Genomic DNA, 144,179 nt, shown 5'->3' on the forward strand with positions numbered 1-144,179 from the left:
AGCTCTTCATTTATGAGCCAAACCCATTTCCCGAGGGGCATATATATTGACTAACATTAAGATTTAAAAATGAAACCAATCTGGCTTCTTTTTATTTTGCGCTAGTGGAAAATGAATGGGAGGGGGAGGAAAAATTGGAAGTTATCGAAAGATTGGTAGCTGCAGTGGGGAGTGTGTTGCGCTTGACATTTGTTATTTCCAAGAAATCTGTGATTACGCAGTGAAAGGCTCATGCCCGCCCCCAGCCTCACAGTCCTGTGTGTTCCTGTGAGATGAAGCCACAATCTGGCAAGACGAAATCTTCTCTCCTCGACTTACTGCTGTTTTATGCGGCTATTGGGAAGCACGTTCCTGTGGCTGCAGTGATCTCAGGGTGAGTCGGGCATGTTGATTTTCCAGTGTGCGTTCTCTCAAACTGCCCGTTTCTTTGGCGGTCTATTTCCGGGAATGCAGGCAGAACGAATTGTGTTATCCAAACAGAGAGAAATAAAATCACAGCTGGGCGTTATCTCGGCAGCACACGTCTCATCGTGAGCATTCCCATATTGTCTGGCTGATTGTTCCCTAAATTGCCTGAAGGCCGAGAAACTTCTGTCACCAGATATCACCGTGCATTGGAATGAGAGGCCTTCTGTGATCTGAGATTCATGGAGATGAGTCTCGCACGGCCCTCGGGGCTCCTGTCTTGGACTTAGCCTTGCTCAGAGTTTGGCTTGGCAGAATGGTTACCTTGATTCCCTTCCTTTAGGAAGTAGTGACTTTCTCTGTCCTCTCTGCTGGGAAAATACAGGAGCATGGGTTGCTGATGGACTCCCATCAGTCAGTCAGACACACGCAGCACTGTAGCATGTAGGGGGGCTATGCTGTTTGTTCTGAGAACAGTTCCATAAGAGAACATCTTGGGCCTGCTTTCAGAGATCGGCTTGGCAAGTACAGTGGAAACACGAGGGAGAGTCTGGGAGGAGGCATGACAGAAAGAAGGGCAGTCACATCTTGCTGGGGTGGCCAGCCCACTTGGATAACTGTTACTTGCTATTTTCATAACATCACCCACGCTCACTATGGCATATCTCGCTCTACAACTTGTGCTCCTGTTGAACATGTGGGACGCTCTTGGTCTTCTCTGGCAAGAGAATGTGTTTGCCATTTAGTCAGGCTCACATTACTCATAAGATGGGATTTATGGAAGGAAAAAATGTCATGATTTTAGCACTGCCACTTTACTCTCTGCAACTATCTTACCACATTCATTCACCAGATTAAAATAATAAAGAGATATTATTTGGGCAAAAGAGAATCTCCCTGTGCCCTTCTCAAAATAATAAAGGTTTTCATTTTTGTTATAAGATCATTCTCTGCGGAAGTCTCTGTCTACAGAGAGTTGTGGATTGTGGACATTTAGAATAAGACGGGGTTTCCAAAGAAGTAGAGACGACAGGCTGGTTCCAACTGTCTTTATTTACCCACATAGTTTCTAGACTGCGAACCTGGTCCTCAGCCTGGTTTGTGCCCCGGATCCATAATGAGAGGGAAGACATGAAGAGACCTTACTTCTTTCCTATCCATTTGGACTCATTTGAAAGAGACCATGCAGCCTCTATTATTTAAAGTTCTGGGGCCTGCGGGCTGAGTGGTTAAATTCCCACACTCTACTTCTGTATCCCAGGGTCTCACCGGTTTGGATCCTGGGCGCGGACATGGCACTGCTCATCAAGCCATGCTGAGGCAGTGTCCCACATAGCACAACCAGAAGGACCTACAGCTAGAATATACAGCTATGTAACTGGGGGGGCTTTGGGGAGAAGAAGAAGGGAAAAAAAGTTCATTATGTTCTCTCTGGCCTCCCAGCCCTACAACCCTCCTGTCAAGAAGCAAGACAACCACACCCTAACCCTCCCCTGTTCACCCACACTTAGTGGTTGCCAGTCACTCACAGGATCAAGCCCAGATTTCCCAGGCTCTTTGAACTCTCTAAACCCTAACAACCTTCACTTGCTCAACTCTCTCTGTTCTCTTCAATCCAACAGCCTCTCAAGTATTCAACCTTTTATTCATTGTTATTTATCTCCACACTTTTTTCATGACATGTAACTCACCTGGAACCGTCATCTTCAGCCAATTGCATACCATTCCCTGCCTGAACCTCTTCTCTCAGCCAGACCCCCTGCAAACTTCAAGGTGCAGCTCAAGGTTGACTTTTTATTTCCTTGCATAGTTTAATGACTATATGACTATTCCGGTTCCCATGAAGTTCTCTCTGTGAACTCTATACCACACTGTTTAGTACTTTGTCATTGAATTGCTTAATCTTTTTTTTTAAATTTTTATTGAATTAATGATAGGTTACAATCTTGTGAAATTTCAGTTGTACATTATTGTTCATCAGTCGTGTTGTAGGTGCACCCCTTCACCCTTGTGCCCACCCCCCACCCCACCTTTCCCCTGGTAGCCACTAATCTGTTCTCTTTGTCTACATTTTTAAATTCCTCATATGAGTGGAGTCATACAGAGATTGTCCTCTTATTTCACTTAACATAAGTCCCTCAAGGTCCATCCATGTTGTTGCAAATGGGACGATTTTGTTCTTTTTTACAGCTGAGTAATATTCCATTGTATATGTAGAGCACATCTTCTTTATCCAGTCGTCTGTTGATGGGCACTTAGGTTGCTTCCACGTCTTGGCTATTATAAATAATGCTGCAATGAACGTTGGGGTGCATGGGACTTTTGGAATTGCTGACTTCAAGCTCTTTGGATAGATACCCAGTAGTGGGATAGCTGGATTGTATGGCAGTTCTACTTTTAATTTTTTGAGAAATCTCCATACTGTTTTCCATAGTGGCTGCACCAGTTTGCATTCCCACCAGCAGTGTATGAGCGTTCCTTTTTCTCCACAACCTCTCCAACATTTGTTACTATTAGTTTTAATTATTTTTGTCATTCTAATGGGTGTAAGGTGATATCTTAGTGTAGTTTTGATTTGCATTTCCCTGATGATCAGCGATGATGAGCATCTTTTCATGTGCCTATTGGTGAATTGCTTAATGTTTTATTATCACCTAAACATTTCATAGACACACACACAATCTTATCCCATAAATATGACATTCTGCACTTATTTATTATTTCAATAATTATCTATTACTCTACTGCCATGGGTCAAATACTGTGCTAAGAACTGTTGATGATATAAAATGTAAAATATCGGGTCCCTGCTTTCAAGGAGATCACAAACTTTTAGGAAAGATTAGGCACATGGAAAAATAACTAACAGGAGGGACAGGGTGCTGTTTCATGATGATTAAATGGAGAAGCATATAGACATGGGTCTTAGAAACTCAAAGCCAAGTGACAGTGACTATGTCCCTAAAACTAATGAAATGAGAATGCAAAGAAGCCCAGAACTCAGCCAACTGGACAAATATTCTCAGCAAAAGTAGTTTTGACAAATTCTTCTGCAATGAAAAAATGTTGACACTTAATTAGATTTGATATGAATGAAATGTTTTTTACTATTTTTCAGTTCCAAGCTTTGAACTTTTGGAAATACATCCATATATGTTGGCCCCTCTAATCATCACAATTCTACTCTTTAAACTGAAATTTTATCAAGGCAGACAATGACTAGAAGTTCTCTAGTGCTGGTAATACCATGAGATGAAAATGCCCCTGGCTTGAAATTGGACAAAATTGAATTTAGACATATTAACCATGTTATCCCTATAAAAATAATAGCAAGAAGAATTTATTAAGCACTGATTATGGACTAAGCACTGTACCATGTAGGGAGCTATATCAGTCAGTTTTGTGGCATGAAGTAAATGCCACACTCAGAAAGGAGTAATTGAGATTTAGTGGAAGGCAGAGTTAAGGGGAACTGATAAGGGATGGTGAAGGATTCCAGTGCTAGTAACAGTGGAGCAAAATAGCAGCTCAGTGTGAAGAGACAAGGGGAGTCAGCCATTGGAACCCCAAAAGAACTAATGGCTACAGGTGAGAGCCACCCAACAGGAACTGAAGTCCTTGGGTAAAGGAAGCAGCCACTGCAAAATCCTGGCCCAAGAGACAGGAAGCCAAGAGAATATATTCTCTGATCTCCTGTTGGTGTCTGACTTTGCCTAAACCCAACCAGAAGCCAGAACTCAAAGGGGCCCAATAGATAAAATCCATTAAGGTCAACCTCCCAGGGCATAGATCATGGCAGCATGATTAATAGTTGTTGTTCTAAAGGAATTTGCAATCTCAATGCCTATTAGGAAAATTTAATGCTAATGACGGGGGAGGTGAGAGATTCTTTGGGAAATGGGTTAGAAAGATAGAGGACCATTCTTTGGAGATTTATTTGGATTTGGCTAATCCTGAGGGAGCCAGCCCTGGTGGTCTAGTGGTTAAGATTCAGTACTCACCACCGAGGTCTGGGTTTGTTTCCAGTCAGGGAATTATATCACTTGTCTGTCAGTCGACATATTGTGGCGGCTGCATGTGGCTGTGATGCTGAAAGCTATGCCACCAGTATTTCAAATAGCAGCAGGGTCACCCGTGGCGAACAGGTTTCAGCAGAGCTTCCAGACTAAGACAGACTAGGGAAGGAAGACCTGGCCACCCACTTGCAAAAATTTGGCCATGAAAACCCTATGATTAGCAGCGGAGCATTGTTTGATATAGCGTCGGAAAGTGAGAGGATGGTGTGAAAAGACTGGGCAGGTTTCTGCTTTGCTGTCCACAGAGTCGCTAGGAGTCAGAATCTACTCGATAGTACTAACAACAACAGAAATCCTGAGGGAGTGAAAAGCCACCTTTCAGTTTGAGCAGCCATAACTTTGGAGATGCATAGTACTCAAGCATAGCCCATTCTGTCTTGGCTGCTACAGCAGTTTTGGAAAACAACTTAGAAATGTTAGTAAACACATCCCAAAACAGTAAAGCTCCAGCAAAGCCCAGAGAGCAAGAAAGAAGACAATAGATGTTGCTTTAAAATGCTTTATCTTTTTTTGGTATGAAAATAAGGTAATGAAGAGAAGATTATCATGTAATAGTGATTGACCAGAACTGTGTGAAAAGGGCACCTCTTGTGACAGAGGATCCTGGAGAAGCAAATATTTTAGCTGAACACATTGCCTGTACAACATCCTGGTTCTGTTAGTAAAGAAGAATGGAGAATAGATCCTAGGTCGGCAACTAACCCTTCTTTCCATTGTACATATGAAGAATAAGGCTCAGAAAATTTAAGCTACCTTCCCAGGTCATAGATACTAAGTGGAATAGATGAGATTTTAACACAGGGCTGGCTGGTTGAAAACATTTGCTTTCTTGTTTTGCTTTCCTTTCCAGATTAGGAGAGCAAAAAAATCCACCCCTTTGTTTGCCTAATGAATCACTTCTTGAAAGCTGACAAATAGGTTACTTACTTAAAATCACATAATTAGTGGAAAAGTCATATTAGCACATGGTCTTCCAGATTTCTACCTGTGATTTTTTTTTTTTACTTAAAAATCACTGCTTCAAATTTCTATTTTTAAGAAACCACATTGGTGAATGCCTGCAATTAATTCCTTTAATATATTAGTATCTACCAGATGTTCTACTATAGAACTCTATGATTCTACCTTATTTGTTTTATCAGCATGATTTTGTATCCTTTGATGTACAGCTCATATACATGAGATCATATGTAAGCTTATTCTACTTCCCATCTTCTCTCCTCCTTTCTCTCTCATTTTTTTTTGTTATTTGTATTACATATAATTCCAGAAAATATAACATTTAAATCTTATTCTGGCATGCTTCTTCAAACCGTTGTTTTAATCTTAGACATATAGTTAAGCGTGTTTATCAACAGTCTTTTTGCCACAGTTTTCCTAATCATCACTAGTTGGCTAAAGCTCATCCTCTAGGTTATTCCTCAGGAAAGCCTCATGGAAATGATATCAACTTGGTTACTGAATGTTTAAAACTCTTTGTCTGTAATCTTTATATCTGAAGACCGCTTGCCTGGATACAAAATCATTGGCTCAAACATTCCTTTAGAAATATCTTGCAGTCTTACTTCAATGTCTACTGCCATTTAATGGTGCTGTTGAAAAAGATAATACCAACCCAGTTTTCTTTACCTTTGCATTTTACCTGGATGGCCAAAGAATTATTTCTTCATCTTAAAAGTTCAGTGATTTTACCAGGCTATGTCTTGAGATTTATTATCCTGGATCGTTTTTATCGGGTACATGGTGTTACTATTCAAATGTACATTCAAATCTTCTATTTCAGGAGTATTTTCTTAAACAATGGTTTTGAATATTTTTGTTGCATTGTTTTGATCTTCTTTGAGGACTCAAATTATGTACGTATTGGACCTTTTTTTCTGCCTAACTACTATAGTTTCTTTGGGGGGGGGTTGCATTGGATTTGAAGAGAGTTTTTCTTAGGAATAAAAGATAGCTCAACTTGGGAAAATATATAAAAGACATCTAAACCTATAAAATCCACATCAATGGCTTAAAAGAGGAAAATATTAACATCTCTACAGAAGCAGAAAAATCTTTTTACAAAGCTCAACACGATTTTGTGATAAAAACATAGCAAACTAAGAATAGGAAGGAATTTCCTTAACCTAAAGAAAATTTTTATAAAATTCATAAAGTAAATGGCATTCAGGAGCATTCCTTTTATTAGTTAGTTTAGAAATATTTTAATGTTTTATAATGGGAAATTTTAAAAATAAAATAGAGAAAACAGTATTATGGGCCTCAATATTGTTTCATCTATACACTTACCCACTTCCTCAACAAAGACCCAACCCACCCCCGACCTCACCCTTTGTATTATTTGAAGCAGGTCCCAGTCATCATGTTATTTCATCTGTAGCTATTTCTGAATGTATCTCTAAACGAAAAAGACTATTTAAATACAAGCATATCGTTATCACCCCTACACGGTAAGTGTAATATCTCGATATCATCCAATATCCAGTTGGTATTTAAATTTCCCTAGTTATTAATACATGTTTTATTATAGTTGTTTTGAATTACATTTTAAATAAAGCCTATATGTTGCTATAAGTTATGTCCCTTGACTCTTTTTATTGATAAAATTCCTCTTGCCTTTATTTTTTTACAGTTTATTTTTGGGGAAAAAATAACTGAATGGTTTCTTTTGGACTATTTCACACAATCTGGATTTTGTTAATTGAATCCCTATAGTTTAGTTTAACATGCTGCCTTGTCTCTTATATTTTATATAAACTGTTGATTAGATCTAGAGTTTTCATTCGATTCTGATTTGCATTTTTAGCAAAACTGCTTCCTAAGTGGTATGGTGCACTTTCGTTAGAAGGCACAGACTATCTGACACTCGCTCTCTGTCATAGTGACAGCCATTGATAGGCATTGCCTTGCTCCGTTATTTCATTAAGAATTGCAAAATGATAGTATTCTAATTCTATTATTCATTTTTTATTTATTAGCTGGAATGTTTTATAAAGAAGTACCTAAAGTTAGTTAGTTCTGGGAAGAAAAGATAAATGCTTAATTCTTTCCTTGTGTTTATTTTCTAAGTAATAAATTCATTCCTTTGCATCCCCCAAAGTTGACCAATGAATGTGATGGCGTGTGTGTGTGTGAGACAAGGTACTTGTGGATTTAAAGATATTTTAAAACTTATTTATGTTTTCCGTTCTTTGCAGTTACTGTTATTATTCATGCTCTAAATGTCCCATTTTGGGCGAGGTATGATTCTTCTCTAGTTGGTTTGACATGATTAAAATATTATTTAATAATCTACTTATTTTCTAGTATGAACAGATATTCTAGGTTCACATTCTACGTTTTCATCTCCAGGTATGTAATCAGCCATTTCTACAAGGAGACTTGATTTTATTGGATTTTTTGTTTTGCTTTTTTTGTGAGGAAGATTGGCTCTGAGTTAACATCTGTGCCAATCTTCTTCTATTTTATGTGGGATGCTGCCACAGCGTGGCTTTACAAGCAGTGCTAGGTCTGCTCCCAGGATCTGAACCTGTGAACCCCAGGCCGCTGAAGTGGAGCGTGGGAACTTAACCACTACACCACCCGGCCAGCCCCTGATTTTATTGTTTTAAATCTCTTTTTGTACTTATGTTTCCGTAGACTTTGCTCCTCATTTATTTCCTCTCTATCCTTTACTGTGCTTTCTATAGTGGTTAATTCTTCTGTGTTCTTTGTAATTTCATCTTCATTTAAAATATTTTTTCTAGTTGTTTTCTGAATTCTGTTGATTCACATTTCCTATCATCCTATTTTCAGGCCATCACCTCCTGTTTTCTGGCCACCTTTTCTTTGAGTTCTTACATTTGTCCTCTGTGATGTTCCTGTATAACTATGATTGCTTTTTCAAGATTTGTTTTTATTTGTTTTTCTATTTTCTTTTCTTGTTTTTTAGTTCTTGTTGTAATGTTAAGTTACAATTTTACAATATGGAAACCATTGCAAATGAGTATTTCCATCATCTATGGGAATTGATGTTGCTCTCATTCATGTTTTATTCTATAGTATCTTTGTGTGCAGGCAGAACTTCCTCATTTCCTGTCACTTGCATTTAAATGGGATGGATTTTCCTAGACTTCTAGTAGAAATGGGGTAGGGGATACAGGGATGTGCTGGGATGTCATTCTAAGCTTCACAACTCACACCTCCCTCCTCTGTCACTTCAGAATGTCTTACAATGTGGTTATCCTTGTATCCAGCTCTGATCTGACTCTCAGAGCCCAGGCTGGTTCAGGTGAACTTCTCCTGCCAGCCCTAGATTTTCTAGTTCCCTCCACAACCCTTTCTCCTACCATGTTGCACTCTTAGACACTATTTCTTGCTGGCACATTCTACTCTCTGCCACCTCTGGGCTCCTGAACACTTTCTCAGCCTTGTCCCTCTTCCTTCCCCAGTGCTCTCAATGTTCGCAATCTCAGTTATACTCACAGAAGTCCCCCCTCAAGTAAGATGTTCTCCTTTGGGAAGCTACTGTTTGCTGGAGATATCCGAGATCCGCCAGTACTTTGAACCCCTCTGTTCACCCTGGCCCTCCCCTCAGTCTTCTCGGAAGCACCTACTTCCTGTGTGGCTTCTCCTTTGATGTAATCTATATTCAACCGGGAGTCTGTGAGTTTTCTCTGTATCCTAGTTTTGTTGAAAATATAGTTTAAACTTTTTTGTTTTTAATTTCTTTTTTTTCTCCACATGATTTCCAGGAGAAAGGAGATATTCCAGAATTAGTTGATTGGTTATAAAACTCTTGGTTATAAAGTTTGATTTCCAAACTTTTCTGAACAGTTATGAGTAGGTGTCATTTGCTAAGGGCTGCCAAGGGCCAGGCTGAGGGCCATGTACTACGGATATAATGACTCAGTAGAACAAACCCGAGGGCTAATTGCTGCCGTTATCTCACTCTGGAGTAATTGTGGTCCAGGAAGGTTAAGAAATTTACTTAACCTGCTACAAAGAGGATAAGCAGAAGAACTGGGATTCAAAACCAATTGATTCTAAAACCAGAGCCCAACTCTGATCCCATGGAATGACTTGCCACTTTTGCTGCAAATTTTAATCTTCCAAGATTAAAATTATTTATGTACATTTCCTATTGTGCATACAGTAGTGCATCCTGTCACAGTTTAATGTGAACCATAAAGACCTTGATTTATAAACTGCACTGACTATGGTTCCCTGTGAGCTTCGCATATTTTTCATTTAGACTTGAAAGTGGAAATCTGACCTCTAATTTTAATATGAAAAGATAAATATGGCCTACTTTGCAGCAATATATATTAAAATAAAAGGAAACCTCTTCAATATTTTCTCCAAAAATTGGCAAAAATGCTGAGTTAAAGATAAACATAGAAACAAAGAAGATATTTTGAAAATATTGGGCATGTTGCAGTCTTAAGATACTATATTAATATACCTATGTTGTCCATGGTGATCATTTTTTACCTATTCATCTGTCAAAATCTTCATAAATTTGTAAGTAGTGCACAAATATGTATTTTTATTCTTGCCTATATGTTTGGTGTCATATTCAAAAAATCATTGCCCAGATATAAATGTCAAGAAGCTTTTTCCCTGTATTTTCTTCTAGTACTATTATGGTTTCAGGTCTTAACATTTAAGTCTTTAATTCATGTCAAGTTGATTTTTGTATTTGGTGTGAGATAAGAGCTCAATTTTATTCTACTGCATATGGATATAGTTTGCCAACATAATTTATTGAAGAGACAATCCTTTTCTCATTGTGTGTTCTTGGCACCCTTGTCAAAGATCAGTTGACCATAGATGTGTGGATTTATTTTTAGGCTCTCTATTCTCTTCCAGTAGTCTATATGCCAATATCATGCTGTAGCTTTGTAATATATCTTGGAATCAGGAAATATGATGTCTCCAGCTTTGTTCTTCTTGCTCAAGATTCCTTTGACTATTTGTGGTCTTTTGTGGTTCCATATGAATATTAGGATTATTTTTTCTATTTCTGTAAAAAAATGCCATTAAGATTTTGATGAGGATAGCATTGAATCTGTAGATCATTTGGGTAGTATGGACATTTTAACAATATTAATTCTTCTAATCCATGAACACAGGATGTCTTTCCATTTGTCTGTGTCTTCTTCAATTTCCTTCATCAAAGTTTTACAATTTTCAATGTACAAGTCTTTCGCATTTTTGGTTAAGCTTATTCCTATGTATTCTATTCTTTCTGTCACTGTTGTGAATGGGATTGTTTTCTTAATTTCCTTTTTAGATAGTTTGTTGTTAGTATATAAAAACAGGACTGATTTTTGTTTCCTGCAACTTTACTGAATTTGTTTATTAGTTCTAACATTTTTTGTTGATTCTTTAGATTTTTCTAAATATATGATCATGTCATCAGTAAACAGAGACCATTTTACTTCTTCCTTTCCAATTTGGATGCCTTTTATTTCTTCTTCTTGCCTAATTGCTCTGGCTAGCACTTCCATTACTATGTTGAATAGAAGTGGTAAGAGTAGGTGTCTTTGCCTTGTACTGGATCTTAGAGGGAAAGCTTTGAGACTTTCCCCATTGATTGTGATATTAACTGTGTGCTTTTCATATCAGCCCTTTATTGTCATGAGGTAAGTTCCTTCTATATCTATTTTGTTGAGAGTTTTAATCATGAATGGATGTCAAACTTTGTCAAATGCTTTTCCTGCATCTATGGCAATGATTGTGTGTTTTTTTCTTTCATTTTAATGTGGTGTATCACACTGATTGATTTGCATATGCTGAACCAGCCTTACATCTCAGGGATAAATCCCACTTGGTCATGGTGTGTGATCCTTTTAATGTGCGAATTCAATTTGTTAGTGTTTTATTGAAGGTTTTGCATCTACATCATCAGCGATATTGGCCTGTAGTTTTCTTTCTTTCAGATGTCTTTATCTGGCTTTAGTATCAGGATGATGCTGGCTGCATAAAATTAGTTTGGAAGTGTTCCCAATTCTTCTATTTTTTGGAAGGGTTTAAGAAGGATTGGTATTAATACTATTTTGAGTGTTTGGTAGGATTTCCCCGTGAAGCCATCTGGTCCTGGGCTTTTATGTTTTGGGTGATTTTTTATTACTGATTCAATCTCCTTATTTGTTATTGGTGTGTTGAGGCTTTCTATTTCTTCTTGATCCAGTTTTGGTAGGTTGTGTGTTTCTAGGAATTCATCTATCTCTTCTAGATTTTCCAAATTGTTGGTGTATAATTGTTCATAATACTCCTTAATGATCATTTCTACTACTGAAGCATCTGTTATAATGTCTTCTCTTTCATTTCTGATTTTAGTAATTTGAGTCTTTGCTCTTTTTTTCTTATTTAGTCTGGCTAAGGGTTTGTCAATTCTCTTTATTTAAAAATGTCTTAATTTTGTTTATTTTTGTATGGTTTTTTCTATTCTCTATTTGACTTATTTCTACTCTATTCTTTATTATTTCCTTCCTTATGTAACATGTGGCAAAAGCTCTTTCTCTGGTGAGGGCACAGCAGTGGCTCATCCTCAGAGGATGGCACTCAGCAGTGGCTCTGGCCCTGGGACAGGGGACAAATGAGGGGGCAACACTGCACAGCTGTGGCTCCAGTCCCTGGGGGCAGTGCACTGACAACCCTGGCCCCTGGCAGGTTTTCAGTGCACAGAGGCAGCTCCTTCTCTAGGGGACACAGTGGTGGTGACTCCCTCACCAGGGAGAGGACAGTGGTGGCTCTTTGGGGTAAGGTGATGCTTGACAGTGTGGACTCCAATCTGCTCCCTCAGCTGGGCTCAGTGTTGGTGAAGACTGCAGAGATCCTCAGTAGCAAAAACTGCAGGTGTCTGCAGTGGTGACAAGGATCATTGTAGTTTTCTTACTCTCTTTTTCCCATGGAGGGCATGGTTGCATCTGAGGCAATTCCTCTTGATGCTGAGTTCTGCCAGAATGGAGGATGAGTTGATGCAGGAAAAATGTTTCCTATGCCTTTTTATTTAGTGATCCTGGTTTTTTGTGTGTGTATTCTACAGGGTTTCTATAACTTCCTCCTTTCACTCTGAAGCTCTCCGAGAGCTAGTTTCATCAGTATGTAGTTGTCTATTCATTGTTTTTGTTGTTTCATGGGGGAGATGAGCATTGGACCCTCCTAGTCTGCCACCTTGCTGACTTCACTGACTTCTGTTACTTCTAATAAGATGTCATCTATTAATCTTATAGGCTTCCCTCAAATGTGATGTCATTTTTTTTCTCTTGCTATGTTCAAAATTCTGTCTTTGGCTTTCAACATTTTGACTATGATATGTCTGGGTGTGGATCTCATTGCATTATAGCACTTGGAGTTTGTTGAGCTTCTGGGATTTGTAGATTAGTGTTTTTTTCCAGCTATTATTTTTCAAATATTTTTCTGTCACTTTTTCTCCTTTCCCTCTTGGGCTCCCATTATATGTATATTGGTGTGATTAATGGTTTCCTATGTTTCTGTGGGGCTCTATTTATTTTTCTTCATTCTTTTTTTCTCTGTTCTTAAGGTTGTATAATCTCTGTTGTTCTGTATTTTAGTTCACTGTTCTTTCTTCTGCCAGCTCAAACTACTGTTAGCCTCTCTATTGAATTTTTAGTGTCAGTTATTATACTTTTCAGCTCCAGATTTTCCATTTGTTATTTTTAATAACTTCTATATATCTTTAATTATATTCTTTATTAAATGAAATACCATCATCATGCCTTCCTTTAATTCTTTAAGTATGGCTTCCTTTAGTTTTTGAACATATTTACATAACTGCTTTGAAGTTTTTATCTAATAAATCCACCATCATGGACCTTTTATAGGCAGTTTCTATTGCCAGCTTTTTTCCTTAAGTATGGGTCACACTTTCCAGTTTCTTTGCAAGTCTCATAATTTTTTTTTAAACTGGACATTTTAGATAATTTATTGTAGCAACGCTGGATACTGGCCTCTCTCTGGAAGTGATTATTGTTGTTTTTTGCTTGTTTGTTTAGTGGCTTGGCTCAACTATTGCTGCAAAGTCTATTTCCACCTCGTGTGTAGGCTCTGAGTTATTTTTCCCTTTGTTTTTATCTTTCAGTCTGCTACCTAGGCTTCCCTTGAGTTGTTATAAGGCACTTACTGGTTAAGGGTTGTGTCTAAGACCTCTTAGCCAGTGAGAGTTTTACTCTTTGCTATGATTGTTTGTATGGCTTGGAGGCTGCTATCTGAGTTCAGGGAATTTTCAGTTTTTGTCTCTCTCTGATAACTCTCTGATAACTCTAGATAGAGTATAGCCTTGGGCATGTATACATAGCTGAGCTGCAGTTGTAATAATTCACAGTTCTTACGTGCCCCTAGAGCTCTCTATTTTCACCCCAAATCACTGCCAATCATGGCAAGTGACTACCTGGTCTGTTTTCTGGGTCTGAGAAAATATCTTTGCTTTCTCTCATATTAAACAGTGATTATTTCTGACCTTAAAACTTCTAAAATTTTCTCTATTTCTCCTTGTACACAGGATCTGAGTTGAATTGTATTTTTATATGAACCAATGTGTTTCCTTTTGTATCTGTTATCTTTTTAGTCCTCTAAAGGATGTCTGAAAGGCCTCTTAGGACATATGCCTTTGGAAAAAATAGACTTAATCATTCTTTAAAACAACAACTCCTTAGCTCTATCTATAGTGAAAACACATGTAGCAAACTTACTGATTTTACAAGGTCATAAATAACATAAATGTAGATACTGGGAAATGGAGTGGGGTGGGGGCATTTTTTCCTGGAAATGTATATTCAATCTACAGCTAACTAGTAACGTCATGGGCTTCACAATATTGTTGCCAGGGAGTCTACATTTCAACTCACTAGAGGAAATGATGAGAGCAGGGAAGAAGAGGGATGGCAGTAGCAAACTGCCACACAGTGTTTATTTATTTGTCTCTCAGAGGATACACAACTCCATCACTTAGTTATTTCTCACTTTGTTGACCTGGAAAATACTATTTTTGATACCAAAGTCAAAGAGCCATGTCAAAGAGAACAGCTTTTTACGTGCTTATGGTATTATGCTTCAGAAACATGTATGGCCTTTATTTCATTCTTGGGATGGAAATAATATTTATTTGAACAATAGGACTACTAAATTATTAAGCATATGAAAATGATTCAGAAGACATGTTTTTAATTCTGGTCTGCTACCAACGTTCTGTGGAAGAGTCCCAGTGTCTGAATACCTCATGCCTTCATGCCTTCAAATACAGGATGGGAACATCAAAGTATGTTTTTTCTAACTCCCAAGTTTTCAGATTACAAATTAAATGTGAGCTAAATACAGAAATATCAATATATAAAAATTATACCACTTCATGAGGCTGAATAATATAATGCAAGCAATTAAAAAATGAAAAAATAAATAATTATATCTTCAAGCAGAATAAAATACAAATATATATCCATGTTTTTCATTTAAGCTAAATTATAGATAAAATGGTGCTTTTTATTATTAGCAAAATGGGTCTGCAATATGTTACCATCTTTTTGCATCATCTACACACATTGTTATTTAAGGAATTTTGTATCATCTACAACCACATTGTTATTTAAGGATGTATATATATAAATATACATATATTTATATATCATATAGATATAATATCATCTAAATGTGATAAATATATAGATAATTAAAAGTGTGTATTTTTAAATATTTGGTTGGAAAAACTCTCAAAATCTGAAATTTGATACTTTAATGTATAAAAATTCAGAATTTATTTTTGTCAGAATAATCATAATACATGGACAATCTGTGGGTGTGTGTATGTGTATGTAATTAAATAATTATTTTACTCTTCACAAATAATGGTATACTTTGGAATTTGTTCGGTCTGGGATGATTTGAAAGATAAATATTTAAAGACATAACACTTTCTACAATACTATTATTTTTATAGAGACCTAAGTATAATCTTTTCTAACAAAAAAACTACAATAAATTGTGTATTTTCAATAAGCCAACTTAAATTATACATTTTATCTCTCTTAACTATAGATCTGACAATTCGAAATGATGTGTGAAAGTCAAATACTAAAAATACTGATGGAAGGTATGCTTTATTTTATCTCCTAACTACTTTCCATTCCTTTTTCTCTAAAATAGGATGGTGGTTGTCTTAGCCCTGCCAAAAAAATTGAGACTGTAGACATAATATGATTCCAATAATATCATAAAATAGCCTAGGTAACTTGTTTGGATAATATATTTAAATCTTTGTGTAAGTGTACTCAGTACTAAATATGAGACTCATTTTCCTTCAGGGTCAATTAAATATGCAATTAAAAATTACTCACACATGTCTTCCTCCCATGGCTGTGAGTTCAAATTCTCTGAGGTCATCATTTCTCCATAGATCTTTACAAAATCATATGAAATAATTTATGCAAACTGTATTCTAAATTGCTTTAAAATATTAAAAGTTCTGTTTTACAATTTCTTCTGTTCAGTGATGAAGTAGTGCATCTTGTTCATCTTGCTACAGGCCAAAAAATGTTTTCGTTCTTTAAAGTGCTTGATTTTGTGGGTTGTGGCAGAAGGAAGGAATCAAAGAGAAAGCAGGTTAGGAAAAAGAAATGGTAGTGCAATCAGTACCAGGAATGAGGAAAGATGATATTTAGGGAGAACTAAACAAATTTACCCTCTTCTGGATATTTCCTTCTGCCCTTTGATTATCAGTTATTCAGTCAAATAGCCATTAGCATGACTCAGCAGAAATGGAGAGATGATAAAAATAATCAAATTTTGGCTTTTGAATTTGAAACATCTAGGATCAGAAGAAAAGGAATAATTTGTATTCAGAGATAATATATTCATAAAAAGTTATATAAGTAGAAAAAAGGTCCCCTGATTTGGGGAAATGAGTGACAGCAGAGTGTGAAAAGTAGGAAAAGTCTATGAGGGCTTAGAATTTAGGATGAACTGGAGTGATGTCAGCAAGATGATTGACTAAGAAATCACTCGTTCATATCCCTCCCTCAACAACAATAATTTGACATGCATCCACAGACAAAAGTGCATTTGTGGAAAATGTGGGATCCAGGTAGGAGGTTGTGAAAACCTGGTGCAGTCAAAGAATGAGGAGAGCCATTTTGAGAAGACAGGCTCCCACCAAGGCAGCTAACCTGCTGACCATGATCCCAGCTATAGATCTGGAAATAACTCCATGAAATAGGAGGAAAGCTGGAAACTTCACAAATGTGTGGAAATTAACAACACACCCCTGAGCAAAGAGTGAGTCAAAACAGAAATCAAAAGGAAAATCAGAAAAATATCTTGAAACAAATGAAAATGAAAGCACAACTACCAAATTATATAGAATGTAGCAAAAGCAGTTTTAAGAGGAAAGTTGATAGCAATAAATGCCTACATGGAAAACAAAAAGAAAACTCTCCAATAAACAACCTAACTTTATACCTCAAGGAACTAGAAAGAGAATGAAAAGCTGAAGCCTTAAGTTAGCAGAAGGAAGGAAATAACAAAGATCAGAGCAGAAATAAATGAAATAGGGATCAGCAAAAGAATAGAAAAGATCAACAAAACTAAGAGCAGGTTTTGGAAAGAGAAACAAAATTGACAAACTTTAGCTAGACTAAGAAGAAGAGAGAAGAATCAAACAAATAAAATAAAAAAGGAAAGGGGAGATATTACAACTGATATCACAGGTATGCAAAGGATAAGAGACTACTGTCAACAGTAATACACGAACAAGTTGGATAACCTAGAAGAAATGGATAAATTCCTAAAAAAAATGCAACCTACCAAGACAGAATCATGAACAAATAGAAAATGCAAACAGACCAATAACACGTAAGGAGACTGAATCAGTAATCAAAATCCTTCCAACAAAGAACAGCCAGGACCAGATAGTTTCACTGATGAATTCTACCCAACATTGAAGGAAGAATTAAAGACAACTCTTCTCAAACTCTTCCAAAAAATTGAAGAGGAGGGAACACTCTTAAATTCATTTTATGAGGACAGCATTACCTTGATACCAACGGCAAAAAAACACACTATGGGAAAAGAAAACTACAGGTCAATATCCCTGGTGAAGATAGATTCAAAAATTCTCAACAAAATACAAGCAAACTGAATTCAACAACACTTTAATGTGATCATACACCATTATCAAATGGGATTTATCCCTGGAATTCAAAGATTATTCCACATACCAAATCAATAATGTGATACACCACATTAATAGAATGAAAGATAAAAATCATATAATCATCTCAATAGATGCAGAAAGACCATTTAACAAAATTCAACATCCATTCATGTTAAAAACTCTGAACAAACTGGGTATAGATGGAATGTACCTCAACATAGTAAAGGCCATATATTACAAACCACAGTAAACATCATACTCAAAGGTGAAAGGCTGAAAACTTTTCCTCTAAGATCAGAAACAAGACAAGGATGCCCAATCTAACCACTCTTATTCAACATAGTACTAGAAGTGCTAGCCAGAGCAACTAGGCCAGAAAAGGAAATAAATGGCATCCAATTCAGAAAGGAAGAAGTAAAATTCTCTCTATTTGCAGATGGCATGATCTTATATACAGAAAATTCAAATGACTCCACTAAAATCTGTCAGAACTAATCCACGAATTCAGTAAAGTTGCAGGAATCAAAATCAATATACAGAAATCAGTTACATTTCTATACACTAAGAACAAAATACTGAAAAAGAAATAAATATACACGATGGACCACTACTCAGCCATAAGAAATGACGAAATCCAGCCATTTGTGACAACATGGATGGACCTTGAGGGTATTATGCTGAGTGAAATAAGTCAGAGGGAGAAAGTCAAATACCATATGATCTCACTCATAAGTAGAAGATAAAAATGACAAAAAAAAAAAAACACATAGCATTGGAGATTGGACTGGTGGTTACCATTGGGGAGGGGGGAGGGCAAAAGGGGTGATTAGGGTCACATGTGAGGGGATGCACTATAATTAGCGTTCGGGTGGTGAACATGATGTGATGTATCCAGAATTTGAAATATGATGTATATCCGAAAAAAAATAAAAATTAAAAAAAAAATTGGAAGAAAAAAAAAGAAACTTACCTCAATAACAGTTGTCTGGTACTGATATCCATATTAAATATTAAAACTTAAATGGCAAACATGGTTAGACAAAAAAAAAAAGAAATAAATAAAGAAAACCATCCCATTTACAATAGCATCAAAAACAATGAAATACTTAGGAATAAATTTAACCAAGATGGCGAAAGATCTGTACACTGAAAATTATAAGACTTTGATAAATGAAATTGAAGAAGGCACAAATAATGGAACAATATCCTGTGTCATGGGTCCAAAGAATAAGTATTGTTAAAATGTCCATACTACCCACAACCATCTATAGATTCAATGCCATCACTATCAAAATTCCAATGGCATTTTTTTAATGTAGTAACGTTGGTTTATGACATTATATAAATTTCAGGTGTACATAATTATATTTCGATTCCTGTGTAGATTACATCCTGTTCACGACCCGTAGACTAATTACAATCCGTCACCACACACATGTGCCTAATCACCCCTTTCACCCTCCTCCCTTCCCCATTCCTCTCTGGTAACCACTAATCCAATCTCTGTCTCTATATGATTGTTTGTTGTTGTTTTTATCTTCTGCTTATGAGTGAGATCATGCCATATTTGACCTTTCCCTCTGACTTATTTCACTTAGCAAAATACCTTCAAGGTCCATCCGTGTTGTCACAAATGGCTGGATTTCGTCATTTCTTATGGCTGCGTAGTATTCCAATGTACATATATACCACATCTTCTTTATCCATTGATGGGCACCTAGGTTGCTTTTAAGTCTTCACTATTGTGAATAATGCTGCAATGAACACAGGGGTGCATATATATTTATGCATTCATGTTTTCATGTTCCTTGGGTAAATACCCAACAGTGGAATAGCTGGATCATATGGTAGTTCTATTCTTAATTTTGTGAGGATTCTCCATACTGTTTTCCATAGTAGCTGCACCAGTTTGCACTCCCACCAGCAGTGTGTGACAGTTTCCTTCTCTCCACATCCTCTCCAACACTTGTGCCTGACTTGTTAATTATAGCCTTTCTGACGGGAGTGAGGTGATACCTCATTGTAGTTTTGATTTGCATTTCCCTGATAGTTAATGATGTTGAACATCCTTTCATGTGCCTTTTGGCCATCTGTATATCTTCTTTGGAGAAATATCTGTTGAGATCTTTTGCCCATTTTTTAATTGGGTTGTTAGTTTTTTTGTTGTTGAGATGTATGCATTCTTTGTATATTTTGGATATTAACCCCCCTTATCAGATATATGGTTTGCAAATATCTTCTCCCAATTGTTAGGTTGTCTTTTTGTTTTGTTGATGGTTTCCTTTGCTGTGCAGAAGCTTTTTAGTTTGATGTAGTCCCATTTGTTTATTTTTTCTATTGTTTCCTTTGCCCAGTCAGACATGGTACTTGAAAATATGCTGCTAAAACCAATGTCGAGGAGTGTACTGCCTATGTTTTCTTCCAGAAGTTTCATGGTTTCAGGTCTTACATTCAAGTCTTTAATCCATTTTGAGTTAATTTTTGTGCATGGTATAAGATAATGGTCTACTTTCATTCTTTTGCGTGTGGCTGTCCAGTTTTCCCAACACCATTTATTGAAGAAACTTTCCTTTCTTCATTATATGTTCTTGGCTCCCTTGTCGAATGTTAGCTGTCCACAGATGTGTGGGTTTATTTCTGGGCTCTCGATTCTGTTCTATTGATCTCTGTATCTGTTTTTGTGCCAGTACCATGCTGTTTTGGTTACTATAGCTTTGTAGTATATTTTGAAATCAGGAAGTGTGATACCTCCAGCTTTGTTCTTTTTTCTCAGGATTCCTTTGGCTATTCAGGGTCTTTTGTTGTTCCATATAAATGTTAGGATCCTTTGTTCTATTTCTGTAAAAAATGTCATTGGAACTTTGATAGGAATTTCATTGAATCTATAGATTGCTTTAGGAAGTATGGACATTTTAACTGTTAATTCTTCCGATACAAGAGTACGGAATATCTTTCCATTTATTTTTTATGTCTTCTTCAATTTCTTTCAGCAATTTTTTATAGTTTTCAGTGTACAGGTCTTTCACCTCTTTGGTTAAGTTTGTTCCTAGGTATTTCATTCTTTTGGGTGCAATTGTAAATGGGATTGTATTCTTGACTTCTTTTTCTGCTACTTCATTGTTAGTGTATAGAAATGCAACTTTTTTTTGTATGTTGATTTTGTATGTTGATGTTTTATATGTTTTTTGTATGTTGATTTTGTATCCTGCAACTTGACTGTATTCATTTATTATTTCTAAAAGTTTTTTGGTGTCTTCTTTAGGGTTTCCTATATACAAAATCATGTCATCTGCAAATAGTGACAGTTTCACTTCTTCCTTTCCAATTTGGATCCCTTTTATTTCTTTTTTCCAATGGCATTTTTGATAGAAATAGAAAAACGATTCCAAAATTCAGATGGAACCACAAAAAATCCTGAATAGCCAAAGCAAACCTGAGAAAGAACAAAGCCAGTGGCATCACACTTCCTGACTTCAAACTATGATACAAAGCTATAGTAATTAAAACAGTATCATACTGGCATAAAAAGAGACACATCGACCAGTGGAACAGAATCTAGAGCCTGGAAATAAACCCTCACATATACAGTCAACTAATATTTGACAGGGCAGCCAAGAATACTTATGGGGAAAAGGTAGTCTCTTCGATAAATAGTGTCAGGAACTCTGGATAATGACATGCAAAAGAGTGAAATTGGACGTTTATACAACTGACAAATATTAACTCTAAATGGATTAAAGATTTAAACATAAGGCCTGAAACTGTAAAACTCCAAACAAGAAAACATAAGAGCAAAGCTCCTTGATGTTGGTCTTGGCAGTGATTTTTTGGATATGACACCAAAAAGCACAAGCAACCAAAGTAAAAATAAATAAGTGGAACTACATCAAGCTAAAATCTTCTGCCCAGAAAAAGAAGCAATCAATAAAATGAAAAGGCAACCAATGGAATGGCAGAAAATATTTGCAAACCATCTATCTGATAAGGGGTTAATATCCAAAATATATAAAGAATTCATACAACTCAGTAGCAAAAAAAAAGAATAATCCAATTGAAAAATGGTAGAGGACCTGAATAGATAATTTTACAAAGATATACAAATGGCCAACAGGCACATGAAAAGGTTCTCAGCATCACTATTCATCAGGGAAATGCAAATGAATATCTCAATGAGATATCATCTCATACCTGTTAGAATGGCTATTATCAAAATGATAAGAGGTAACAAGTATTTATGAGGATGTGGAGAAAAGAGAACTCTTGTACACTGTTGATGGAAACATAAACTGGTACAGCCATTATGGAAAACAGTATGGAAGTTCCTGAAAATATTAAAAATAGAACTACCATCTGATCCATCAATCCCGCTTCTGGGCATATATCCATCAAAAAGAAATGAAATCACTATTTCAAAGAGATACCTGCATTCTGATGTGCATTGCAGCATTATTCACAATAGGCAAGACATGGAAACAACCTGTGTCCATCAATGGATGAATGGATAATGGAAATGTGATATATATATGTGATATATTTGTGTGTGTGTGTATATATATATATATATATATATACATACACATATACATATACATACAATGGAATATTATTCAATCATGAGAAAGAAGTCCTGCCATTTGCAATACAATGGATGGACCTTGAAGGCATTATGCTAAGTGAAATAAGTCAGACAGTGAAAGACAAATATTGCATAATCTCATTTATATGTGGAATCTGAAAAAGCAGAACCATAGAAACAGAGAATAGAACTGTAGTTGGCAGGCACTGAGGGGTGAGGGGAAATGGGGAAATATTGGTCAGAGGGTACAAACTTCCAGTTATAAGATGAATAAGTTCTGGGGATCTAATATACAGCATGATGACTATAGATAACAATACTGTATTATATACTTGAAAATTGCTAAGAGAGTAGATCTTAAGTGTTCTTACCACAAAACAAAAATGGTAATTATATAAGGGGATGGAACTGTTAACTAACCCTACTGTGGTAGTCATTTTGCAGTATATACGTGTATCAAATCATCACATTGTATACCTTCAACTTACACAATGTTATATGTCAATTGTCAATTATATCTTAATAAATATGGGGAAAAAAGAATTTAGAATGAAAGAACCCATCCAGGAATGAACAATAGACGGGAACAGAGTCTAGTAGAGACCACCAACTTAAGGGGCAATTTAGTTGTCATTCAATTGGTAAATGGTGAAGATTAAAGAAAAAACTTCCTTTGATAACAGTTTATTTCCTATTGAGTGTTCAGCAAGTGTGATGTCAGGCCAAGCTCTAGATTTGCTCAATTCTCATACAACTTAGCCTGTCAGGATAGGCCTCATTTTCAGTGTCTAAAGACATTCAAAGACTCTGAAATATAGCGTGGGACCTCAGCCATCTTGAAAAGTGGAAAGGAAAAAGCTCTTAGATGTGGACACGGGTGGAGCTGAACAGAATCAACTCAATAATTTTTCCTGGGCAGAACAGACACAATCCACTGAGATGAAAAGTCTCTTTGAGGTCTCTCCCATCCTGTGAACCTGAGTTTACATGGGAGAACTCTCCTGTACGAGAGTTGAGCATGTCTCTCTCACCCTTTTAGCATAACTCAAGGCAGTGAGTGCGTTGTGCACGGAACTATGCAAGATCAATGCAAGCCGTTTGTGATCTAGACTGTCCTTGTGGACATGTGTAGTTCAGGGCTGGATGTATCAGCAGGATGTTAGCTCCAATATCATTTTTGTGTAAAATATGCCATGACCCTAAAAGCTACAGAGAGAGGAAAATATAGGTCCATAATGCACTTCTTGACCCCTTTCTTAGTGTGGGTTCTGAAGAAAGCAACATCTGTCACAAAAGCTTAGGCGTTACTACTTTATTAGGGAGTGCAACCCTAGAAGCAGGAGTGAGGGAAGAGGGGAGGGTGAGGTAAAGAAGGAAAGAAAATCAATACAAATTAATAAAACACAGCACTTCTGACAGGCCAAATGCTTGGTATTAAGTGCTGCTGGTTGAGCCATCTCATGGGGCCAACTTTCAAGATACCATGTGAACAATTGCATCTCAAGACAGTCTATCCAGAGGAAGGTAGGAGACTTAACTTGCTGTTTATAATTTCCCATTGTCTACTGTTCTCACTGCTGCAAGATTTGCTCCACTGCTTCTCTGAACGGCGTTTGCATTGGAACTAAGCACATACTGTAGCATCTCAGGTCTTAGAGTCAAACAGGGATGCCCTAGAGAAGTGTGACATGAGGAGAGTTGCTGCCGTACACCTTTGTGAAGTTGGTCAGAATCTATGCCAAGATAGTCGTCACAACAGCAGCTGGGCCAGAACAAGTGCCCAAAGGGCTGAAACATATAAGGTCAAGAGAAGTTGAAGTAACATGTGAGACGCATTTGATATAAGCTTTGCCATCCTTACCCCATCCAGAGGTAGCCCCCCTCAGAGTAGGAAACCCCTTCTAATTAGCCTAAAGATTAGGCACCCATACACATCCATGGGGAAAATATTCAATATTTGAATAGTGAATGTGATTTATAATTGAAAGATGAGATATTTTTCAGAATTTGGACATGAGCAAGCCGGAGGATTAAGATATGGTGAGTGCTCACAATCTGAATCTGAGAAATGCCTTACATTGATGAAATCTTTGAGAGGCTAAGCAGTTGAGGTTTTTGGCCCTCTCAGGGCAAAATAAACATTGATGACTATGGCAGAATATCTAAGTTAAGTTGAGCAAGTTCATGGGCATGTAGAGAGATGGAGGGAGTAACATTTAATTTCTTTAACACTCTCTAGAAGGCTAGACAAAATAGTAGCTATATTTGTGCTAAGGTCGTACAGAATCTGGTGCACTCTGTGTTGGCGGAGGCAGCTCTAAGTGAAACCTTTCATTCCAAGTTTAATCAGGTTAAATTTAGTAGAACTACGAGAAGAAACTGAAAGCAGGGAAAGGTAACACATGTCTCTCAGAAACCCGAAGGTCAAAGAATTGAGTTAAGGATGCAAATAATACGATAGCAGCCTTAAGTTAATACATCTATTATATATGAACCCAGAGCAAGGAAAATAAAATTTATTTTTAAGCACTTATACAATTTAACAAAAATAAAATAAAAACATAATATAAAGTACAAATAAAATTTCGAATTTCCTAAAACTACCATACAAGGAGTCACAAAACAAAATACGGCAAAATAAAATTGGAAAAATCAATGAAAAAAAGGTAATATCCTCAAAACACTCATCCAAATGCCTTAAAAATTAGGTATGCATACTGAATAATTTATTTGTGAAAGTGGAAATCACAAAATTTTTCTATAAGTAAAATAATGAATCACTATATTTCAAACCTGAGTGCCGGGGTCCAGCCTCGGCAGAGTCCAGGTTCCTGCGGAAGAGACGGCGTCGGCGAAATGAGGGGAAAATAAAGAGGACGTGAGACTTGGGTTGGTGTTTAGCAAGTCCAACTTTACTGTGCACAAGTGTCGTTTTTATATTTTTCAGGATTAGTACAGAAATAGCTCTACAAATATTCTGAGAGAGATAAGGAAGTAAAAAACGAGCACAAGAATATTTATTAGCATTCTATTCTATAGAGCATAAGGTTAATGGTAGTCTTCTCTGCAATTAACTAGTGTTTGTTGTCTCTAAGCTAAAAGAGATAGGTACCTAGACATCTGTTGTAATTCATGGTAAAGTTAAATCAAAGAGAGAAGGTCCAGGCCTCCGGACAGGACAGCAGTCCGTCTGTTTACATCCTGGGGGAGCCACCCCTGCCTCCCTCAATCATTTACACCATTAGTGTAGATGGTTAATGGGAACAAAAGGCGACTCCAGGGTATCTTATCCCCAGGGCTATTTGCATTCTCAGCGGGCAGTTAAATATCTTTACCTTCCCGCGCCCTTTAGGGGGTGAAAGCATTCCTTTGTCTTTTAGATTGTAGAGCTAACAGTCCCTTAAGCACACTGCCGGAGAAAATATCATTTTGTTAGTAAAGTAAAGGGCTGAAAAGCTAAGCTAAACTATATATCTTCAAGAATAAAAAACAGAAATAAGTATAGACATAACCTTGATAGAAAGCATGCATATAATTCAGAAAATATCAGGGGTGTCGGCCGGCCATTCTTCACCTAGGGGCATCCCTGCACCCCTTGGCCCTTCTACTCATCAATTATTTATTATTTATTGCTTTTAGGAGAAAACCTCTATAACCTTTTAACAGAAAGCAGAAGGTCAAGAATAAGATATAGATACTTCTTGATCATCCAAATTAACCAGCAAACTTGGAAGGACAATGGATTCTGCCTAAAGAATTATGTTCCCTGGAGAAGTGCTTGCACGATTCTCCTTCCATTGCCAGACCTTGTCACAATACAATGGTAACTGGAGTGGGGGAATGCTTCCTACACCTGAGTTTTGCATCTAAAGCAGTAATGAAAGGGAGATGAGATGCATAGTAACTACATTTTACTAGAAAACTAGAAAGCCTGGGAAAAAATTAAAAAATTAATATTTCAACTCAAGAAGGCAAAAAAAGAACAAGAAAAAGAAGCATCCAAAATAGAAGGAAGACTTAATAATTAACATAATTAGAAATACAAAAACAAACAATGGGCCAGCCCGGTGGCTGAGTTGTTAATTTCGCAAGCTCCTCTTCGGCAACCTAGGGTTTCACTGGTTTGGATTCTGGGTGTGGACATGGCACCACTCATCAGGCCAGGCCACGCTAAGGTGGCGTCCCACATGCCACAACTAGAAGGACCCTCATCAACTATACAACTATGTACTGGGGGGATTTGGGCATAAAAAGCAGAAAAAACAAACAAAACACAGAATTGATGAATGAATTAAAAATTTCTCTTCTTTGGCAAGAAAAATGAAACAGAGGACATTCTGTCAAATGTTCTTTTGTCTTTTAAAGAGAGAGGGTGGGAATAAACAACATCAGTAGTGAAAGATGGAAATATAACAGATTTTAAAAATAAGTCTACAACAATATAATACTATGAACAAGTTTATAGGGATAAAATATGAAAATCTAGGTGGCATAAAAAATGTTCTTAGGAAATTATGAATTAACAAGAAGGTCAATAAGATAAAGAAAACTATTCAGTAAATGAAAGAGTAGTTAAATTTCAACAAAAAAGACATCAGACCCGTATGGACTTATAGGTGGGTTCTACTAGATCTTAGAAAACAGCTAATGCCAGTTGAATACAAACTGTTCCAAACATGGAAAAGAAGATGAGAAACTTCTTAACTGATTGTGTGAGATTAGTAATGATTGTGACACTCAAGACAGAAAATCATAAGAAAATAAAATTTTAGGTTAATCATACCAATAAACATAGAAGTAAAAGTCCTAAGTAGATTATCAGCAAACTACAATTACCAGTTTATTATAAAAATTACATCGCAACCAAGGACTAATCTCAAGATTGCAAGAATAGCGCTGTACTAGAAAATTTTTCAAAGTAATTGATCCACTAAAACAACAAATGAGGGAAATATTTAATCAACAATGTGTCAACATACCATTGAATAAAATGCAGCAACCATTCATGATAAACATTTTTGGCAAAGTTAACTTTCATAATTGTATCTACCAGATACCTGTAACAAATACATGTACAGTAGAATATGAAAGTTCTAGAATAATTTGCATTAAAGGCAGGAATAAAAATGTCACCTCTTAGAATAACAACATTGTGCTAAAAGTCCTACTCATTGCAATAAAACAAGAAAAAATATGGAGTATGGATGTAAAAGTCAGAGAAGATGAAAAAATATTATTTGCAGATAATATGATCATTTATGAAACAATTCAAGGTAATCAACCGAGAAACTGAGAACTAAAGAGAAAATTCAGCAGTGGAACGTAAATTTATACTGACAACTATCCACAGGGTTATACCATTTTACTACAGCTGCATCAGAGGTAAGAATGGAGAGAGACAAATGTTGAATTGGTTTATAGTGTTGGTTTGTCAGTTGCATGTGGTTAAAAAAACAACAGTTTAAGGATATTAAGTGAACTTGTTTGAAAATAGTTTAGATAATCATTGAGCTGTGAATTTTATTTTTAGACTTACTATTTAAATCTAAATCTACTAGATAATTGTCAACTACATTTCCAACTTTATGCTGTGTAGTGCAGTTTAAATGTAAATTTCAACTATAAGAATATAAATAAACTAAGAAAGTGAAATTTAAAGCACATTCTTCCTGGTTTTTGTTTTTAATATACTCCTCCCAAAAAGTCAGTTGAAAATCTCTGAGAAAGAGCAGAGTTAGTTTCCTCCTTGGAACAAAATGTCCTGACTAATCTAAATAGTATGTTGGGATCTCTTATTCAAAGGAACATAGTTTAGTTAAAGAATGATAAGGATTGATGAAATTATGTTCAATGGAAAACAAAGGTAGCATCATTAGAGATGCTACTTCAAGAATAATATATAACCTTTGTTACTCTGTTGATATATAGTTATGAGAATAAATAGACATTGTTTTGAGTTGATAACAGCATTCTATTAGTTCCAGACTGTATAAATTGTATCATGTAGTTTCTTGACTTAATGTACACATGAATAAAAAGAGATCAAAGCAAAACTCATTTTTCATATGGAAATGAAAAGGAATGAAGAAACAGAGATAACTACATATGCTTTGCTCAACCTTGCTGCAATAAATTGTACCACATTGAAAGCATTTTTATTAGATTTTAAACCTGTTGATTGATGAGCTACTTTTAATATTCTTTCTCTTGGAGATGCACTGGGTGTGCACACACATAATGCAATTCATTTCTCATATACAGAACCTCTTAAAGTTGAATAAAAACAAACAGCCTTCTAATCTCATGACATTTGGAAAACTGCATGTGGAAGAGAAATTAGAGTATGGATTTGGCAGTAAAATAAAATGACAGAATTGGATTCCCTCATTTATTCTTCTCCAGCTTGAGGGAGATCTAAATTAACAAGGTGGTAAAGAAGGTAAAATGAGCCAATCATAAATAAAGCCAAGTATTTCAAAAACATTTTATTTTTAAATGTGCCAGTAATTTATTTACTTACATAGTACTCCAGCACTTTTCTTTTACTTGTAAATTTGGAAAGTTTACCTTAATGGCAAGTTACTGACAATGAGCTCAATCTTTTTCGCTTTAGGAAAATCAAGTCTATTCTAAATGGACTGTACTTATAACTTTGCATTTTGAAAGCTAGCAAGCCATGGTAAGAAATGCAATCCTACCTCTACTGTAATAGCTGTAGAAGCCTCCAGTGCAACAGTGCTAATAATAAGATTCTGAAAGCAATTTTAACCCACAAAGTCAAGCAATGACCAGTACGATTGATTCTGCTTCACTGAGGGTGTATTAAATGTCATTTCTTTGGATTTCAGAAATGATAGATTTATTTCACTATAAATACAAAAGCAGTAAAGTCAACTTTAGTTTTGAATCGCGAAATTATTTCATGTCTATGTATTTTACAAAATATTATTTAGAATTAGATACTTCGGAACTACTTCAATGTGTCTGGTTAATTTTCTGTAGCTTCTAACAGTATAGCTCCTGTTGGCCAAATGCAGTATTTTAATGTATTATTATACAATAATGCTCCTTTTAATAGAGTATATCGGTAAATTCCACTTTCTAAGCTGACAGTAAAGCAATTATTTAGCATTCTGGTAATAAGAACAGAGATTGAATATGTATTTCCTGCAATGCAGGGAAAATAAGAAATAATTTCTACATTTAGGAACATTAACTTCAAAAGATAAAAAACAAGCACATTGTCAGCTGTTGGTGCCATCTAGTGCTGAACACATGGCAGAGGATGGGTGAAATGCTGTTACAAATACAGAGGAAGCAAAGAGTACAGAGCCACCTAGTGATTATTTTAGAACTTCAAAATAGTCATATCCAGTAGGATGGATGAATTGTGTTTAGGAGATGTTCCACAAATCTAAAATACTTTCAATTTTTAGATAGCATCAAATTTTATTTTATCCTGTGGATCTTGACTCTGTAAAACAAAGGTCAGCAAACTATGGCCTGCAGGCCAAATTCAACCTGCCGCCTGTTTTTGTACAGTGCACGAGCTAACAATGGTTTTTACCTGTTTACATAATTGAAAAAATTAAAAGGAAGAATAATATTTTGTGAAATATGAAAATTGAATGAAATTCTCATTTCAGTGTCCATAAATAAAGTTTAATTGGAACATAACCATGCCCATTTGTTTACGCGTTGTTTGTAGTTGCTTTAGAGCTACAATGAAAGAGCGGAGTAATTGTAACTATTTATGGCCCACTAAGCCTAAAATATTTACTCTCTGCTCCTCTACAGAAAAAGTTTGCTGACCCCTGCTCTAAAATATGTTAGATTTTGAAAAACATTCCAAGAAAGAAAGAAAAAATGCATATATTTAGTATGTGTAATATATGTATTTATATATGTGTGTATATCTATAGACTTATTTCTAGTTTGTTTCATACATCTATTTGTTGTATTATTTGTTCAGTTCCAATTAAACATCACTTTCCATAAGTACAGTATATGATTTTTTTTGAAGTAACATTGGCTTATAACATAAATTTCAGGGGTACATCATTATATTTCACCTCTGTATAGACTAGACGAAGTTCACCACCAAAAGTCTAGTTTCCATCCATCACCATACAAATGCCTCTCTACTCATTTTACCCTCTCCCCACTCCCCTTCCCCTCTGGTAACCACCAATCTGTTCTCTCTATCTATGTGTTTGTCTGTTGGTGTTGTTTTAATCTTCCACATATGAGTAAAATCCTATGGTATTTCTCTTTCTCTATCTGACTTATTTCACTTAGCATAATACCCTCACGGCCCATCCATGTTGTCACAAATGGGACGATTTTGTCTTTTTTATGGCTGAGTAGTATTCCATTGTATATGTATACCACATCTTCTTTATCCATTCATCTGTTGACAGGCACTTAGGTTGCTTCCAAGCCTTGGCTATTGTAAATAATGCTGCAATAAACATAGGGGTGCACATATCTTTTCAAATTAGTGTTTTCATGTTCTTTGGATAAATGCCCATTATAGAATAGCTGGATCATATGGTAGTTCTATTTTTCATTTTTTGAAAAATCTCCATACTGTTTGCTATACTGGCTGCACCAACTTACATTCCCACCAGGAGTATACAAAGGTTCCCTTTCTCTACATCCTCTCTAACACTTATTATTTCTTGTCTTTCTGATGGCTGTGATGTGATATCTCATTGTGGGGTTTTTTGGGGTTTTGTTTGGTGAGGAAGATTGGCCCTGAGCTCACATCTGTGCCAATCTTCCTCTATTTTGTATGTGGGACGCCGCCTCAGTATGGCTTGATGAGCAGTGTGTAGCTCTGCGCCTGGGATCTGAACCCACAAACCCTGGGCCGCTGAAGCAGAGCACATGAACCCAACCACTATGCCACCGGGCCAGCCCCTCATTGTGGTTTTGATTTTCATTTCCCTAATAATTAGTGATGTGGAACATATTTTCATGTGCCTGTTGGCTGTCTGCATATCTTCTTTGGAAAAATGTCTGTTCAGATACTCTGCCCATTTTTTAATCAGGTTGTTTGTTTTTTTGTTGTTGAGTTGTATGACTTCTTTATATATTTTAGATATTAACCCTTTGTCAGATATGTGATTGGCAAATATCTTCTCCCAATCAGTAGGTTATCTTTTCATTTTGTTCATGGTTTCCTTTGCTGTGCAGAAGCTTTTTAGTTTGACGTAGTTCCATTTGTTTATTTTTTCTTTTGTTTCCTTGCCTGAGAAGACATATCCAAAAAGATATTGCTAAGATTGATGTCAAAGAGTGTACTGCCTATGTTTTCTTCTAGGAGTTTTATGGTTTCAGGTCTTATATTCAAGTCTTTAACCTGTTTTGAGTTAATTTTTGTGTATGATGTAAGATAATGGTCTACTTTCATGCTTTTGCATATGGCTGTCCAGTTTTCCCAATACCATTTATTGAAGAGACTTTTCTTTCTCCATTGTATGTTCTTGGTTCCCTTGTTGAAAATTAGCTGTCCACAAATGTGTGGGTTTATTTCTGGGCTCTCACTTCTGTTCCATTGATCTGCGTGTCTGTTTTTGTGCCAGTACCATGCTGTTTTGATTACTATAGGTTTGTAGTATATTTTGAAATCAGGGAATGTGATACCTCCAGCTGTGTTCTTTTTACTTAGTATTGCTTTGGCTATCTGAGCTCTTTTGTTGTTCCATGTAAATTTTAGGATTCCTTGTTCTATTTCCCTAAAAATGTCATGGCATTTTGATAGGGATTGCAATGAATTTGTAGATTCCTTTAGATAATATGGACATTTTAACTATGTTAATTCTTCCAATCCATGAGCATGGAATATCTTTCCATTTCTTTATGTCTTCTTAAATATCTTTCAGTAATGCTTATTGAAGTACAACTGATTTTTGTATGTTGATTTTGTACCCTGCAACTTTACTGTATTTGTTAATTATTTCTAATAGTTTTTTGGTAGATTCTTTAAGGTTTTCTATATATGAAATCATGTCATCCTCAAATAGTGACAGTTTTACTTCTTCCTTTCTAATTTGGATACCCTTTATTTCTTTTTCTTCTCTAATTTTCCTGGCTAGGACTTCCAATACTATGTGTAATAAGAGTGGTGAGAGTGGGCATCCTTGTTTTATTCTTGTTCTTAGAGGAATAGCTTTCAGTTTTTCACCATCGAGTTTGATGTTAGTTGTGAGTTTGTCATATATGGCCTTTATTATGTTGAGTTACTTTCCTTCTATACCCATTTTATTCAGAGTTTTTATCATAAATGAATGCTGAATTGTCAAATGCTTTCTCTGCATCTATTAAGATGATGTGATTTTTATTCATTTTGTTAATGCAGTATATCATATTGATTTATTTGCTCATGTTGAACCATCCTTACATCCCTGGAATAAATCCCACTTGACAGTATATGATTCTTTTCTACAGTTTCACTCAAGGAATCTAGGGTACAGGTTTCAAGTTTGAACTCTATTATTTTTTTATTTATCCCTTTCTTTATGGATGGTTCACACCTCATCCTGAGTGTACAAAGCCTCCAAGCCACTCCTACCACCCACAGCCCTGCATCCTGCATTACACTGTTCAGGAATGTTTCACACCATCTGGGTGATTTCTTTACAAAGGCTCTGCAGGGGCAAGGAGTTGTAAATCATTACTTGGCATTTCCAAAGGGTTAACAAAATGTATTGAGATTCTGTTAGCATTGCTTGAGAAGGACAGGCCAGCTCTCATCTTCCCTGTCTGGAAATTTTGATACCATGATGTCTCTATAAAATGGAAATGGGCCCCAAAGGAAGATAAAGATGGCAACAGTAAAGGTTAGAAAACTCCAATAAAATTACTCTAAAAAACATGCAGACATTATGGCTGCTTTTGACACGTGAAAAGGGAAGAATGGAAAATTGTAGAGGAGGATGAATTAATGTACTATTTACTGCTGTGGACATTAGGCTGTTATGCTTGTGACAAAATTATTTTGAAACACACTTGAGATCTGTCTGATATTTATCTTCTCAGTTTTCCCAGATATATAGAATTCATTTGTAATTTGGTTTGTAAAATATTGAGACATAACAAAATAAATTTTAAGATGCATTGTATTTGCAGATAACTATTTAAATTTTTATTCCTCCCTCCATTTTACAACCTTAATTTTACTAATGAATGGGGAGCAGAATTTGTCACCCCAAAATATGCCTCTGGCGTGTTATTGCCCAAGAGGGTCATCTGCTTTCCGCAAGACATGCCAATAGTTGAGAGACAAGGTGGTAGGAGAGAAAGGGTTTTTTATTAGAGCTTGCTAGCAAGTGGGAAGATGGCCAACTAATGTCCGAAAGAACCATCTTACAGAACAAAGACTACAGGCCAATTATATGGGGGGCTGGTCTCCAGGTGGGAGAGGCATCTGGTCTTCAGTTGGGGACATCCATCTGATCTCCAGGTGGGGGCAGACATTTGGTCTTAGTTCCTGATAGTCTTTTGTTTTACTGTATATGCATCAGAGACTGGAGCAACACCCTATACCCTGATCTTTCAGTTGTCATTGATGATGGCTGTCAGTATAGACTCTCTACCTGCAGGTCATCAAATTCCTAAGGGACTCAAAAGAACAACGTTATCAACTTATCACAGCTTGGAGGGGCCATAAAATCTACAGAGCATGTATATCTCCCTGAGAGTGCATATCCAGCTGGTGTCGACAAAAATAATCCATAACCAATCTATAAATGAAAATTTGGGTGAGTTTATTCTGAGCTTAAATCTGAGGATTATAGCCCGGGAGAGTCTTTCCACAAAGGAACAGAGCACTCCAAAGAAGTGGGGGTATACAGGGTGGTTATATACCCTCAAAGAGTATGTTTCACATATGATTGAAATGTCCCTTTTACCATAGTCACGAGGCTGCTCTGTCAGCACAGCGATTGATGGAAACAGCAGATAGGTCTGCTGTCTCAGTGAATGCCGTGGGGTGGCAGGTGTGTTGTGTTGCCTCGAGCTGGGCAGTCACAGATGAGCGCTGCAATCAGTTCCCAGCCTAAAGAAAGATGCTTAATCTTTAAGGAGATGCCAACGTTGGGAGGGGGAGAGAAGTTGCACCTTTATCTCAAGGGCCTTTGCTCTTGCCATAGGGAATCTCTAAAGCAGATATACAATGCATGCTCAATGGCCTAGGTCAGGCCCTTTTGGAAAAACAAGGTCAGGCCGAATTAGGTTTACACAAAATGGCTTCCTCATATACTCCAATATATCCTATTACTTGCCATTTTTATTTGTCACTGGGATAGTTAATCTGGTCATTCAAAGTTATAATATGGTTTCTTTTCTACATTATGGCTTCCCTTATGTCAACCTTGTGTTGAGCCAGTATCATAAGGATTATTTTAGATTTTTTTTTTTTAAATTTAAAAAAATTTTTTATGATTTTTTTTTAAAACAGCAGACATGAGAGAAACTCTGAAAACCCTGTAGAAGTTACCCTTTTGTAAGAGATATGTACATTTATAAGGAAACTCTCCATTTGTAAGGGTGTCTCCCTCTCTGTACCAGGAAGAGGATGACTCTAAATCTCTAGCAACTCTTATCAATGGATAAGGCAAGGGCTTACATATTATTAAACTTCTGTTTGTTTTCCTCCTGTTTATGTCTTACATCAATTTAATTATTAGACCAGCCAAAGAAACTAGAAGGGAAGAAGGGAAAATTTTTCTGCCCCTATGCTGATATCTGTGGTATGTGAAGATGATACAAAAAACATTTCTTATATAAATGGAATGTTTTATAGAAACTTCATAGAAGACCTCTACTCTAACCTAACCTCTCTGTCCCAATAGAAGATATTCCTGTCAATATGTTACCAAGCAAAGACTCACCATCTGATGCTGTTTTTAATGGACATCTTCCCCTGTTAGTATACTTTATTCTTTTCAGCAACTACATAGTATCTGTTATGGAATGTTTGTGTCGCTCCCCCAAATTTCTATGTTGAAGCTGCAATCCCCAATGTGATATTTGGAGGTGGGGGCTTTGGGAAGTGCAATATTGTGATTTATAGGAAAAATACGTATTTGGTCATTCAGATGACCAAAATATATTTCTCATATATGTTTGGGTTTTCTCCATGGTTCCTGGTTCACAGTTCCCAAAACCCTTGGAATTTCCTAACTGTTGAGAGTGATGAATGTGTCTTTTGTTATCTTAATGAAGTGACTTTGCAAAGGGCCTCAGGATGAGAGCTGGTTGCCAGTGGAGCCAACCTTGTGAATAGAGGGTTGGAACTTTCAGTCCTGCCCCCAACCTCAGGGAGGGGAGAGGGGCTGGAGTTTGAGTTCGATTACCAGTGGTTGTTGATTTAATCAATCATGCCTATGTAATAAAGCCTCCATTAAAAAACCAAAAAGACTGGGTTCCGAGAGCTTCCAGGTTGGTGAGCACATTGAGATTTGGAGACAGTGGTGCACCTAGAGAGGGCGTGGAAGCTCTTTGCCCTTTCCCCACACCTTGCCCTGTGCATCTCTTCCATCTGGGTGTTCCTGAGTTGTATCCTTTTATAATAAACCAGTAATCTAGTAAGTAAAATGTTTCCCTGAGTTCTGTGAACCGCTCTAGCAAATTAAATGAACCCAATTTGGGAGTCGTGGGGACCTCTTATCTATAGCCAGTTGGTCATAAGTACAGGTAACAACCTGGGCTTGCGGCTGGCATCTGAAGTGGGGGAAGGGGGGGCAGTCTTGTAGGACTGAACCCTTAAACTATGGAATCTAATGCTATTTCCAGATAAATAATGTCAGAATTGAGTTGAATTCTCGGAAAGCCTGCTGATGTCCGAGAATTCCTTGGTTCTGTGGGGGAAACCCCCCGATATACACATTGGAATTAGGTCCAGGAACCCCAAAAAAGAGGAGGTAATCAGATTTAGATGAAGTCATGGGGGTGGTGTCCCCATGATAAGATCTTTATAAAGCATCTTTATAAGAAGAGAAAGAGACACCAGAGCTTCCTCTCTTTGCCATGTGAGAATACAACAACAGCCAGTCCTCTGCTAGACAGGGAGAGGGCCATACCAAGAACAGGAGCTGCTGGCATCTTGATCTAGGCCTTCTCAGCCTCCAGAACTGTGAGACATGAATATCTGTTGTTTAAGCCCCGCAGTGTATGGTATTTTGTGATAGCACCCGAGGCAACTAAGACAGTATCCCACAATATTGGCATACCATAATTTATTAGTAATTCTGAACTATTTCCCCATACCTTGTTTTATTGTGCTTCTCTTCATTGCAGTTCGCAGGTAATTGTGTTTTTTACAAGACTTTCCACCAGCAAAAAGATGAAAGCTCAAACCTCAGATGATGGTTAGCACTTTTTAGCAATAAAGTATTTTTAATTGAGATATGTACATGGTTTTTTTATACATAATGCTATTGCACACTTAATAGACTACAGTATTGTGTAAACATAACTTATATGCACTGGGAAACCAAAAATTTGTATGACTCACTTTATTGCAATATTCACTTTATTGCAGTGGTCTGGATTGAATCTGCAATATCTCTAAGGTAGGCTTGTAATGCTTTTAGGTTTTTTCCCCCCAATATCTTACTGTTAAAATGCTAGAGTAAACATCCTTTCCACACATGTGTTTGTAAATATTTTGAATATTTCTGTAAGAAGGATTAGTAGAAGTGGAATTACTTGATCAAAACATGGACATTGAAAACTTCAAAGGATATATACAAGTTGCCTGTCAACTTATATTCCCCCAACAGTTTGAAACTTCCCAAATCCTGTTTCCCTAAGAGTGCTAACATACTCATGCCCCAACTAAGGAAGAACCTATGGAAAGATAGGATTTAAAATTAACATTGGATAACACTTTTGAATTGAATGTAGTTTTGCCGTCTATATCAAATTTATCCCTACACAAATGCTGGAAGCTGGCTCTTACTAGTTCTAATTTTAGATAAACGAAGTGAGGCATTTCAATAAATGAGGAAGCTATGGAAAAGAAAAATGTATTCAGAACTTCTGGTGCTAATTTCTTATATTTTTATTATCAGTGCTGCTGGTTTCCGCTGACAGAAATAAAGTATGTTTAATCCATGAGATCATTTATCAAAAGGAATGCAAGAACTTCCTACTAGAGCATTTCTAGAATGCATTGTATCCCCCAATGGCAACTTTGCTGTATAGCTTCATCATATTTTCCAAAATTGAGTTTCATGGCAGTGGACTTGCAACCAGGGACTCATATTGAGCTTGAAGTTAAGTAAAACTCCAGTTTTTTGTTTGTGCATTTGTTTGCTGCTGCTACTGTTGTTGTAGTTTTAACATAAATGACCACTTAGCTAGGTTTTCACAACTTGGATATGCAATGGATTTTTTTTTAATCTTGAGTAAAGACATTCAGATGTGTCCTTACGGGATATGAATGCATCCCCTTGCTAATTTTAGTTCATATATCCACTTGTCAAGTTCTTGACACTTGATTCTGTCATCTATCATGTTAGCTGACTCTGTCATTTCTGTATCCTCCATGCATTTGGAAAACCTACATCCTTTCTGTGAATTAATTCAACTCACTTATTAAAATGTTGAACAGGATATATCCAAACTCAAGCACATGTCTTTACCACAAGCATCTTTTCTGAAGGTGGACATCATTCTGTGTATGTCTGTCTCGTCTTTCATCTGAAGACCCATGACCCTGAACTGAAATGAGTCTGATGTTACTAGCCAAGGTGTCGGGTATATGAGATGATTGTGACAGAAAGAAATGTTACTGGAAGGGACAAAGCTGCTACTTTTCACTCAGATCTATGTTTAAACTGGCCTTATAAAAAAGGTATTAGAGAAAGACCACATATAAATTGAATTAAATTCTTATAAAATGAGATGGATTTAATTTATTTTGTCCTCAGCATCAGTATGATGAATAATTTAAAATGCCCGTTCTCTTCTTATATTTGCAGAAAGCAGTGAATTTTTCATATTCAGATGGCAGGTTTATTGGCTAATATTGTTCCTTTTTTCAAAGAGGTCATCTGCTTGCTGAATTGTATTTTTATCATTTTGGCAATTATGGTTTTTTAATTGAGATAAAATTCTCATAACATAAAATTCACCATTGTAACCATTTAAAAATGTACAATTCAGTGGTTTTTATTATATTCACAATGATGTGTAACCATCACCAATAAATAATTCAAGAACATTTTCCTCACCCCAAAAGGAAACCCTGTACCCATTAAGCAGTCACTCCATTACCCGCTCCCTGGCAACCACTAATTTACTTTCTGTCCCTATGGATTTGTCTATAATGGACATTTCACATAAATGGAATTATGCAATATGTGGCCTTTTGATTTTGACTTTTTACTTAGCATAATGTTTTCAGAGTTCATCCATGTTGTAGAATGTATGAGTACATCATTCTTTCTGTGGTTTAATAATATTCCATTATATATATATATATCTCTCACATTTTGTTTACTGCTTCTTCATTTGGTGGACGTTAAGGTTGTTTCCAGTTTTTGACTATTTCAAATAATGTTGCTATAAACATTTATGTCCACGTTTTTGCATGAACATATATTTTTAATTCTCTTGGGTATTTACCTAGAAGTGGAATTACTGGGTCATATGGTAACTCTATGACTAAATTTTTCAAGGAGCTGACAGAATGTTTTCTACAGGGCTGCACCATTTTACATTCACACTGGCACCATATGAGGGCTTCAATTTCTCCACATCCTCACCAGTACTTCTTATCTGTCTTTTTTTTAATCGTAGTCATTCCAATAGGTGTGAGGTGGTACCTTATTGTGGTTTTGATTTACATTTCCTTAATGATTGATGATGTCAGGCATCTTTGGCTGTGCTTATCAACCATTTCTATATATTCTTTGCCCGTTTTTCCACTTGGGCTATTTATCTTTTTGTTGTTGATTGTTAAGAGATCTTTATATATCCTAGATTCTAGGCCCTTATCTGATATATATTTTGCAAATACTTTCTTTTTTTTTATGTTGTCAGTAGTATGAATTACACTAAACAGAAGAGTTTTAACAAAGTAAATGACAGATAACTAAGAAAATGAAGTTATTCATTAAGAAGTAGTGTAATTTTTTAAATTTTATTTATTTATTTTTAAATACAGTAACATTGGATTATAACATTATATAGCTTTCGGATGTACATCATAATATATTTCGAATTCTGTGTAGATTACATCATGTTCACCACCCAAAAACTAATTATAGTCTATCCCCTCGCATGTGAGCCTCATCACCCCTTTTGCCCTCACCCCCCTTCCCCCATGGTAACCACCAATCCATTGTCCATTGCTATGTGTTTGTTTGTCATTGTTTTTATCTTCTACTTATGAGTGAGTCACGGTATTTGACTTTCTCCCTCTGACTTATTTCACTCAGCATGATACCCTCAAGGTCCATCCATGTTGTCACAAATGACTGGATTTCATCATTTCTTATGGCTGAGTAGTATTCCATTGTGTATAAATACCACATCTTCTTTATCCATTTGTCCCTTGATGGGCACCTAGGTTGCTGCCAAGTCTTGGCTATTGTGTATGATGCTGCAGTGAACATAGGGGTGCAGGTATCTTTATGCCTTTGTGTTTTCAAGTTCTTTGGATAAATACCCAGCAGTGGGATAGCTGGATCATATCGTAGATCTATTCTTAATTTTCTGAGGATACTCCATACTGCTTTCTATAGTGGCTGCACCAGTTTGCACTGCCACCAGCGCTGTATGAGGGTTCCCTTCTCTCCACATCCTCTCCAACATTTGTTGGTTCCTGTCTTGTTAATTATAGCCATTCTGACCAGAGTGAGGTGATGCCTCATTGTAGTTTTGATTTGCATTTCCCTGATAGTTAATGATGTTGAGCATCTTTTCATATGCCTGTTGGCCATCCATATATCTTCTTTGGAGAAATCTCTGTTCAGATCTTTTGCCCATTTTTTAATTGGGTGGTTGGTTTTTTTGTTGTTGAGCTGTATGAGTTCACCCATTCTGTGGATTGTCTTTTCACTTTTTTTTTTTTTTGTGAGGAAGATTAGCCCTGAGCTAACATCCGTGCCCCTTTTCCTCTACTTTATATGTGGGACACCTGCCACAGCATGGCTTGATAAGCGGTGTGTAGGTCTGCACCTAGGATCCAAATTGACGAATACTGAACCCCCAAAGTGCAGCGTGCAAACTTAAGCACTATGCCACTGGGCCGGCCCCATCAGTTTATTGATAATATCTTTTGATGCATAAAGTATTTAATTTTGATGAACTTTAATTTTTTTCTCATTAACTGTTTTTATTGTGGTCATAATAGCTTATAAAATAGTAAGATTTCAGTTGTACATTGTTGTTTATCAGACACCATATAAGTATGCCCCTTCACCCCCGATGCCCACCCTCCACCCCCCTTCCCCTGGTAATCACTAATTTATTCTAAGTTTGTTTATATTCCACATACAAGTGAAATCATATGGTGTTTGTCTTTCTCTGTCTGGTTTATTTTGCTTAATGTGATGCCCTCAAGCTTCATCCATGTGGTTGTGAATGGGATGATTTTGTCTTTTTTTTATGGCTGAGTAGTATTCCATTGTATATATATATACCACATCTTCTTTAGCCAGTCATCAGTTGATGGGCACTTGGGTTGCTTCCACGTCTTGGCTATTGTGAGTAATGCTGCAATGAACATAGGGGTGCATAAGTCTCTTTGAATTGTTGATTTCCAGTTCTTTGGGTAAATACCCAGTAGTGAGATAGCTGGGTCAAATGGTATTTCTATTTTTAATTTTTTGAGAAATCTCCATACTGTTTTCCACAGTGACTGCACCAGTTTGCAATCCCACCAGCAGTGGATGAGAGTTCCCTTTTCTCCACAACCTCTCCAACATTTGTTATTTTTGTCTTGGTGAGTATAGCCATTCTAATGGGTGTAAGATGGTATCTAAGTGTAGTTTTCATTTGCATTTCCCTGATGATTAGTGCCTATTGGCCATCTGTACGTCTTCTTTGGAAAATGTCTGTTCATATCTTCTGCCCACTTTTTGATTGAGTTGTGTATTTTTTTGTAGTTCATTTGTGTGAGCTCTTTATATATTATGAAGATTAACCTCTTATCAGGTATATGATTTGCAAATACTTTCTCCCAGTTGGTGGGTTGTTTTTTCATTTTGATCTTGGTTTCCTTTGCCTTCCAGAAGCTCTTTACTCTGATGAAGTCCCACTTGTTTATTTTCTCTTTTGTTTCCCTTATCTGAGTAGACATGGTATTCGAAAAGATGTGGGGTTTTTTCCTCATTTTGTTAATGTGGTGAATCACATTGATGGATTTGCAGATGTTGAACCATCCTTGTGTCCCTGGTATGAATCCCACTTGATCATGTTGTATGATCTTTTTAATGTATTGCTGTATTCGGTATGCCAATATTTTGTTCAGGAGTTGAGCATCTACATTCATCAGCGATATTGGCTTGTAATTTTCCTTCTTTGTGTTTTCCTTATCTGGCTTTTCTATCAGTGTGATGTTGGCCTCATAGAATGTGTTAGGAATATTCCCATCTTCCTCAATTTTTTGGAATATTTTGAGAAGAATGGGTAATAAATCTTCTTTTAATGTTTGGTAGAATTCTCCTTGTAAGCTATTTGATCCTGGACTTTTATTTTGGGGGAGGTTTTTGATAACTGTTTCAATCTCTTTACTTGTGATGAATCTATTCAGATTCTCTATTTCTTCTTCATTCAGTCTTGGGAGGTTGTAAGAGTCTAAGAATTTGTCCATTCTTCTATATTGTTCAGTTAGTTGGCATATAGTTTTTCATAATATTCTCTTATAATCTGTTGTATTTCAGTGGTATCCATTGTAATTTCTCCTCCTTCAATTCTAATTTTATTTATCTGAGCCTTCTCTATTTTATTCTTAGTGAGTCTGGTTAAGGGTTTGTCACTTTTATTTATCTTCTCAAAGAACCAGCTCCTTGTTTCATTGATCCTTTTTACAGTCTTTTTTGTTTCAATTTCACTTACTTCTGCTCTAATTTTTATTATTTCCCTCCTTCTACTGAGTATGGGCTTTGTTCTTTTTCTAATTCTGTTAGGTGTAGTTTAAGATTGTTTATTTGAACTTTTTCTTGTTTGTTAACACGGGCCTGTATTGCTATAAAATGCCCTCTTAGGACCTCTTTTGCTGCATCTCATATAATATGGTGTGTTTTTGTTCTCATTTGTCTCCAAATATTTTTTGATTTCTCCTTTTATTTCTTTGACAACCCATTGGTTGTTCAGTAGCATGTTGTTTAGTCTCCACATTTTTGTTCCTTTCCCTGCTTTTTTCTTGTAGTTGATGTCTAATTTCATAGCATTATGGTCAGAGAACATAGTAGATATGATTTCAGTCTTCTTAAATTTATTGAGGTTTGCCTTGTTTCCCAATATATGGTCTATCCTTGAGAATATTCCATGCGCACTTGAGAAGAATGTATACTCTGCTGTTTTGGGATGGAGTACTCTTTATATATCTATTAATTTCATCTGGTCTAGTTTTTCATTTAATTCCACTATCTCCTTGCTGACTTTTTGTCTGGATGATCTATCCATTGAAGTAAGTGGGGTGGTGATGTCCCCCACTATTATTGTGTTGTTGGTAATATCTCCCTTTAGGTTTGTTAATAGTTGCTTTATGTACTTTGGTGTTCCTGTGTTGGGTGTATATATATTTATAAGTGTTATGTCTTCTTGCTGGAGAGTCCCTGTTATCATTAAATACTGCCCCTCTATGTCTCTCTTTACCTGTTTTATCTTGAAGTGTATTTTGTCTGATATAAATATTGTGACACCTGCTTTCTTTTGTTTGCCATTAGCTTGGAGTATTGTCTTCCATCCTTTCACTCTGAGCCTATGTTTGTCTTTACAGCTGTGATGTGTTTCTTGGAGGCAGCATATTGTTGCATCTTGTTCTTTAATACATCTCGCCACTCTGAGTCTTTTGATTGCAGAATTCAGTCCTTTTACATTTAGAGTGATTATTGATATATGTGGGCTTAATACTGCCATCTTATTGCACATTTTCTGGTTCTTCTGCATATCCTTTGTTTCTTGTCCCATGTATATCAGGCTACCGATTTGATTAGGTAGTTTTCTATGTTAGTTTTCTTCATTTTCTCTTTGTTTATCGTATATGTCTCTGTTGTAATTATTTGTTTAGTGGTTGCCATTAGGTTTGTATAAAAAGTCTTGAAGATAAGATAGTCCCTTTTCTGATTGCCTCTTATTTCCTTAGACTATACTGATTCCGTCCCTTTCCTCTCCCCCTTCTAATTTATTTTTGTCATATCTTATTCCATCTTGTGTTGTGAGTTGGTGGTTAGGGTGATGATATAAGTTTTATTTTGGTGTTTTCCTTTTCTTTATCCTTGATGTAAGAATTAAGTGTTTACCAACCTGATCTGATAGAGAGTTGCTGATTTCTGATTGTTGCATACCTATTCATCTCCTTTCTCAGGGCTTTGTAGCCCTTTTCCTGTTTTCTTTTTTTACCTTTCAGGTATGAGAGCCTTCTTGAGGATTTCTTATAGTGGGGGTCTTATGGCAATGGACTCCCTTAGCTTTTGTTTATCTGGGAAAGTTTTTATTTCTCCATCATATTTGAAGGAGCTTTTCACTGGATAGAGAATTCTTGGCTGGATGTTTTTGTCTTTCAGGATTTTGAATATATCATTCCACTCTCTCCTAGCCTGTAAGGTTTCTGCTGAGAAATATGCTGAAAGCCTGATAGGGGTTCCTTTGTAAGTTATTTTCTTCTGCCTTGCTGCCCTTAATATTTTTTCTTTGTCATTGACTTTTGCCAGCTTTACTACTATATGCCTTGCAGTAGGTATTTTTACATTAACATACTTGGGAGTTCTGGTAGACTCTTTTACATGGATTTCCATCTCCTTTCCCAGGTTTGGGAAATTCTCCGCTATTACTTCTTTGAACAAGCTTTCTGCTCCATTCTCCTTTTCTTCCCCCTCTGGAATGCCTCTAATCCTTATGGTGCATTTCCTAATTGAGTCAGATATTTCTCTGAGAGCCTCTTCATTTCTTTTTAGTCTTAGTTCTCTCTTCTCCTCCCTCTGAAACATTTCTATAATATTGTCTTCTAAATTGCTAATTCGGTATTCCATATTTTCAGTTTTGTTGTTTAGGGAGTCCAGATTGTTTTTAATCTCATCCCTTGTGTTTTTCATCTCCAACAATTCTGATTGATTCTTCTTTAAAGTTTCACTCTTTTGTTAAGAAACTCCTGAATTCGTTAATTTGTCTTTCTGTATTTTCTTGTAACTCGAGGTTTTTTTATGATAGCTATTTTGAATTCTTTGTCATTTAGGTTATGGACTTCTGTGTCTTCAGGGTTGGCTTCTGGGTACTTGTCATCTTCCTTCTGGTCTGGAGATTTAATATACTTTCTCATATTGCTTGATTGTGTTGATTTTTGCCTCCACATGGTGTTGTTATCTGGCCACTGCTGCCACATGCCTCCACTGGGTGAGGATCAGGTACTGTGTATTCTGGGTCCAGCACCATCTGGGGATCCCCAGCTCTGGCCACTGGCTGCTTTTCTCACTGTGTGATGCTCTGTCTGATGGCAGATCTGGAGCACTGGGCAGGGGGAGGGATGCTCTCCTTCCCCTGTGCTTCCCTCAGCCTCTGCTTCTCACTCTGTGCAGAGCTCTAGGTGATAGCAGGACTGGAGTGCCAGGCGTGGTAAGGAGCACTTTCTTATACCTGCATGCCTTCTCCAGCCGATGCCTCTCTCTCTGTGTGGTGCTCTGGGTGCTCACAGGGCTCCACCTGCCGCTGCTTCTCTCTCCATGTGGTGCTCCCCTTGATTGTGTGGCTGGAGCACAGGTCTGGAGAGCCAGGCGGGACCAGAATGCCTCTCCCCAGCTGAGCCACTCCTCTAACCAGCCCTTCTCTCACTGTGTCACTCTTCCAGCAAACGTGGGGCTGGAGCGCAGGGCTGGAGCACCAGGTGGGAACAGAGTGCTCCTCCCCAACTGTGCCCCTCCACTAGCCGTGGGTCTTCTCTCTCCGCAGAGCTCCTGTCAAGCATCTTCACCTTCTTCCAGAGGACCCAGCCTCACCACCACCTTCAGGCGTATGGCTGTGTGGGTCTCCCAGACATCTCCTGTGTTGTGTGTGTGTCCTCTTTTGATGTTTGAATGTCCCTCTAGTTTTATTTTAGAAGGGAGAGTCCAAGGGAAGAGCTCACTCCACCATGATGCTGACATCACTCTTGATGAACTTTAATTTGACTATTTTTTCTTTGGTCATTGTGCTTTTGGTGTCATATTTAAGAGACTGTTGTCTAATCCAAGGTTATAAAGATTTAGATCTATATTTCTTCCAAAGAGTTTTATACTTGTAGTTAAATGTACCTAAATGTGTACGTTTAGGTCTTTGATCCATTTTGCAATAATTTTTGTATACCGTGTGAGATAGGAGTTCAAATTCGTTATTTTGCCTGTGGATATCCAGTAGTCCCAGAACCATTTGTTAAAAAGACTATTCTTTCCTCAGTGAATGATCTTGACACTTTTGTCAAAAATCAATTAACCATAGATGTAGGGCTTTTTCTAGATTTTCATTTCTGTTCCATTGATCTATGTGTCTATCTTTATGCCAGTACCACACTGTTTTGATTATGGTAGCTTTGTAGTAAACTTTGGAATTGGAACATGAGTCCTCCAACTTTGTTTTTCTTCCTCAAAATTGTTTCAACTATTCTATGCCCTTAGCAATTCCATATGAATCTTCAGATCAGTTTGTCCATTTCTGGAAAAACTAATTTGGAATTATGATAGTGATTGCATTGAATCTGTAGATCAATTTAGGGAATATTGCCATCATAACAAAATTAAATTTTCCAATACATAAACACAGGATGCCTTTCCATTTATTTAGGTCTTCTTTAAGTTCCTTCAACAATGCTTTGTAGATTTCAGTGTACAAGTCCTGCATTTCCTTGGTTAAATTTATTACTAAGTATTTTATTCTGTTTGATGCTATTATAAATGGAATTCCTTCGAAATTGCCTTGGCTGGAACTTCTAGAACAGTATTAAATAGAAGTGGTGACAGAAAACATCCTTTTCTTGTTCCTGATTTTAGGGGGTAAGTATTCAGTCTTTTGCCATTAAGTGTGATGTTAGTTGTGAATTTTTCATAGATGTCCTTTGTCAATTTCTAATCCTAATTTGTAGTGTTTTTATCATGCAGTAGTGGTAGATTTTGTCAAATGCTTTTTCTGCATACATTGAGATAATCATATGGGTTTTTTTTCCCTTTTTCTATTAATATGATGTGTGATATTGATTGATTTTCATATGTAGAACCACTCTTGCACTCCTGGGATAAATCCCAATCTTTTTACTATGTTGCTGGATTCAGTTTTCTAGTATTTTGTTGACTGTTTTTACATCTATAGTCATAAGGGATATTTTTCTGTAGTTTTCTTTTCTTGTGATGTCTTTGTCTGGCTTTGATATCTGGTAATACTGACCTTATAGAAGGAGTTAGGAAGTGTTCCCTTCTCTTCTGTTTTTTGGAAGAGTTTGAGAACAAATGGTGTTAATTCTTACATGTCTGGTAGAATTCACCAGTAAAGCCATCTTGTCCTGGGTTTTTCTTTGTTAAAGTGTTTATGATGATAAACCTCATAACCTTCAAGTTAAATCTCTTTGCGTGTTATGGGTCTGTTCAGATCCTCTGTTTCTTCATAAGTCAGGTTTGGAAGGTTGTGTTAATAGGAACTTGTCCTTTCCATTTAGGTTATATAGTTTGTTGGATACAGTAGCTCATAATATTCTCTTATAATCTTTTTTATTTCTGTAGAGTCAGGAGTAATATCCCACTTTAATTCTTGTTTTTTTAAAAATTTTTTTAATTTTTCCTTTTTCTCCCAAAAGCCCCCCAGTACATAGTTGTGTATTTTTAGTTGTGGGTCCTTCCAGTTGTGGCATGTGGGACACTGGCCCAGCATAGCTTGATGAGTGGTACCATGTCCGTGCCCAGGATCCCAACTGGCGAAACCCTGGGCTGCCGAAGCGGAGCGAGCGAACTTTAACCACTCAGCCACGGGACCAGCCCCCCACTTTAATTCTTGATATTAGAAATACAAGTCTTCACTCTTTTTTCCTTAGTCTGTCTAGCTAATGGTTTATCCATTTTTTTTGATATGTTCAAAGAACCAGCTTTCAGTTTGGTTGATTTTCTCTATTGTTTTTTATTCCCTATTTAATTTATCTCCACCCTAATTTTTATCTTCCCTCCTTCTTCTTGCTTTGGGTTTAGTTTGGTCTTCTTTTTCTAGTTTCTGAAGGTGGCAATTTGCATTATTCTTTCAAGATCTTTATTCTTTTTTTTTTTGGTGTGGAAGATTGGCCCTGAGCTAACATCTGTTGCCAATCTTCCTCTTTTTGCTTGAGGAAAATTGTCACTGAACTAACGTCTGTGCCAACCTTCCTCCATTTTGTATGTGGGACACTGCCACAGCAAGGCTTGACAAGTAGTGTGTAAGTCCATATCTGGGATCTGAACCTGTGAACTCCAGGCCACTGAAGTGGAGCGTGAAAACTTAACCACTATGCCACTAGCCAGGCCTCGAGATCTTTATTCTTTTGTTTGTTCATTTGTTTGTTGGTGAGGAAGAGTGGCCCTGAGCTAACATCTGTGCCAGTCTTCCTCTATTTTGTATGTGGGACGCTGCCACAGTATGGCTTGATGAGCAGTGCATATGTCTGCACCTGGGATCCGAACTTGCAAACCCTGAGCTGCCGAAGCAGAGCATGCAAACTTAACCACTATGCCACTGGGTTGGCCCCTATTCTTTTTTTCTTTTTTTTAATGTAGGCATTTACAGCTATGAGCCCTACTTTTGATGCCTCCCATAAGTTTTGGTATTTTTTTTTTATCTTAAAGTATTTTCTAATCTATTATCCCTTGTCTCAGGTGCCCAGGGCTAGTATATTTGCCGTTAAATGCTTTTGACAAATGCCTACTGGGAGGCCAATCCAGCCATGAGAAAGTTACATGGTGAGCAAAACAAAAGCAAGGCCCTGAACTGATCCCTCAGAGAGCCATCAGACAGGACAAAACTCCAGTTCTTGGAGAACAAAGTTTGTGTTGCTCCCTCTGCCATCTGCAGACAACTCAGAACCACTAGTACTGCAAAGCTGAAAGGGACCTTGAAGAATTTTCCTCCTCTTCTACAGTATCTGTTCAAACTTTTCTAACATATGTAGGACCTTGTGAGTTATAAAAATTCTGCCTTCTCTTCTGGACTTTAATTCCGTGAAGTTGGACTGTGGCTTGAATGATTCCTCATTTACCAATAGTTTTGACAGTGCCTGTCAAATAATAGGTGCTCAACAGATGTTTATTAATCGAGTCCTCTCTTTAAGGTGAAGAAACTAAGACCCTGAAAGACTGATGTGACTTGCAGTGGCTCACACCAGCTACTCAGGGAAACCCAGCAGAAGCCCCAGAGCTCCCAGTAAAAATATTGTGCTGTTTATTTACTACTGTGGATTTTACTCTTTCCTGGTTATGTTTACTTGCCCTTGAGGACACAGGTCGTGTATTGAACTTCTGGAATACTGTGTTAGTTTCTCCATGCGCCTAATTCCAACCCCAATGCTCAGAGATAGTTTCAAAAGAGGTCTTTAAGAAATATATGTACTACTTTACTCTAAAAATTCTGTTATTAAAAAAATATTTCAGGAAAAAATAGAAAATATTTCAGGGAAAAAAATGCCTTATGGTCAATCCGAACTGCTATGCAGCAAATTGACCACCCAGCATTTTTTCTTGCCAAAAATTTCCCAGATTCTTACAAATCTCAGAGCCACATAGAGACTACAGGATAACAATTTCTGTCTGTCAGTTCATCCAAAAGAATATCTGTGCCTTTAATTGCCCATTTAAATAGCTTTCAGCTCTTGGAAAGTCAGTAAGAGAAAACCTTTGTAGTAAATGTCACCACGTGTCAATATATACCACCCTGAGAGGGAGAAAAGTACAAATGTGAATCACGTGAACCACAGAGATCTGCTAGATTTGAGATAATCAAGAGGAAAATCATCCACTTCCTTTACTGTGCGTAAAACCTCTGGGAATATTATCATTTTAAAATGCTAATCCTCACTCAGTGTCCTCAGGTCTCGCCCCAATCCTCTATAGAAGCAGTTCTCTCTGACAGTGGGCAGAAGTTGAGTCACCAGTAGGCAAGGGCACAAAACTGATAAACACCAATCCCTCAGCCCTTAGCCGGGGAAACAATAAATATCTTCAACAGGTATGTAATGAACAGGCTGCCCAGCAAGTGCTCTGACTCCCCAAGCAGGGATTAAGTCCACATATGCACCAGTGTGTCCCCAGCAGATGCAAGCACAGACAGATGACAGAACCAAGAAAAAAGCATGCAGGCCCCCAAATTTCAACAAGGGGCTTAGCACACAGTAATCGTATGAATCTGCTCCGGTCAAACACTGATGCTCCTCTGCCCTTGGAGGTCTGCTAGGGTCTAGCCAACAACTATACCGCACTTGTTGTTAAAGGGAAGTCTTAATGCAGGGGATGGGGAGACGGTATAGAAAGAAAGACATTCTCACGGCCAGCACTCCATGTTTTGTTTTGTGGGATGTTGAATGTAAAATTTCCTTTATGCTTCTGAGAATTGTTTTTCAGCCATAAAGCTTTCAAAAATCTGGTGGACCTAATTCAAAGCCTTTAAAATTTATGTTATAAAATTTATTACAGTGCCCTTATAAATCAGCACTAGGTAGTAACAAATTATCAGAACGTGCCATATTTTAAAAAGATAAATCAGAATTAAATAGTAAAGAGAGAAGGTGTTTTCCAATCAGACAGCCAAAGCACTCACTAATGGGAACATTTGCAAATGCGACAATGATTTACAGCAGGGCTCTTGGTTAGAGCGCATAAATCCCGCAGAAGATTTTGCACCTATCAACTGGGACTTTTGGTCCATTGTTTATAAATCAAGAAGTTAATGAAGAGTCAGGGATCTGTAAATCCAGACACTAAATTAGAAATTTGCAGCCTTTGATTTATAAATAAGTTACCTCGAGAATTACATATATAAATTAGCATAAAAAGAAATTGCATTTAAAATCAGGTGAAGGTTCACACTTATAAATCAAGGTTGTACATAAAAAGGTTGTACATAAAAATCAAGGCTGTACATTACCGATACCAACTTAACCACTTCTACGCCTCTGCGTTTCCTGAGACCGTAACAGGGATGTATAGCACAGAATGCCAACACTTAGCAACTTCAGTGAAATAATTGGCTTGTTCTTATTCTGTTAATTAAGAGAACTTTTAAAAAATACAGTATTTACATTATATTTTTTTGCTGTACCAAAAAAGGCCCAAAAAATTGGTTATATGGTACATGATAACCTGAAGAGACTCCATCTAGTTATATACATAAAGTTCAAAGGTCTTCCTTTTCCCTTCAGATACGCACGCGCACACACACACACACACACACGATCCCAGGTAAGGACAATTCTCTTGCATTTTACTTTGCTTCTTAACCTCGCCCCACAGTGGAATCCTTGACAAGCACATGTCATTTCTGGGGCAGGTTGCTCAAGGCCCATGTGATCATTTTACACAAGCTACAGACTATGACACTGAAGCGGATGAACTTGAAGGACCCGCACATGGTCTCCTGTTTGTTTATCCCCAAATATCTCCTCAAAGGAGAGGGCAGACTCTTAACCACAAGAGAACACGAGGGAAGCAGAATCAAGGGACAGGTCTGAGGGCCCCGGCAGGTGACCGACTGCGATGAGGCTGAAGGTGGCTCATTAGCCTTTTCCTGGCTCTGTGTCAGAGCCCCCATTGCTGGACTGTCTCCCTGGGAGTTACATCCCCGTGGAGGAGCTGGGCCCAATGCAGTTTCGTGGAGACTCATCCTGTCACAGCTCCTCTCTGTCCCTTATCGCCACATCCCACCCTCCCCTGAGAGTCAGGAGCCTTTTCCTCCTGGCTACCCTGAGGCCGAGGTGAAAGAGCCTGCCCCGCCATTCCCACGGCAGCGCCCCTGCCTCTGTCTCCTCTCTCCACACCGCCTGGTTAGTGTCTCACTAATCAAGGAAATCATTTAGGCTCCAGATGTGACAGGTTGCTATTCTGTGACCCCATGCAGGCTAAGGTCTGTCCATGTTAATAGGACTTTCAGGCGTTCTTCCTTAAGGGAGGTAATTGTGTGGGACTTTATAGAGATCGAGGGGAGGGGTAATAAGGGAGTGGGGGGGTGTTATGTTGAAGGCGTTTGGGAACAGGGACATCTGTCCTAGACTCAGCCAGATGACACTTCATAAGCCACCGCTCCCTACCGTGGCTGGGGCGGGATAAATGAGGTCTTAGCGCCCAGCTCATCTGAGCGCTAGGCCGTGAGTAGAGAGTCCCCGGCCCTTTCCCTGCTCTGCTTTCGCGAACTGGTTATTCTTGGGTATGGACGCCCTGGACTCCCCCACGTGTCTCCTGCACAAGCTCTGAAATCATAGCCCCTCGCGGCAGACAGTCTCCCACAGGGAGTGAGGGCTAGAGCCGGGGACTCAGTGCTTATCCTTCCAACCCCGGTCTCCACCGCGACTTCATGACTCCGCCTGTTTTCCTGTCTTCCCACGTCCTTGCTGTACAGCTTCCCCAAATTCACGCTCGTGGACTGTTGATTCCCTGCCTTTCAGGTTGGCAGCTGGGCTGCTCTTCACAGCATGACATTCTTGGGGGGAAACCACGTGAAAATCTAAATGTCAATTGTGTCCTCATCTCGCTTGCAGACAGAACCACTTGTCCTGTTAGACCATGCAGATCCCTTAGCAGCCACTTCATATTATTTGTTAAATTGTAAAAACACAGGCTTAAAGAGACACACTACATTTCTATGCTTGTTAAGATGTATTGTGCTATGGTGTTATAAAGCAAATTTGTATTTCCTAAATTAATCGAATGAAATAAAAGGGCACAGTTCCTAAAACCTGGAGTTTGAAGGTAACATTCTGTCTTCACTCAATATTTACTCTCAGGTTTATTTAACATCAGACCTAAAGTTAGATCTGGTGTGTCTATTTCAGACTCATTGTCCCCTTCTGCATTCTGCTCAGAACTCTAGAGAGCTGGGTGTGTCAATAGATTATTGGGGGAGCGACAAAGAAGAAAATCAGAGCCTGTGGTTTCACGAGTTAGGCACAGAAATCTCCCATCGCACTGATGGAGCGGCTCCGTTAGGGCCATACAGTCAAAGGAAACCTAGGAGATTGGATAACACGGTGTTTTGCTTCATAAGCATTTGATTAGGTTTTGTCTATTTTCTGGGAAAAAAAGAGCCATTATTCAGGAGACAGACAGACAGACACACACACACCCTGATATACACAAATATATTGATTGTTATGAAGATTACAGTCAGTGGTTTCTACTCCTCATGCTTTCATTTGCGGTGTTAAATAGAATAATGCTAGTTGTAAAGTTCCAGACACTTCGATGTTTCCCCGTTATAAGTTCATCAACACTGAACACGTGTTAGCCAAGTTATAATTGTTCTAATATCATCTATTTTAAGAGGACTACCAAAGCGATATTACTGATATAATTTTATTTTTCCCAAGAAAATATGGCTCTAATTTCTAAACCTGTGTTTATAAAGTTCAACCAGTCACCAAATAAAAAGCAATGTTTTCAGTATTGTAGAGAAACTGGATGACTTGTGAAATGGATACTCTATCAGCGGATTACCACAGAGCATTTGCGAATAGAGATGGAAATAAAGGCTGTTTAAATGAATAAACAATCAAACAAATAAATGGCAGGTAGAACCTGTCACTTTGCGGAAAGAACAACTGCATCGTGATTTGGGGTCTCCGGGGGATATGTTCCATCTGCCCTAGACCCACTGAAAGCCATTCTCTGCTCTTCTGTGTCCTGAGAGGCTGAGCCCTGCAGTGTCTAGCCCCTGGGCCCCTCTGCACTCCGGCTTCCACGGGGTTTGGCTGGGGGAGGCGTCAGCAGGAGCTTGGAGGGCAGGAAGAGAGCAAGGCTGTGGCATGTATTCCTCTCACCTCTTCCCAGCTTGGGCAGTTATGGCAGTGGCTGTCCCCCTCCACAGCTACAGCTCCTGCCAGCGACCCCTCCTGCAAGGCGCCCTCTCTCAACCCGCTGCCAAAACACCTTTCCCCTGCAGGTGTGGTAAAGGCTTCTGTTGTTGCAGGCCCCTCGACACCTCCTGGGCTTCCCTACCCCTGTCCACACGTCTATAAATTGCCTCGCACTAAAAGGAGTCACCTAAGGGATCATTTTGTCAACCACCCTCCTTGTTTGTTAATAGATGAAATTAGTCAAACATCGTATACCTATTGCAAAATTAGGGTTAGAATGGAAATCTCTGGACTCCCAGTCTAGGCAGTGCCCCATACAACCCTCTGCCATGTTCCCACATGGGAAGAGGCCTGGGGGTATTGTAGTAAGAGGGAAGGCCATGGCACATCCATAAGAAGAAAGGATGGAAGGACGTGAAGAGAGGCATGGTCTGTGCACCTGCTTTGGCATCAATAGTGTTGTAAGGGGGGCTACACCCCTTAGATGGAGAGAGATGCAATCTTCTCACAGAAGAGTATTCATGCAGACTTCATGCCTCCTCCCACAAGGGCCAGCTCAAATTCCACCTTCTTTTTGAAGCCTTCCTGAAACTGAGACCACCAAACAAAATTAAATTCCCATAGAATTTATTGCTTCTAGTGTTGTTGTGAAGATCAAGTGAGATAATGCATATTGGAATGCTTGTAGAAACTGATAGATTTACAGTATTATTAATGAGAACCATCAATTTTACATGAGAATCCTTGCCTCCTAGATATGGTATCTGTTTTGACCTGAAAGAAACATGAAAAAGATGCTATTGTCTTAACCCGTAATTAATATTTCTCAACTTTCTTTGTAGGGCTCACATGAAGGGGCTCAATGAAGAATGAGTAAATAAACAAATTGGCTAGAGTGTCTTCGGAATTTTGGCTTCAGTATCTGTTTTCCTCTTGGTTTACGCATCTTGACCGTAGCCGGTGGGAGACAGTTTTCCTTTATGTAACTAACTAGGGTGAGGCGGTCTCAGTGGACTCCGAGAGGGTCTGTATCGTGGGCAGGGACACAGTCCTTCTGACTGTTGAATTCCTGGAACATAACTAGAACCTTTGCTCAATTGTCCGATGTTGGATGGATTACATCATTTCTAGTAGATTTTCGACAACCCTCCAATGAAACAGCTCCCTCAAAAAACGAGGATTTACTAAGTCATACTTTTCAGAGGAATCACTCCACTCAGAACTGGTAGAGTCAGCTCTAAGAGAGAAAAAACCCAGATCGTTCCCTGAGCTATACTTAATGCTAAAGCAGCCAGAAAATACTTCAAACTCAGCTCCACAAAGAACGTGCGGCTTCCAGAGCCTGACAGAGATGCCAGGGTCTCTCAAACCAGTGAAACCCTAACGGTCGCCAGCAGTCAGGCATCCGCTTTTGCATCTGAGCTGAGGCTACTGAAACAACGGAGAGGGACAAGCTGAATGGTGAGGAATAAAGCCCAGGTTCCATGAAGTTCAACTTCCCCCTCAGAGCCTCGAGAGGAAACACAGGCTGCAGAGGCGGCCAGCTCATTCGTTATCCCCCATTTGCCCTGAGGAAATCCTGCCAGCCGATACTCCCTGAGCAGTGCGTGGATGCAGACTCATCTGCAAAGTGCTCTCGGGAAACGGATCTGGTACATGGAAGACAAGGTTCTTTTCCTCGAGTACCTGCCACCCCCCAGAAACACCCCGGTGCCGTTCGGCAGAGAGCTGGTAGGCGGTTCATAGGGAGAGTGCAGGAGCCACAGTTACGGGCAGGCCGAGGTGGGCACCCCGTATGCTCAGCTGCTACGAGCAACTGGACAAACAGACCCATGTGGACAAGCCTGTTTGTTTTCAGAGGCTTAAATCTGCAGCAATGCCAGCGTGTTTGGAAGAAAGCTGATAAGTATGTCAAGATACTTCTGACTTAGAAAAGACTAAAAGAGTAATTTACTCTTATTTAAAAGACCAGCCCCGTGGCTGAGTGATTAAGTTCGCACGCTCTGCTTCGGGGACCCAGACTTCACAGGTTCTGATCCCTGGCATGGACCTAGCACTGCTCATCAAGCCATGCTGAGGCGGCATCCCACAGAAAATAGAGGAAGATTGGCACAGATGTTAGCTCAGGGCCAATCTTCCTCACAAAAACAACAACAAAACGACCACCAAAATGCAATGCCAATTCTGACTTGAATAAGGGAGTTGAACAGGTTGGTTCAGAGGTGGATTTTTAGGGGAGTCAGTCTTCATTTAACCTGTGTTGCTGGTATGTTCGAATGTTGCATAAGAGCTCTCTGAAGTGGGGCAACAGGCACTAGCCATTGGAATACAGGCCTTAGGTTATGAGTTAAGGAAACATTTGCCTTCGGAGCAACAAAGATCAAGGGAAGTTTACAGGCTGTTAGAGGGAGCCTATCAGAGATCATTTGGCAGTTTGCCTGCCGACCATGTGGTAGCCCTTTGTCACTTTTAGAAGGGCTAGGTCAGGGACCTTAGGGGCCCAGCACTCTGACTGATTCTTCCCAGGAGCTTGACACTGTCAGAATATATCTGACCTCAGGGCCTAAGCTGACATCACCAGCTCTGAAGAAGCTCTTCAAGAAGCTCTCAAGAAGCACTTCATGAAGAACATACCCTGCAGGCTTTCCAGACAGGAAACGCTGCTGCCTACACTCCAAGTGTGGTACTCTAGTCTTTTCATTGACCATGAAGCTCTGAAGGGGTTATTTGGACTCTGGCTGCATCTCTCCTCAGCTTGCCTTGCAGATGAGTGCCCTCCTGTACAGACGCCTGTTATTGCACTGGAAAGTGACACCATGACTCTGTTTATGAAGAATGGCCCTAATGCTAGAAAGGATTCTAGAAGGCATTCCAGGCATTTCCTCTTAGTTACTGAATGGATCATATGGTAGTGAGAAGGGATGTCTGGGGCAATAACAAAGAGGAGATCTGAAGACTCAGGGAAGTGGCTGATAACTGGTACTCACACACCTCAATGTGTTGATATAGTTTGCCCATCTCTGACGTTCTCTAAATCCAGGCTCCTAAAGGAACAGCTTTGATGACAAAAAGTAGCTTTTCCCATTAATAACATTTTGATCCAGGTGAGGAGTGCAGCATTGTCGTTAGAATACAGAGGACCAGCCAAGCCACTTGCAGCCTGTGTCTATGGCACGTTCCTTATTCTCTCCAAACCGTGACTCTCCAGCGGTGAAATGGGGGTAATGACACCTACCTCACAAGGGTATTGTGAAGATCAAGTGAAATGGGAAAATGCTCAACGTAGTGACTAGAACATAGAAATTGCACAGTAATCACTGGAACATGCTGTTACGCTGGAAGGGACCTACATAAGATCTTGTCCAATTCTCTTATTGTACATATGAGAAAGTTTAGGTCCAGGGACGTTGTCATTTCCTCATGGTTACCCAATAGTTTAATGACAAGCTCAGAAGAGGAACGCAGGTTTCCCGTCTCCCAGTTAAACGTGCTTCATTCTACATTACAGTACACAGTCATCCCTCGGTATCCAGGGGGATTAGTTCCAGGACCCCCTATAGATGCCGAAATCCAAAGATGCTCAAGTCCCTTGTACAAAATGGTGTAGTATTTGCATGTAACTTATGCACATCCTCCCATATACTTTAAATCATCACTAGAGTACTTATAATACCTAATACAATGTAAATAATTGTTATATTGTACTGTTTAGGGAATACTGATGAGAAAAAAATGTCTGTACCTGTTCAGTACAGATATAACCATCAAAGGCCTTGTGATTTGCTGGTTGAATGCATGGATGCGGAACCCGCAGATATAGAGAGCTGATTGTATCTCTTTTATCCTTTTGTGCATAATTTACTGTAACTTTGCCCCTGTGGAGCATTAATAAGATATGAGTTCATGTTAATAACTTTTTGCTGTAGAACACATAGTAGGGAAGAGGGAAATGTAAACATAAAACGAGGTTTTGTGCATAAGGATAAACCTCCGGAGATATGCTTAGTGAAGGGACTCGGAGCGTGGGGCGCAGGATTCTGGGGAAAATAGCACACATTTATGTGTATATGTATATAGGCTATGAACTCATTCTTTCAAGAATGACTAGTCAGCATGATGCTATTTTCTATTTATTGTCCTCATGGACATTTCCCAGTTATTCTCTAACTTGACTCTCCAGAAACCCAGGGAGCGGAATATACTCTGACAGAAAACGACACTCCTGCCTTGGGAACTGTCGTCGCTGAGTCTTCTCTGAATCTGCTTTTCTCTGACTGGCAGCTTCAAGGTGATGTGTATGAGCGGGAGTGTCGAGTCAATAGCCACAGCACGAAGAGTACTTGTGGCAGATTAGCGCTACTGCTGACTGCCGGGGACAGCAAACTCACGTTAGAGAAAACTGCCAAATACGTCACCCCACTCCCTGCTTTTCATTATTTGTCCCACGTCAATAACGGGTTTGTGTGTGGAGAAAGCAAAGGAAACAAGCATCCGGCCTGGGTCCTAGCCACCCTCCCTTACCTTGCCCCCTCCCCAGTCTGTAGATCTGTAAATGAGCAGCTCCACTGATGGAGGCTGAGGTATGGTTCTCTGGTTCACTGTGTCTGTGTGTGTGTGATTTTGCCATTTACACAAACCCTTAATAGTTACTAAGGCGGCAGACCATGTTCTACCTTCCAAGAAGCAGAAGAATCAGTCACAATCTGTCAGAAAACAACTGTTTGCCGAGGAACTCTTCCAGAAGCACTACCCTTTGTTTAATATGTTATTGATTTTCTAAACTGTTAAGTATGTTTATACTGGCAATAACCTACATGATACTACTCATTACATCAGTTAATACCTAGTTTATTAAAACATTAACATTTACCATAGGCAGTTAACTGAAAAACCAATTGTGTGCCTATGTGTGAGACTCATAATAAGAGATTTCCAAGTGAACATTAGTTAAGTATTTTTAAATGGCTTATGGGAACTCTTCGTTACATCCTAGACTCTTATTGTCCTTCTCTTTTCTTCCTAGAAGAAACAAGCCAGTACTATGCAAGTATGAAGCCCCTCTGAGCTTAGTGAGATAATCCACAGTTAGCTGTTGGAAAGCATGTGCATAATTAATTAAATATCACTACCGATGGAAAGATGTGTCTATCTGTGTGTGTCTATATCTGTGTCTGTGTCTGTATGCATCCAGTTGGAGAGCTTTGGAATAGGCTAGAGAAAAGAGTTCTAAACTGTGTAAAAACACTAAGTGTTGCTCCATTGTTAGTGCAAGGTACAATTCATGTCTATTCTTCTACAGGAAGTGTATTAGTCTGTAGGGCTGCCATAACAAACAGACTAAGTGGCTTAAACAACAGAAATTTATTTGCTCACAGTTTTGGAGGCTAGAAGTCCAAGATCAAGGTGCCGTCAGGGTTGGTTTCTGGTAAGGAATCTCTTCCTGACTTGTAGACAGCTGCCTTCTTGCTGTGTCCTCACATGGTCTTTCCTCTGTACCTACGGAGAGAAAGAGAGAGAGAGAGAAAGAGAGAGCACTCTGGTATCTCTTCCTCTTTCTTAAATGAATGCTAGTCCTCTTGGATTAGGGCCCCACCCTTATGACCTTATTTAACCTTAATTATCTCCTTAAGGGCCCTGTTTCCAAATGCACTCACATTGCAGATTAGAGCTTCAATATATGAATTGGGGGGGGGGGCACAATTCAGTCCATAGGAGGGAGGCAGCATGATATGTGGAAAGTCCTGGACATTGAAATCCATTTGACCTGGTTTTGAGTCCCATTGATTCCAGTTGTATGGCTTTGGGCAAGTTACTTCATCTTTCTCTTTCTCAGTTTCCTCATCTCCTACCTTGCAGGTTGTTAGTCTTTAATAGATATAAACTATAATTATTTTTATTTCTTATTTCAGGTAATTCCTTTTTAAGGATTTTGCATTACTCTTCATATAACTTGTTAAAAAACTATTATAAGAGAGTTCTCTTTTAGTCTTTATGTGAGTGTGTTTTATTGAGTTCTTATGGGGGATGTGGTTTACTTTCAATTTAGTTATAAGCTCTTAGAGGGCAGGGAACATTATATCTTATATTTCTTTTTATCTGGCACCTAGCATAGTATATTTTACATAGACACTCAAGAAAGTTGTGATAATTTGGTTGATTAGAAAGCTTTGGCACCTACCCACTTGATTTTTGGGCTGTTTTCTCTACCCCTACCCCTCCTTCAAGTATGGCCCTATTAATAAATTTTAGCACATTGTGTGGGATTACTGAAGTGCTAAAGTTAGTAATTAGTGGTTAATGTTTATGCATTATTTTCCACCTTATTCTAGAAAGTAATTGTCAATATATGTTAAGTTCTGAAACAGAAGGATCCACTTGTGTTGATGTCAGCTATTGAACTGAAGTCAATCCATTTCCATTAAGGTTCTCCCTAAAAGGGAAGAGACAGACTATTAACTACTAAATTTAACTTGTTTATGTTAATTACTACACAGTAATATTTTTCCCGTTCTTATAAAGGATCTCTGTAAAATCTTTCAAACCCCTATTATTTATAAATCATATCTGAAGTGTATGATTTTCAGAAAAGGAATATGTTGACTCATTGTGTGTGATTACTAGTTTAAGCAAATAGTCAACAATATTTATTACTGCTAAAAGGAAGTAGAAGACATACTACTTCAAAGAGCTTATGGTCCAGTCTGGGAGACAGAATTTATGGTGATATAACAAATGAAAAGATAATAGTCTAGTCAGTATTCAGAGGAGAACGCTACTGGAGCTCATCAAGATTATGAGTCACTAGAGAGTAGGGATAAACTTATATTTCCTCGTATCTCCCACCATAACTATTTCGGTGCCAGACATAATGTTCAGTAGACATTTATTCCATGAATAAGCTAACCAGTTTCTTGACCTGCACTGGAAATTTTTCTGAAAAACATTTAGTTTCTGTGTCATTGTTTCTTCATGGTTGCAGATGATAAAGACTGTGAATATAAATAAAACAAGAACATTTAAATGACTTGCATTGTTAAAGCGAATATGCATTTATATATGTATTTCACTGCATGAGTCAAGATTCATCTTTATTAATAATGCAATAATAGTGCATTGTTTTCATATATAATCAAATTAATTAAATGTTCAGCAGCATTACTCAGTTCCAAACTTCTCTGTAGCCTCCAGCTTAGTTTATCTTCTTAAGATGTGAGTGTAGACTGCTGAATTGTGAAGTCTCAGGGTTCTGCCAGGAGCTAATATCAGGTATATTTCACACCAGCACATACTCCTCCACAGGCTGACTTTTTCTCTTGACTTTCTCTTCCTGTGAATGTACTGCCAGTCTCCCATCCCTATCCCAGCCACACAGGTCGCCAATATCATTCATCTTCTACACCTATCTTTTCCTTCTCCTCACCCCTCAACTGCAAGCAATGGTTAGAATATGAGGCTTCTAGGAGTTCAGAGTCTGGCCCAATCATTCTTTCTTTGAGTTTTCATTGCTTCTAGTTCAAGTTGTCATTACCTCTCACCTACCCCTAAGTGATCTTCCAGTCACCAGTTTCTCTTTGCTCCAGATATTAGCTTGGATCTCTCTGTCACGCAATGTCTATATAAATATGACCTTGATTCCACCTTGGCGATGGGCTCCTGCCTCCATTCACACCCCGCCAGTCTATTGCTTACATTATCCACTTACTTGGCATGCCCTGCTTCTCAGCATATCCATATATCTAAAGTTTGTCTGTTCTTTAATTCTGTCAAAAGCCTCTGTTTTCATTAAGCACTTCTCTCTCCTTGGAACTCCTACAATACCTCAGATGCACCCTTCTGATAACATTTATCACACGGTCCCTAGTATGATGGTTATTAGTATACTTAAACCTCTTTCAGGTCAGAAGCTGTATTTAATTTATATATAGTATCTAATCTCATGCTTTATGCCTAAATTTCATGATCACTGGCTTATACCCAGAGAGAGTGGAAAGAGGGAAAGTTTAAACATCCTAGGTTTATGGAAGAAATACAATAAATAAACAAATGTAACAGTTTGGGAACATAGGAAATTTGGAACAAAAACAAGCAAAATCATGTATTAGAGTATCAGCAAAATCATGTATTATTTCTTAAACTGAAAGATTCTTAAACTTTCCTAAAAATCACAATTATTAAAGAAACTCTTGATAGAAAGAAAGAAAAATAGACAGAGATATATGTGTTCTTCAAACCATTTTGTCTTCTCAGATTATTTTCATGTAAGATACTATTGACCTGCTAATAGGAGAATTCAGTAGATATGGCTTCAAACTATAGCTAAATGGTGAGTTGGACTACATAATCTTCACTTCAAACACCAACTTAATTGGATTTATAAATATCAATCCCTAAAAATTACCTGGGAAAAACATTCTGTCATCGTAAAAGCATTATATTAAGAAAGTATGCTATTTTTCTTCCTATTTATCAGAAATACTATAATACCAATTATGAAAGAAAAATGTAAGTAATTGTCTATCGCATATGTGGTGCCAAACAGAAAAACTGGAAGGAATTACTCTAAACAGCAGTGTCAGTGACTTACATTACAAAGCCAGGTAGATCCTACAAAATGATGACTATTGTTTATTTATGCCTAATGTACATTGAGAGTCAAAAAGTCATGATGCTTAGTAAAGGCTTAAAAGTAGTTAGGATTTAAGGCTCCAGCTACATTGATAGCCCATTCGTGGTGAATGTCAACATATTTTTAGCGTCATTTCACAGACTAGGTCAAGATTTCACAAAGGTGCAGTTGTAAAACGTTAGATTCACAAGATGCTCAAAGATAAAAGGAGCCCATACTAATATAAATAATTGAGTTAAAGAATATTGGGGAGAAAGTACAGCTCTTCTTTATAGAATAATTCCAATTAATAAATGAAGAAGGAATGAAGGAAATAGAAAATCACCTTTAGGCCAACACCACAGTAAAAATTGGTGCAGGCAAGAACCGTTGATTGATGCTAGAATTAGTGGATGAAACTACAGTGAGAAACAAGATATTTGCATAGTCTCAAAGCTGTCCCCACAAGAAACTTATTTATTTAGTTAGTTAGTTAGTTAGTTATTGGAGGAAAAGAGCACATATTTATATTTATTAATCACAAAAGGAAGAACAGTAACTTTATGGGGGAAAATCCAGCAGACATCACCTAAACAAATGATCAAGTTTAACATTACCTGTGAAAAGACACTTCACTGAGGCCGGCTCCATGGCCAAGTGGTTAAGTTCGCGCACTCCACTGCGGCGGCCCAGGGTTCAGATCCTGGGCGCAGACATGGCACCGTTCGTCAGGCCACATTGAGGCAGCATCCCACATCCCACAACTAGAAGCACCTGCAACTAAGATATACAACTCTGTACGGGGGGGAGGTTGGAGAGATAAAGCAGAAAAAAAAAAAAAAAGATTGGCAACAGTTGTTAGCCCAGGTGCCAATCTTAAAAAGAAAAAAGACACTTCAACATCATGAATCCCATGATGTGATGCACTGAGGACAAATTATTTCTTTCTTATTCTTGCCCAAAAATGCATAACCTCACTCTAATCATGAGAAAACATCAGACAAATTCAAACTGAGGAACATTCTTCAAAATAAATGACCAGAACTTTTGAAAAGTGTCAATATAATGAAAGCCAAGGAAAGACTGAGTAACCATCATTAATTAAGGAGACATGACAACTAAATGCAATGTGGGAGCCCGTGTTGGATGGCAGACTAAAGAAAGGACATTAGTGAGAAGACTAGCAAAATTCAAATTAGGTGTGTGGTTTAGTTAATTATATTGTATCAGTGTTAATATTCTGGTTTCGATAATTTGCGTTATGGTTATACAAGATTTTGTTGACCCAAAATAACCAATAATCATCCTATAGATAAGAGAAATAAGGTGAGTTTTACTTGAGCCAGAATGAGGATTATAACCCGGGAGGGCCTTTTCCAGAAAGGAAGAAAGTGTTCCAGAAAAGCATGGCTTTCAGTACAGTCTTATATCTTTTTAGAACAAAAAACATACATTAAACACACCTAGGATACATTTTCATCAGTTTCAAAGAGATATTTAGTTGCAAATTAGCAAGTCAATGTGACCCTGATGTTGGGAAAGGGGACTTATTTTAGGAGTACTAATGCTGGTATTATCAATAGAGTGTTACCAATAGGGCCTAGGAGGGTAAGTATGTATTCTTATCTTAAGAGAGTGCATTCTTTACTGTAATGGTTAAAGCAGATGTACAATGTATGCATGATAGGCCATAAGTCAGGCTTTTTAGTTCAAGGCGAATCAGTTTTGAACCCAAATAGTTACCCCAACTACCTCAATATCTGAAAATCTCTTGTCAATGTTAACATTAAGAGGAGCTGCATGAAGGATATACAGGAACTCTCTGTACTGTTTTCTGCAACTTTTCTGCAATTCTAAAATTATTTCAAAATTTAAATATAAACTAAAAGCACAAGAACCAGTTTGAAGATGCTCCAAGTGTCCAAACTTGGGGCAATTGGGGCATGAAATATTATAAAGATGGTAATAAATTCTAACACTCTGATACAAAAATGTCCAAAAATTATGTTTAAGCTTATGCAGGAAAGAGCTTACTATTTAATGGTGAAGAGGGGCAGAATTTTGCCACCCCAAAATATGTCTCTTTGGCATAGGGGTTATCTTGAGCTGGTTATTTTTAGGAAACTGCAGACAGAGGGGAAGTTCTGAAAACCCAGTAGAAGTTACTCTTTTGTAAGAAACATTTACATTTATAAGGGAACTCTCCATTTATAAGGGTGTATCATTCTCTGTACTATGAAGAGAAGGATGACTCTAAATCTCCAGAAGCTCTTAGCAATGGAGAAGGCAATGACTTAAATCTGCGTAACAAATCATAACCTCATTTACTGTGCTTTTCCTGATAACTTCCAGTAAGTGGCTCTCCACCACCACCACCACCACCACATCTTTTGTCTTTAGCTGGAGATGGCTTTTAAGGTGGTGACTTGGGCCATTTCAGGGAGTTACCCAGTTTTCCTGGGTCTCTCCCATGTATACAGGAGGTATATATGTTGTTAAACTTCTGTTTTTCTCCTGTTAATGTGTCTTTTTTTATATAAGAAATATTTATTTTTAATTTTTAGTTTATTTATATTTATTTTATTTTATTTATTTTTATTATTTTCTTGAGGTCACATTGGTTTATAACATTATGTAAATTTCATGTGTACCTAATTATATTTCCGCATCTGTATAGACTACATCACAACCAAAAGCTTATCCGTCCATCACCATACACATGTGCCCCTTCAGACATTTTGTACTCCCCCCACCCCCTTCACCTCTGTAACAACCGATCTGTTCGTATCTATTTGTTTGTTTATTTGTTTATCTCCACATATGAGTGAAATCATATGGTATTTGTCTTTCTTCATCTGACTTATTTCCCTTACCATAATGCCCTCAAGGTCTATCCATGTTGTGCCCAGTAGCAAGACTTCATCTTTTTTTTATGGCTGAGTAGTATTCCATTGTGTATATATATATCCCACATCTTTATCCATTCATCCGTTGATGGGCACTTAGGTTGCTTCCAAGTCTTGGCTTTTATGAATAATGCTGCAAGGAACATAGGGGTGCATATATCATTTCGAATTAGTGTTTTCACATTGTTGGGATTAATACCCAGAAGTGGAATAGCTGGATCATATGGTATTTCTACTTTTAATTTTTTGAGCAATCTCCATACTGTTTTCCATAGTGGCTGCACCCGTTTGCATTCCCACTAGTACTGTATGAGAGTTCCCTTTTCTACACATCCTATCCAACACTTGTTATTTCTTATCTTTTTAATAACAGCCATTCTGACAGGTGTGAGGTGTTATCTCATTGTAGTTTTGATTTGCATTTCCCTAACAATTAGTAATGTTGAACATCTTTTCATGTGCCCATTGGCCATCTGTATGTCTTCTTTGGAAAAATTTCTGTTCATATCCTCTGCCCATTTTTGATAAGGTTGTGCATTTTGTTGTTGTTGAGTTGCATGAGTTCTTTATATATTTTGGAAATGTATGTCACATGTATGATTTGTAAATATTTTCTCCCAGTTGGCAGGTTGTCTTTTTGTTTTGTTGATGGTTTCCCTTGCTGTTCAGAAGCTTTTTAGTTTGTCATAGTCCCATTTGTTTATTTTTTCTTTTGTTTCCCTTGCCTGAGGAGATACGGTATTCCAAAAAATACTGCTAAAACCAATGTCAAGGAGAGTACTGCCTATGTTTTCTTATAGGATTTTTATGGTTTCGGGTTGTACATTCAAGTCTTTAATCCATGTTGAATTAATTTTTGTGTGTGGTGTAAGATAATGGTCTATGTTCATTCTTTTGCATGTGGCTGTCCAGTTTTCCCAGCACCATTTATTCAAGAGACTTTCCTTTCCCCATTGTACGTTCTTGGCTCCTTTGTTGAAAATTAGCTGCCCATAGATGTGTGGTTTTATTTCTGGGCTGTCACTTCTGTTCCATTGATCTGTGTGTCTGTTTTTCTGCCATTACCATGCTGTTTTGATTACTATAGCTTTGTAGTATATTTTGAATTCAGGAAGTATGATACCTCCAACTTTGTTCTTTTCTCTCAGGATTGCTTTGACTATTTGGGGTCTTTTGTCGTTCTATATAAATTTTAAGATTTGTTCTATTTCCATGAAAAATATCATTGGGATTCTGATTGGGATTGCATTGAATCTGTAGATTGCTTTAGGTAATATGGTCATTTTAACTATGTCTATTCTTCCAATCCATGAGCACAGAATATCTTTCTGTTTTTCTATGTCTTCTTCAATTTCTTTCAAAAATGTCTTATAGTTTTCAGTGGATAGGTCTTTGACCTCCTTGGTTAAATTTATTCCTAGGTATTTTATTCTTTTTGTTGTGATTGTAAATGGGATTGTATTCTTTATTTCTCTTTCTGCTGGTTCGTTAGTAGAGTATAGAAATGCAACTGATTTTTGTATGTTGACTTTCTATGCTGTATTCAGTGATTATCATTTACTGTATTCAATGATTATTTCTAATAGTTTTTTGGTGGATTCTTTAGGATTATCTAAATATAGAATCATGTGTTGGGGTGAGCCCATTGGCGCAGTGGTTAAGCGCGCACATTCCGCTTTGGTTGCCTGGGGTTTGCTGGTTTGCATCCTGGGTGCGGACATGGCACCGCTTGGCAAGCCATGATGTGGCAGGCATCCAACATATAAAAAAGTAGAGGAAGATGGGCATGGATGTTAGATCAGGGCCAGTCTTCCTCAGCAAAAAGAGGAGGATTGGCAGCAGTTGGTAGCTCAGGGCTAATCTTCCTCAAAAAAAAAAAAAAAAAGAATCATGTCATCTGCAATTGTTGACAGGCTTAGTTCTTCCTTTCAAATTTAGATCCCTTTTATTTCTTTTTCTTGCCCAATTGCTCTGGCTAAAACTTTGAGGACTATGTTGAATAAGAGGGATGAGTGCAGGCATCCTTGTCTTGTTCCTATTCTCAGAGGAATGGGTTTCAGTTTGTCACCATTGAATATGATTTTGGCTTTGGGTTTGTCATAGATGGCCTTTATTATGTTGAGGTAATTTCCTTCTATGCCCATTTTATTGAGAGTTTTTATCATAAATGGATGTTGCATCTTGTCCAACGCTGTCTCTGTGTCTATTGAGATGATCATGTGATTTTTATTCCACATTTTGTTAATGTGGTGTATCACATTGATCTGCAGATGTTGAACCATCCCTGAATCCATGGAATAAATCCCACATGATTGTGGTATATGATCATTTTAATGTATTGTTGTATTTGATTTGCTAATATTTTGTGGAGCATTTTGCATCTATGTTCATCAACCATATTGGCCTGCCATTTTCCTTCTTTGTGTTGTCCTTTTCTAGTTTTGGATCAGGGTAATGTTGGCCTCATAAAATTAGTTAAAAAGCATCCTGTCCTCTTCAATTTTTCAGAAGAGTTTTAGAAGGATAGGTATTAAATCTTAATTGTTTGGGAGAATTCTCCAGAAAAGCCTAGCCTGTTGTTTTTTGGGAGGTTTTTGATTTGTTACTTGTGATTCGTCTATTTAGATTCTATATTTCTTCTTCATTCAGTTTTGGAAGGTTGTATGAGTCTAAGAATTTGTCCATTTCTTCTAGGTTATCCAGTTTGTTGGTGTATAGCTTTTCATAGTATTCTCTTATAATCCTTTGTATTTCTGTGGTGTCCATTGTAATTTCTCCTCTTCTATTTCTGATTTTATTTATTTGAGTCTTCTCTCTTTTATCTTAGTGAGTCTGGCTAGGGGTTTCTCAATTTTGTTCACCTTCTCAAAGAACCAGCTCAATTTCATTGATGTTTTCTATTATGTTTTTAGCCTCTATTTTGTTTATTTCTGCTCTGATTTTTATTATTTCCTTCCTTCTACTGACTTTGGGCTTTCTTCTTTTTCTAGTCATTTTAGGTATAGTGTAAGACTGTTTATTTGAGATTTTCCTTGTTTGTTGAGGTAGACCTGTATTGCTATAAGCTTCCCTCTTAGTACCACTTTTGCTGTATCCAATAAGTTTTGGTATGTTGTATTTTCATTTTGATTTGTCTCCAGATATTTTTTGATTTCTTCATTGAACCAATGGTTGTTCACTAGCATGTTGTTTAATCTCCACATATTTGTGACTTTCCCCATCTTTTTTCTTATAGCGGATTTCTAGTTTCATTAGCACTGTTGTCAGAAGAGATGCTTGATATGATTTCAATCTTATTAAATTTATTGAGGCTTGCTTTGTTTCCCAATATATGGTCTATCTTTGAGAATGTTCCATGTACACTTGAGAAGAATGTGTATTCTGCTGGTTTTGGATGGAATGTTCTATATATATCTATTAAGTGCATCTGGTCTAGTGTTTCAAGATCACTCTTTCCTTGTTAACTTTCTGTCTGAGTGATCTATCTATCCATTGATGTAAGTGGGATGTTAAAGTCCCCTAAGGTTATGGTGCTGCTGTCAATTTCTCCCTTTAGGTCTGTAAATAGTTGCTGTATATACTTTGGTACTCCTGTGTTAGGTGCATATTTATTAATAAGTGTTATGCCTTGTTGGTGGAATGACACTTTTATCATTATACAATGTACATTTTGTTTCTTGTCATCTTTTTTGTCTTGAAATCCATTTTGTCTGATAGAAGTATGGTTATACACACTTTCTATTAGTTGTCATTTGCTTGGAATATCATCTTCTATCCCTTCACTCTGAGCTTATGTTTGTCTTTAGAGCTGAGATGGGTCTCCTTGACACAGCATATTATTGGGTCTTGTTTTGTAATCCATCCAGCCACTCTGTGTATTTTGATTGGTGAATTCAATCCATTTACATTTACAGTGATTATGGATATATGAGGGGCTAATACTGCTATTTTATCTTTTGTTTTATGGTCGCTCTATATGTCCATTGTTTCTTTTTCCATGTATTTCTATCTGCCATCTCAGTTTGGTAGTTTTCTGTGATGGTTTTCTCAGTGTTCTCTTTATTTATGTCTTGTGATTCTGCTCTGATTTTTTGTTTTGTGGTTACCATGAGGTTTGTATAAAAGATCTCATAGATGAGATAGTCCTGTTTCTCCTGATAGCATCTTATCTACATTAGCCTATGCAAGTTCCATCCTCCTCCTCTTCCCCTTCCATGTTTTTGTTGTCACCAATTATTCTTTTTTGTATTGTGAGTTTGTGACCAAATTGAAGTGGTTATAGTTATTTTTGATGCTTTCTTTCCCTTTAGCCTTTATGTTATATTTGATGCTTTCTTTCCCTTTAGCCTTTATGTTATAATTAAGTGTTTACTAACTTATCCTTAAACAGACTTGCAATTTTCTGATTCTGTCCATCTATGTATCACCTTGCTCAAAGCTTTGTAAATCTTTGCCTTTTTGTTTCACTTAGGAGGGCTCCTTTCAGCATTTCTTGTAAGGCAGGTCTAAGAGGTGATGAACTCCCTCAGCTCTTGTTTGTCTGGGAAAACCTTTATTTCTCCTTCATATATGAAGGATAACTTTGCTGGATAGAGTATTCTTGTCTGATAGTTTTTGTCTTTCAATATTTTGAATATATCATTCCACTCTCTCCTAGCCTTTACAGTTTCTGCTGAGAAATCCACTGATAGCCTGATGGGGGTTCCTTTATAAATTATTTTCTTCTCTCTGCCTGCCCTTAATGTTCTTTCTTTCTCATTCACTTTTGACAGTTTTTTTTTCTTTTTGAGGAAGATTAACCCTGAGCTAACTGCTGCCAACCCTCTTCTTTTTGCTGAGAAAGACTGTCCTTGAGCTAACATCCATGCCCATCTTCCTCTACTTTATATGTGGGACACCTACCACAGCATGGCTTGCCAAGCGGTGCCATGTCCACACCCAGGATCCAAACCAGCGAACCCCGGGCTGCCAAAGCGGAGCATGTGCACTTAAGCACTGCACCACTGGGCCAGCCCCTACTTTTGACAGTTTTAATATTATGTGCCTTGGAGAAGGTCTTTTTGCATTCAGATAATTAAGAGTTCTATTATCTTCATGTACTGTATGTCTGATTCCTTTGCCAGGTTTGGGAAGTTCTCAGCTATTATTTCTTTGAATGGGCTCTCTGCTCCTTTATCTCTCTCTTCTCCTTCTTGGATACCAATTATCCTTATGTTGCTTTTCCTAGTTGAGTCGGATATTTCTTATAGAATTTCTTCATTTTTTTAAAGTCCTAGTTCTCTTTCCCCTTCCACCTGAATCATTTCTAGATTTCTGTCTTCAAGCTCTCTAATTCTGTCTTCTATATGGTCTGCTGTATTTCCAATGCTTTCTCCTTTATTTTTCGTTTCATTAATTGTGTTCATCTCCAGAATTTCTGTTGTATTTTTTTTTTAAGTTTCAACCTCTTTGGTGAAGTACTCCTTCTGTTCATTAATTTTATTCCTGAGCTCATTGAACTATCTTTCTGGGTGTTCTTGTAACTCATTGAGTTTCTTCATGACAGCTATTTTGAATTCTTTGTCAGTTAGATTATAATCTTCTGTGACTTCAAGTTTGGTTTCTGGATAGTTGTCATTTTCTTTCTACTCTACCATGTTACTGTAGTTCTTCATGGTGCTTGATGAATTAATCCTCTGGTGGTGCATTTGTTGTTGTAAATGCCTTTCTTATTTGGGGAAGGCTTTGGTTGCTTTGCTTCTGAGCTGATTCTGGTTGTATTGAGAGCCTGCACTTTTCACCCTGCACTGCCTCTGCCAGAGGTGTTCTTTGTGCCCTCCTTTTGCTGCTTGTGCCTGCAATGTTGCTGGTGCCTTCCTGCTTACAAATTTGCTGCAGTCTCAGGTGTTGCCACTGGGGTCACCAGGCTGCAAGCACTTCTGCTGCTTCCAGGGTCACCTGGGCGTTGTTACCCCACTGGCTCTCCAGGTGCTCTCTACAGGCTTGGGTGCTGCTGCCCTGTGCACCACCTGCACCACTGCTCCTGGATTATCTTGGGGTGCTGGCAGCACTACTGCCAGGATGGCTGGGTTCACGAGTGTCACTCTCACTGCTGGGAACCCAGGGTCTTATATGCAGCCACTGCTGCTGATATAGCCAGTGTTGGGGGTGCCAACACTGGGTGCTGGGTCATTGGTTCTGTTGTGGTTCCTGAAGCCACAGGTCACAAGTGCCACCTGCCACTGGGAGAGGAGCAGGGGCTAAGCTGTGAGTGTTGTTCCTGCTCCTGCAACCTCTGATCACTGGCACATTCTGGTATGCCTTTTTAAATCAGGTCAGAGCACCCTGAACCTGCCAGGTAAATCCACATTTTGGATGTTGTCCCCACTGATGAAAAGACTGGCACCAGTGCCATGGGAAGAGGAGGGGGCTGGGTCACTGGTGCTGTTCTGTGTCCTGTAGCTTCAGGATGTGTGCACCATCTGCCACCACTGTTGGGAGAGAGGGGCTAAGCTGCAAGTGTGTGTTGTTGCTGCTCCTGAGACCCTAGTCATTGGTGCACGTGCTGGTGTGAGGATTTATGTTTTGGATAGCTGCTGATGGGAGAGGAGGAAGAGGCTGCTTCCCTAGTTCCACAGTCTACCAGAGGTCCAGTCCACCCACTTTCAGATGTATGGATGCATGAATTTCTGAAGCATTCTGGTGTGCTGTGCAGGGCGTCCTTTGTTGGTCAATGGATGTCTGACTGATTGTAACTTAGAGGGGAGAGACAAAGGGAACTCACTCCGCCATGATGCTAACGTCACTCTCCAATCTGTCTTTTTAGTTCAGGGGTGTCTCAGCCAAGAACCTAGAAGGGAAGAGGGAAAATTATTTTTCCTCCTCCACAGCAGTGTCTTATTTTTAAAAATAACAAAATACAAAACTCTTTGAACTATGCCAAGTGTGACTTTGTCTTAGCATTGCACGGTATTTCTAATTTTCTCTAGTCTAGTTATATATCTTTTATAAATTTAAGAATGTAAAAAATACAGTTTGGAGGACTTCATTTAGAAACAAATTAGAGTGCTAAAACATTAAATTTTACTTTAAATGACTAATTAAACCTAATGTTTTTTATTGCTTTTACATTTAAAATTTTATGTTGGAAATGAAATGGTAATGTTCTCATTGAAAATATTGCCTTTCTCGTTGTATCTGGTATTTTGTCATATATAAAAAAATGAAAACTATAACGTCTATTGGACCAAGCTTTCTTGGAACATACAAAATTATAAAGCAATAAGGAGTTAAAATGACTTCTTGAAAACTAATGATAGATTTTTTTCATGTACTTTCAGGGGAATGTGGAATATCTTGGGGCAGAAATGCCACAGTGTTAGCTGAATCAATAACACTTGACAACATCCCTAATATCAATGCTTGAAGCTCATTTCTAAGGAATTATACTTGAAATCCAGGATCAACTTTGTGATTCCCTTAAGCTTAGCATTCCAAAGCCCATCGTTATAGGCACTGAATGTGATTTTCTTCTAAAATCAACATAAGATTGGCTTCAACCCTCTGTAGATAGATCAATGTCCCACCAAAAATTTTTGCAAATTCCTAGTAGGGAAGACTGATTTCTTATGGCCAATTACACTTCTGATTTCCTTCCTTCATTGTATTCTTATCCTCCACTTTGTGTCTCAGGATTGTTCCTTTATCTCCACCTTACTTGCGTGTTTAGTGTGGTACATATTACCCTTCTCCTTTGCCTGAAGTGAGTGTGAATACAAACTATTTGTTTAGGCAGAATTTTGCTGAAAACTACATCTAGGTATGACATAGCTTGTAGTTCCAAATTGGTTTTAGTTTTGCTTATCTTTAATCACCCTATGACAAGGGATTTTTCCCTATACCCATCACCCTACATGGCACCTTGGCTTCTTGACATTTTCCTGAGTCTGTTCTCTCCCTAGCATAGTTCTCTCACTAATATAGAGAACACATTGTGGCTTCCTGATACCTATTCCCTGAACAACTACTTATGGGGATATTCATCTGAACAATAACAGCAACACCAACTAAACACTACTTATGCCTTTCTCAGCACAAAGAACTATGAAGACAAGAGATCCTAGAAAGGAGAGAAAATTATTTTTTGCAGATACAGGGACTGAACTTTTCCAGTCAATTCAAAGGAGAAATAGACAACATCAATGCATTTGATGAGGATCAAGGCTACCCCAGGGAGAGAAGCCCAAGGCATCCTGGCCTACATACCAATCTACATCATCCTCCTGGAAGCATAGGATGTCCTGACCTGATCCAATCTGATTCTTATCTAAAGTTATAGGACCACCCAATAACCAAACCCAACCTACACTGATACCATTTTAATGACTTTTTTACATAATCTTTCCTTTGTCTTGTAAAGAGATAACTCACATACCTATGCCTTATAAATTTAGCCCTACGCTCAACCCATGTTTGCAGCTCTTCACTGCCCGTGGGTCCTGTCCCCATGCTGTAGCTCTTACTGCCCATGGGTCCTGTCCCCATGCTACAGCTCTTCACTGCCCATGGGTCCTGTCCCCATGTTATTCCATGCTATTTTCTCAATAAAAGAGCACTACTAGCAGACCTTGAGAGTCCAAGAAATCTTTCTTTCAACTCCTCGACTCACCAAGCCCACATCACATTCATTTCGAGAAATGCTGGCACAGTGCTAGGCTCTAAGAATACTGTACTGAGTGAAATAGATAAAGCCCACACACTTACATATTTACTTGTCTGGAGGAGACAAACAAATGATCACATAAGTAGGCACAATTAAGAGCTGTCATGAGTGCTGTATAAAGTGGAAGTTTGTCTTTTTAAAGTATACAGGGAAGCTAACTTTAATTGAAAATTCAAGGAAGGCCTCTCTGAGAAGTAATTGTATACAACGTGTCCTCAAGGATGAGAAGAAGGCAGGCATCAAAAGGGCAAGGAGGGAGATGTACCAAAGCCCTGACGTAAGGACTTTGGGTGTTTGAGCAAATGAAAGGAGGTCAGGAGTGAGTAGCACAGGGAGGCGTTAGCAGGGCAGTGGTGTGCAAAGAGGTTGTTGAAGGGACCGGCCTGGTGGCACAGCGATTAAGTGCGCATGTTCCGCTTCACTGGCCCAGGGTTCACCAGTTCAGATCCTGGGTGCGGACATGGCACCGCTTGGCAAGCCATGCTGTGGTAGGCATCCCACATATAAAGTAGAGGAAGATGGGCACAGATGTTAGCTCAGGGCCAGTCTTCCTCAGCAAAAAGAGGAGGATTGGCAGATGTTAGCTCAGGGCTAATCTTCCTCAAAAAAATAAAAATACAGAAGAGTTTGTTGAAGAAGGCAGAAGTCAGCTCCCAAAAGAGTCAAGATATTATTTTAGGTATAATGAGAAATCTTTGAAAAGCTTTGGGGAGGAGATGGCATGATCCAGTTGACATTTTAAGGCAATCACCCTGTAGTTCATGAAGAATGGATCCAAGAACAATAATGGATGGCATTTATTTGCATAAATCTAAAAGAGGTTATGAAAGTGGGGACTCTTGACGTAAAATAACCAATAGCCGTTCTATAGATAAGAGCAATAAGTTGAGTTTTACTTGACCCAAACTGAAGATTGTAACCCGGGAAGGCATTTTCTAGAAATGAAGAAAGCATTCTGAAGAAGCATGGTTTTCAGTATAGTTTTATACCTTTTGAGACAAAGAACATACATTAAACATGCTCAGAATACATATTCATCAAAGTTTCAAAGAGGTACTCAGTTGCAAATTAACAGGTCAACATGACCCTGGTGTTGGGAAAGGGACTAACACAGGCATCACTGATGCTGAGGTAGGAGGGGGAGTATGCACTCTTATCTTAAGAGAGTGCATTCTTTGTTTTAATGGTTAAAGCGGATGTACAATATATGTTTGATAGGCCATAATTCAGGCTTCTTTAGTTCAAGCCCTATCAGTTTTGAACTGGAATAGTTACCCCATATACCTCAATATGTGAAAATCTCTTGTCAGAACATGTTATACATGGTAGATATAAGATAACAGAGCTTTTTTGGAAAGAGTTAAGTGGCAGGAAATAAATCCAATTTGTCTAGTCTGAGAAGAAGTGCCTATTAGGAGCATTAGAATTTTAGAGTAAAATTCCTAGTAGACACTACATACATGAACTTTCTCATGTAGGTAAAGTTCTCAGTTACTTGAAATGCCTTTCCCCATTTGATCATCACATGGAACACCTGATTCTAATATTCCCATGTATCAAGACCATATAAGGTCATTCAAATGTGATTTCATGGGGCGATGCCAAAAATTGCAGGTATAATTTCTATTGCCTTTGTGTTCACACATCTCCATACAGCTGAATGTGTGACTACTACAGTGAAGAACAGGGCTCCCTAAATCTGAAAGTATGTAACTCGAAATGCTTATCGTTAATATGTGTCCTAGTAATTCTGTTAATTTTATAAATCTATGTCAAGGTGTCACTGAGATGGCTGAGAGACAATATACACAGCACTATCAGCATGTGATACACTGTTGGTGCCAACCACTTGGTGAATATGATTGTCTATGTTATAGATTCTATAGGTGCTTTTTCAATCAAATTTATGCATTTTAAGAAATAACTGAATTGGCTGCACAGATTATAATAAGGAGGAAATGATAGAGAACCAACATTTAGTAAAATTAGTTTTACACATAATAGCAAAAATACACTACAAAAATGCTATTAACCTCATGTTAATATTCAGAAAAATTTCTGCAACCTTTGCTTCCATTTTTGTAGTTTTGCATTTTCCTATGTAGGGGAGAAAAAAATAATTTTACCTCTACCCTACTAGATTCTTAGCTAGGACTCCTCTGTAATAAAAAGACAAATTAACAGGAGAAAAACGAACAGAAGTTTACTTACATGTATACCTCCTGTATACATGGGAGAGACCCAGGAAAACTGAGTAACTCCCCGACATGGCCCAAGTCACCACCTTAAATACCATCTCCAGCCAAGGACAAAAGATGAGGTTGAGGGGGAGCCAGTTATCAGAGGTTATCAGCGAAAACACAGTATACAAGGGCATGGTTGTTATGCAGACTTAAGTCACTGCCTTATCCATTGCTAAGAGTTACTAGAGATTTAGTCGTCCTCCCTTTCCTAGTACAGAGAGGGAGACACCCTTACAAATGGAGATTTACCTTATACATGTAAATGTCTCTTACAAAAAGGTAACTTCTACTGGGTTTTCAGAGCTCCTCCTGTGTCTGTTCTTTCTTAAAAATAACCAGCTCAAGAGAAACCTTATGTCCAAAGGGCATATTTTTGGGTGGCATTTTCTGGGCCCTGTCACCCAACAGCTGAGAATGTATGTTGAAATTTGGTGTAGGTTAGTCTGTTCTGCATTATATTGGGGTCTGTCAGTATATATAGTCTGTTCTGTTGCAAAACTGTTATGGAGCCTTTTAAATTTGAATTATCATGGTAATTCAGAGGAAGTTATGCTGCCTTCCAAACAGCCTGAGCTATTAATAGCTTTATAAACAAAAGAGGTTAAGAAACACCAAGGAATCTTCTTCTCTAACTTCCTGAATAAGAGAAAACAAAGGAATTTTCCTCTGAATTGGATTTGTATTCAACATGTGGCAGGAAGGAGGGAGTAGAGGACTGAGGGTGGAGCAGTGAGGAGTATGGAGTTATTTAAAGCATATTCACAGCTGTTCCCCTGTCCACTTCTGCCTGCCAGCATTACCACCCAAGTGGGCTTGTCTGCTTGCTGCAAGACATGCCAATAGTCAGGAGGCAAGGTAGTAGGAGAGAAAGGACTTTATTACAGCTTGCTAGCAAGAGGGAAGATGGTGGACTCTTATCCAAAGGAACCATCTCCCAGAACGAAGACTACAGGCCAGTTATATACGGGGCTGGTCTCCAGGTGGGGGAGGTGGCTGGTCTCTGGGTGGGGCAGACATCTGGCCCCAGTTCCTCAGTTCTTTGTTTTACTGGATATGCATAAGAAAATGGAGCAACGCCCTATACCCTGATCTTTCTGTTGTCATTGATGGTGGCTATCAGCATAGGCTCCATAGGATCTCTGCCCGGGGGTCATCACATTCCTAAGGAATTCAAAAGAACAAAGTTATCATCTTAAGGCAGCTGGGAGGGGCCACAAAATCTACAGAGCATGTCTGAGCTTGTTAGTCAGAGATCATTTAAAGTTACAATATGGTTTCCTTGCTACAATATGGCTTCCCTTATGTCAACCTTGTGTTGAGCTGGTATCACCAGTTCTGGGACCTTTTGGTTGGGCAGAACTGCAGAAATAGGCAAGAGAAAGGATGACACAGGATTGATAGATTTGATCTATACTGGAAACAGCAGAGAGTAAATGGTGAAGACAGAGAATGGATTGGATCACATCTGGGAGAAAGAGAGAATATGGGCTGGAGGAAACTGGGTTTGGGAGTGTGGGAGCATTTCACTAGAAGGAGGGGAAGTCTTCGATTCTGCTGCTGTGCGGGTGATATTGTGACGGAGAGAAAATGAGAAAGAGGCTTTTAATTTGTGTTGATTGTTTTCTTAAAAAACAAAATTTAACTGAGTAAATTTGAAGATCTAATTGGCTTTATTCAACAATTTATGAATTGGGCAGCATCCCGTCTAGCAGATAGAAAGGAGCTCTGAGGAGCTGTACAAAATGGAAGGCTTTTATAGGCAGAAGGGGGTGGAACAAGGAAGAAGAGTGGATTGGTTCAGGCAAGGTGACCTTCCCTTAAGGGAAGGCAGGGGTCTATTGGGCAGATTACCTCACTAGTGCTGACAGAGTAATCCCAGATTAACTGGTTAAAGATCACATTCCTGGGAGAGGCTGAAATTGCAATTAGATTAGGTATTAAGTCTTGGTTTGCTGGTGTGGGGCTTAGCACAAGTGACTCCATTTGGGGCCTGTTGTTTCTTTTTTAACAGTTTAAAAGTGTAAACATCCATAGCCATTTCTTTAGAAATTAAAGTTTAAAAAATTAAACGGCTCTCCACTTGGTTTTGGAAGCTCAATCATTTTTTGATCTAATGCAGGACTGAGATTGGTCAGCTTGGTGTTTCCGCTTTACATGGGCTACAACCATGTTGAAGTTAAGTTTTAAAATGAGGATTCTCTACTTCTTTTACCTCCAGGTGAGGGCAGGGTTCCAACTTAGGCTTCTATGTTATTATATCTATCTATCTACCTATCTAGATATATAAATGATAGATAGATAGATAGGAAGGTAGGTAGATAGATATAGATGTAGGTAATAAGATAGCTGTCATTTACTGAGAATCTACTATGAGTTGGGCTTTTTGTATACAATATCTCTAATCTTGACAAAGTAGTTACTATTGTGTGCATTTTACATACCAGAGCACTGAGGTTCAGAAATGTTAATTGGCTTGTTCAAAGCCACATAGCTACCAAGTGGGTATGCTGGAGATTTTAACCTGATGTGTATAAACCCAAAATCTGTTAACTTTTCCACTCTATCATGCTGCCTCCCCACACTTCTTCCTTCTGAGCAGAAACAGTACAGCAAGCTTTAGGGGGAATGAACTATTGAACTTCCCCTTTTATCATTCTGCTGCCAAATATAGATATTTGCTCCCTAAACTTATTTTAAATCAAAATGGGAAGATGGGGGAAATGAGATGATACTGGTCAAAGGGTACAAGCTTCCAGTTATAAAATGAACAAGTTCTGGTGATATAATGCACAGCGTGATGATTATAGCTAATAATGTTGTATTATATACTTGAAGGTTGCTCAGAGAATAGATCTTAAATATTCTCACCACAAAAAAGAAATGGTAATTACGTGACAGGATAGAGGTGTTAGCTAATGCTATGGTAGTAATTATTTTGTGGTACATAAATGTATCAAATCAACACATTGTACACCTTAAACTTAACAATATTATGTCAATTATGTCTCAGGAAAGACAGTTACGTCTCAAAAAGCAAAACTGGAGAACTAATATGTATTACATAATAGTACATAATTTAAAGGAACAGATAGATAATTATCTGGTTCAATTGAATTTCGTTTGACTTCTTTCTTCAGATAGATGCTGCTTTTAGTGTGGGTGACAGAGCATACATATAGAAATTAGGAATCGTTGGTTTGTGATACTGACGTGTGATAGGCATTGTCCCTTTCTTCACAGAGAACACAGGCAAATGTGTGTTCTAAAGGCCCAAGGATTCATACAGAAATGAGAAAAGACAAAAGCCACTACTGAAGGCCCAATTCTCCAAATAAAAGAGGAGTGTCACAGTAACATGAGGCAGCAAGGCTTCACTGATCTTGTGTCTACCTGGGGTATCAGAAGTTTGTCTAGCACAACATATATAATATGTTATCTATGTTATAATATAATGACATAGAAGTGACAATGTTTGTGTTCTTACAAATTATCTATTTCTGCTGAAAAACTTGCAGTAGGGCTGCTAATCAAGAGAAAAATGAAGCTGTTTTTTGGTGATGAAAATTGCTTTCCAGCGACTGTGCTAATCAATCTTCTGCAAGGGAAATCAGGAGTAAAAGATAGCCAGTAATTCCACAACGCTGCTGCACACACAAAGAAAAGTAACTCATATGCAAAACACAGAGAAGCAACTCTTAAGAAAATGTTGTAAGACAAGTACATTTGGGAAACACTTCTAATTTGGAAATTCCTATTGAGTTTCCACTATACCAAAGGTTATGAGAAGTAGAGAAACTGACTTTATTCTGTTCAGCTCTGTATTTCTCAAGTATATTTGGTCACAGATTCCTTTTTTCATCAATCACCATGTAACATGTCCAAAGACGTATATGTTCTAAGGATCTTGGGTCAGACATTCTAATGTAAGGAATAACAAGTACCTGAACCAGTGTCATGTTTAGGAAAAGGAATCCTTCAGAAGTGTGTAAGATAAAGTGGAGAGAAGAGGAGGTAGAAACAGGGACAGCAAATCTGAGCAGGGAGGGGGGTGATGAAGAGAGAAAGATTAATGTTAAAGAGATAACCAAGGGAGAACCCACAAGGAGTGAAGAGAGAGGCTAGACAACTCTCTCCTATTTACAAACCAACAACTACAGTATTAAATAGATCGTTTTACATGTGAAATTTCTTTTGTCAAATTTTGGACTAGGGTTTACTATAGCACTGTAGAAGTTTCCTTATTTTTTTGTTTGTTTTCCCTGAATATATATAAAATGTATTTTCTTATCTGAGTGTGGTATTTCTGATTGTACATGTTCAAGAATTTAGTTAATGGTCCCTAAAAAAAAGCAGATGAAGAGCATGAAGGAGAAAGAAGATCTATAATAAAAAACGTAGTCTTAAATTCCTTAAATCTAATTTCTGACCAGCGGCTAAGGAGGTGTCAACCTCTGAGGAATCACTCCCCTCTCCTCCATTCCGCCCCACCTGCCCAAACTGAGCTAGGACTGCTGGACTCCTTACCTCCAGGAGAGGCCAGTGAGAATTTTTCCTCATCTCAGTTTCTGGAAGAGATTATTATGTACCATGGATCTGCAATGCGAGAATTTAGGTGAAATTTCCATCAAGAGGTGGGGGGGGGCGCAAAAATGCCACATAAGGTTGGAGATTGCTAGTTTTCCAATGATAGGTGGCATTCATTTCTAAGCAAGGTTTAGTATCAATAAATCAGTTCGAAAGCTTATCTAAAAACATCTGTCATAAACTCCTTCCTACTATATCCCTTACTTAGACTGTGTCTAAAATCAGTAACAATATTCTAGGCTTTGATGACAGGCAATTCTCTGGAACCTTTGCTGCCACTCCCCCGAACAATTCTACGCCACGGTGCTCACTCCAGGTTGAGTGCCGTAGATTTGTTCTGTTCCTACTTGAGGGCGAAACTGAATAAGAAATGGCAGCTGCATTTCAAATTGAGGTAACATTTAGAATGATTTAAGAAACTTGATTAATGAGAACACAGACTTTTAAGATTCAGTCATTAGGAGGCTTGTTTTTACCTGTTTCATGTTTGAAACAGGTTCTAAATAATGTTCCATCAACCTGTTATAAAGCATTTATAAATGGCATTGTATAGAATTATGTACACATCTCTTGAACATGATAAAACACTTCTTACAATAAATTATTATGTAAAAGGCAGTGCTATTAATGATTCATTAAATGTTAGCACATTTATCAATGTTTCTTTACATTAAAATGGCAATAGAATAGTTATTTCGTTTTGAAAAGAATCAAATGAAATGAGTTTGATTTTTTCCAGATTCTCAACTCTAGACTGAAACAGATTTTTACCTTTTAAAAATTTGATTTATAGGTATTAATGTAGATGAAAAGAACATGTTTGAATCTCGTAAGACATCCAGCCTCTAGAGTACAAAAGAGCTCTGTGAGAATATGTGAGGTAGAAAAACATTAAAATTGGATCGTGTCCTATAATTTTAAAGTACTCTCTATAATCTTCAATCTAGAAAGTGTCTCTAGGGGGCCAGCCCTGTGGCCAAGTGGTTAAGTTTGTGCACTCCGCTTCGGTGGGCCAGGGTTTGACCAGTTCAGATCCGGGGCGCGGACATGGCACCGCTCATCAGGTCGTGCTGAGGCGGCGTTGCACATAGCACAACCAGAAGGACCTACAACTAGAATATACAACATGTACTGGGGGGCTTTGGGGAGAAGAAGAAAAAAGAAATTGTCTCTAAATATTCATTCACATTCCTGTCTATGATAGGAGCTTTATACTTTTAAGCTTTTAACTTTGATAGTTTATGATCCACAATTCCACTCTTTGGTACATAACACACCATATGCACTAAGCAATACTTACACAATGTTCTTAGCAGCATTGTTCTTAAAGGCAAAAAATGGAATCAGCCCAAATGGCCTCCCATAGGAGAATGGACTAATATTCATTCATTGTACAAATATGAATGAGTAAATAGTAGCTGCATGTATCAGTATGGATGAAGTTCAAAAAAAGTCATAGAAAAAGGCATGCCCTAGGATTACATTCACAGAACATTAAATGAGGTAAAACTAAATAACAAATTGTTTACATGTGAAAAATATAAAATAAAAGCAAGAGAATAGGTAAAATGAATTGTTAGGCCATGAGTATATCTAGATTGAAGAGAGGAAGGGGAGAGCAGTGAGGGGCATACAGGAGCTCTGAGGTACTGATAATATTCTCTTCTAAATTTGATGTTGGGTACATGAGCACTCATTTAATTACTATTGCTCTAATTGGTATACCCCATTGTGTAAGTATGCTTTTTTTCATAATAAAAAAGGTGATTGTGAAAAGAATGGTTTTAGGGTTGGCGGTTTGCTCAGAGGCAAACAGTCAGCTGTGGACTTGCTTCTCTAGAGTGGAGGAAATCATTTATAATATTTACAGTGATTTGGACGTAATGCCCTCTAAGGACCTTCCTGCACCACCTTGGTCTTGGTGTATAATTTTTTATACACTTTGAATTCAATTTTCTAGTATGTTGAGGATTTTTGCATCTGTGTTCCTGAGAGATGTTGGTCTGTTGTTCCTTGTAATGTCCTTGTCTAACTTTGGTGTTAGGATAATGCTCGCCTCACAGAATGGATAGGAAGTATTCCCTCAGCTCTGTCTTCTGGAAGAAATTGTAGAAAATTGATATAATTTATTCTTTAAATGTTTGCTAGAATTCACCGGTGAACCCGTTTGGACCTGGTGCTTTCTGTCTTGGAAGCTTATTAACTATTGATTCACCTTCTTTAATAGATATAGGCCTATTCAGATGGCCCATTCCATTATTTTTAAGTAGAAAAAGAACTCACATACTGAGGAGCCAACCTGGATTTATGCTCCATCTAGATTTTTTTCAGATTATTTAAAGTTTTACCATTACTTTTCTCACATTTAATTTGACTTGTTTTTCATTGTCTCACCTTTGTGGAATCCCACCTAAGTATTCAACTTAGTTTTCATATAAGCTGCTGTCTCATACTGGTTTTATTGCTTTCAAATATTAATTAAATTATGCAATTATCAAAACATGTACAAGTGCTGTAAACAGGTATCATAACAAACACAGATCATTCTTGGTAAACATTCTTCTCCATGGTGAGCGGGCCTGCAGTAGAGTGGCCTACTAGCCCTGACTCTGGAGTGTGCCCTAGGCATCAATTGGCTTGCTTTACAGAGACAGAGGAAAGCACTGGTTAATTTGTATATTGATTGAGTAGACATAAGTTTGTTAAATGAGCTCATGATGTATTAAATAACATATGAAGTATTGAGGTACAAAAGAAATCTGAACTAGGAAGCACAGGTGGCCGACATTTGTTATCTCTTGCTTGATCTTCCAGGTTTTCAGTTCTCTCTCAGTACAATGGTGACAATTGCACCCACTGAAGGAGTGTTCTCGACTAGGAAGTCTCTTGGGACTCCTTGGTGGAGTGGTAGAGAAAAACACATTTATAGTGCATTTAAAGAGCTTTGCATATATTATGTAATACAATGCTATCTTTGGACTACTCAAGTCTAAGGTCCTCATTTTAATCAATGCAAATTAAAAGGCTACTTCTGTAAAACAAGATTATTTTTACAACATAGCAGATGACCAAGAATAGTAACATTTTTTTTGACTGGTTATAACAGTTGAAATGTTTACAAAATCCTATATGGCAGATGTCTTCACTCATCTCTGATTAATATAGTAGTCTTCTCCATTTTTTATTTTATTACTGAGATCATACTTTACAAAATATCAGCTTGGTGTGTGTTTTTTGTAAATATTGCTAAGCCTGAAAGATTAAGTCTCAAGGTGGAGAGAAAGGCAATTACTAATGCCAGGGGAAGAAAAAGGTTGAATGAGGTGTGTGTGTTTTTGGAAAATTTGAGTCACTGCTTTCTTATTCCAGAAAAAGTTTGTATGTGGATCATGTGAGAGACTAAATATGATGGAAAAAGAAATTTTTTTTAAATTAGAAAAAGTAAATCACATATACTTTATTTAGAAATACCTTTATTTCTATATCATAAATGAATGCAGAATTAAGAAGTGTGGACTAACGGCAAGTATTTTATAGCAAATCAATCAACAATTAAAATCATGCCCTTTTTAATAATTGTATTTTAGCTTCATATTAATAGATTAAACAGATTGCTTTAATAAATTAAAGTGTGACTTTAATCTATTTATTTTCTCATATTATTTTATGCTGAACTCAGAAACTTGAGCAACAAATGAAAAGCAGACTTTGGTTTTTCTGTTTGAGCATCTTGCTTCTCTTAAAATGAAGCCTAATATAAACAGTAAAAAAGGTATTCCAAGATAATCAGGAGCATCAGCAGTGTATATCAGTTCACTTTATTGAAGACGATGTGCCCCCTCTGAGGCACACACAACATATTAAAGCATGTGACCAAAAGGGTGTTTGAAGATTAAAATGAAAGTGACAGTGAATCGGTAAAAACATTCAAACCATTAAGAAAAAATTTCAGTAGGCACCGAAGAGAGTATATTGAGAGTAATATACATATCTGAATGTGGTTATGGTTTTGCTTTATCTTTCTTGCTTTATTAAAATTTGTGATATCTTGTCAAATAATAATAGTTATCAGAAATCGCAGCTTCACTGATTTTACTCCAAGGCAATAGTCAAAATATAAAACTCTGGTGTTAATCACCCTGATTCTATGCTAGCCATGAAAAATTGGTCCCTGCAAGGGTTACCACCTTGTCTTTCAGTCTTAACTGTCAACTCTAATAAACTTTTATTTTTTACATGACCTGCCAACTATACATATAAATTGAGCTTTTGTAATTTTTATTTAAAGTAAACTTCACTTGTCTTTCACTTTAGTTTTCTCTCCATTATCCAGTTATCTGGATTCCATTCAGAATAGCTCTTCCACCCGATAAGTTGGGGGGATGGGAGCTGCCCTTAGATGCTAAGCCCACTGGAATAGCTCTCATACAAGGCAGAACTGTGAAGTCCTGGGTACTGTTTCTAGCTTGAATGCCATGGCCTCCCACCTTTCTTACTTAGTTTCCATAGATTTAGTTAAATAAATGCTTCTCAATTTGCTGTAAGTCCTTTGATGAACCTTAGAGACTCTGAATTATTGTCTTTGCCAATTTCGCCAGCTTAACAGATGTCTCTTCATGGGTAGGATTTCCCAAGACTCTTCACATCAGCATTCTGGGAGTCCCACCTCCCTCAGAGTCTTAAGATGTGTATTTAAGGTGTGTATATTAAGAAATGCTCAACGTAACTAATCATTAGGGAAATGAAAATCGAAACTACAATGAAATAACACTTCTCATCCATTAGGATGGTTATTATAAAAAACCAGCAAAATCCTTGTTGGCAAGGATATGGAGAAATTGGAACCCTTGTGCATTGCTGCTGTGGAAAACAGTATAGTAGTTCCTAAAAAAATTAAAAATAGAATTACCATATTACCCAGCAATTCCACTTCTGGGTATATATTCCAAATAATTAAAAATAGGGACTTGAACAGATGTTTGTACACCGGTGTTCAAAGCAGCAAGATTCACAATAGCCAAAAGGTAGACGCAACCCAAATGTCCACTGATAGTTGAATGGTTAAACAAAATGTGGTACTATATATATCCAGTGGAATATTTTTCAGCCTTAAAAAGGAATAAAATTCTGATGCATGCTACAACATGGATGAACCTTGAAAACATTATGCTAAGTGAAAGAAGCCAGACATAAAAGGACAAATACTGTATGATTTCACTTATATGCAGGGGGAGGGGGGATCAGCTCCGCCGGGGAGCCAGGCAGGGTCCAGCGAAGCAGGTGAAGCCAGAGCCTGACATCGCCCTTCCCCGCTCCGCGCCGCCTCCCGCAGCCCCGGGAGGGGCGGGCCGGGGCGGAGCGAGCCGGGCGCGCCAGGGCGGATAGCGCGGGGGCAGAAGGCGGCGCGGTGGCAGAAGGCGGCGCGGGGCCGGCGGCGAAGGTCCGCGGCGGGATCGGCGTCGCTGCGGCTGCTGACGACCCCTGCTCGGCCGGCCGCCCGGCAGACCCGCCTTCGCGGCGTGGCGGGAGGCGCGGAGCCCCGGGGAGCGAGTCCTCGCGCGGTGGCGGCGGCGGCTGTGCTGCTGCCCTCCAGGGCTCGGGCTCCCCGCTCTCCGGACCCGCCCGGCGTCATCGTCCCCGGCGGGCCGGCGGCCGCGGCGCCCGGGGCATGGCTTCGGCGGGCAGCGGCATGGAGGAGGTGCGCGTGTCGGTGCTGACCCCGCTGAAGCTCGTGGGGCTGGTGTGCATCTTCCTGGCGCTGTGTTTGGACCTGGGGGCCGTGCTGAGCCCGGCCTGGGTCACGGCCGACCACCAGTACTACCTGTCCCTGTGGGAGTCCTGCCGGAAACCCGCCAGCTTCGACCGCTGGCACTGCGAGTCCACGCTCAGCAGCGGTGAGGGCCCGGCGCGCCGCGACCCCTGCCTCCCGCCCCGACCGGCCCGCGCCCCTCGGCCGGGACGGCCACCGCCTCAACCTGCCCCCGCGTCCCCTACCCCCGCGTCTCCTGCCCCGTCCGCCCCGCTCCATCCTGGCGCTTCGCGGATCGGCGGGCTCCTACCGCTCCCTGATACGCCCCCCTTCCTCTCCCCAGTTCTGGTCGCCAAACCCATGCGACGCCCCACGCCCTCTCCCCCTCCCGTGGCCGTTCCTCGGGCTCTGGAGTAACACGTATGCTATTTTGGGTAATTGTTCTCATTTAAGGCGGCGAGAACCATGTGGCTGTATTAAAAATGCAGCGCCTTCCACACCCCTGTTAAAAAAGAGACAAGCAAAAACGCCCCAACTCCACGAAGATGCTGTGGGTCCTCTGCTCCGTCTTCCCCGCTCTCTCCTCTCTCAAGAGGAGGTTTGCCTGAGTTTCCCTCTTAGCGCCCACGTTTCTGCCTCACCTACTCCACTTTATCTGGGTTTCCCCAGTGAGTTTCGGTTTGGATTTGATTTCCCCAAATTTCTGAGAGATGTGGATAGTTGGGCGAGGGACAAGCTTAATTTCCTTTCCTTTTTTGGTGACACCCCCGTTGGTTGTGAGTTACGCTTCCTTCTCTCGCACTGCAAATGCCTGCTCTCTCCTCCAGACCTTTCTTTCTCTTCTCCCTGAGCTACTCACAGACGCCTGGAAAGTTGTGGCTTATTCAGCCAGCGCTGGAAACTGCCAATCGGATTTCCACTGTGAGAGCTCTCAAACAGAGTTGATGCCTAAAACTGGATCTTGGAGTGGAAGCGATGCTATAAAGGACCTTATTAGAATCACTGTCTAGCTCACATAAGGATATTAGATAATATTGTATGATGTTAAATTTCCTGATTTTGATCATTGATAGTGGCTAAGTAAAATATATATTTTTTAAAAGAAAATACACAATGAGGTATTCAGGAGTAGAGAGGCCCAATATATGCAATTTACTCTCAAATGATAGAAAAAAATAAGTGTGTGTGTGTATGGGAGAGAGAGAAAATAAAAAAGCTAATGTGACGAAATGCAATTGGCAAATATGGGTTAAGGGCATATTTTTGTATGATTCTTACAACTTTTCTGTAAGTTTTAAACTATTTACATTTTTTTAAATTAAAAATAGTATTGTTCAGTGGTATAAAGTACTTTTGGCACAATGCATTTCAAACAAATACCTGCCTTTCCTTTAAAGGAGAATGATAAAGTAGGATGAAAAGTCATTAGCTTTGTGAAAACTGTACAATATCTAAAATTTATCTTCCTTGTAAAAACGCAATATGAAGAGCCAGATTTTGTTTATGTTTTAAAAACATGAGCCATTTTGTACTCTAAGCATTCTGTGATGTTTGGTATAGGTAGTGAAGATTCTAAATAACATTTAGGTCACACTTGCAAATGGTACTTTTTTCTATTTATAGTATATAACAGCTCATGACTGGTCTAGGAATATGGCTACTTTAAGACAAAGCCAGTCATGTTAAAACACACACATACACACATTCATTTACACACACAAAATCATGTGAAGCAGTATAAGAGTGAGACACAAGACATATTTGATGTCCCCCTAGCACACCTGACATCACTTGTTTAATATCTACTGTTATTGTCATGGTTGGTGCACAGGACCAACCTAATGATGGCTACCTCTGGTAATGCCATTTCCAACTGTACAGCAGTTCTGTAGAATTTACACCACCGCCCTGTGCTTTCCCATCCCTGCTCTTCTTGAGTAGCATGCAGTCCAGAGTAAAGAGAAGAGGACGAGTATTCTCAGAGTGGGGAGGGGAATTTGGATATGTCTTTTCTTTTATACGAGAAGTAAAATGTTTTAAAACAGTGTCAGCATCTATATGCTTCCTCCACACCTTCTCTCTGGTCAGGCAGAGTAAGGGGATGAAGTTATCTATAACCGTCCCCAACAGGGCCTCGTGGGAAACAAATGCTCCCCCCTTTGCTAAGATGATAAATCTCAGCTCAGCAGAGCCCTATGGAAATGGAGTCCTTAAAAACAGACCAGGGGCCGGCCTGGTGGCACAGTGGTTAAGTGCGCATGTTCCACTTTGGCAGCCCGGGGATCTCTGGTTGGGATCCCGGGTGCGGACATGGCACTGCTTGTCAAGCCATGCTGTGGCAGGCATCCCACGTATAAAGTAGAGGAAGATGGACACAGATGTTAGCTCAGGGCCAGTCTTCCTCAGCAGAAAGAGGAGGATTGGTGGCAGAGGTTAGCTCAGGGCTAATCTTCCTGAAAAAAAAAAAAGGAAAGAAGAAAAACAAATCAACATATAGGGAAGTGAACCTAGCTCTCCTTTCCACAGAGTCTTCTTAGTTGGATGCCACTTTCAGAGTTCTTCACGAGAGTAATTTTTAGTTAATAGTAATGCCGACAATTTTGGGGTGCAGATTTCAAACATACATCAAACAGTTAGGAAAATCTGTGAAAATTTTTTAAAACCTGCCAATATACATAGTTTTTTCATTATTTTCAAAAGCTTTTCTTCCTTCAAATGTGCAGACTTCTTCTTTGCATTCACGCTCAATGTTGCCCTGTCTTATTTCTCCAAAAAGTCCACTAGCTCTTGGGTAACGTTTTAATAGTGAATTGGCTTTTTCTTCTGTGAGAAAAACTAAAAGGAGATATAATAATAAGCATAAAAGTGTAATAAACTGTGTGGAAAGTTAATATACAAGATGAAAACCACTAGGTGGGCCAGCCTGGTGGTGCAGCGGTTAAATGCACATGTTCCGCTTCAGCGGCCCGGGGTTCGCCTGTTCGGATCCCGGGTGCGGACATGGCACTGCTTGGCACGCCATGCTGTGGTAGGCGTCCCACATATAAAGTAGAGGAAGATGGGCATGGATGTTAGCTCGGGGTCAGCCCTCCTCAGCAAAAAGAGGAGGATTGACAGTAGTTAGCTCAGGGCTAATCTTCCCCCCAAAAAAAATTAATTGAAAAAAATAAATTAAAAAAAAAAAAACACTAGATGCTCTTTAGAAAACCCAGCGAACATCCTAAACCTCTTTCTGTGAGTCAGCAATGAAGTAACATTTTAGCTCCAAACCACCACATCTGCCATCTTCCTCGTCATGTGAGTGTGTCCTTTCAGTAGCAGTTGCCCTGGGCAGGGACAGTGACATAATTAACCATGTTATATTCAGACTTTAGCACATTCCTGCCAACCATGGGTGTTTAAATACAGTACTAATGAGACCGCTACTATACTCATCACTCTAAGTGGATATCCCAAGGCATGCTGCTGTTGGACAGCAGCAAGCAAATCAAAATCCAGTCTCTAGACTGTCAGTCGTTGTCCCCCGAACCAAAAATAAATAAATAATTCTCCAATTGACCTAATAATGTAAACCCAGAGAACACATAGTTATATGAAAAGAAGAGGTTGCAAACAATGTTGAGGAGTTATGATAAATCTGGTCATAATCCATATCAAGGAAGAACTAATAATTTTGTTCTAAATGTACTTTAATACATAATGTGACACTTTAACATAGCTAACTCCATTCCACACTCCTTCAGAAAAAGAAAATTCTACGTGATCTTTAGAGATATTGCATACAAACCAAATGCACACCCCCAGATACTCTACAATAAAATGGCAACAGCTATATATACTCTTATGGGGAATTCTTTTTATTTTCATATGTAAGTAAATTTAAACTATAACTCAATCACATATTTCTAAAAAATCTTCCTATTTTCAAGTCATAAATATAATGGCACCAGAATTTAATCCCTGTTAATGTAAAGGGCCTAGAAACTTCTTGATCTTATAAATTTCTAAGATTGGAAAAGGCACATTACAGCCATTTCAAGATTTTTTTTTAAGGTCTGTATTTTCCAAAGACTTTTTTTAAGTATTCATTTTCCAAAGAACATTTTGAAATTAGTGAAAAACAGAAAATGAATGCTTTTTAAAAAAATGACCGATAGCAATGAATTTAAATTTTACGTAATTATAGAAATATGTATTTCATATAATTGAAAATATAGACTTCTCACCTAATATTTTTTTAAGTAACCAAATTGGAATCAGCTAGATGGTGCTTACACATGGTAACAACGGTAGGCCCACAATGAATGTTTCCATCCTTCCACACCTCATAAGTGTAGCTGTCTAGAAATCAGATTGTGAGCATGGCCGATTGAGGATTTCAGTGAATTCTCTTCTCAAAAAGCAATGATGAACTGAGAAAAATTGTCCAAAACAATCATTTCAGTACTATGGAAATTGACAAAAAGCATACAACAAATTGAGAATATTTATTCAAGAAAAACAATGGAAATTTGTGGCATTTGTAGCCTGAGCTGCTCCTATTTTGCCTCCCCACCCCTGGCTCTGTGGTAGAGTAGTTCTACTAGGGTACAGCAGACCATGAGGACCAGTGGCTTGGATGATGGAGAGGGTTGACTTGATTTAGAGTGTGGAAAGATACATACTGAGGGGTGTTACTGAAAACAGTAGCCATCTCTGTGGCAAACAGGGAATACCAACATCATAGCTCACCTTGGGCTGCAGTATGTGTTGGTGTGAACTACATACAGGACGATCAGCCATAAATTTAATACACAGATCTGGCAACAAGGCAGACTTCGTAGATTTTAATAAGCTCCCACCTATCTCAGCTGTTCTGGAAGGCTGTGTGCACTCTCAGGAAAGACCAGAGAAGCTTCTATCTAGCTACTTGTCCCTGGCTGAATGTGAGGCCTTGCATACCCAGGAAGTAAAAGCCAAGGCAGACTTGTAAACTTCCTGAACTTTGAGTACATTCCTCAATTCATATATTTGGATCTGTCAGCAAAGGCTGAGAGCCTTACTGGCTCAGGTTGTGTTATGGACTGAATGTTTGTGTCCTCCCAAAATACATACGTTGAAGCCCCAACCCCCAATGTGACCATGTTCAGAGATAAGATATTTATGGAGGTAGTTAAGGTTAAATGAGGTCATAAGGGTGAGGCCTGATCCTATAGGACTAGTGCCCTTTATAAGAAGAGACACTAGTGAGTTTACTGTCTCCCTTACTCCAACACGTGAGGACACAGCAAGAAGGCCACCAACTACAAGCTAAGATAAGAGGCCTCAGAATGAAACCTAACTTGCCAGCATGTTGATCTTGGGCTTCCCATCCTCCAGAACTGTGAGAACTCCAGAACGATGGCTTTGTTTAAGCCACTCAGTCAATGGTATTTTGTTATGGCAGCCCAAGCTGACTAAGACAGGGTGTTTAAGCACAAAATCCAATCAAAGGCTAACCACTAAGCTATGCTGACATATGAGCAACTTCTAGGTAGCCAGGTTTAAAAATAAAAAGAATAAAAAATGAACAACAACATCAGCAGCCACACGCTGCAAGGGAGACAGACTCTACAGAAGAAATGCAGGCAAAATTTGTAGATGCTACAATACAGTATCTACAATGTCCACTTTTCAAAGGCAATTGTAAGATGTGCAAAGAGTTAAGAAATTTTGACTAACACACAGGAAATAAAGCAGTAAATAGAAACTTCCTGAAGCAGCTTTTATAAATATATTGAAAAACATAAAGAAAGCTATATTTGAAGATTAAAAGGAACAGAATGATTTGGTCAATAGAGAATGAAAATAAAGATAGAGAAAATACAAAAGAGAACAAACTTGAAATTTTGGACTACAAAACTACAATAATTGAAATGAAAAAATTACCAGAGTTTTAACAGCAGATTTGAGGTGGCAAGAAAGAATCCATGGAGTGATGTCAGTATCATGGCAGAGTGAAATCTTGCGGAAATCTTCCCCCTCCAATATACAACAAAAAAAACACCCATACTCCAAGAGAGGACATCCAAACTCGACACAAAAAACGTCAGAGAGATCCACACAGCCATATGACAGAGGGTGGAGAGGCTGGAGCCCCCCTCGGAGGTGGAATAGGGTAAGAGAAATCTTCACTCCCTCCCCTAAGGACTATGATCAGGACCGTGGGAGGCCTCCTAGAGGGAAGGAACTGGGGAGGGTACAGTTGTTTGTAGGAACACCAAGGACTCCCTAGGGCCCTTGCAGCATAGAGGGAAGCCCTCTGCCAGGGCGAAAGCTTTTGCAGGGGGTGATGTCATCAAGCTAACACCCCAGGAGAGCAGAGGGAGAAAACCCTGAGAGCACACAGGAAAAAGTGTCCCTTCACCCACCTGCTCAGCTGAAGGCAGAGGGCTCAGAATACAGGGCACTTGACCCCCCCCCGCCCAGTGGCGATAGGTGGTAACTGCGACCTAATAATGTCCAGATGCGAAAAAACAGAGCCTCTTGCAGTATCAAATGCTATATTAGATCTCCAGACCAGAAAGACTATGACAAGTTCCCAGAAATCAGTCCTGAGGACGCAGAAATATGTAATCTAAGTGACAAAGAATTCAAAATATCTATCATCAAAAAACTCAATGAGGTAGAAGAGAATGTAAAGAAACAATTCAACGAGTTCAGGAGCTACTTCACAAAAAAGATTGAAACTGTAAAGAACAATCAATCAGCAATATTAGAGATGAAAGACACAATGGAAGAAATAAAACAAAATATGTGTTTGCTGAATGCTCAAGCAGACACCATAGAGGAGCATATCATCATAATCGAAGATAGACATGTTGAAATGCTCCAGATAGTGGAGGAGAGAGATCCTAACACTAAAAAGAAATGAAGAAAGTTTCCAGGAAATATCGGACTCAATTAGGAAATGCAACATAAGAATTATAGGTATTCAAGAAGGAGAACAGAAGGAGAATGGAGTAGAAAGCTTGTTCAAAGAAATAATAGCAGACAACTTCCCAACCTAGGGAAGGAAATCCATGTGGAAGAGGCTGCTAGATCTCCTAAATATGTCAATGTAAGAAGACCTACTGCAAGGCATATAGTAGTGAAACAGGCAAAACTGAATGACAAAGAAAGAATAGTAAGGGTGGCAAGGCAGAAGAAAATAACCTACAAAGGAACCTCCATCAGGCTTTCAGTGAATTTCTCTGCAGAAACCTTACAGGCTAGGAGAGACTGGAATGACATTCAAATCATTGAAGGACAAAAACTTTCAGCCAAGAATACTCTATCCAGCAAAAATATCCTTCAGATATGATGGAGAAATATAAACTTTCCCAGACAAACATAAGCTAAGAGAGTTCATAGCCATGAGACAACCCCCCTACAAGATATCCTCAAGAAGGCCCTCATACCTGAAAAAAAAGGAGGAGGAAAGGGTTACAAAGCGTAGAGTAAGGAGTTAAATAGGTAGACAGAATCAGAGCAGGATAGCAAATACTCAAGTATAGCATTAAAGACAAAGGGAAGGAAAACACCAAAAACAAAGATGATATTGTCACTTTAACCACAAACTCATAACACAAAATTGAATAAGAGAAAAACAACTTAGGAGGGGAAGAGGAAAGGGACTGAATTGGTTTAGTCTAAGGAAATTAGAGGCCATCAGAAAACGGACTATCTTGTCCACAAAATCTTGAATACAAACCTCAGGGTAACCACTAAACAAAAAAGCAGGACAGAGACATGAATAATAAATAAGAAGAAAACAAGGAAACAAAACATAAACACTACATAACTTGATTGGTAGACCAAAATACATCAGACGAGAAACAAAGGAAATGCGGGAGAACCAGAAAACAAGTGGTAAAATGGCAGCATTATGCCCTCTTGTGTCGATAATCACCCTAAATATAAATGTATTGAATTCTCCAATAAAAAGACACCGAGTGGCAAAATGGATTAAAGAACAAGACCCAACAATATTCTGCCTCCAGGAAACACATCTCAACTCCAATGACAAACACAGGCTCAGAGTGAAGGGATGAAAGACAATACTCCAAGCTAATGGCAAACAAAAGAAAGCACTTGTTGCAATACTTATATCCGACAAAGCAGACTTCAAGATAAGACAGATAAAGAGAGACAAAGAGGGGCAGTATATAATGATCAAAGGGACACTCCATCAAGAAGAAATGACACTCATAAATATCTATGCACCCAACACAGGAGCACCAAAGGACAGAAAGCAACTATTAACAAAACTAAGAGCAGATATTAATAATAACACAATAATAGTAGGGGACCTCAACACTCCACTCACATCAATGGATAGATCATCCAGACAAAAAGTCAACAAGGAAACTGGAATTAAATGAAAAGCTTGACCAGGTGGACTTCATAGACATATATGGAACACTCTATCCAAAAACAGCAGAATACATTATTCCCAAGTGTGCATGAAACATTCTCAAGAATAGACCATATGTTGGGAAACAAGGCAAACCTCAATAAATTTAAGAAAATTGAAATAATAACAAGCATCTTTCCCAATCACAATGCTATAAAACCATAAATTAATTACAAGAAAAGAGCTGAGAAAAGGACAAAGATGTGGAGACTAAACAACATGCTATTGAACAAGCAATGGATCATTGAAAAAATTAAAAGACAAATCAAAAAATATCTGGAGACAACTGAAAATGAAAGCATACCATACCAACTCATATGGGATGCAGCAAAAGCCATATTAAGAGGAAAATTCATCACAATACAGCCTCACCTTAACAAACAAGAAAAACCCAAATAAGCAATCTCAAACTACACCTAATTGAATTAGAAAAAGAAGAACAAACAAAGCCCAAAATCAGTAGATGGAGAGAAATAATAAAAAAATCAGAGCAGGAATTAATGCTATTGAAAGAAAAAAGACAGTAGAAAGGATCAATGAAGCATAGGTGGTTCTTTGAGAAGATAAATAAAGTCGACACTTTATGATCTCAGTAGATGCAGAGAAAGCATTTGACAAGATCCAAAAGCCATTTATGATAAAAACTCTAAACAAAATGGGGATAGAAGGAAATTACCTCAACATAAAGGCCATATATGACAAACCCACAGGCAACATCATACTCAATGGGTTTCCCTCTGAGAACAGGAACAAGACAAGGATGCCCACTCTCACCACTCTTATTCAACATAGTACTGGAAGTTTTGGCCAGAGCAATTAGGCAAGAGAAAGGAATAAAAGGAATCCAAATAGGGAGTGAAGAAGTGAAACTCTCACTGTTTGCAGACAACATGAGCTTATATATAGAAAACCCTAAAGAATCCGTCGGAAAACTATTAGAAATAGTTAACAACTACAGTAAAGTTAAGGGGTACAAAATGAAGTTACAAAAATCAGTTGCATTTCTGTACTCTAGTAATAAACTTACAGAAAGAGAACTCAAGAATATGATTCCATTTACAATTGCAAAAAAAAGAAAAAAGTACCTAGGAATAAATTTAACTAAGGAGGGTAGGACTTATACAATGAAAACTATAAGACATTATTGAAAAAAATAGACAATTGCATAAAGAGATGGAAAGAGATTCCATGCACATGGATTGAAAGAATAAACAGTTAAAATGTCCACACTACCCAAAGCAATCCACAGATTCAATGTAATACCAATCAGAATCCCAATGACAATCTTCACAGAAACAGAGGAAAGAATCCTAAAATTCATATGGGGCAACCAAAGACCCTGAATTACTAAAGCAATCCTGAGAAAAAAGAACAAAGCTGGAGGCATCACAATCTCTGACTTCAAAATGTACTGCAAAGCCGTAGTGATCAAAACAGCATGGTACTGGTACACAAACAGGCTCACAGATCAATGGAACAGAACTGAAAGCCCAGAAGTAAAACTGCACGTATACGGACAGCTAATCTTCACCAAAAGTGCCAAGAACATAAAATGGAGAAAAGACTTTCTCTTCAGTAAATGGTGTTGGGAAAACTGGACAGCCACATGCAAAAGAATGAAAGTAGACCATTATCTCATGCCATACACAAAAATAAACTCAAAATGGATCAAAGACTTGAAGATAAGTGCTGAAACCATAAAACTCCTGAAAGATAATACAGGTAGTACACTCTTTGACATCCAGCTTAAAAAGATCTTTTCAAGTACCATGTCTTCTCAGACAAGGGAAACAAACGAAAAAATAAGCAAGTGGGAGTTCATCAGACTAATGAGCTTCTACAAGCCAAAAGAAACTAGGATCAAAACCATAAGACAACCCATCAATTGGGAGAAAATTTTTGGAAATCATATACCCGATAAGGCATTACTCTCCATAATATATAAGGAGCTCACACAACTGAATCACAAAAAAGTAAGCACCCCAATCTAAAAATGGGCAGAAGATATGAAGAGACATTTTTCCAAAGAAGATATATAAATGGCCAATAAACACAAGATGTTCAACATCACTAATCATCAGGGAAATGCAAATCAAAACTATGCTAAGATACCACCTTACGCCTGTTAAAATGGCTATAATCACTAAGACTAAAAATAATAAATGTTGGAGAGGGTGTTGAGAGAAGGAAACCCTCATACACTGCTGGTGGGAATGCAAACTGGTGCAGCCACTATGCAAACTAGTATCAAGATTCTTCAAAAAACTAAAAATAGAACTGCCATATGACCCAGCTATCCCACTACTGGTTATCTACCCAAACAACTTGAAATCAACATGTGAAAGTAGCATATGCACCCCTATGTTCATTGCAGCAGTATTCATGCAGCTAAGACATGGGAAGTATCCAAGTGCCTGTCGACTGATGATTGGACAAAGAAGGTATGGTATATATGCACAATGGAATACTATTCAGCCAGAAAAAAAGACAAATTCATCCCGTTTGCAACATGGAAAGACCTGGAGGGAATTATGCTTAGCAAAATAAGCCAGACTGAGAAAGACAAACACCAGATGATTTCACTCATATGTGGAATATAAGCAAGCACATGGACAAAGAAAATAGTTCAGTGGTTGCCAGGGGAAGGGGTTGGGGGCAGGGCACAGGGAGTGAAGGGGAGCACATATGTGGTGACAGACAAGAAATAATGTACAATTGAAATTTCACAATGATGTATACTATTATGAACCCTAGTAAAAAAAAAAAAAGAAAGAATCCATGAATTTGAAGGTAAGTCACTACAGATTATGTAATCTTAAGAACAGAGAAAGAAAAAAAGAATGAAAAATGAACAGAGACCCGTAGAGCCCCATCAAGTACACCAACATATCCATAATTGGAGTCCCAGAATGAGAGAAGGGGGCAGAAAAAGTATTTGAAGAAATAATGGGTGAAAATTTCCCACATTTGCTGGTAAACATTACTCATCCAAGATGATCAAATCCAACTAGGAAAACCACAGAGATCCACTCCTAGATACATCAGAGTTAAATTTCTGAAAGACAGAGACAATGAGAAAATATTGAAAACAGCAAGAAAAAATGATCCAACACATAGCATGGAACCATAGTAAGATCCTAAGCTGACTTCTCATCAGAAAAAATGGAGGCCGAAGGGCAGTGGGATATTCAAATTGCTGAAAGGAAAACACCTGTCAACTGAGAATACTATATTAAGCAAAGCTATCATTTGAAAATGAAGGCAAAATAAAGACATTCCTGGATGAATGAAGGCTGACAGAAATCATTGCTAAAAACCTTGCCTTATAAAAAAAATCTAGGAGTTGTTCTATCTGAAAGGACATAACACCAGGCAGTAACTAGAATACACGTGAAGAAATAAAGACCACAGGTAAAAGTGGTTAAATCTAAAACAGTGTATAAATATGTTTCTCTTTTCTTAATAGTTTTTAAAGAGAATTGCATAATTATAATAACACGTTGTGTTGTTGGGTTTAAAACTAGGTAGATATAACAATAATAGCACAAAGGAGAGTACAAGGAACGGAACTATATTGGAACCAAATTTCTGCCTTACTCAAATGTATTAGTATTAAGGTGAAATGTAGATTGTGGTAAAATACATATTGTAATCTCTAGAGTAATCACTAAAAAATAACTTTAAAACATAAGAAAGAAAACCAACAAATGAGTTAAAAAGGCACAATAGAGAATATTTCATACAGACAATGGGAGTAGAGGAAGAACAGGGAAACAAAAAAGACATGAGCTATATAGGAATATGGGAGATGTAAATCAATCATAATAATAATATTAAAAGTAAATAGATGAAACGCTCTGTTCCAAAGACATATTGTCACAGTGGATAGAAAAGGAGATCCAACTATATACTGTCTACCAGAGATACACAATAGATCGAAAGATATGAATAGTTTGAAAGTAAAAAGAAAGAAAGGACATATGTTATGCAAACAGTGATCAGAGGAAAGTGGGAGTGGCTATACTAATTTCAGAAAAAAAGATACTTTAAGGGGGTTGGCCCACTGGCTCAGCAGTTAAGTGGGCACATTCTGCTTCAGCAGCCTGGAGTTCACCAGTTTGGATACCGGGTATGGACATGGCACCACTTGGCAAGCTATGCTGTGGTAGGCGTCCCACGTATAAAGTAGAGGAAGATGGGCATGGATGTTAGCTCAGGGCCAGTCTTCCTCAGCAAAAAGAGGAGGATTGGCAGCAGATGTTAGTTCAGGGCTAATCTTCCTCAAAAATATATATATATATATACTTTAAGACAAAAACTATTAGAGGCAAAGAGAGACATTTTATAATGATAAAAGGTTCAAGTCATCAGGAAGAGATAGCAAACGAATATGTACATAACCAAGGAGCCTCAAATACATGAAACAAAAATTGACAGAATTTAAGAATGAAATAAATGAATCAGACATAATAATTGAATACTGCAATTCCTACTTTCAATAGTGGATAGAATAACTAGGAAGAAAAGCAACAAAGAAGTACAAGAGTTTACTGAAACTATAAACCAACTAGGCCTAACAAAAATGTATAGTATACTCCAACCAACAATAGTTGAATACTCACTCTTCTCAAGCACTCATGAAATATTCTCCAGGATACAGTATATTCAAGAACAAGCCTCAATAAATTTAAAAGATTTGAAATCACGCAAAGAATGTTTTTTTGGCCAAAATGGAACAAAATTAGAAATCAATAACGGAAGACAATTTGGGAAGTTCACAAATATGTGGAAATTAAACAACACACTTCTAAATAACCAATGGGTAAAAGAAGAAATCACGTGGGAAATTAGAAAATACTTTGAGATGAATGAAAAAGAAACAGCATACCAAAAATTTTGGGATGCAGTAAATGGAGTGATTCGAGAAAAATGTATAGCTATAAATGCTTATATTAAAAAAAGAAAAAGATGTCAAATAACCTAACATTCTAAATTCAAAAAAGAATAGATCAGAGCCAATTAAACGCAAAGCAAGCAGGAATAAGGAAATGTTAAAGATTAGAGCAGAAATAAAAGCAATATAGGAGAGAAAAGCAACAGAGAAAATCAACATAATCACAGGGAGTTCTTTAAAAAATCAACAAAATTTACATTCTTTAGCTAGACTGACCAGGAAAAAATGAGACAAGTTATTAAACTCGAGAATGTAAGAAGGACATCATTACCTGGTTTATAGAAGTAAAAAGGATTATAAGGGAATATTATGAACCAAAACTAGATATGCCACCTAGAGGAAATGGAGAAATCCCTGGGAAGACACAAACTACAGCAGCTGACTCAGGAAAATCTAGAATATGTGACCAGACCTATAATAAGTAACGTATTAAACTAGTAATTTTAAAATCTCACACAATCAAAAGCCCAGGTCCAAATGATTTCACGGGCGAACTCTATCAAATATTTAAAGAGGGACCTGTTCTTTACAAACTCATTTGAAAAATAGAAAGGGGGATATTTTCTAACACATTCTATGAGGCCAGTGTTGTGATAGCAGAAGCAGACAAAGGCATCACAAGAAAACTACAGACCAATATCCCTTATGAATATAGATGCAAAAATCTGTGATAAAACAGCAGAATGGATAAAAGCCTGTGAGTGGTCAATAATTGTTGATTCAATAATTGTTGTTGAAGTTAGAGAAAAATTTTAGTGTGATTGCTCTAGTACTTTCATGATGGCATGACTGAGTGAGTTGTGTAAGTCGAGGCATCAGTATTATTTTCCAGCTCCCCAGGTGACTCTACAGTGCAGCCATGTTTGAGTGCCAGAATGGTAGAGCAGTGCTTCTCAAACGACAGTGTGCATATTCATCACCTGGGATCTTGTTAAGATGTAGATTCTGATTCAGTAGGTCTGTGGTGGGGCTTCAGATTTTGCGTTTCTAAGAAGTGCTCCAGTGAGGCTGATGCTCCTGATGCATAGACCACACTTTGAGTAGCTAGGTGTTCCTACTGCTTTTCATTGCCTGGGATGCCTGGGTGCTGCCCCAAGGGACTCTGATGTTCTTGGTCTGGGTTGTGGCCTGTGCATCAAGAATGTTAAAAGCTCAGCAGGTGACTCTAATGGCAGAAAAGCTTACGAACCTCTGTGCTAAAGTGCATGGTGTTTTATAAAAATTAATTTTTAGATTATCGGTAGCCCTAATATGGTCCCTTTTTGCTCATTTTTTGCCCTATTCCATACCTCTTCATGTCAAAACATCCATATATATGGTGGGAATCAGAGTGAGCCCTTTATCCTTTTGCTCTTGTCCATCTCTGAGGAGTGACAAGTAGTTCAAGATGCAGAGAGAAGGATCAGGCAACTGGATTTGGGAAGAATAAGCAAACCATGTTCTAGGGGGCGATTTCCAAGGAAAGCTAGTGGAGAAAAAATGAAAGCATTACCGTAGAAAATTGTCACAGTGAAACTCACTTCTGGGCCTGAGCTTGGGGAAGCATATACAGAAATATCCCTTCCTGAGTCCTGGCTGTGCCTGACAACCAAAGAAGCTACAAAGGATTTTTTTTCCTTCTCAATATACAAGCTGACATGGTTGGCTAAAATGCCAGAGAGACTGCCGATGGCAAAGTATAGACATGAAATCTTTTCCCCAAAGCATAATCTACACAAAGGAACTCAGAAGTTACTGGAGGATGATGATAAAAAAATATGGCTAACACAAAGTATTTACACTGTGCCAGGCACTGTTCTAAGAGATTTACATAAATTAACTCATTGTATCTTCACAGTAACCCAATGGAGTTGACATTTTTATTATCCTATTTTTAATGTGAGGAAATGGAAGCACAGAGAAATTAGACAGCTTACTCTGGTTCACCCAAGATGAGTGGCTAAGCTGGTATGTGAACCCAGGCAATCTGGGTAGAAACCACTACAGCAAACTGCCTCTCCAAAACAGGAAAGTAGGAAGGATCCTCAGTGAACTGAGAGTTTTAAACACTCACAAATATATGCTTGCCTTGTGCTTCCTCACACCTTGGGGAGAGATGTGTATTGAAGTATATATATAAATAGGTAAGATCTGAGACAAACTCAGAGAGAGGAGAGATCCTGAAAGCAGGCAGAGAAAGAAATGTATTGAAAAGACCAAGTTTAACAAAGAAGAATGAAGGGATACTTGAATTACCTGGAAACTGAATTCAAAAGAACATAATGCTCTTTTTTTTTTTGCTGAGGAAGATTCACCCTGAGCTAACATCCGTGCCAATCTTCCTCTATTTTTTAGTATGTGGGCTGCTAGCATAGCATGGCCACTAACAGAGCAAGTGTAGGTCCACACCCAGGAACTGAACCCAGGCCGCCAAAGCGGAACACACCGAACCTAACCACTAGGCTACCAGGGCTGGCCCGTAATCCTCATTTATAAGAAAGTATTAAAGTGCAGTCATGGACAAATGTGAAAGGTAATTACTGCTTAGCTAAACTTGTTCATATTTTATGAAATACTTCAAAGCAATCTGCTAGCTTTAAAGAGACTCAAGCTACCCATGTGTCTTTGAGTAAAGGATACAAAGTCTGTAAATTTTTAACTTCGATCTTTGTAAACTACACATGCACAGAAGAAACAAAATGTTTGGAGTGTTTTTCCCAGACATGGACAACCTTAAGGTTTACATGGGTACAGATTTCATCTGGTCACATAGACAGTGGACAGAGAGGGGAAGAGTTTTAAGGGGGACAGAAAAAACCCACAGAGAAGCAGGTCTATCATTTCCTTGGGAAATCTTTCCACTGGGAAATAACTTCTTTCTACCCATAGCCATGAAGACAGGGTAACGCTAACTCCTCTCCACATCCTGAAAGGAGGAACCAGAGGCCACACTGCAGTGAGAAACAGGCTCATTTGGGGACTCTGGGGGTGGCCACAGGGGAGCACAGTCTGGAATGCGGTAATGGCCCAGGTGAGGCCAGCAGCCCTCTGCGTGTTCCAGCACCTCAAGCCATCCTTAATATCAGCTGCCCTGGGCATGGGGCTGGCTGGGCAATACTCTCTCTCTTTCTGGCGAGCTTATCCAGTCCCATGACCTCAACACCATCTATAGCTGATGCCTCCCATATGTGTATTTCAAAACGAGACCTCCTGTGAGCTCCAGATTCATTGGCTCCCTGCAAGACATTTCCATTTGCATATGTAATAGGCATCTCAGATTTTACATGACATGCCTTCCCCATCCTTGGTGTTTCCCTGCAAACACCCCCAGATTAATAAATAGCAACACCTTTAATGCAAGTGTTCAAGTCCAAACACCAGAACCTAGATTATTGTCCCTATTTCCCATTCCTCACCTCTGGCCCATAAGCAAATCTTCTCAACTTGTCCCAAACCCATCTGGACTTTGTCTATTTCTCTTCATTTCCTCAGTCACCACCACAGTTCAAGCCACCATCTCTCTCATCTGGATGGGTTACAATACCTACTAACTGGTCTCCCAGCTTCAACTCTCCCCCACCCCTCTACATTCTTCTAAGCAGCCAGAGTCACTGACTGAACATTCAGGGGGATTTATTCTACTTCATGTTCAATATCACAAATTTGGCCTTCAGCTTTGACCTTTTATTCTTCAGCCCTTCTAATGAGGTAATTTGGATTTTTTGCTACCATGTTACTTTAATGCAAGAAAGCGGACAATTGAAGGAAAAAACTATATTTGGATGTTTTGTAAGGGCAATATGCAGGTCCAGCATGGTGACCTGGGAAGTCACTCCCATGTCTATGGGAAAGTCAGCCTAAGGCTCAGTTACCATTATCACTGTTGCCCAGGGTGAGCTTGTCAAAGAGATACTCTGCCATACTTCCTTCTAGGACCCCCATGTTACTACCCAGAAACAACCAACGTTAACATTCGCATATTTCAATAAACTAAAAGTTTTCAGGTAAAGTAGAAGAGTCTATTTTAATCCTTGCCCAATCCCATTCTTCACTTCTTCCTTAGAGGCAACCAGTATCATGAATTCCATACTATGTTTTTTTAAATACTTTTACTATGCACAGGCACCCACAGACACCAGGGCCCCAGACACCCCCCTGCCCAGCATACCTCCCCACTTTGTTTATGAGGGGAAGATTAATTTTGTGTTTTCCAGGGTCCCATGGAATACCTTCTCCCTCCATCCATGGAGATCCCGAGCTGCATGTGGATGGGGCCAGGGTGGGTGGAGAGACCCTTGGATACCTGTTTCAAAACTTAAAAGGTGAGAGATTCCCACACACAAATCAAGGAGAGACCTTTATTTATTTAGGAACCAAATAACTTTATTGGAATAAAATTGAAAGAAAAAAACCTTAAGTGAACGTTTTGCAAGGGCAATATTGCAATATGCATGCTCAGTATGGTGACCAGGGGAAGTCACCCCGTGGCTCAGGGGAAGGCAGTCCAAACTCAGTTCTTACTGCCGTCCCCCAGGGTGAGCTTGTTGAAGAGGTACTCTGCCAGGCCGTCTGCTGGGGCCCCCATCTTGAGCAGGTTGGTGAGATGGTCTCCCAACTCCTTCATGGACTTGACTTCCTCGAGCAGGAGGTGACTCTCCAGGAAGTGGCACAGATGGGGATCCGCCTTGTCGGTGGCCAGCTGGTGCAGATCGAGCAGGCTCTGGTTGACGTTTATCTCCAGCTGGAGCGCACACTCCACGGCCTTCAGGCCGCTCTCCCAGTGGTCAGGGTCTGGCTTCTTGATGTCGCCAAGGCGGAGGCGGCCTCCGCGCTGGTTCTGCAGCCGTATCAGCCACTTGGCGTGCTCTCCCTTCTGGCGCGACTGCTGCAGGAACAGCTGGAAGAAGTGCTTCAGGGCCACGTCGTCCCTGTCGAAGTAGTAGGCCATCGACATGTACACGTAGGAGGCGTACAGCTCCAGGCAGATCTGGCCGTTGATGGCGGCCTCGCAGTCGGGGTGGTAGTTCTGGAGCACCTGCGAGGGCTGCGGGGTCGCCATAGCTAGGGGCGCGAAGGCGAAAGCAGCGGGGCCGTTGGGCAGGCAGCGGCGGGGACGAAGGCGGAGGCAGCGGGGCCCTCAAAGCGTTCCCAGAGGGCGACTGGCGAGGCTGGAGACGGTCGTTCTCCGGGGTGGCTGGTGATGGTCTCTGGGATGGGACCAGAAAGCCGGATCTGCTACCCGGAAGTGGGGGGTAGGGGCGAGGGAGGATCCGTTAAATTGTTGGGAGAGGGAAGGAGGGGAGGCGGGGCGTGAGCACTGTGTTCCAGATTCCATCATAGTCAGGGTGAGGCAGGGTGGTTCTGTGGTGAGCGTCTAGTATCTAATGAGTTTTTAATTTTTCAGTAATATTTCTAGTTTGTAAGAACTTTATCTTGTCCTCTAATTGTTCCCTTTTTTTAGCAGCCTTTTCTTATTCTATAAATCCATTTTCGTCCCTTAAAATTCTGAGAATATGACTTTGAATCTTTGGTAAATGTCTCTTCTGTTTCCTGTATTATAGCTGGGGGGTTTTTTTTCCCCAGAAATAGTTCTGTTTGTCCATCATGATCTCTTTTGCTTTCCCCAAATATTTTGCAAACCTTTGTTCATTTACATTTAAGAATAAAGGACTCATTTGATTAGCCTGTGTAATTAGCATGGATCTGATCTAGAGTTGTGATGTCTATTTCACTAATAGGCTTCTGGGAATGGGAGGGCACAGTGTGTCAGTTATTAAGTGGCCTTGTCCTTTGAGAGTACATGGCATGGAGCTTGCAGGTAGGATAGGAACCCTCCCTTTTGACAAAATAAATATGCTATTTCTTTTTTTTTTTAAAGATTGGCACCTGAGCTAACATCTGTTGCCATTCTTGTCTTTTTTCCCCCCTTCTTCTTCTCCCCAAAGCTCCCCAGTACATAGTTGTATATTCTAATTGTAGGTCCTTCTGGTTGTGCTATGTGGGATACTGCCTCAGCATGCACCTGGGATCCAAACTGTCAAAGCCCTGGGCCGCCTAAGCTGAGCATGCAAACTTAACCACTCGGCCACGGGGCCGACCCTAAATATGATATTTCTGACATTGGAAGACTAATTTTCCTTTCTAGGTAGATGTGTCCTGTTGTTTCCCTTCTGTGCAGTTCTGCAGTTCTCTTAAGCTCATTCACTATCTTTGGAGTGTAGTTTTGGGAGAGTAAAGGTGGTGAAATGCCACAGGTGCTTACTGCCCAATGTAAATAGGGATGGGGGAAGGTGAGAGCAGGGCAGGGTTAAACAGATCTGCTGTTCAGAGCAGCTCTTTAATCTCACAGTTGACCAAGGACCCTCCACAGTGCTGCAATTTCATTTGCTCTCTTCTTAGAGTCTTTCTGAATGTGATGGGGTTTTCTACTGCAGATATTTCAAGTTCTCTGAATTAACCAATCTGATAGCCTCTGCTTTTCCTATCAAGAAGTCCTCTCAATTTCTAGTCTCCTAAGGGTACCCTTTTGTGTGTGTGTGTGTGTGTGTAAATAATTTTAAAATAATTTTTGTGTTTAGTTCACCACCATGATTCAATTATTTTTTTCTACTGTTTAAAAATGAAAATATCTACTTTATGAATAAGCAATACTTTTACACAGTTCAAAAACCACAGAATTCTCTCTGCAAGCAGCCGTTGGCTACTGTGTGTTATAATCAGTAGGAGAAAAAGGATGAAAAAGAAGAAATCATACTCTTGTTAAGAAAAATCTTAGGCATAGTGAAGAAACTTTAGAAACATATTCCTTAGTAGCACATTTTTTCTCAAGCGCACATAGAACATTTACCAAGATAGACCACATTCTAGGCCACGATGCAGATTGCAATAAATATAAAATTGTTTGTACCATGAGAGATATGTTCTCTGATCACAATGAAATTGGATTAGAAATTAACATAAAGATATCTGAAAAACACTCAAATATTTGGAAGCTAATAATACATTTCCAAATAACCCAAGTGTTAAAGAAGAAATTGAAGGGAAATTAGAAATTATTTGGAATTAAATGAAAACAAAAACACAGCATATCAACATTTGTGGGATATAGCTAAAGCAATGCTTACATGTTAGTTTATGGCATTAAGTTCCTGTATTAGAAGAGAGGAAAGGTCTCAAATTCATTATCTAACCTTCCACCTTAAAAAGTAGAAAAAGAAGACCAAAATAAACCCATGTCAAGCAGAAGGAAGGAAATTATAAAGATATGAGCAGAAAATGTAACCTCGGGCCCTCCAGGACCAGTTCAACTGACCCCATCTCTTATCAACAGAGTGATTAAGAATTGCCCTTCAGGGGCCAGCCCCATGCCGTAGTGGTTAAATTCACATGCTCTGCTTTGGCAGCCCCAGGTTTACGGGTTCGCATCCTGGGTGCAGACCTATGTACCACTCATCAAACCATGCTGTGGCAGCATCCCACATACAAAAAATAGAGGAAGATTGCCACAGATGTTAGCTCAGCAATGATTTTCCTCAAACAAAAAAGAGGATGAGGGGCCGGCTCCATGGCCAAGTGGTTAAGTTCACGCACTCTGCTGCGGCGTCCCAGGGTTCAGATCCTGGGCGTGGACATGGCACCGCTCGTCAGGCCACGTTGAGGCAGCGTCCCACATCCCACAACTAGAAGGGCCTGCAATTAAGATATACAACTATGTACGGGGCGGGGGGGGGGGGGGGGGGGGGGTGGGAAATAAAGCAGAAAAAAAAAAAAGATTGGCAACAGTTGTTAGCCCAGGTGCCAATCTTTAAAAAAAAAAGAGGATGATTGGCAATAGACATTAGCTCAGGGACGGTCTTCCTCACCAAACAAAAAAAGGAATAGAAAAAAAAAGGAATTGCCTTTCAGAAAATCTGCAAAATCGCATAGCCAGGGCATGCACAAAAGAAGACCTGAAACAAGCTCAGGACTAAAGACCCACCTCCCCACAGAACCCAAGGAAGTGGGCATGACCACAACTTGCAAGTTGGACTCTTATCAGAAGCAAGGGGTTCTTCATTCAGGAAGATCTGGTGTTAAAATTACTTCCTCACCCTGTCATAAATGTCTAAGACCTTACCATAAATGCTTGAAGCCTGCCAGTCAAAACCTGTCCCATCAGCACTTCTGCATGCCAGCCTGTTCTCCCTAACCTCTTAAATTTTGCCCCAAATCCTGAATCGGGGAGACAGGTCTGAGGGCACACACCCCCGTGTCCCTGCACATCAATCTCGCAGAATAAAAGCTGATTTCTCCCCCAAAGGCTAATGCCATAATTAATTGACTTGTTCGTGCACATCAGGGAGAGAACCTGAATTTTTTGCCATAACAATTGGTGACTTTGCTGGGATCAAGGTCCTGTGACTGCCAGCCTGAGGCTCTGGAACTTTTAGTGGGGTGTGGGGTCTTTTCATTGACCCTAAACAGCTACCTAGACAATTTTGTCTAGAGACTTGACTGATTAGATTCCAATTTTCTGTTTCCTGGCTGCAGCGCTCCAGGCCCCAAGGTGTTTTTTTTTATCCTTTGAGAGAAGAAACAGCTTCTGGATCAAGACATCTCTGAGTTCTTGGTGAGTAACTTTAAAAAGGCGACTATCCCTTTCCTCATCTCTCTGGTTTGATTTCCTGGAAATATGAGTTTAGCTTGTATTCTGGGGAATCCTGTTGGGCTGAGACCCAAACCTTGAGCCTGAACCACCCGAGGTAATTAGAGGCAGGAAAAAGTTTCACTCATAAAGTTGCTTATGGATCTGGGCAAGCCCTGGCACTGCATCTGACTTGCCCCTGACAATCTGGTTTTGAGTAGCTTCTGGCACTGGTTCCGAACTACTCCTGGGAAACTAGCTAGTATTCTGATCTGCGTTATGTGTAGAATTGTATTGTGTGTTAATGTTTGTGTGAATTGAATTGGTTGTTTTGGGGACTGAGTTTCTCAGTAACGTAGCAAACTCTCTTTAGAAAGTACCTTGTTTGTTGCAGCCACCTTGGGAAAAGCCCCCTAAAATGGGGATAACTATAAACAGCTGGCAAGATTATCTGAGATAATTTAAAATGACAGTAGCTACTTTGAGTTCCTTTTGAGCTTTTGAACTGAGAAACAAAGAAATCTTTAAAGAGTCAAGGGCTCTACCTTTCAACCTAGAGGTTCCAGGAGCTGTCAGTATTTACAAAGAACTGCAGAATCTTACCAAGCTTGTTTTGCATCCTGAGGGCTTGGCCTTTGTTGTGAGGGTCTTGATTTCAGGGATGCCTGAAATTTCCATGATCTGGTTCAAGCTGCAGCATAAATATACTTTTGACCAGTTGTGTCTAAATTCTGAAAGAATGGGAAATGCTAATTCGAACCCCACCTGTAGCTCCCTAGACTGCGTTCTCCCAAATTGGGCGACTTTTAGCTATGAGTGCGTAGTACGAGCTACTGAGTACTCATTGGTTTGTTGATCTTCTCCTCCCAGAGATAGTTACCATTCTTCTTTGTCTATGTCTTTGTGTCATTTGTCATAAAAAGGAAAATCCATAAGGCGAGATACAGGCATCTCTATAAGCCTGTTGTCTGGGCGGGCCCACAGTAAATTTTGCCATAGGGCCCACCTATGGCATATGTGCATAAGGTGGAAGCTTTTGCTAAGGGACATCTTGGAAGCCAAAAAAAGGCCATAATATTGTTGGGTGAGGGTCAAGTAGGCATTATGTACTTGCCACCTCAAGAAGACTCCCGTGATAGGATAAGTTGGTCAAGGAACAGGGTGGATGATGACAGGTGCCCCACTAACCTCAAAAAAAAGTCCCTGCAATGATGAGGTACTCTGTAAAGCACACACGATCCCCATCCCTGTGGCATCTCCCTCCTAGGTATTAGTCTGCCTCTGAGAGACCCAAAGTGTAGCTAATGCTGTTAATGTGCATTTAAGATGACGTTTTTTTTCTTTTGTCTTGTTCTATGTCTTGAGAGCTTGGCTTTGTGACCTCTTTGGTCATGAGAGGTCCCAGTCCATCAGGGGCCTTTGTCATCCACCTATGTACTGGCAGCCTTTACTTTCTTGGTTTATTTTTGGGGTGAACTTTCTGGATCTTGTGAGGGCCGATTATTTTGCACTCTCTTTTGGGGATGCCTCTTGCATCCATAGTTAAGCCATAAATGCTTATTGGTTTGAGTTGCTATTAAGATCCTACTCCTCAAAAGTCAGAGGATGGATCCTTAAATTGGAAAATCTTCTAAATTGAAGAAAAGCTGTAGCTGCAAGGGTGGGTCAACCTCTTTCCAGTTATTTGGGGAATTGGAAACAACCGTTTTTGTCTTGAAAATCCCTGTAAGGCCAGAGGTATGACTCTAGAAGGCAGTTCAAAGATCACTTGTCCTTTTCCAATCCCAAACCCTCCCCTGTTCCTCTGAAAATGCTCCTAGATATTGGGATGTTAGAAACTTATAAGGCAAATATGCCTCAGAAACTCCATCTTGGAGAAAACTTGAGTGGTTTCTCTGTGGCTTTGTGATGTAGTTGGACAGGTAGATCAACCTATAATGTCATTTAAGTTACAGTGCAATTAATGAGAAATCAAGAGCAATTGTCCTTAAAAAAATTCTTGCAAGACTGGAAATTCAGCTCTAGAGGCAGTTCAGGTTCCACCCATTTCCCTTATCTCAAAGAGCTTTCAAACCCTCAGGAGAATAGCTAACCCATCACTAATTCCTAGGACTGAAGGGGAAAAAAGGAAAAAGGAAAGAAAAATGGCCATAAGAGTGCCCTTGCCAAAAACCTAGCATCTTGAATGTCTTCTCCATAAATATTAGTAAAACAGCCTTAAAACAAAATTTGAATGCATAACTAGAGAGCTTTGTATTACTGTACTTGATTCATGGCAGTAATTTTAAAACAATAGCTGTGGAGGCTTTGTGTATATGGATATATTTGTATGTTATATATGTGTGATATTTTACCTCCGGATGGTATGGCCAAAATTAAGAGCTCTATTTAATTGGCTTAAAGTAAGCACTTATGTAAATTATTTCTAAATGTAATGGAAACTAACCTAAATGTCTTTCAAGTTAGCTGATAAAATTAATCTTTGGTAAATGAAAGCTTATTTAAGATTGTTGGTTTGATTAAAATTGTCATGTCCTCAGAGTTGTCAGCACTGGATATGATGCAGACATGAAGTCTTTATTCTCTGTTTGTTGGTCATGTAAGCTGATGTTATCTCTATTACAGAACTGGTTAGCAAAAATAATAAACTTAGGTGATGGCTAATTTTGTCTAATGTCTCATGAAGTTTTGTAGGCAATCTAAATAATTGGGAATGAATAAACTAAATAGATGTGGACAAGATGAAAGTGTTGGGTGAACATTTTAACAATAATTATGTGTTATGGCACGTGTATTTAAAATAACTTCCAAAATCTCTTTGATAACTTGAAACTTTGAAGTTTTGCCAGGTGAAATTAAATGATAAAAAAACGCATTGGATATCTGGGTTATTTTCAAATAAGATAACATTCTGAAACATTATCACTAAACATGTCTAAGTTTATCTACTTTGGGCTTCTTATTACAGAGAAACAAATATGTTTGGGTCTATTAGTAAATATGTCATATTTTATTAAAGATTGTACAATGAGGTAGTGTGTTTCTGGAAATTATGAAAAGTGCTTAGAATGCTAATATAAAAGTTTATAATTGCTTACCTTTTAGTTTTCACTAAGGTCTGTAAGGGTTAAAAATGCTACTAAAAATTAATAAGTAAAATATCTTTGTATTCAAGGAAAGTAAGATGTATGTTTTCAGTAAAGAAGGTATAAATAATGGAAATATTTTTGTTTGTTAAAAAAGGTAAATTTGTCCTAGAGTACTAGGATGGAAGAAAGAAGGCATGGGACAAATTCTGAATGTAAAAAAAATGTTATAGAAGGTTTGTTGAAAAGAAACCCTGAGGAAAAAATTTTGCGCATGGTCAAATTGGCTAAGATTGGAATGAATAATTAAGTTAATAAGTTTTAATATCAGAAGTAAGCTGATGCAAGGTTAAAATTTGGTTCTCTCTGTCTTGGAAGGATAATTTTCCTGGACTTTTAGTCTACTCTTAATAAAGAGATTATAAAAAGTTTTTCTTTATTTTTGAGTAAGTCTACCTAAAAGACAAAAAAAAAAAACTGTGAAGGTGTTTTTTTGACCATTTTAACTCTGTTTGACCTTGGCTGTTTCTGTTGTCACTTTGATTGAATGGATAACTGAGTATTGTTTCACAGTGAACATTGTTTCCTATTTAACCTAGTATTTTAAAAACTTTTGATATTTTTGACAAGCTTCCCCCAAAGTTAAAACCCTAAATGAAGTCTTTCTTTTGACCTGAAAAAAATAATTTTCTTTGAGAATTTTCAGGGGACCCCTGAGACTACTCAAAGAAATTTGTTCTCTCTTCCTATAAAGAGGGAGATACTAAACTAATTAGGCTTATTTGGTATGTTAAATCACACAGGAAGAATTGTCAAATAAGTGATGATAAACCTTCTTAGGTGGTATTATGTGCATAAATGTTATTGATATAAATGTTTTAAAAATTATATAACATTCCTAAAATTCTGATCTGTCCTGGTTGTCAGCCATAATTCTATTAATTCTATTATCTTGAAGTGTTGTATGTCACAGAAATAGCCAAGTGTTTTTGTCAATTGCCCTTTTGAGTCTTTTGTCATTTGCAGATAGTTGCTCTTTTACCCTGATGCTTTTGCAAATATGCTTTCATCTTTAGAGAGATTCATGGAAAGGACTCTGACACTTACTCTAGAATACAGGTTTTTGATAAAATTTCAGATCATATAACTGAACTGGGTAAGAAATTATAGAACTCTAGCTGAAAAACTGACTTTGTGAAATTGCTAACAGAAGATCAAGATCAAGAGTTGATTGTATGGGACTGAATGAACTGGTGATGATGATTATAATTTTTATGACTTTTCATTTAAAATACTGCTGACTTTTTAATGTTTTGTTTTTTTCAGATTTAAGGAAAACTTTTTCTCTTTCCTCTTAAGCTGACTATGACTTATAGCAATTTGGTAAATTATACTCTTGTAAACAGAATTGGAACATTGGTCTTTTTCTCTCTACCTTATCCTTCCATGATTTGAAAACTCTTAGTGAGTAAATATTCTTATTTTCGTAGCAATATAGTTATTTGCATATGTTCAATAAGAATCTGTTCCCCTTCTAACAGGACACAAATGGAAACATTGGTTATATTACAAAAGTTTTGACTGGAATGTCATATTTGAGAGAAACATACAGACTCAGATATGACAAGACAGCTTTTGAGGAATAAAGGTTGACTTTATGGAATAAAGTTACCTGAAAATACTGGCCTCATACCTTACTTACAGGATTCCCAGCCTCACCAGATGAGTGAAGAAGGTCACTTCCCTGACAGGTGCAAGGGACCTCAGGATATTTGAGGGAACCTCAAGAAAAGAGAGGACTTAACCCAAATCTATAGATATTGCAGGCAGAGTCTGATGACAAGTCACTGTCTTGGTTTTCCTGGCCTCAAGAGGCCTATAAAGTTCAATCTGAGATTCCTTATAAAAAGTTCTACAAGAGCAGATTTGAAAGAGCCTGTATAATCTGTTGCTACTCTTGCTGTATTTATGTAAATCATTGGGCCGAGTTTATTGGAATTAGACTTATTTTGCCAACCAATGCATCTTAGTTGGCTATCTTTGGTAAAAATGAGGGTGATTTTAGAGAAAAAATTATGTTTCAGAAGGAACTATAATACACACTCATAGATATTAGCTTCTAGTTCTGATAATTTTCCTTGAGGTTTTGTTTTATATCTGTTAAATGGACTGGTTCCTGAATTCTTCTTGTCTCCTGAAATATCTGGCTACAAATCTCCAAACTAACATTTTCAATTTTTTCCATCATTCCAATTTGGAATCATTGAGAACTGAACCTGCCCTTTTTCCTGAAACCTTGCAAACTGAAGCTGGACATCTTGATATAAACTTGAGAGATCCATGCCTGTTGCTGTGTAAGCCACTCAAAAAGATACCTGAACACCCAATGACATCATCAGAGACATTTTAAACTACAAAAGATACTTTGACTCTGACATCTAGAAATCCTTTGACTGACTACTCCCTGGGCTCAAAAACTGATCTATAGGGGCCAGCCCCATGGCCGAGTGGTTAAGTTCACATGCTCCACTTTGGCGGCCCAGGGTTTTGCTGGTTTGGATCCTGGGCATGAATGTGGCACCACTCATCAAGCTGTGCTGAGGTGACATCCCGCATGCCACAACTAGAAGGACCCACAACTAAAAATATACAACTGTGTACTTGGGAGCTTCGGGGAGAAAAAGGAAAAATAAAATCCTAAAAAAAAACTGGTCTATAATTTGCTCCAACTATGAACCTTGTTTTTATTTCTCTAGAAATGCTTCTTATTAAATACCTGGTTACTTGCTTACACAATATAGGCCTAACTTTGGGTGTCCACCTGCATTACCATCTTACTAAGAGACCAATTTCATGAGATAGAACAACTTATTCTCTTTATCAGCAGGAAGAAGCTACAGCAGTCATTGCCCTATGTCCCTCAAGACTGAGGAATGATCAACAAAAAGGTGGTATTTATAACCACAGGCTCTCCAGCATGAGTTCAACTGACCCTATCTCTTATCAACAGAGTGATTAAGAATTGCCTTTCAGAAAATCTGCAAAGTCACAAGCCAGAGCCTCTGCAAAAGAAGAAGTTGAGACCTGAAATGAGCTCAGAACTAAAGATCCTAATCCTCATGGAACCCAAGGATCTGGAAATGATGAGAACTTGAAAGCCAGACTCTTATCAGAAGCAAGGGGGCCCTCATTCAGGAAGATCCAGTGTTAAAATTCCTTCTCCACCCTGTCATAAATGTTTAAAACCTTACCATAAATGCTTGAAGCCCACCAATCAAAACCTTTCCCACCAGTGTTTCCACGTGCCAGGCTGTTCTCCCTAACCTCTTAATTTCACCCAAAATCCTGAATCAGGGATACAGATCTGAGGACACACACCCTCTGTGTCCCTGCAGATTGATCTCGCAGAATAAAAGCTGATTTCTCCCCCAAAGGCTGATGCCATAATTAAGTGACTTGTTTATGCTCATCAGGCAGAGAAACCCAATTTTGTGCAGTAACAAAAACAGTGGAAAAGAAGACAGCAAAAATAAATAAAAACGGTAGATCAAAGCAGGTTCTTTGAGAAAATTAAACAGATAAACAAAAGGATATATCTCTAGACAGACTAATCAGGGGAAAGAAAAAGAGAAGACATGAATTGCCAGTTTCAGGAATGAGAGAGAAGACATCATTGCAGATCATACAATCATTCAAAGGATGATGAGGGAATATAATTGTGACATTGTTATATAATAAGAAGTACATATTTTGATTTTCATCCCCAGCTCCTGGCCATGAGTCCTAAAACCCTTGTAATTTTCTAAGTGATAAGAGCCATAGAAGCATCTTTTGTTATAGCGCTTGTTTTTTTTCCCCAGGTCCTGAAACAGCTCTAGAGTGATAAAAGTGAGAGGAGCATCTTTTGTTATTCATAGCAAACTTCTTTCAACTGCATCTGAATTTATGATAATGAGGTGATTTTGAGAAGCCCCTAAGGATGGAGGACTGGTTGCCAGGGAAACCAACAATGTGATTACAGGGGTGGAACTTTCAGCCCTTCCTCCTGACCTCCAGAGGTTTATACCTGCTTTTTTGTAATTGCCAAAACCTGTAAAAAGCAAATCTCCTTCAACTGATAAATGGATAAAGAAACTGTGTTATAGCCATATAACAGAATTCTATTCAGCCATAAAAAGGAATGAATTACTGGGGGCTGGCCCCGTGGTGAGTGGTTAAGTTCGCGCTTTCTGCTGCAGGAGGCCCAGTGTTTTGTTGGTTCGAATCCTGGGGGCGGACATGGCACTGCTCATCAAACCACGCTGAGGCAGCATCCTACATGCCAAAACTAGAAGGACCCACAATGAAGAATATACAGCTATGTACTGGGGGGCTTTGGGGAGAAAAAGGAAAAAGATAAAATCTTAAAAAAAAAAGAAAGGAATGAATTACTAACTGATACAAACAATGTGGATGAATCTCTACTGCATTATGTTAAGTGAAAGAAGTCAGACTCAAAAAGCTACATACACTATGATTTCATTTATATTTCATTCTGGAAAAGGCAAAACTATAGACAGAGTTATCTAAGTTTGCTGGAGGTTGGGGGAGGGGTTCACTATCAGGGGACACAAGATGGGGAATTTCTGGGAGTGATGGGACATTCTTTATCTTGATTGTAGTGGTAGTTAGACAACTGTGTACTTTTGTCAAAACTCTTGGAACTGGACCTCAAAAAATGTGAGTTTCATTGCATGTAGGTTATACCTTAATTTTGAAAATCAACTAAATTATAGGGACAGAAGAGAAGGAACTAGGATTTTAGCCAGGGAAACACATAAACACAAACACGCATGCACATACACACATGCACACATATATAACCTAAGAGCATTTACAAAGAAATATTCAACTAAGTACACATTCATGTATGGTAATATGAATGGAATTCACAGATGCCCTAGGAAGACATTAAACCAATGGTAAGTACTTCTTCTAACAAAGATCATAACTGTGCTGAGAACTATTGGTAGCCTGGTTTAATTTTTCTCCAGTTTCTGGGTAAAAGTGTCATGTGATACCGACTGAAAAGCCTAACATATTCTACATCAAAACATGGATAAAGAATACCTTCAGAATATATTTGTACTTTTTAAAGTAATACATGTTGACCTCTTGAAATTTAGTCATATAAAAAATATTAACTTCAGTTTTAGAAAAGAAGAAACGACTAGTGCATATATTCTATTTCGATGACTTTTGTGTAGTCTTTTTGGCCTTATCCTCATTGTAGGTGGGGAATGATAGGAGAATTTGATGATTGTTTTTTCCTTTTGGAAAGGAGATTGTAATATTTGTATGTTTATGTTTTTCCCTGCCTGTGTAGAGAAAATGAATTAATATTTCTTCTGGATAGGGAAAAAATCTGTAGCATAAAATAAAACTTGAAGATAGTGAAATCAATGGCGCCTGCAGCATTTTGTGAAATTCTGGAATGGCATATGGACTAAACACAAATTAACCTAAAGAAAATCCTTGATCATGCAAATCATTTTCATTTGCGTGATACTCCTGAAAATATAGTACTCTTTGTAGGAAATGTTTTTTATGGAGAAACTGTAAAGCATTTTAGAGAACAGTCTTGTGCAAAGAACACCAGATCAGAGACAAGGAGCTGAACAAAATTCTTGGAAAAATCAAGCCATAAGAAGATTTAAGACTTGAAAAGTCCATTTGGTAACTCTGTACAGACTTAAGATTAGACAAGACCCAACAAGATAACTAAATTGCCTAAGGCCCTATAGCTAGAGGCAGAACTAGGAAGTGAATCCAAGTCTACCTAATACAAAGTTACTCTGTCACTGAAAGATACAGTTTCTGAAGGAGGTAGCTAGTTATTAGAACTCAGAGAGTCTAGAACAGCACCGTCTACTAGAAATAGAATATTAGCCACAAATGCTAGCCATATATGTAATTTTTAGTTTTCTAGTAGCCACATTATAAAAGGTAAAGAAAAATTGGTGAAATTAGTTTTAATAATATATTTTAGGTAACCCAGTGTATCCAAAATATTAAAATTTCAACATGTAATTAATATCAGAAATTAACAAGATATTTTACATGCTCTTTTTTAAACTAAGTTTGAAATCCAGCATATATTTTATATTTACCACACATTGTTGTTTGGGCTAGTCACTGTTTAAGGGTTCAATTGCCATGTGGCTAGTGCCTATAGTGTTTGACAGAACACTTCTAGAGGCAAACATGGCCCAGGGAGCATCTTGGAATTGGGTTGGAGGAGACAGGCTGAGGTGATCACTGGCAAAGAAGAAGCTTGTATCAACTCCAAGAGACTACAAACAGAGAAATAGAAAAATATCAGAAGCTACTGAGGTCTGTAGAAAGTCAGGAAGTATTTCATAACTTACTTTATGACAAAGCTAAGAAGTTGAGGATTCTAAATAAAGCAAGGGTACAGGAAGTCCACTCTTTCTGAGGATTGATCCCAGGGAGAGGCCAGTTGGTCAAGTTTAAGACCTGTGACTGGGCCGGTCCTTTGGAATACAGGTCTATGTGGGACTCTGTTCCCACTCAATTATGCCAAAAGACATGGTACAGAATGAGTTTTTCTGGCAGGCTCTGGACCAAAATGAATTGAACTAACTACCCAAGTCTTGGGCCTTAGAGAGGTCTATCCTTGCATGGCTGGAACCAGGTGGTTATACGACAGCCAAATTAAAATCAAATGTTCTTTTTGCCCATTACCTTTGCAACCTCTTGGCCTTAGGGAAAACATAGAAATCCATCCTTCAGGCTAAGATCCTCCTCAAATAACATAATTTCTCCTTTCTAACTGGTCTTACTGTTTCTTTTAATTTGATTTGTTCTGTGTCAAAAATATTCCGAAAGAGAAGCACTATGATTTTACTAGGTCCTGCTCTTGCCCTTTCACTATGGAGGGTTTATGTGTTTATACTAAAAATTGGAAAAAGATAGACATATCCTACTGTTCTATAGAGGTGATGTTTTGTTTTGGGGAAAAATTATACTCAGAGACTGAGACTGTCTTTGCCAATAGTTTATTTAACACAGATTCTCTGTGGGGTTTATAATAGTTTCACAAGCCAATACCGTAGAGAATAATGTCTCTTAATAAGCCAATAAAGAAATAACCTACTCCAAAGCAAAGACAGATTAACCACACTGTTGTTCCAGGCAAGGGAAGATAAAAGGAATAAAGTCCAAATTTAATCAAGGTGTAACTTTTTATATGAGTAGGCACTCAGGAGAGAGAGCTAAACCAACCAAGTGCTACTTCCAGCTGCCAGAGCAAAGTAAAAGTCCCTTGTTGCTAGAGCATGTTGCTAGGGAACGAGGGCACCTGTATTGGGGGCAGGCTGATCTCCTTCATGGAGCTGTTGTGTGGTTTGTCACCACTACTGATAAGGGAGTCGCCCTTACCATGATAGGAGCTAATGCCCCAAGGTCTTTGGAGAGTTTATTTAGGTCAGCAAAGTGTCACCTTGCCCAGATGGAAACTCTCAGATATTCCTCACAGACTCTGGATATTTTTAGTCTAAATGTCCCATTGCTTCTCGACATGTCCTTACTGATAAACCTGCTAGCAGTATTCCTCATCAGCTGAGCTACTGAGTGCTTATTAATGACAACAGATGAAATGATGGCATCCTGGTACAACTTACTTCATTCCTGTATCAAAACAACTTTTTTTGTCTTTGTCATAAACAAGTAGATTAAAACAACTTTAATTAAGTCATTAAAAAATGGATTAGAAATCACATCAAACCAAAACACAACAGGTGGTATATTGCTTTCTCCTCAGGTGAAATTCTGCAGAGAATGAATTTGAAGGTAGAGCAGTGGTGATGGTCATTGTGTTTTGGGAGCATGCACACATGGGCAAGAGACAGAGAGAGAGATAGAGATGTGTATAAGAAAGAGAGAATTGGTTATAGTCTACCTGTTCTCTTTTGATGAAATGGAATCCAGAGAGCTCTGGAGAGCTCAAGTCACTCTTACAAGACCTTTTGATAAGGATATAACATTTAAGTTAACTAGTAAAAATTACTTAGAGATACGTCACATATGCCCTGCATATCTGGGACTATATATTAGTCTTTCTTTCCTTCATTTTTATTCTCTTTCCTTCATTATCAGTTTCACACACTCTCTCTCTTTTCTTAAGTTTCTGTACCTAGAGATACAGGAAGTGGAGTGATATTGAAGAAGGTGGAAATTCATAGTTACTTAGCAATAGAGCAACCTAGGTAAAGTGGAAAAATGTTTTAATGGTACAGTGCCAAAATCAGACAAAGATATCACAAGAAAGGGAAACTGAAAATCATTATTGTTTATGAATATAAGTGAAAAAAATCTTTCACAAAATCCTAGCCAATTGAATCCAGCAACATAGAGAAAGGATTATGCTTCATGATCATTTGGGATTAATCCCAGGAATGCAAAGTTAGATTGACATCAGAAAATCAATCAATGTAATACATTATATTAGCAGAATGAAGGACAAAATACTCATGATATTCTCAATATTTGGGAAGAGCAAAATGCAACAGCATTTCATGATTTAAAAAACCCAGCAAACTAAAAATATAAAGGAACTTCCTCAACCTGATAAAGGGCACATCTATGAAAAACCCACAGATGACATCACACCTAATAGGGGAAGACTGGATGTTTCTCTCTTAAGATCAGAAACAAGAGAAGGATCTCTACTTTTACCACTTACATTCAACATTTTACAAGAGGGTCTATCCAAGGCAGTTAGGTAATAAAAAGAAATAAAAGATATCCCATTTGGAAAGGAAAAAGTAAACCTATCTCTAATTGTGTATGACATAATCTTGCACATAGAAAATCCCAAGAAATCTACTAAAAACCTATTAAAACTAATAAATGATTTCAACAAGATTACATATTCAAAATCAATCTACCTAAATCAATTGTATGTCCATACCCTAGCAATGAGCATTATGAAAAAGAAATGTTAAAATTTGAATTATAATAGCACCAGAAATAATAAAATACTTAGAAATAAATGTAACAAAAGAAGTGCAAAACTTGTACACTAAAAACTACGAAATATTGTCAAAAGTCTTTAAAGAATACCTAAATAAATGTAGAGACATTCCATGTTCATGGATATGAAGACTTAATAAGTTGGCAATGCTCCCCAAATTAATCTACAGATTCAATGCAATCCTATCAATATCTCAGCTGCCTTTTTACAGGAATCAAGATGCATCCTGATCCTAAAACTCATATGGAAATGCAAGGAATCCAGAACATACAAAATAATCTTGAAAAAGAAGAACAAATTTGGAGGATTCACACTTTGCAATTTCAGTACTTACTAAAAAGCTTCAGTAATCAAGACAGTGTGATGCTGGCATAAAGATACTCATATAGATCAAATTAATTGAATTGAGAGTCAAGAAATAAACTCTTACTTTATGGTCAATTGATTTTCAACAACAGTACCAATAATTCAATGGGGAAAGAAGAGTCTTTTCAACAAATGATGGTGAGACTACTGGATATCCATTTATGAAAGAATGAAGTAGGATCCCTACCTCACACTTTATGGAAAATTAACTCAAAATAGATCATAGACCTAAATATAAGAACTAAAACTATTAAACTCTTACAAGAAAACATAGGAGTAAAACATAATGACTTTGGATTAGGAAATGATTTTTTAGATAAGACACCAAAAACACAAACAACAAAACACAATATAAACTCATCAAAACTAGGAACTTTTGTGCTGCAAACAATACCACTAAGAAAGTTAAAGATGATCCATGCAGTGGTAGAAAATATTTACAAAACATATATCTAATAAGGACTTATATCCAAAATATGTAAAAACAAACAAACAAAAATACCTCTTACAAGTCAATAAAAAAAAAATAAAAAATAACTCAATTTTAAAATGGGAAAAGGGTTTGAATAGACATTTCTACAAAGAAGACATACAAATGGCCAGTAACTACATAAAAAGATGCTCAGCATCATTAATCATTAGGGAAATTAAGATTAAAACTACAATGAGATACAACTTTACGCACACTAAAATGAGTATCATAAAAAAAGACAATAAAAAGTGTAACTGAAAATGTGGAATAGTTGGAACCCTTTTACCTTGCTAGTGGGAATACAAAATAGTGTAGCCACTTTGGAAAACATTTTGAAAGTTCCTCAGAATGTTAAGCATACAGTTATCATATTACCCAGCAATTCCACACCTAGATATCTACCCAAGAGAAATTAAAACATATGTCCACACAAAAACTGTACATAAATGTTTATAGCAACATTGTTCATAATAAAAGAATTTGAAAGAAACCAAATGCCCATCAACTGATGAATGCATGAACAAAATGTGGTTTATCCATACCATAGAAAAACATTTGGTAATAAAAAAAAAAATGAAGTACTGATACATACTGAAACATGGATGAACCTTGATAATTATGCAAAAATGAAAGAAGCCAGTCTAAAGGAACCACGTTTTGTATATTCCATTTGTGTAAAATTTTCAAAATAGGCAAATCTATAGCGCCAGAATGTACATTAGTGGTTGCCTAGTGCTGGGGTGGGGGAGAATGAGGAGTGAATGCTAACGGGTACAGGGTTGCTTTTTGGGGTGATGAAAATGTTCTAAAATTAGATTTTGGTGATGTGCTCATAATTCTGTGAATCTACTAAAAATCTCTGAATTTTTCACTTTAAATGGGGGAATTTTATGTTATTTGAATTATATCTCAATAAAGATTTTTAAAAACTAAGAATGTAATTCCTCTCTAATGTTATTGAAAAATAAATTCCTAATATGACACTTTGGTTACTTCAAGTTTTTTAGCATGATTGGAGGTATGATTTTTATTAGGTGAGTTGAAGCTACTGCACATTATTTGCTGATCATCTCTAGTTTTAGCTAAAAGAAGCCTTTAAAATACCTGTCTGTTTAACCCAATTCTTTTTGTAGTTAATCCTTCTTAATCACTAAGAAATACACTTTATATTTCATCACAACTGTTTTTTCGGTCTTTTAACCTACAAAACCTTGTTACTAGCTACTTACATACTTTAAATACAGATATTATTGTATCAGACTTATTCTACTAATCAGTAGATGATAAATGCCCCTTTTGGATAAGTTATAGCTACTCTGCCTAAATGAGTTAACATATTAGGACTGAGACTGCTGTCTTTAGAAAGGCCTCCTTGCAAGGCTGAACCTTGCCTGGTATCTGGGAACTTCAATTTTGGGGGTGTTCCCACCCTTCCCTAACTGATAAAAATGTCTCCTTGTGTTTAAAGTATGTAAACAATATGGTTTATGCTGAACACGTTTTCTTTCTGAGCGTATGAAGTCTTGGTACTTGCTAAGCAGAGGGTGCCTACGTGCCCAGCCCCCGATACAAACTTTGAGCACTGAGTCTCTAAAGAGCTTCTCTGGTACACGCATTTCACATGTGTTGTCTCAACTTGTTGCTGGAGGAATTAAGTGGGAGCCGTGTGAATCCACTGGGGAGGACTTTTGTAAGCATCCGCCTGGTTTCCTCCTGGCTTTGTCCCATGTGTCTTTTCCCCTTGCTGATTTTGCATTGTGGCCTTTCCCTGTAGTAAATTGTAGCTTTAAGTACGACTGTGTGCTATGTCCTGTGAGTCCTCCTTGTGAATCATCAAACCTGGCAAAGGTCCTGGAGACCCCCAACATAGTGGTGGCAGCAGTAAGATTTACTGGAATGACCTTGACTCTTTGAAATATAGCGAAAGCATGGTTTGGGAAATGGAAGGATGGAGGGGTGGAAGATGACAACCCTTTGGTGCCAAGGTGGCTTTGGAGTCATCCATTGTATGAAATAGCAGTTGAGCTTCTCTCTCTTGTGAGAGGTAAAAGTTAACTACAGAATTTAACAATGATAGATCCAACACCAGGACAGTCGGCCTGCTGGATTCCCTGACTGCTTTTGGCCATGCAGGCTAACTGAGGAAAAATGTGTAAAAAGCCTTTGATTTTTGTACTTCCTCCAGGGTGTAGGAGAAAGGGCCCCCAAATTTCCATACGTAAGCTTGGGCAGGCTGAAAGTGGTAAAAGTCTGTATTGTTCTTCCTCCAAGTAGGAGGAAAATGGTTAAATTCAATTCCCAGGACTGGAGCAAAACTTTAGATAAACCAAAGGGAGACAAAGGAGGGAGGGGAACAATTTAACTGTTTCTTTGGTTTAGCTGCTTAGCTGCTACCACAATAGCACTTCTCCCCCCATGCCACATTCCAGTCTGTGTCCCCAGGATCTGTAATGTTAAACCTGTGAATCTGAATTTCTCGTTGGGGGTTTGAATCAATATGATGAGGAAGTGAAAGAGAATTTTTAAAAATGAGTTTGTACTTTGTGGCTGTTGCATCTGGGCGTATAATAAAATCAATATGAAAATTATATGCTCCTAAATTTATAAATGCTGCAGCGATCATTCCAGTCAGGGAAAGCTGGGGAAAAAAGTGTCAGTCAAACACAGCTTCCTTGCTTTTTGCCACTGGGAGGTGATTGGAATGTGAACTATTTGAATATTGAAAGCAATAAATCTTCGTAAGTGATGATTTTTTGCCTATTAGGGTCTCTGGAAAAAGGGGAACAACATGAAAGAGAAGCAATCTCCAGACAGAGATACACTTTTGGGGTTTTTAAAAAGCGGTTTTTGACTGTTAGTGAGCTCTTATGAAATGAGATGTCTGAATCCTAGAAGCTGATGATTTTCCAGCCTGAAGCGCATATTTTTTAGTAGGTCAATTTCAACTCTAAGACTGACAAGGCAAATGGGCTTTGGAGAGCCTTGCTTGTCACTCGGATTTGGAACATTTCTGGCAGTCTGGCCCTGCAACATTTAAGCTTTTTTTAGAATGCTGATTTCATAGATCCTAATTGCCTGGACCTGACTCTGAGCTGAAACCTGATACTGTCTACCATGAGCTGTTTCAGCCTCAGCACTATCTCTGTGGAACTAAAATCTAACAAAGTTGCTCCACTTAATGAATGAACAGAAGTCAGAATCTGAAACTTTATTGCTGCTGGACTGTCTGGGTCACATACAAATGCCTATGGGAAAGGGCTTGTTCTCTGATGGGACCATGTGAAATTGAGATGCTGACCAACTCTGCAATTCTGATGTGGAGACTATTGCATTCTTAACTTGTGATTCCTGCCAAAAGCTGCAAGTTGAGAGAGGACATATCACAGGTGCTGTGACCCCTCTGCTGACTTTTGACACAATGAACACATGACCCCTCTCAGGTATGTCTCACGGCTACTGACTTTTTGTGTTTGGTGTTCCTGATTAGCTGCAGTTTGCAACAAAGAATTGACAGCCTGAGTCCACATCCCTCACCTTTCTCCCGGTACACACACCTTGGAAAGGCAATTTAATTACTAAATGCAATATAACTGTCCTCAGAAAAGGATTAATCTTCTCTAGGCTACTCACAGGATAAATGATCAGGATGAAAGAGGTAGAAGGTTATTTAAGCTCATTTTGAAATTTTTTTAAAAATCAGAATTTCAGGGGCCGGCTCCATGGCCGAGTGGTTAAGTTCGCTCGCTCCGCTGCGGCGACCCAGGGTTCGGATCCTGGGTGTGGACATGGCACCGCTCGTGAGGCCACATTGAGGTGGCGTCCCACATCCCACAACTAGAAGGACGTGCAACTAGGATATACAACTATGTACAGGGAGGTTTGGGGCGATAAAGCAGAAAAAAAGGAAGATTGGCAACAGTTGTTAGCTCAGGTGCCAATCTTTAAAAAAAAATTAAAAAATAAAAAAAATCAGAATTTCATTATTCATTTGGAATTCCTGAACACGATGTATCTTTCTGGTTAAATTGTATAAAAACTTCTTTTTGGTGAAAATGCTTTTGTCCCTTTTGCACACAACCATTCCAATCAAAAGGTCTTGGTAAAATTAGAGGATGGTTTAAAATATGTAAAGTTATAATTGTTGAATGGGACACATAAAATTTGTAATAATGGAGAAAAACAAAACCCTGACACCTCGAGAGATACAGGGGACCAGGAAGGCATGAATGATCTTTGTTTTTCATAACTATTTTTGGAAGCTTCTCCTCTTTCTGAAGGAAATCTCCCCATGCCACTTTTGAATTCAAACTGACTGCTCAGCCTAAACCACGACTGACAGCATTGACTAGGAAACAGCAGAAGATGGCCCTTGCTCCTGCATTTTTCCATACAGGACACCTCCAGATCTTGTCCATAATCATGAAAAGGATAAATAGGTGTTGTGGACAAGCAAAACTGGAAGTATATTACTTTATTAGGGCCGCCATAACAAAATACCACAGGCGGGGTGGCTTAAACAACTGGAATTTGTTTTCTCACAGTTCTGGAGGCTAGAATTGCAAGATCAAGGTGTTAACAGGGTTGATTTCTTTTGAGGCTTCTTTCCTCGGGTTGCAGATGGCTGCCTTCTTGCTGTGTCCTCACATGGTATTTCCTCTGTCCACACCTATCCCTGGTGTCTCTGTGTGTCCTAATTTTCTCTTCTTATAAGGACACCAGTCAGATTGAATTAGGGCCCACTCCAACATCCTCATTTTAACTATCACTTCTTTAATTTAAATAATTTTTGTATGTTGAGCCATCCTTGTATTCCAGGGAAAAATCCCACTCAATCATGGTGTATGATCCTTTTAATATGCTGTTGAATTCAGTTTGGTAATATTTTGTTCATGATTTTTACATCTGTATTCACCAGGGATATTGGCCTCTAGTTTTCTTTTCTCCTCATGTCTTTTCCTGGCTTTGGTATCAGGGTAATGCTGGCCTCATAAAATGAGTTTGGAAGTGTTCTGTCATCTCCAATTCATTGAGAAGCAATTGATAAAAATTGGTGCTATGTCTTTGAATGCCCTCTAATCCTGGGCTTTTCTTTCTTTGGAGATTTTTGATTGCTATTTCAATCTCCCCACCAGTTATGGGTCTGTTCAGATTTTCTATTTCCAAAACTATAAAACTCCTATAAGAAGAGATAGGGGAAAAGCTTCATGACATTGCTCCTAGCAATGAATTCATGGATATAACAACAAAAGCAAAAATACGCAAGTGGGACTACGTCAAACTAAAAAGCTTCTACACAGCAAAAGAAACAATAGAATGAATAGGAAAGCTGCACAATAGGAGAAAACATTTGCAAACCATGTATAAGATAAGGAATTAATTTCCAAAATATCTATGGAACTCCTATAATTCAATAGCCAAAAACCTAACAATCAGATTTTAAAATGGGAAAAGGACTTGAATGCACATTTCTCCAAAGAATATATACAAATATCCAACAAGTTTGTGAAAAGATGCTCAAAGTCACTAATCATCAGGGAATTGCAAATCAAAACCACAATGAGATATCACCTCACATCTGTTAGGCGGCTATAATCAAAAAACCAAATAGACAACAAGTGTTCATGAGGATGTGGATAAATTGCAACCTTTGCACACTGTTGGTGGGAATGGAAAATGGTCCAGTTGCTGTGGAAAACAGTATGGAGATTCCTCAAAACATTAAAAATAGAACTACCATACGATCTAGTAGTCCTAATTTATCCAAAAGAATTGAAATCAGGATGTGGAGGAGACATTAGCACTTATATGTTCATTGCAACACTATTCACAATAGTGAAATGTGATGTAAAAACAGCATAAATGTCCATCTACAGATGAATATATTTTTAAAGGTGTTATATACATACAACGGAATACTATTCAGGCTTAAAAAGAAGGAAACTCAGCAATATAGGACAAAATGGATAAACCTGGAGGACATTATGCTAAGTGAAGTAAGCCAGACACAGAAGGACAACTACTGCATTATTTCACTTGTATAATGTGTCTAAAATAGTCAAACTCATAGAATCAAAGGATAGAGTGGTGATTGCCAGGGGCTAGGAGGAGGGGGAAATGGAGAGTTGCTAATCAATGAGTACAAGATTTCAGTTGTGCAAGATGAATGATTTCTGGAGATCTGCTGTACCACATTGTGCCTATAGATAACAATATCGTATTGTATACTTAAAACTCTAAGAAGGTAGCTCTGACATTAAGTGCTCATGCCACAATAAAGTAAAATAAAATAAAATAAGGAAGTTCATTTTTAGGCAAGTTATGTTTGAGATGTCTGTTAACAGGAGGGAAGGCAGACTATATGGATCCAGATGTTGGCAGGTGGGTAGGTGAGGTGCTGGTGTCTGTGAAGTCCTCTTCTGATTCCTGGCACTTTCTCAGCGCAGTAGGAAGCAGGTCACTAGCTGGGAGTTGGGGTGGGGGAGGAGGCGTTAGAAGTTTGAAGAGAGTTAATAAGATATAAAATAGTCATCTAGGACCTTGCTACTCAAGGGCCAGCTGTGTCAGCATCACCTAGAAGCTTGTTAGAAACGCAGTCTGTCATACTCCATGGCAAGATCAGAAAGTGTATTTATCAAGATGCTCAGGTGATTTACAGCACACTAATGTTTGGGACACACTTTAGGGAGAGTGACTAGATTAGTGAAGAGTAGTCTGATGGCCTAGCTGCATGAAGGGCCCACATGAGGTTTGCAGCATGAATTTGGAGAGACCCGTCTGTGTGGTTATGAGTTTTACTCCAGCCAAATGCACTAGCAGGGCACAGCTGCAGAGCAAGCAGAGAGCTGGCCGGGACTAGGCTTGTGGTTGTTTTGAGAAGTAAGTTTGAATGAGAATGAGTCAAGGGAGTCAAGGATATAAGCAAATAACATGCATATATTCAGGATGTGGTTACAACTAATTTTTTTACTGATACAAACTCAATTTTTTAGGGATACAACTCAATTTTTTTTACATGATGCAAAAGGTTTAGAGAGCCCTGGTTTACATGATATTAGCTAAAGAGTTACTTTCTCCAGGCATATTTCTTTTTAATAGGAGTTTTGTGAAAATCAACATATTTCCAAAATGTAGAGGAATGACTATTTAACAGTATTATGTGAGGATTTCTGGCCAGTTGGGCTAAGGAACTTCCTGGTGTTCATGAAATCACATCTAAAATGTAATAGGGTCCCTCATTGAGGTAGTGTCTTGATGTTTGTCACATAATCCTTCAAGGTTAGTTCTAGGGCTAGAAATTTCAAGCCTGACTATTCCCAATGAAAAAGGTGTTGTCTCCAAATTTAGGGCCTACTTTTATGAGGAAATGTTACGAAATGAGCCCACAGCGCTTGTGAGCGTTCCCATGGTTCCTGCTGCAACACACAGAATAAAATTCAGACACTGGCTTTTACTTTGGCTTTCCATTCAGCAGCGTCTATGGCACAGGCGCAATGGAAAATGTCTAAATTAATAGAAGCACAGAGTCAAGAATTTTAGAGTAGAGACTCTATAAGTCTTCAGGTTTGATGTCTTAGCCAGTCTAGAGATACGCATTCATCCAGCTCTGCGAATATTTCTGTTATTGGGAAGCACATTCCTGCTCAAGTCAGCTACTCCCATACTTGGGCTGTCTAATTCCTTTTGACATTGCCTCTGCACCTGTCTCTGCCTCCCTAAAGCTGCCACCATTGTTCTCTATTCTGCCAACTGGAGCAAAGGGAATAACCATGACTCATTTCAAAATTTTCAAAACTTCATTTCAAAAATAAGACTACTCAAATATCAGTATCACCATAGTGACCTACACTACCCAGTGCTCTTCTTTCTGACTTATTCACATCTGTGTTAGAATAAGAATCTTAGAAATGCATACATTTTCCAAATGATGTGTGATCATTTCAGAATACCATGGGAGTTGGTTGAATACTATGGTGTCCATTGATCTGGACTGACGGTCCCATTAATTTAGAATAAGTTTCCATTAGTTTTTCCAATGGCTCAGTTAACACTGTTAATTCATATTAAGGGGCAAACCCTCCTGGGTATTTTTCACATCAATTGCTGTCAAGCTGGGTCTCCTCCATCCAGTATGGTAATCAGTCTTTTAGACTTTAATGCAAGGCTCTTGTTTTCCTGAGTAGGTTTCAGCTTGTTGGCTTCACCTCATCATTCTCTCCCATCAGGTTCTTTAATGCATCTGATTCCATTATCTGAGGTCTCAGGCAAGTGTCCTCTGCAAAAAACAGTTAACATGACAGGCCTGAGACTGGTATCCTTAGAAAGACCTGCTTGCAAACTTGGCCCTTGGCTGGTGTCTGGGAGCTTGGGTTTCAGGAGAGTTCTTTTTTTTAGGTGGGAAAAGGAATTACTATTCCTTAGGATAGTAAAAGGTGCTGGGATAATTGGTTATCCATATACAAATAAATTGTCTCTCTACATCGCTCCATACATAAACAAAGATTCTATGTGGATTAAAACCGAACTGTAAAAGGTAAAACCTTTAATCTTTTAGAAGACAATATAGGACACTATCTTTATGAATGTGAGATAGGAAAAAATTTATAAAACAAGGCCCACAGAGCATATACCATAAGGGAAAAAATTACTAAATTCAACTATATTAAAATTAATAATGGCTGTTTATCAAAAGATACCTTAAAGTTAGTGATGAGATAAGCCACAAGTGAGGAGAGGACAATTTCCACACATATAACCTAGAAAGAATTGGTTTACAGAATAGATAAAGAGTCTCAAAAAGCTATATGATAAAGACAAACAACCTGATAGAAAACTAGGCAAAAGATAGAAACTGTAAGTATTTCTTAGGGAAGTACTTTGAGACTTGAGTCCCTATATGCTGTCTTCTCTGTCTTTTTGACATTTCACTCATCATTCTTTGAGTATGCCACAATAAGGTGTTCCAAGATTATTTGCACTTTCTCTTTCCCAGCCCTAGAATCAACCATTTCTCCAAGGAACCCTGATTCATTTTAGGGGAGAAGAGTATTTTGAAACCAAGATTTTCATACTAGGTGCAATTATTACTATTGTGATGTCACTGCTCCCATTCCCTCTCTGTGGACAGAGGTGGGAAATATTTGTACATACACACACACACACGTATATATACATACACATTCGCACCTATGTTTCTCTGTATATCTACAATACTGAAAACCATTACATTCACACTAACTCCTCCAATTCCAATCCATCACCACAAAATTCAATTTCATTTTCTCCCTGGATCTCTTATCCTTAATACATTTACTTATTTAATCAATTCTCTTATATGCACCAATCTCCCTTTGCCACCACCACTATCTCCCTTACAACAATGATTTCCTTACTGCACTTGAACTACAGGGCTGCTGCAGCTGGATGCCACCACATGGACCCCCTCTTCATCCTACCCAGTCTCCCATACTCTGACCCAGGCCACCCTCATGCATGGGTACCCTGTTCACCATGCTCAGTCTCCAACACCCATGCTAGGCCTTCCTGCTGTGCAGATGCTCATCTTACCTCACTCTGGGCCACCACAGCTTTCCCTACCCTGATGCAAATGCCTATCCTGCTCATCTCTACCTAATGGCTTTATAACTGAATTGTTCTGGAAAAGAAGGGAAGAGGAAGAGGAAAAGAAGAGCTACCTCTAGATCTTTATGGTTTCATTTTTTGTAATTATCTCTTTAATCCATGGGAATATGGTTTGATTTAAAGATAATTTTACTTCTATCAAACCATTATTTACTAAATATTCTTTATATTCTCATATAAATATCTTTTTGATTAGTATAATATACACTGTTGAAATAAATGACAGTTTTTTATTTTCAAAGAAAGTGGTAGAAAGACAACCCTAGGAGCAAGAAAGCTAAATGGAGATTTCATCTACAACTGACAAAAGAAAAGTAAAGTTGAATTTTTAAAAGGCTGAGTTTTTCTTTTAAAAAGACAGTATGTAAAGTCTAATATGAAAATTTTTTAATTAAATAGAGAAAGCTTATTTACGAAAGTGTGAAACTTTAGGATGAGTAAATGTACTCATATCTGGGCTCTGTGACTGCAAAGTATTAGTTGCTCACGAAGGATTGGTTTCTAATACACATCTTTTTCCATCTAGAAAAATAACAAAAAAGCCCTTTCTTACCCTTGGCTCCAGTTCTTTGAATTATGTCAAGTAAAATTAAACATTGAAAACCAAAAATTACCCAAGGAAAGCATGGATTTATATGAGCATATTTATCATAATAAGTATTATGTAAGAAAACTGCCTGCTGAGTGAAGAGACTTTTAGTATAGATTATACTTTTCTATATGTCACTACCTTCTTCAGTAGATACTGTTATTGCCTCAGTCTTACCTTGAACCAGACTCAGGAAAGTTCTTAATACTCCCTAATTGATAAGAGTATTTAATGTACCTAGACTGTTTGTACAATGTGTTTTATTCTGAACACCTGCCCTCCTTCTAGAACTCTGGACTTTTGCTACATGATAAGGAAAGGGTGCCTGTGTGACCAGCCCCCAGTAAAAACCTTAAACTGAGTCCCAAAGGGCTTCCCTGGGCAGAAACGTTGCCCACATGTTGCTGCATTTTCATTGCTGGAGGAAAAGGATGCTCTGTGTGACCCCTCATGGGAGGCAGAGAGCATAAGGAGGCCTGTACATGGATTCCTCCAAACTTCACCTGTGTCTTTTCCCCTTATGATCTGGCCCTGTATCCTTACTACATTGCTATGATAAATCTTAACCCTGAGTACAAATATATGGTGATTCCCAAGAGTCATTTACCATGAGTCCTTCTAGTGAATCTCTGAAAGTGGTTGTGGTAATCAGGATCCCCAGCATACCTCCAGACTTTGAACTACCTGCAGATCTAAATTGCCTCTGATTCTAACTAGCAAGCAGGGGTGGGAGCTCAAGGATGACCATGACAGTCCACCCTTTATAGGTTTAAGTCTGAGTCTTCACTCATTTGGGGTGACTAATAATGACATTGACTGTTTGATGATGGTGTCCATCATCCAATACAGCAGTGATTCCCAAATGTGTTCGAAGAACTCTCACCCTACAGGACTATTCTTGAATAAAAGGGCCTCAATATCAAGTATTTTGGGGAATTCTCAATAAAATGGACTCTATTAGGCATTCATAGCACCCCATAACACGGTCCACAACTGACATATTCCCTCAGCAAAGATGTAGCTTCTCTTTGCTTTCTATGCACTATTTCAAATGTACAAAAGAAATGTAGAGAGTAAGAAAAAAATCACCCATCTACCCCCTACGCAGATGCATTAAAAATTAACATTTTGCCATACTTGCTCCAGGTCATTTTCTTTTTTCAAGAAATTAAACATTTTGGGGTCAGAAGCTTCTTTTGTATGCCTCCTCAATGACATTCGCCCAAACCCCTTCCTCCTAAGAGGTGACGATTACCTTGGACTGTAGTTTGTGTTTCCTTCCGTGTTTTCACACTTTTTCCATCTGTGTAGCTAGTGTTGTTTTAGGTGTGTTTAATATTTATAGAAGAGGTTGAGGTGGTATATTTTCTGCAGCTTGCTTTTGGGGAGCATAAAATTTACCCATGTAGATATATGTAGCCCTTACTTAAATATCTTGACTCATTTATACCAAGTAATTTTATGTCTATTTTGCTATTTCTTTATGGATTTCTATTGTTTTGTTTTGGTTATTGTTTGTTGTTGTTGTTGCTGTCATTGTATTTTGCTATTACAAAAAATTGTTGCCATGTATATCCTTGTGGGAAGTGCCTTGTGTCCTTGAGGATTTCTCTTAGTCTTATACCTACCAGTTGAATTGCTATGTGGTAGAGTATGCACATTTTCTGGCATATTATATAATGACAAATTAATCCCCAAACTCTTGTAATAGGTTATATTCCCTGGAGCAGTGTACCTGGCCACTTTGATCCAAATCATTGGCAATATTTAGCATTTTCACATTTTAATATCTTTGTTTGGGTCTTCCACTTCTGAGAAGATGGAGTAGATATACTTTTCTCTATTCCTTTCCACTAAATAAGATTAAACACCCCTGGACATTATATATAAAGCAAATGTAAAAAGACTAGTTTCACTCTGGCTCCTGAAATGCCCCACTCACTTCTGCATCTTTGCAGTCTGACTTTGTCACCACCTTCCCTCACTCATCAACTACCACCTTGGTTTACAACCTACCTTCATGATCTGCAAGGACTATGAGTTCTACTTCTAGGATGGCAGTGTGAGGAGCTCTGCAAACCTAGCCTCCAGTGAAACAAGCAAAGCTGGTGAAAACTATAAAAACACAACCATTTAAAGTCTGGAAATTGTCTTAAGAACATACAACAGGGGCTGGCCCAGTGGTGCAGTGGTTAAGTCTGCACATTCTGCTTCTCAGCAGCCCGGGGTTCACTGGTTTGGATCCCGGGTGCGGACATGGCACCACTTGGCAAAAGCCATACTGTGGTAGGCGTCCCACATATAAAGTAGAGGAAGATGGGCATGAATGTTAGCTCAGGGCCAGTCTTGCTCAGCAAAAAGAGGAGGATTGGCAGTAGTTAGCTCAGGGCTAATCTTCCTCAAAAAAAAAAAAAAAGAACATACAACAAATGAAGAAACATTTATTCAAGAAAATATACTAAAACTGGGAAAGAACAGTGAGAATTTGTGTCATGTGAGCGGTATCCTCTTCTTATCTCTTCAAAGAGCTCAGCTTGACAGAAGCTCCTCTGCACGTAGGTGCAACTAGGAAGACAGCTCCCTCTCCTGTCAGTTCCCAATTTAATACTTACCATATCTCACTGGGAGGGATATGCCACCAGTATTTCTCATGCCTTCTTACTCCAAGTTGGAAAGGCTAATTTCCTGGTGATTGTGGCTGAGAGGTCATGGCTCTTCCTTAACCCAGCCCCTACTCATACAGTGGAGACTCTACACAACGCATGACAGGACAAGAATACTGAGGCCCCAGCTCCCTCTTAGAGCAGAGATTCCATGCTGGGAGAGGCAAGCTGAGAAAACCAGAGGCTACCACCGGATGCAGTGCCCAGAGTAGTGGCTAAGAAAGATTCCCAGAGAGAGAGGCTGTCCATAGGAAAAGAATACTATATTCTCTCCAAAGGAGCTGACTCTTTTGGAAGCAGTCAAAAGAAAGTTAAAGCCTAAGCCTAGTTTCAAAAACTATAGCTCCTCTTAATTAAGAGCATAGGACAACTAGTTCAGCAGAAAGAACCAGGGAAAGAAACAGCTAAGAAGAACCTTCTTGGGGTAGTAACAAACCTCAAAAAAAGCCCCATAGATACCCATGCTAGAATTTAATTGGATTAGACTGCTGAGCAATTTATACCCAAAGGCATTACAAAAAACAATAGAGCAATCAACTGGTAATTAGTAGAGCCTAAAGGTCAAGGGTGTAATACCAAATGAAATAGTTTAATAAAGAGATCGGGGAAAGAGAGTCAAAGAGAGCTACGCTAAAATCACTGACATCCCAGGGTTGTTATGTACATGCCCAAGACTCCACCCCAGCTAGGATCAACACCAAAGACTTCACACTGCTCACACTATGGGGGAAACAAACTACACTAAAACAGTCTAGTCAAGTCAAAAACGAACAAGTAAATAACAACAAAAGCAAGCCCCAGAGATGGGGAGGGGAGTCAGCATGTAGTGTTGCTGTAATATGTTACCTAAAATGGTTAGTTTTAAACAAACAAAAATATCATGAGACATGCAAAGAAACAGGAACGTGTAACTCATACACCCATACAAATTTTAGCAACAAAACTAGGATGCTGCTTGGCAAATACCTAAAAATGTGGAAGTGTCTTTTGAATTGGATAATGGGTAGAAGCTGGAAAAAATTTGAAGCAGATGATAGAAAAAGCCCCGATTGCCTTAAACAGACTGTTTTGAAAAATAGCCATTAAGGGAACTTCTGGTGAGGGCTCAAAAGGAAGTGAGGAACATGGTAGAGAAAGCCTCTATCAACTTAGACAATAGATACATCATCATAAACAGAATGTTTGTAAAAATGGGAACGTTCAAGCCACTTCTGGTGAGGACTCAGAATGAAATGAGGTACATGTTATTGGAAACTGAAGGAAAGGCACTTCTTGGTACATAGTGACAGAAACCATAGCTGAATTGTGTCTTACAGTTGTGTGAAAAGCAAAACTTGTAAGGAATGAACTTAGTTATTCAGCTAAGATTTCCAAATAAATTGTTGAAGATGTCTTGGTTTCTTCTTGCTGCTTATAGTAAAATGTGTGATAAAAGAAAGAAATCGAGGGAAGAATTGTTAAATATAAAGAAACCTAATTTCTGGGTTCTGGCTCCACATGTAAGGAGCTTAGAAGTCACCACTCAGTCCCAAAAACAAGTAAAATGCTGAACAGAGTGAAAAATCAACAACTCTTTTTAGATCCTTAAGAGATGGGGTGACACGAGACAATCTGCTGCCCCAAGACTGGAGAGACAGACAAGAAAATACAAGAAGTGATGGATTACCAGACCAGACACTCCAGAGCAGATCTGCCATGGGAACCAGTTCTGGGGTAGAACAACCTGAACCGTAATCAATAAACTGCTGGAGGCTTGGTGTGGACAACTCTGAAAGTTAAAAACTCGAGGGGAACCCAGTCATTATAAGGTCCCCACAATGTTGTGAAATTTACCACCAAGAGCTCAACCAGGTTTTCACAGTAAATATTGGGGGGAAAAAATCCTCTCATGCTTCTAGCAGGAGGATGGGAAAAGGAATTATTTTGAAATATGCCAGAGTACTCTGTTCTTTTTTTTTTTTTGATTAAAATATTGACCATGAATTTATTTATTTTTTAATTTTTATTTTTTCGGATGTACATCATATTTCGAATTCTGTATACATTACATCATGTTCACCACCCGAACGCTAATTATAGTCCATCCCCTCACATGTGAGCCTAATCACCCCTTTTGCCCTCCCCCCTCCTGCCTTCCCCAAAGGTAACCACCAGTCCAATCTCTGTTGCTATGTGTTTTTTTTTTTTTTTTGTCGTTTTTATCTTCTACTTATGAGTGAGATCATATGGTATTTGACTTTCTCCCTCTGACTTATTTCACTCAGCATAATACCCTCAAGGTCCATCCATGTTGTCAAAAATGGCCGGATTTCGTCCTTTCTTATGGCTGAGTAGTAGTCCATCGTGTATAAATACCACATCTTCTTTATCCATTCGTCCCTTGATGGGCACCTAGGTTGCTTCCATGTCTTGGCTATTGTGTATAGTGCCGCAGTGAACATAGGGGTGCAAGTATCTTTATGCCTTTGTGTTTTCAAGTTCTTTGGAGAAATACCCAGCAGTGGAATAGCTGGATCATATGGTAGATCTATCCTTAATTTTCTGAGGATACTCCATACTGCTTTCCATAGTGGCTGCACCAGTTTGCACTGCCACCAGCAGTGAACAAGGGTTCCCTTCTCTCCACACCCTCTCCAACATTTGTCGTTTCCTGTCTTGTTAATTATAGACATTCTGACCGGAGTAAGGTGATACCTCATTGTAGTTTTGATTTGCATTTCCCTGATAGCTAATGATGTTGAGCATCTTTTCATATGCCTGTTGGCCATCTGTATATCTTCTTTGGAGAAATCTCTGTTCAGATCTTTTGCTCATTTTCTAATTGGATTGTTGGTTTTTTTGTTGTTGAGCTGTATGAGTACTTTGTATATTTTGGATATTAACCCCTTATCTGATATATGGTTTGCAAATATCTTCTCCCAATTGTTAGGTTGTCTTTTCGTTTTGTAGATGGTTTCCTTTGCTTTTTAGTTTGATGTAGTCCCATTTGTTCATTTTTTCTTTTGTTTCCCTTGCCCGGTCAGACATGGGACTTGAAAATATGTTGCTCAGACCAATGTCATAGAGCATACTGTCTATGTTTTCTTCCAGAAGTCTCATAGTTTTGGGTCTTACATTCAAGTCTTTAATCCATTTTGAGTTGATTTTTGTGCATGGTGTAAGGGAATGGTCTACTTTCATTCTTTTGCATGTGGCTGTCCAGTTTTCCCAACACCATTTATTGAAGAGACTCTCCTTTCTCCATCGTATACTCTTGGCTCCCTTGTCGAATATTAGCTGTCTGTAAACGTGTGGGTTTACTTCTGGGCTCTCAATTTTGTTCCATTGATCTGTGTGTCTGTTTTTGTGCCAGTACCATGCTGTTTTGGTTACTATGGCTTTGTAGTATAATTTGAAATCAGGGAGTGTGATACCTCCAGCTTTGTTCTTTTCTTTCAGGAATCCTTTAGCTATTCGGTGTCTTTTGTTGTTCCATATAAATTTTAGGATTCGTTGTTCTACTTCTGTGAAAAATGTTGTTGGAACTTTGATAGGGATTGCGTTGAATCTATAGATTGCTTTAGGAAGTATGGACATTTTAACGATGTTAATTCTTCCAATCCAAGAGCACGGAATATCTTTCCATTTCTTTGTGTCTTCTTCAATTTCTTTCAACAATGTTTTATAGTTTTCGGTGTACAGATCTTTCACCTCTTTGGTTAAGTTTATTCCTAGGCATTTTATTCTTTTTGTTGCGATTGTAAATGGGACTGTATTGTTAATTTCTCTTTCTGCTACTTCATTGTTAGTGTATAGAAACGCAACCGATTTTTGTACATTTATTTTGTATCCCGCAACTTGACTGTATTCCTTTATTATTTCTAAAAGTTTTTTAGTGGACTCTTTAGGGTTTTCTAGATATAAAATCATGTCATCTGCAAAGAGTGACAATTTCACTTCTTATTTTCCAATGTGGATCCCTTTTGTTTCTTTTTCTTGCCTGATTGCTCTGACTAGGACTTCCAATACTATGTTAAATAAGAGTGGTGACAGTGGGCATCCTTGTCTGGTTCCTGTTCTTAGAGGGATAGCTTTCAGTCTTTCTCCATTGAGAATGATATTTGCTCTGGGTTTGTCGTATATGGCCTTTATTATGTTGAGGTATTTTCCTTCTATACCCATTTTATTTAGAGTTGTTATCATAAATGGATGCTGTATCTTGTCAAATGCTTTCTCTGCATCTATTGAGATGATCATGTGATTTTTATTCTTCATTTTGTTAATGTGGTGTATCACGTTGATAGATTTGCGGATGTTGAACCATCCCTGCATCCCCGGAATGAAACCCACTTGATCATGAAGTATGATCTTTTTAATGTATTGTATTCGATTTGCTAGTATTTTGTTGAAGATTTTTGCATCGATATTCATCAGTGATATTGGCCTGTAATTTTCTTTTTTTGTGTTGTCCTTGTCTGGTTTTGGTATCAGGATAATGTTTGCTTCGTAGAAGGAGTTAGGAAGCCTCCCCTCCTCTTCAATTTTTTGGAAGAGTTTGAGAAGGATAGGTATTAAGTCTTCTTTAAATGTTTGGTAGAATTCACCAGGGAATCCATCTGGTCCTGGACTTTTATTTTTTGGGAGGTTTTTGATTGCTGTTTCGGTCTCCTTACTGGTGATCGGTCTATTCAAATTTTCTACATCTTCTTGGTCCAGTTTTGGAAGGTTGTATGTTTCTAAGAATTTATCCATTTCTTCTAGATTATCCAATTTGTTGGTGTATAGCTTTTTCATAGTATTCTCTTATTATCTTTTGTATTTCTGAAGTGTCCGTTGCAATCTCTCCTCTTTCATTTCTGATTTTATTTGTTTGAGCCTTCTCTCTTTCTTTCTTGGTGAGTCTAGCTAAGGGTTTGTCAATTTTGTTTATCTTTTCAAAGAACCAGCTCTTGGTTTCATTAATTTTTTCTGTTGTTTTTTTAGTCTCTATTTCGTTTATTTCTGCTTTGATTTTTATTATTTCCTTCCTTCTGCTGATTTTGGGCTTTGTTTCTTGTTCTTTTTCCAGTACCTTTAGGTGCGCTTTTAGGTTCTCTATTTGGGATTTTTCTTCTTTGTTGAGGTAGGCTTGAATTGCTATAAACTTCCTTCGTAGAACCGCTTTTGCTGTATCCCACAGATTTTGGCATGTCGTGTTTTCATTTTCATTTGTTTCTAGTAATTTTTTGATTTCTTCTTTGATTTCTTCATTGACCCAATCATTGTTCAGTAGCATTTTGTTCAATCTCCACATTTTTGTGGCTTTTCTGGTTTTCTTTCTGTAGTTGATTTCCAGTTTCATACCTTTGTGGTCAGAAAAGATGCATGGTATTATTTCGTTCTTCTTAAATTTATTGAGACTTGTTTTGTGGCCTAATATGTGATCAATCCTGGAGAATGTTTCATGGTCATTTGAAAAGAATGTGTATTCTGTGGTTTTTGGATGGAATGTTCTGTATATCTCTACTAAGTCCATCTGGTCTAATGTGTCCTTTAAGGCGAGTGTTTCCTTATTGATCTGTTTGGATGATCTATCCATTGGTGTAAGTGGAGTGTTAAAGTCCCCTACTATGATTGTGTTACTGTCTATTTCTCCTCTTATGTCTGTTAATAATTGCTTTATATATTTAGGTGCTCCTGTGTTGGCTGCATAGATATTTACAAGTGTTATATTTTCTTGTTGGATTGTTGCCTTTATCATTATGTAGTGCCCGTCTTTGTCTCTTATTACAGTTTTTGATTTAAAGTCTGTTTTGTCTGATATTAGTATTGCTACCCCTGCTTTCTTTTCTTTGCCATTTGCATGGAATATCTTTGTCCATCCTTTCACTTTCAGTTTGTGAGTGTCAGTAGGTCTGAAGTGTGTCTCTTGTATGCAGCATATACATGGATCTTGTTTTTTTATCCCGTTGGCCACCCTATGGCATTTGATTGGAGCATTTAGTCCATTGACATTTAAAGTAGCTATTGATAAATGTGTATTTATTGCCATTTTGTCACTTTTTCTTTTTTTGGGTGTTTTAGTAGTTCTTCTCAGTTCCTTTCTTTTTCTCTTGCTCTCTTGTGGTTTGATGGCTATCTTTAGTAGTATTAATAAAGGTCCAAGAACTGATCCTAAAGAAATGTAGATCTGTGAACTGTCTGGACAAAGAATTCAGAATAATCCCAAATAGGGCTACACCAAGACACAATATAATTAAACTGTCAAAAGTCAGAGAAAGAGAATTTTGAAAACGCCAAGAGAAAAGAGATTTGTCACATAAAAAAGTGCCTCCCCTATAATCTTCTGTGAATAGATTTCTCCGCAGAAACTTTGCAGTCCAGGAGAGAGTGGGATGATACATTCAAAATATTGGGGAAAAAACCTGCCCAACCACAAATACTATACCTGGCAAAGCTGTCCTATAGAAATTAGGGAGGAGATAAAGAATTTCCCAAAGAAACAAAAGCTGGAAGAGTTCGTCATCACTAGATCTGCCTTACAGGAAATGCTAAAGAGAGTTCTTCAAGATGAAGTGAAAAGATTCTAATTAACAACATAAAAACATGAATATACAAAGCTCACCAGTAAAAGTAAACGTATAGTCAAAGTTAGACCTCTAATATTGTAATGGTGGTATGTAAATCACTTTCAACTCTAATATAAAAGATAGAAAACAAAAGTACTAAAATAACTTTAATTACAATAATTTGTTATTAGATGCATAATATAAAAAAGATGTAAATTCTAACATCAATAACTGAAAATGTGAGGGGGAGAGAAGTAAAAGTATAGGGTTTTGGTATGCTATCAAAGTTAAGTTGTTACCAGCTTAAAGTAGGATGTTATAATTAGAAGACCTTTTATGTAAGCTTCATGGTAACCATAAAATCAAAACCTTTAGAGGATATAAAAAAAGACTAGGAGAAAGGAATCAAAGCGTACCACCACAAAAAGTCATCAGATCACAAAGGCAGACAAAAGATGGCAGGTGCTGGCAAGGATTGGAGAAAAGAGAACCCTTGTGCACTGTTGATGGGAATGTAAATTGGTACAGCCGTTATGGAAAAGAGAACGGAGGTTCCAAAAAATTTAAAAATAGAACTACCATATGATTCAGCACGTCTACTTCTTTTAAAGATTTTATTTTTCCTTTTTCTCCCCCAAGCCCCCCGGCGCATAGTTGTGTATTTTTAGTTGTGGGTCCTTCCAGTTGTGTCATGTGGGATGCCGCCTCAGCATGGGTTGATGAGCAGTGCCGTGTCCACACCCAGGATTCGAACTGGTGAAACCCTGGGCCGCTGAAGCAGAGTGCACGAACTTAACCACTCGGCTGTGGGGCCAGCCCCTCTACTTCTGCTATATATCTATCTGAAGGAAATGATAGCAATATCTCACCATATGTGCACTCCCATGTTCAATGCATTATTTACAGTAGCCAAGACATGGAGACAACCTAAGTTTCTGTCAATGCATGAATGGATAAATAAATTGTGGTATAAGTATACAATGGAATATTATAGACCCATGAAAAAGAAGGAAATCCTGCCATTTGTGACAACGTGAATAAACCTTGAGGGCATTCTGCTAAGTCAGGCAGAGAAAGACAAATGCTGTACAATCTCACTTATGTGTGGAATCTAAAAAAGTCAAACTCATACAAACAGAATAGAATGGTGGTGGTCAGTGGCTGGGGGTGGGAGAAATGGGGAGATGTTGGTCAAAGGGTGCAAATTTTCAGTTATAAGATGAATAACTTCTGGGAGCCTGATGTATAGCACGGTGACTATGGTTAACAATGCTGTATTACGTACTTGAAATTTGCTAAGACCATAGATCTTAAATGTTCTCACCACACACACACAAAAGTAACTATGTGAGGTGATGGATGTGTTAACTAACTTTATTGTACTAATCATTTTACAATATATATGTATATCGACTCATCACATTGTACACCTTAAATTTATACAATTTTGTTTGTTAATTGTACCTCAATAAAGCTGAGAAAAGTGGATTTTTAAATGTAAAGTTGAATTTCGTTTTGTGATCATTGATGTTACAATTATCATTTGCATTGCATCTCTTGTCATATTTACACATTTAGAAATAAATTGTGAAAATTATACAATACAGAAAACAAAGTCTGGTTGATAAGGTATAATTAGAATTACATGTAGCTGTCAACTGTTCTCATGAAAAAGGATTAGAGATTAAGGTCACAAAATGTTTTTTTTTTTAAGCAAATATTTAAGTAATTTGCAAGCTAGAATCTCCACAGGGGACCAAACCTAAATTATGAATTTAGGGACCAATAAATAATTCTTTTAAAATATTTTCATCTGGTGTTTAGGCAGTTGCTCCGATCCTTACCCCACTCTGCCAGGTGCCTACAATAATATTTACTCCACCTTTCTCATATCAAATTTGTTAATTATATGAGAATTGAGCCTGTTTCTGCAAGTGTTTATTGAGAAATGAAACCTAACACTGCTGCCTTTGCTGTAGGTATTGTGTCGTCATAAGGAACTCTTCACCTGCCATATATATATGGAGACTAGCTCCTGAAAGCTAATAGAAATGTGACTATTTTCATTGTATTAAATAATCTAATCCTTTATTTTCTCTGGTTAAGAATTTATTTTAGGGTTGAAAAAAGTCATTTTGCATTGTGCCTCTCTAATGCTATAGAATGGATATGTTTCTGCATACATTTAGATCACAAATGCCCTTAACAGGGGTGATGTGTATCCTGTATTTTGATGGCACTCAATAATTGCCAAATATTGTATAATTTATGATAGTCACACCATGTTCTTATTTTCCTCGTTACTCACCCCTGTCAGGAAGAATGTGAAATTGGGAAAGTAAATGGTCACTTTTTAGATTACAATGACACGAAACTGTGATTAAGTTTTTTAACTCCAGGGCCAATGCCCAAGAGTATGTATAATTGAATATTAGCAAAGGACATATTTCTGATATCATTTATTTTGTGATGTTCATCAAGGCACACTTCAGTCAGTTCCCATTGAGCTCAGAACTATTGTTACATAGAAGAGTAGTGTTCTTTTCCATGGTGCTTGGGAGCGATTTTCTTTTTCAATATTTTCTACATGTCCTAGTCTAATTTTAAGATATGACTGAATGGGGGGAGGTTATGGATAGAATATTCCAATTCAATCCAGTAGTTCCTTGGTCATACACATTGGGTCTAAACATTATAATTATAGAAATTAATCAAACTTTGCCTGAGGTTTCCTTAAGTTTCCGCTGTACACTTTGGAAATTTCAAGCAAAGAGGTATTGTACATTTGGCACAACATCCCTCTGGTGAAGAGTAAAGAGAGAAAATTGACAACCAAAACTTTTACAAACACATTTACCAAATATAAAATCTTAAATTTTAAAACACATTTACCAAATATAAAATCTTAAAAACCTTTGTCAAATATGTGATGGGGAAGACAGTTGATAACATGTCCCTAAATCTAAATTATAGGCAATAGGTCATGCTTTTTTCGAAATCGCTGATGATTTAATTGGATACCTAAATAAATAGATAAATTGATATAGACCTATAAAGAATAATAACATGCAATGTTAATACAATAATATCTAGATCATAATAATACACAATAATAACATATAATAATAATGTAATAATATAACCATTACTACTAATACATAATAATGATATACTATTAACATTTTTAAAGTTTTCAATATTAAAAGACTATCACAGGCTTTTTAGAGTTCTAGATTAGGAGTTTGTAAAGGTGTTAAAGAGTAAATATTCTAGGCTTTGTAGGCCACATGATCTCTGTTCAGTTACTCAGCTCTGCCATTGTAGTATAAAAGCAGCCACAGACAATATGTAAGGAAATGAGAATGGTTGTGTTCCAATAAAATTTTGTTTATGGATGTTGAAATTCTAATTTCATAAAATTTTTACATGTCACGCAATACTACTGTTTAACATTTTTCCAGTCATTTAAAAATGCAAAAGCCATTCTTAGCTTGTGGGCTATACAAAAACAGACGGTGGATCAGATTTGGCTTGTAAGCCATTATTTGCTGACCTCTGTCCTAGATGACATACATACTCTTAAAATTTATAAAAATGAATTACTACCAAGTACATAAAAA

At 38.3% G+C, this 144,179-nt stretch overlaps 2 protein-coding genes across 2 annotated transcripts; one reads left to right on the forward strand and one right to left on the reverse strand.

Annotated features, from left to right (window-relative positions):
* Positions 1–54,910: 54,910 nt before the first annotated feature.
* LOC123282603 (uncharacterized) lies at positions 54,911–116,707 on the forward strand. The gene is made up of 7 exons (XM_070501747.1): positions 54,911–55,208; positions 57,607–57,883; positions 58,450–58,495; positions 85,798–86,359; positions 103,775–103,882; positions 108,090–108,168; positions 115,130–116,707. The coding sequence occupies exons 1-7, from the start codon at positions 54,911–54,913 to the stop codon at positions 115,134–115,136; spliced, it is 1,377 nt and encodes a 458-aa protein (XP_070357848.1). The 3' UTR covers positions 115,137–116,707.
* On the reverse strand, positions 104,037–104,679 carry LOC106838997 (ferritin heavy chain-like). The gene has a single exon (XM_044764079.2). It carries the CDS (start codon positions 104,617–104,619, stop codon positions 104,071–104,073), a length of 549 nt encoding a protein of 182 aa, XP_044620014.1. The 5' UTR covers positions 104,620–104,679; the 3' UTR covers positions 104,037–104,070.
* Positions 116,708–144,179: the final 27,472 nt, after the last annotated feature.

Source organism: Equus asinus, chromosome X (genome assembly GCF_041296235.1).
Source record: "Equus asinus isolate D_3611 breed Donkey chromosome X, EquAss-T2T_v2, whole genome shotgun sequence".
Lineage (NCBI taxonomy): Eukaryota > Metazoa > Chordata > Mammalia > Perissodactyla > Equidae > Equus > Equus asinus.

What these genes read in the sequence shown, in the direction of transcription:
- LOC123282603 (XM_070501747.1), top strand. Translation starts at nt 54,911, where the DNA reads ATGAAGTTCAACTTCCCCCTCAGAGCCTCGAGAGGAAACACAGGCTGC. An exon ending in CGAGTCCACGCTCAGCAGCG is followed by an intron (nt 86,360 to 103,774) that starts GTGAGGGCCCGG and finishes TGTGTTTTCCAG; the next exon opens with GGTCCCATGGAATACCTTCT. An exon ending in CCTGTTTCAAAACTTAAAAG is followed by an intron (nt 103,883 to 108,089) that starts GTGAGAGATTCC and finishes TCCTGGCTGCAG; the next exon opens with CGCTCCAGGCCCCAAGGTGT.
- LOC106838997 (XM_044764079.2), bottom strand. Translation starts at nt 104,619, where the DNA reads ATGGCGACCCCGCAGCCCTCGCAGGTGCTCCAGAACTACCACCCCGAC.